The sequence below is a fragment of the Calidris pugnax genome, unplaced genomic scaffold (genome assembly GCF_001431845.1).
Source record: "Calidris pugnax isolate Ruff unplaced genomic scaffold, ASM143184v1 scaffold1, whole genome shotgun sequence".
Taxonomy (NCBI): domain Eukaryota; kingdom Metazoa; phylum Chordata; class Aves; order Charadriiformes; family Scolopacidae; genus Calidris; species Calidris pugnax.
The window spans coordinates 6,783,605-6,927,783 of NW_015090800.1; the positions used below are offsets into that span (position 1 = coordinate 6,783,605).

Genomic DNA, 144,179 nt, shown 5'->3' on the forward strand with positions numbered 1-144,179 from the left:
GGTGTAAATTGAAACAAAATAGGATCAAACAGGACAGAAGAAAATTTTCCACCATTAATACAGTCAAGCAGTGAAACAAGTTGTCTCAAAAGGCTGTGAAGGCTCTGTCATCTTTCAGTTTTTTGAGGCTTGTTTGGATAAAGCCCTGACTAAGATCCTCTGAGCTGGTCCTGCTTTGGGCAGGAAGTTAGACTAGAAATCTCCCGAGGCCCCTTCCCACTTGAGTTAGCTTACAATTCTACTTACTCTTTTTGTGGCACCCTTCCTAAAAGCAGGGCTGGCAGCCTAATCCTTATGTTTTAATTATTTGACATGATTACCCAACATGTAAGTGCTGCTGCCTAATCAGCCAGATACATCAGTATGAGAAACACTGCAAAACAAATTTATTGCCAACTCATGTCCAAGAGTTTAAAGGACTGATGGGCCCTGACTGATACCAGGTATTCCACATGGCAAAACAAAAAACTACTCTCTAGCCAAAAAAGAGAATAAAATCTGGTTGACTATAAACACGAACCTAAGTATGTATTTAGGTTCTTAGCCCTCTATCTGGTCTAAGATTGATTTCCTGCAATTTGCAAGCTTTCAAATGCTACCTGCTAATGTAGCAACACCAACTTCTGTTTGCAGGAACGGTTTGCAGGGGTGCAGTTATACCTATAGGTACCATAGGAACACATTCATTACTGGGCTGAGCCATGGTACTGCATGCAACAAGAATTAGCGATTTAGGCACTGGAGTTTGAAAACTATACTTTCAGTTATACTTGACCAAGTTTTCTAAATGGAATTGCTCTTCCATAAGCTATATAATCAACAGAAGAACTGAGATTACTGTCAGACATCATAATATCCCTTAATATTACTGGATGCAACATATTATATTATCATCTTCCATGCAATTTGACCTGAGCTTTAAATAAATTAGTAAAGACTGTTTTATTTCTACAACGCTTAAAACACACGTGGCTATGACAAGTGTTAAATTATGAAGAAGATTCCTTATGGCTGCCTAGACTCATGGGTTTCTAGGTGTCATCAGATCCATGCAAGACCTCCCTGGCCAAACTCTGCTACTTCCAGATGCAGAGTATCAACACAGCATGCTACCTGCCCTGTAGCATGCTAAAATTGCTAGCATTTCTAAAAGTCTAATGTAGAATTTGTAAAAGTCTCACTAGAAATCATGCTATTTCATCAAAGCCAGTGAACATAACTGTGATGAGACCACTGCTCCATCATCTAATAAACTCATTCTACACTTCTAAATATTTTTTCAATATGACTGCAATTGAACAATATAGAAAGGGTTATATTTTCAACTTCTGGGAGGCCACTGGAGATATTATAAACTGCATGGAGCAGAGCATGTACTTTCCTGAACTCCACCATCCTGAGATTCACGTACTCGGACATTAAACTTGGTCCCATTTCACTCACAGCTATACTTATGAGGACCAATGTTTTGTTCCCTAGAAGGATTTTCATGCAGGAATATGGGCAAAAGCCAGAGCAAATAAGCATTTTCCCACATACAAGTTTCTTTTATTGGTCATAACTACTATTCTGAAATTTGTTATGTCACAATAACTTCAAAACAATTTTATGTTTATATACTCATAGACTGTACTTCTGAATGTGTAAAAAATCCAGCAGGTATATGAAGGTAAATAAAACCAGAACCCTGCAGTATCAGTAACATCAAAAGAAAAGTACCTACGTTTTTGGCTCTAGATGTAGTAAAAGTACATGGTGAAAGGAGACTTAGTAGTTAAAATACATTTGCATTGCTGTTAATGCCATCTCCGTTCACCAGTTGTGCCTGCTGATTTTTGTCAGATTAAATTCCCAGCTTTTCAGACACTTCTGTGTAAGTGTTAACACTATGTTTGAGCTTGGTACTTTTAGTTGCAACTACCCTCTCAGACTACAAACTCAGAACAGGGACTTACTTAAATTGCATTTGTATATCTAGCCAAGAAGCTAAAAAATGGTAAGTAGTTGCCAAATTTGATATTCCAAGAGGAAGCTGAGAGATGACAGTGTAATATTAATTATAGTTTAACTTTCCTCTTAACGAAGTGTGATCAGTGATGCAACGACAGAGAGGGCTGTAAGTGGAGACAATGGGGAAGCCCAGACTCACAGGCAAGGACTGGAATGGCGACAGAGACCTCTGGTGGGAACGAGGAGGGAAGCAATCTGGTGGTACCAAAGTCACCAGCTATTTCTCCAAGGAGCTTGTTTTCTGAAGGAGCTCTCCCATCTGTAAACTTTACACTCACATGTACACGATAAACGATCAGTAAACAGTCCATGTTACTTGTTTGATTTTGTTTGATATGACCAGCTGCTCTAAAACATCTCGGCAACGATCTGCAAAAGAACCAAGGAATTTCTTGTTATTCAGTCAGAATATATGTAGGTGGTGTTTAGGAAATAGGTAAACAGCAAAACAATTCAATTCTATATCTGCATTTATGCTTCTTTTGCTATTACAGTATCATATTTCAGATACACCTGTAGTAATTCAAAACCACTTGGTTCTTTCTCCAATCATGTAACTCTAAAGCATCACCAACCAACTGAACTTAAAAAACCACCAAGTTAGATCACAACCTCTCTTAAGTATGGGGTTTTTTTTCAGGCTGACCACTCCTACTCTATTCCACTGTTTCTTGAATGGATGCTATTCCAAACTTCTGGAATAGACGAGGGGTTTAAGATGCTAACTTACTTTTCTTATGATCAACTTTGTCCCTTTCACATGCTGATGAAGAACCAAAAAAAGGGAAGAAAGGAAAAAAACTCCAAACTCCAAAACAACAAAAAACCCCTCTCTGAAGGTTGCCATATTTCAAAACAAAACTCTCACCTTGCTTTGAAAATTATTTTATCTATTAAGTTATTATTTGTTTGGGAATATTTACAACCCATAGTGTGCTTTTTCAGAAAGCAAGAAGATACTATCAGGAAGTAATTACTCTTCTTTACTCCCTGCATTTGACCTACCTGTCACCAATGGGCACCCGTGGAACAGAAAAATGTGTATCTTGGGACAAGAAGTAAGGACCGCTTCCACAGCAACATCGGTCAGATTCACACAGCGCTCCATGTGGATCTCCTGATACGAAAACAGCAACAACAAAAGCCTGTCAGAGCACCCACAGTTTTGGAGGCAGAGCTTTCCTTTGCCCAACCATTTTCAGAGATCCCCACCCAGAATAAATTATGACCTACTATTCCTCCATACATTGACCCCATATGTGGGCCCATACAGACCAGGGAAATACCCTCAGGAAAAGTAAGACAGCTTTTCTATGAAAAGTCAAAACTAAAAACATAAATCTGAGTTCTCAAAACACATGCATCATTCAAGACATCTGAGAAAACTCTTCCATGAGGTTCTATGGTGTTTGAGTCCATCAGTTTTCCTATGACACATTTTCATAGCAATTTGTTGTCCAGGAGAATGGAATCCAAACTGAATTCTGGGGTTTCCCAAAACAGGCAGGATTTGAGCCTCTGCTGAAATTCCTAGTATCTATCTAGCTCCTAAAAGAAGTCTAAGAACTTCTTCCAAGTCTAGACTAAAACTTGCTCCATTCTTCGTTTCTCTGCAGTTGTGTAACTACTACCTGTAGTATGAGCTAGAGAAACAAATTCAGAATAAATTAACAGATTACCACCAAGGGTTTTTTTGGCCTCTAAACTGCCTTACACATCAATAAATATAACATACAAGAAGAAATGCAGAAAAGAGACTATCAAATCTAATGAAAATAGGATTTTGGAAAATATAATTTGGGGATTATGGGGTGTAAAAAAAACCCCACATTGTTTTATTGTATAAGAGTGTCTTTCCAATGATAAACTCCAAGAATCTTGAAAAAGCACAGAAATGAAAAGCATCTTTTCTAATAGATGCAACTTTGTACAGAATGATTACAGAAAACAAGAACTGTAACAGAGAAGCAAGATATACAGAAGCCAATATATGTATAGTTTTTAGTTCATTTTAATAAGTGAAATGCAGAATCTGAATGCCTTTGAATGAACTAAAAAGATTTATAAATCTGCCTGCTAGTTATAGTTTAAGAATTTTAAGACCTTAGTTTTTTCACTATGTACCTGACATTAGATAGCTGTCTATAAACTTGCCCTTTGATGATATGAAACAAGAGGTACGAGGATTGTGACAGACAAGTAAGAGAGTTACACTGAAGAAGAGATTGTAGCAAATAATCCCATATTCTCTATTAAATTTATTTTTCTTACTGCTTGTAAACCAAGAAAAATAATCTGTTCTAACTGTTTATACTGATAGAACACAACTTCTGTTTTTAAAATTGTTATTCCTCACAAAAACATTAAATTTTGCCTTAAAAAACTGCATAGACCGCCCCATCCCACCCCAAAAACCAAATGCAAAACCACTTAAATACATAGCTTTTAAGAAAGTGGAAACGAGTATTGAGAACAGGAAAATGAACAAACAAAATCCATACCACTATTCAGCGTGGCATGACTGAAATTTCCCATTAGTTCTTCTAAAAGCAAAGCTCACCACCTCAACATTACTTTAACACCTATAGATGAGGCAGGTCTTATGTAAGCTACTTAACTTTTTCTTCCTGATCTAGCAGAGCTTTCACAGGCATCCATCTGCAGCACACACAAAAGACAGCCTGAGCACTTTCAAAGAAATAGGAACTACAGCCACGTGACCAGGAAACACCAAAGGCCACATTTTGTAAAAAATAAATGGAACTGTGTCTTTATAGTTTGAAGGAAAAGGGTTTGCACATAAAAATATAATTCTCTGCAAACTGTGGACAACAGTAATACAGGAGGAAAGAAACACTGATGGAGTAATTATACCAACATTGCTGGAAAATAGTTCAAAACCCTCTGGGAACTTTACAGAACCCCACACCACCCAATAACAAGTGCAAAACTTATTGTAAAAGTTTATGAAAACTTACTACAACATTTACTTCTTGCATCTTGTGTTTCAAGACATATGTACTGAAGACTTTTGAGAGCGACCTAGTCTAAATGACCTATCCAAATCACAGTAACACACACTGCTTTACCTTGGTAGGCTGGATACGAGAGGTGTCTTTTAAAGATTATCTCAGGTTTGTTCAGAAAATCTGGAATCAATGTTTTGCTACAGCTAAAGGCACAACCAGCTAAAAGACAGGGATATTTTTAAGTTACTTCTAGTATATAAAAAAAAATATCATTGCTATGGTCTGAATAATAACTTCATCTTGTACCACAAGACTTATCAAGATTTAAAAGATTGTCCAAAATAGACAAAGTTAGCTGGAAAAAAAAAACAAAACCAGATCTGTTTGCCCTCCAAATAAAACACTAACAGTTCTATTTTTTCCAGGCTATTATGACTGTCAGTTGACCCAGATTCGGTATTTTGTTTAGAGTTGGTTTTTTTATTAAACACTATAACCTGGCAAAAGTATGATTTGTTTCCCATCCTAGTTTCTAGATGAATAGCTTGGATTCAGAACCAGCCTTGTACAAAAGCAAAACCACATGCACAGATAATAAATGTACTATATAGAAAAGTAGATGATCATTTATGGTAAGAGGTATGGGAGGCCTCTTCTCCACCACTTAATGCTGTCTCAGTGCCTACAGAAATTTTATGCAAAGACAAGTTCATTTTCACAGCTGCTTTCTTGAGTTAGAGATTTACCTACGCAGAGGTGCCAACTGATTTCTTAAATCCATGAAATTATCTGCATTACAAATTTTGCCTCAGTGTTCAACAGAATCAAAAAATAACTCCAAGGAAATCAAGGGAAAAAGTTAAGCATACATTTGCATTTATTATGCATCTAAAACGACAGGAGTTAAAATAAGCATACTACATTCAACAAAAGAAAACTCATTTTGAAAAAACTGAGGTTCTCAAAAAGCTGATCTGGGGCACTGCTACAGAGAGACAGAAAATACCCAATTCATAACCAAAAATCAAAGCAAGCGTGTACACAAACGAAGGCAAAAGTCAGTCAATAAAAACCATCCCTCAGAAGTAAAACATGCAGGTATTTGCATTTATTCATTTCTTCAGTATTAGGTTAAGTAAGTTACCTTTAAATTCTTTGAACATGTTCCACTCACTAGTGCTACAACGCCATCATCTGTTACCTAGAAAAAAAAACATGCTGTTATTAACACAATGGATTAAAGCTCATTTTTTTCAAACACAGCTATTTGGGGGGCGGGTGGGATTTATTCACTCTCTTCAGTCACTGAATACACTTAACAGTACAGTATTTTCTTCCCAAAATAAATTTGTAGAGAAAATTATTAAAGTGTGTTGTTTTCAGGCTCTTAAACACTGTTGCATTTTACTGTCATGTGATCCAGCCTGGTTTTCTACTGGCCAGTTTCCAACCATGTAACTGCTTTTTCTGCAGCTTCCTTGTCTCACTTAACAGTGGGTACACTATTATGGTCAAGCTTTTTAATTGATAAGGTTTAAAGCACTTTGCTCTCCCTATACCACTTTTTCTGCTGTTTTCAGGACTGCTGGAGATGTTCCTGAAAGAAGCTTCTTAAATTGGGGAGAAAAAAAAAAAAAAAGAGTAATCATAACAGTCTTTTATCTGTTGCCTTACTTATACCTATCCTGAAGCAAGCCAGTTACATAAAGCAAAAATCCCTCAAACAAACAGCCTTACAGCAGTCGGCACACACTCACACTAAAAGGTTTATCAAAGTGATTGGCTACAGACAGCCACCAAGCAATGATTATCTGCGAGAGAGAGGAGAGAGACAAAAGGTGCTTTCCTCAGAAAGGCAATGAAAGCCAATTTATTCATTTTCTTCCGGGAACCAAATTCATTAAGCTTCATCCCCAGTTCAAAAGCTGGATTGGATATCAGATCTGTCTCACAGTTTCTCTCACAGAGCTTATATTAGATGGCAGGAATATTTGTCAGCAAATATACACAGTAAGGCTCAGCCAAATTTGACAGCTAGAATCCAGAGGCTACAAGCTCCATTTCTATTTAAAGATTTTATTATTCCTGTTGCAGAAATTGTGTTACTGCCTTCTGGCCCTCTTCTGCAAATCTACTGCACAGAACTGTAACGGAAAGGGTCAGATCAGCACGAATGGACAGGAACATCCCTGCACAGAGGCACATAAAGGCCTACAAGAACGACAGGTATTGTCAGTGCCTCGCTTAGCAGGTCATCAAGATGACAGCACATTTAGCTCCTAGACCAGGAGAAAAAGGGCTGTAAATGAATAAATTATAATAACTCCCATAAGTGGGATAGAAGGGAGACAGTAATCACTATCAGTTCCTAAACAGTATAAAATGGCACATCCAAAACCAGTGCATGGTCAACAACCTAAGAACAACCTGAGTAGGTGATGAAGATTTGACAGCCTGTGTCCCTTATCCTCCATGTCATCAAATTAAACCTGGAGCAGACTGCCTGGTTGGTGCCTGAACACTGGAGAGACCACCTGAATGCTACTGTGTTGATGCTTGTGAGTATATGGTTATGTCAGTGTGAGAGCATGAAACCAGTCTGGTGTTAAAACGAAGTCCCCTCGCTTCCCTGTCTGAGCTCACAGGAACTATTGCTACACTACAACTAGTGTTGCAGTATTGTTACCTACTCTATAGAATATCAGGGCCAGGAAGATGATCAGAGGGCTGGAGCACCTCTCCTATGAAGACAGGCTGAGGGAGCTGGGATTGTTCAGCCTGGAGAAGAGGAGGCTCCAGGGAGACCTTATAGCGGCCTTTCAATATCTGAAGGGTGCCTATAGAAGAGCTGGGGAGGGACTCTTTGCCAGGAAGGGTAATGATAGGACAAGGGGAAATGGTTTTAAATTGGAAGAAAAAAGATTCAGATTAGATCTCAGGAAGAAATTTTTTACTATGAGGGTGGTGAGACACTGGAACAGGTTGCCCAGGGAAGTTGTGGATGCCCCATCCCTGGAAGTGTTCAAGGCCAGGCTGGATGGGGCCTTGAGCAACCTGGTCTAGTGGGGGGTGTTGGGACTAGATGATCTTTGAGGTCCCTTCCAACCCTAACCATTCTATGATTCCATGATATCTGTGTGGATTATCTGTATGTACTACATCTGCACATCCTCTTCAAGGGATACACTGGGGATACTGGGCATGGGGATAAACCACCTGCAGTTACTACCACATCACACAAATGTATCAGCTTCTCGGTACAGACCAGTTGCCACCAAACTGTACATCTCTTTTGCAAAGGCTTATGTAGCCCAGTCCCAGCAGTTCAGTACATTGACAACTCAGCTCTGTTCTACCTGAGAAGAGTCTGGAGGTATAAAATGGCCAACCCACAACACTCCTGCTTTTCCCAACACGTTTTGTGGAGAACTAAACTGACCCACACCGCACACAGAAAACTGCTGCAGTTCGCACAGCCCTTTCAGGCAAGATTCTTCCCACAATGATTTGCCATACACTGAGTCAAAGAACATTAGTGAGGAAATGTACCATTTAATTACTGCAGGGACTTGGACTTTTTAATCTGTATTTCTTCCCATTAACACTGCTGGAATTTAGAGTACACTAGATGCAGAGCAGTAAGTCCAGGGTTGATGTATGAAACATACCTCCTCAGAACGGTAACATAAGCACACCGATAAGTAAACATAAATAGATTTCTTATGTGGCCCTGGGCCAGTGTAGCAGAGTTCTTTAGGCCAAGCTTCCTCTCATGCTCTCTCTGTGCATACAGGGGACACAGAGCTACTATTCCTTCATGGTTCAATCCTTCCCTTGCCTCACCTGCCCCATCTCATGTTATTTTACACCACTTCTATACCTTGTACTTACTGTACTTCATCTTTGCAGTCACCAGATGAGCCTATTTTTAAAATGGCTACATCAGCTTGAGCCTATTTTTAAAATGCCATACACCACCTTAAAATGCCCCCTTTGTAATTTAGCTCACATCTGCTTCCTTGTTCCCACAAGTGAGCTGTGTCCTTCTTTGCCTGTTCATTTATTTCCAGCATTCTCACTGTTTTACTTTACACAACTTTGCCAGCCCTACTTGATAGTTTTACCATGCTTTCACAAGAATATGGTTAGGCCTTACAATCTCTACAGGCATGAGCGATCCATAGTTTCTCTGCTTCATCTTAAATTTATTTCATTTATATATGTTTCCATTTATTTTTAGTCAAAGGGAATTCAGAATTCTAGTGTATTACCATCGTTAGATTATCAGAAAGGAAAAAGACATTGGAAATGTTTAGTTACTCAGGAAGCTTTCATCTAATTTAACACGTGTACAGGGAGACTTAGTTATTTTGCATAAAGGAAGAAAGAGGCAAGGCAACAAAAACAGTAATGAAGTTTGAAAAAATAGAGTTAAATGATAATACTAAAAATTACGAAAGAAAATATTAAAATACTTTTGATGCCCTACTTCTGGAAAAACTGAAAAGAGAAGAGGAGCATCCAAAACAAGAGCCTGATATGTGTTTTCCAGGTCTGGCACTTCATTGCGAATGCTCCGTGCTTGACTCACATTCTACACAATCACTCATCACCATCACAGTCAACTGAACCCTACACTTAACCGCAAAAAATCCTTTCCCTCACTTCATTATCTTACTGTAATTATGAAGTATGTTACAGTATTGCTGTTGCAGCTAATTTCCCCCTTCTCATGCTAAACACTAACTGTTGTTAAATCCTCTCACCTGCCCTTTCTGACATTTTTAATGTCATTCTTTCCATGTTGACTGTATAACAAAACTCTGACAAGCTATTCAGAAAGCACAGTCACTCTTGAACTAGTTATGGAGTGTCTATTTCTACTAGGGGCTTACATTGTTTGGCATTCTTTTATTGTTATTATTCAGGTCAGTTTGACCTAACTGAAGGCAGCCAACAATCTGTCCAAGATTCTTCTTTCTTTAAATGAAGTATTTTGGATTATGTTACAACTTGAAAATGATGGCACTAAATAAAGATACTGAAAAAAAAAATCTCCATATTAGGTAGATTCTACTAAAAGGTTATCTTTGGTCCACCATACAAGCTGTAATACCAAAACGTTTATTTTTCTGGTTACCAAGATGTAAAATAGATCTTTCCTTTTCTTGAGAAGAAGAAATTGGAAGTGAACTGTGGTCCTAAATCTCATCAAGAGTAGAGCTAAAGAGATCCCCTTTCAATTTTATTATGACAATCTTAAAAAATAAACAAACAAAAGTCAGTCAGCCAATTGCCACCAGAGTTACCTGAGTAGATGAAAAGTCCACACTGTGAAGAAATTTGCAGTTTTGTCCTAGTGCCTGGAGAGATGCATCCATGATGCCTGAACAGCTGCCCAAGTTCACTATTTGTAGGAACTGGCAATTGAGTGCAAGAGCAAGAACTCCGCTGTCAGTTATATCGCAGCACCTTTTGAAGGACGCTTCACGCAAGTAAGGGCAGGATAAGGCCAGTGCTATGACACCTGTCAAAGAAACAGAGCAATTTAAAGAATTCTTCATTTTTTAACATAACTGCCAGGCTGAATCCAATAATGCTGTCCTCTGGTCATTGGCTGTTCAACTTCCATCTCATGCCATACCAGCAAGACTCTATACAAGGAAATAATAATTTTGTGGTTGGTTTCTTTTAATTCAAGGATGAGAAAAAGAAAATGACAATGAACAATGCTTGAGTTCCATACTGCAGAAGGAACTACCAATAAACTACCAACTTGCCAATAAAGAACTAGATTCCCCAGTTTTAATCGCAAAGTAATCAGGAATGTCTATCCAAATAGACAAAACGTGTACATAAAGAGCTCTAGGCTTAGCTGGTCCCTTAAGAACCATACTAAAGATCAGCAGAGAGATGAAGGCATGGAGGGAAGACCATCATAAACTATGTCTTCGAGGTCAAAAGGTGTAACTATGAGGTGACATTGAAAATAAATAAAAAAATGTTTTAAAAGTTTAACCAATTACTTAAATAAAAAGATAAGTCTAACACTGTGCAGTGGTAAGAAAATACAAACCAAGATTGATCTAAACTATGGCACACGTTAGCTCAATACTAAATATTTTGCCTCTATTTTCAAGAAGAGGGAGTTGATGATGGAACAAAGGAGTAAGTGTAATGAAAAAACAAAACTTGTGGGAAATAAAACTCAAACAATTTTTTTAAGCTAATAGCTCCTGATACAACTTGAAACTGGAGGTTAAAAGTAACATCTGAAATCCTGAAGTCCTAAAGCAAGTCAAGCCTTTTAAGTCAGATAAGATGCTATAGGCTCATTTAATACGAAAACATATTTAATTTAAAAGGCGGGGAAAGTAATTTAGGAAATCACAAGCCTGAAACTCCAACTCCAGTGGTACTGGTGAAGCTCTGAAACAAGTTCTAAGCAAGGAATAATTAAGATGAAGTGGAAAATGCAACCAAATGTAGCACAGTTTTTCCAGAAACCTAGCATGAGAGTAACCTGATAGCTCTCTTTCATAAGACAATCAGTGCTATAGGCCTCTAATTTACACCACTGAGGTAACTTTTAATTAGTATTGGTGTGGCATTGGGGATTTTCTAAGCAATATTTACCCTAGATATTTTTTTCCAATTTACTCCTATCTAAAAAGAAAAATAAATCAGAAATAAGATCCCAGTTATCTGTGCACAGATAACATACCTTCTGAAGTGATTCCCAATCTGTTTTCTTTGCAAGAATTTAAGTTGATTTTTTTCAATTGCTTGCAGTTACAAAGCTGCAATAATGCATTATCTGAAATATCACAGTCTCGGAGGTCTAGAGACTCTACAGCAGGGTGCAATACCTGTAACGAAAACCTACCATTTCAGTCAAATGCTGCTATGTCTTAGAACATGCATATTTTTATCTAAAATACTTGTAATGTTAGACATCACATAGAACTTTTAAAAAATATTCACTAGAGCATGGGGTTACCAGTCCTAGGAACTAAAAACTCTAAAGAAAATATGGTATATTTGTTGCAACATTTATCTACTTTTGCATGGACATTCAGTTTCTGTGGTTGCATCTAGAGTAGGAGCATGTTAACATTACCATTTTAACAGTGGAAGTAGTATTTTGATGGTACAGTTGCTAGCACTTGTGCTTTTGCCAGCACAGATATGATCTGAAAGGTCCCCTCCAGCCTAGACAATTCTATGATCCTATGTTGACCAGGGATAATACCCCCAAAGTTACTAGTACAACTTTGATAGCAGAAATCTGAAGTGTAAAACTGTGATCAAAACTTAAATCCGCTGAACAGATAAGGGTAATATTTGAAAGATATTTTGTCCCAAAGTATTTTCCTCACCTACACACACACTCTTTTCTCATAAACAAGCAATCTCATTATCATACCATGAGGAAGTACCAAATCCTCATTAAATAGGCTCTCTCTCCCACAAGACCAGAGGTTGGAGTTTTTGTGAAATCTTCCCCATGAGGACATTTATGAAATTTAGGCCCAAAGCAATGGAAGGTCTCAGATTTTAGTAGCAATAGCCACATATCTTACGTCTAATTCCATTTTCAAGGATTCTCACTATTTTTTAATAAATACTGTTCATAGCCCTCTCTTATGCAAACATAATATCCTTCAGACCAATAGGCAAGTGTTAGATTGGGTTTTCGCATGACCTTATACTACTCCCTTCAGGTTGTCATTCCCTTCCTTAACTCACAAGGGTGAAAGTGTAGGGTAAATTTCTGTACACAAGCAAAGACAACAGCACAGCTGACAGGCTTGTTCAAGGCCTATTCCTTTCTCAGATTCACCATTCTAACAGGTACAATAAACATACTGTATTCCTCCAATTAGAAGGAATGCTGTTTTTCTGTTTTGCAAATATGTAAGATGCTAAAATCTTTACCGGCAAAGTCAAACGAGCCTTTTGAAGAAAAGCAAGGGCTTCTTGTAGATTATGATTGCAACCTTTCTGCAAAATGAATGGCAGGCCTCATATGGCTTTGACAGCTTTTTCTCCCCAAATGCTAAAAGCCTCAAATACGTCTCTTTGTGCCACAAACCCACCAACACATCCCACAATACATTTGTAAGTAGTTTTCACAAGATAACATTCAGATCTTATTTCACTTATATTTCTGAATTCATATCTAAGGAACAAAACCAACCAAACTCAGAGATGACTTGCCTACAGCCAAAGTGACTATCACCACTTATTTAAAAAGCTTTCCCTGACTGTTTGCTTGCTTTCACAATTCTAAATTGCCTAGGACACAACAAAAGTGAGCAAACTGCTGGTTTTGAAGCCACATGAGAAATCTTATGAGAAAAAGAATCATTAGATGCAAGGAAGTCTAAATGAGAAGCAACAATAATATCAGAATACCACCTATTTAAAGCAGCTAGAGCATTAAGCTTCCATAGCCCATGATTCTTCACACTCTCAGGTATTACTCTGACTTTTGCTCTCTATTGTTTTTCACAGATTCATATTCACTGAATGGATATACTAAAATCTTATCTGTCTCAAAGAAGATTGGATTTTACATAGAGTAAGGATTGTCTGGATGCAGAGTCCAGGAGATTAAAGAATCTATATCCTGCGGACACATGCTGAATGGCTTTATAGATCTTTATGGTAAAGTGAGTTGGAATAAAGAGTTTAGCATGTGTGCAATGGAAGGCTGCTCCAAGCAAAAAGCAGAGGGAAAAAAAAGCACAATACATAAATCTGGGCAAGAACATGGAGGTTAAATATGAAATAGAAGTTTACATATAAATGCAAGTTAACTAAATTTCAAGTGGAAGAAATTTAACTTCGAGCAAAACACTAAAACACCACCAAAGAAAGTACATGGATAAAAGCAAATGAGATAGCATAGTCTGGAAAATTCCAAGCTGCAATACTGTGAAGACTATGAAAGAAAAGGGAAAGACGTAAACAATAGCAAAGAAAAAAAAACCTTTGTCCATATGGAAGACCAATTGAGACATTGCAAATGTGTGACATATAGAATACTTTGGTTATACGTGATGTGAGCAAGTAACAGTAAGAAGAGCTAAACTACATAAGCCATTTTTGCTGTGTCAAGTAACAAGAATATCTGCCAGATGAAAGAACAGGAAAAATGAAGAGGGAAATGTTATGGAGAAGCACTATGAACTCAGAATCTAAGAAGTGACTAGCATTTTTTTTAAAAATACAAGTGAGATAAACTTGGAAACTGTTAGCCAAGATAGCTAAGGTATAGCGTGCCCCAGGAAAGTGATGACAGCTAACGACAGAATTGCAGGAAATTGCAGGAACAGAGAAAGAAAAATAAATGAGAAAAAGAACTGCAACAGAATATAGCAGTGTCAAATGGAAAACAGGCTTCAAGACAAGGCACTGATCAACTGCCGAATGAAGACAAAGACAGATGAGATTTTACTAAGAAACAGAGGAAAAGATTGTAACTTAATCTCTCTAGTTTATTTCCAGACTAAAGATATCCTTATAGGCTTTGTGCATTTATGCACACACAATCATATGGTTTTAATTACGTACATCTCTTAGGATGCTTAGAAAGGATTACTTACTGAAAAGATAGCCTAAATGAAATCGCATCAACTCAAATTTTCCAAAGTAAAATAAATGAATAAGACTGATGTTTACTCCAAGACTTATTTTTCACAATCAAAAAATGGTGCACATTACAGATAAAATATTTTGTTCATAAGTTTTCCACAACACTTCTGATTCTGCCTCTAGTCTTGGCCTCCCTACTGTGGCTCTGAGAAACTGATACTATTTGCCTCTTCCAAGTTACAGGTCAAAGCAGGAATGAACAGGGAGTCATTCAATTTCTGTTTCACCAAGGCCATCCTTTAGCTTTTCTCAGTTCTCACACCTCCCTTTGAGTCTAAACAAGATAACAATAGACATACCAAAATAACAGTGCCCTTGAATTTACAGCTAAAGAAAAGTCATTAACTGGTTTCATTTTGAAACTGTGGCACACACCAGTGAGCAAAAGGGATCAGAGAATTTGAACTACCAATTTCTAGCTCTAGCATCATCATATTTCAAAGAATCAGGATTTAAATAAATTATATGCAGATCATGTGTATAATGTCAATAGAACATAACAGAAATCTAACAAGTTCCTGAAATCTTTTCATTAGTTAATTATCCACTAGCTTCTCGAAACAGTATATTTCGGAACAGAGACTGGTTTGTAATAGACTCTCGTTTCCCCATACTGGAAAGGGATAATATATGCCAGCTGATTATACAGAAGTCAATTATCACTGAAGGGCTAACATTTTTAATTTACTTGTCACTACAAACAATCTTAATACTACTAATACAGGACTATTAACATTATGAAGTTTAAGGAAAAAAACTGAAGAAAGGGACCGAGCAAACAGGCCTGAATTTATCTGTTGTCTCTGGCTGTAAACAGTTTTATTTTATTTCATCTTTTGTATTAACTCTCACAGACAGAATAATTTTGAATGGGTTCTTACCTCACTGATATTTGAATCAGTTATTTGACCTTGCATACTCATTAATTTAATCAGTTTATCCTTTATGTTGGGTGGCAATGGCTTAATATCTGCAGCATATCTGGAAAGGTTCTTTGTCAAACACTGAAGGCATCTGAAAAAAAGAAAAGTCACAGTACAGTCAAAACAAGGCATTACATATTAGAAGTAGAACAATCAAGCCATAAGATGTCATCTTCTGCATCCAGCTACGCTGCCTTCAGATCTTATCAGCTCCAGCTATTCCATGCTACCACCAATTCAGTTGTTGTCCTTTGGAGTCAGTCAACTGATCCTTCTGTGCAAGTGTTCTCCAGTCAACTCTCGGCAAAAATTGCAGGCTCATTCACTGCTACCACCAACCCAGGTCACAAAGTGAGTTTGCTGATACTATATTCACAAGCTCTAGGAAAAGCCTTTTTACCAGCTAAGCCTCCCCTCCACAGGCAGTAAAATCTTTAGTTGGGATAGCTAGTTCCAGTTTACCTCAGTTAAAAACATTTAGAAGATATTTTCAGATGTAGTATTTTGTTCACTGTCTAGTTTGTAGTACTCTTTTAATATGAATTGTACTGTGTAATACTCTGCTCACATTTTTAATAACCCTATGCTTAAAACTGATCACAGAGGATTGCCACCTGAGGCAGAATTTTTTCTGTCTTAGTGGGCTTCACAAAATCACGGATCAACAAGTTCATGTTCCTACAAAGCAGATTGGACAAAATAACTAGTGGATCCATTTGGATATTTACAAGGTATTCAAAAGCCCTCATCACTAATGGTTCTTCAAGAAATTAAGCTGCCCTGGGAAGAGAAGGAATATACACAGCTGGTTGAAATCTGTCACAATCAGAAACATTGATTGGTTTGACTCAGCATAGCCTGTTTTGGGTTTTTTTTTTTAATAGCAGTATTTTACACCTCCTTCCCCCTGCCTGCCCCCTACATGCCTATTTGTCAGAATGATTTACAGAATCATAGAATTGCCTAGGTTGGAAGGATCTTTCAGATCATCGAGTCCAACCATCAATCTAACACTGACAAAAAGCATCACTAAACCATGTTCCTATCAACCTGAAGGAAACAGTCTTATTATTGTATAGGCTGGGTGAGAGATTTTGAACTAACAATATTGCTGACATACACTGCACTTTCTATCCCTTATAAACATCCTGCTCTCTGGAAATCTTTTGTATTCATGGTCAAAATTGTTTCCCTGTTCCCTTTGCCAGATACTTAAAATTGATTTAAAGTTTCCATTCTGAGATACTACTTCATGAGAAATTGCAAACAAATCTCAAAGACAGACAGGGCTTAAGTATTCATCTGAAAAGGAAGGACTAGGCAGAAGTAAATACTAAAATTACAGAACACTGGGTGACACTTTGAGACAGGAATTTGAAATACTAGAATATTATCTATGTGAATGCAACAAAAAGGGATCATGTCAGTAAGAATACATTGTTAAGAGACTCCAGAGGGAACAGAGCCTTCTGTGAAAAAAACATTAAGAACTTTACTTAAGCAAAATAGAACAAAGAGATCAGTATTATCCAGATATATGCGGAACAGTACCCAGATGGAACACTTGAAATCATGGTTTTCAAGGTCAAATATACAGAAGAGTATTTACTTATGCAATATTGAGTACTACAGACAGACACTAATCATGCAATCCTATTTTTTTAAGATTCCTATAGCATTTTAATTTATCATAGGATACATAAAATGTTAATGTCCCAAGCTCTTCAACTTTAAATTACAATTACAATCACAGGCTTACTGAAACACCAGAGGAAACTCTGGGAAGAATTTATGAATGGCTTTTAGCCATTCTGACCTTCAGAACAATCACCAGTTGTTAATATGCTAAAAGACAACTGTTGGTCCTTAAGGAAGGAACTGCAACTCTCTGAAAGGAGATTTTATTATCAAAAAACCAAAGTCCCTATGTAAATGAGGAACATAACTAGAGTGAAGCTAACCAACATGGAGACATATCTGAAAAGGTAACACTCTCGCCTAGGAAAATTTTGAGACTTTAAAAAAGATCACACTACAGCAAAACTAAAATGGAGGGAGCTGAAATGGGGGAGGAAGGGTAATCCCTCACTGCTCCCCTCTTGCTAAGAAACCTAACATGAGTTCATGTAAGTGAAGGAGTTCTTAGAATTGGAGGCTGTATTATCTATCGATCATAGGTACCTGGAGTAGATTCCCTAGGCCAACTTAGCTTTTCTAAATCCTACCCAAAATTTTGAAAGAAAACATTACTGTCCTACAAAACATTTTGCTTTTGTAGAATCAACATTTTTCTATCTACTCACCCTACTAGTAAGCTCAGAGCAGCTCCTGCAATTGCACAGTAACTCTCTCTACTGTATTTGGTCTCTATACTTTCATGTGATCTAGATACACGCAGCAATAACTAAGATTAGTAAGTAAAGAGTATAATGCATTCACCTGGCAGACAGATTTTGTCCCACCCCAACCTGAAAGTTGGGACTTCGGGAAGACCCTCCTGCTGAGTCGTGAGGTTCAGGTTGGACCCCCTTGCTCTGTAAAGAAGAGTTTGGACCCCAGGTTCTGTCACAGTTGGTTTAATACAGCTCAAGCTGGGTGCCCCAAAGAGGGACCCCCTTGGTTCATTTCCTGTGCCTCCCAAAAATAAGGCCTCACAAGCTATGACATAAGCTGTTTCTGCACCTGTGACACACAACAAACACGTCTTTTATCCAATCAAATTGTTCACTGGTTACATGTCCTCTTCAATGGTTGGAATTTTGGTGCAGACGCCTTTACCTTCTTACACAGTTTCATGATCTTTTTGTCTCATCTGCACCTGGATCTCATCCATCTTCTGCTGACTCTGGGTAGAAGGGTCCCTTTCTTCATTTCCAAGAATTATAGCTCCCTTTCCTTTGATCACAAAGGTCACTCTAATTCATATTACTAAGTCTTCATTAATATTACTTATACAGTTTCATTGTGTTAGCTAAATTACAATATATCAAAGTCAAGTAAAACTACCAGCCATTCTTCTTGGACTAAGAAAGAGTTCAGCCTAAGTCACTATGGTGCCAGGTTACAGCTTGCAGCCTAGCACTTCACCTACTCACGCTAAGTTAGCTACTAATGCTAACCAAAGCACACGACTTGAATAACAAAGTTTAAGATTCCTTTGGTTCCCAAGACAGATGCTAAAGTAGGTTTAATGGCACGTAACAAAACAGCGACATCTTCCTGCATTCTTTAGGGTTGGATAATTTATATTCCTAGTAAGACCATAAAAAGAAGCTCTGTTTTGAAACTGATGCTGTACTTCCATCCTTAATTTTTTTTCATGCAGATGAACCCATCTGCAAATATTCTGATGCTTTTTTAAGCCCTTGGTTTTCCCAGACACTGACAGGTCAGGTAATGCATCAGTCTGCAATCGGCTGGGCACTTGTTAATGATACCTGTTAATGATACCTGTTACACAGGAGTTCTCTATCAACAACACATGGAACAATCAAATCTAAGCAATAAGTAACTACATATACTCTTGTGACAACTTACATGCACAGCACAATTCTTTATCATGTAGTGACAACCTTAATTAAAACACCTTTAAATTTGACACTTCATTTGCGCTGCTTTAAGAGTCTCATTTTTGATGGTAGAAAATCTCTTGGTGCTAAGTTTACATCTGGGCATTAACAAGTCAGCATAAAACACCTGCCAGGGCTCTGAGATTTGTAGCAGCAGCCTCCTCCAAGTATGACAGCTAAAGCTGTTATCTGCCCCAGCTACCCTCTCCCCAAGTCCAGCAAGCGATGTCTCTGCCAGGCATCCACTCTATTTGGCAGGCCCTGCAACTCCTACACTGTCAGTTTTCAACCAAGCATAACTATGTAAACCAGAGATAAATTTGGTGGACCTCAATATGCTGGCCTTAAAACTACATCAGCTAGGAGTGCATGGGTACATTGGTCATTTCTCATCTTGGGAACAATAACTTCAGGAAGCAGAAGCTAATATAAGGTATAACTTGAGCAAAGTAAAAAAAAATATTCCTAAATATTTTTCAGTAGGATGCTCTTGTGCACGTGACCTTTGGAGTGCTAATTTTTCTTCTGGGGCATGGGGAAAGGCTAACAAGTGGCAGACAAGCAGAAGATATCATCAACTGGCAGAAACACCTTAATAAATACACTTTCTATTAGGTTTGGAGATTTTCAAGGTAATGACCTTATTAAAAGGATTACTCCACACACTAATAGATTTGTTTCAGTTTTTAGTTTGTGCTGTGAGTTCTGCTAGTTAAACAATAAGCCTAAGGGTTAGCATAAGTAAGAAGCTTAAAGTGAAGCCTGGCATAAATAGACATCCATCACCTGACTGTTCTAAGACAAGAAACAATACACTAAAATTAGACACATTTGTTAAAATGTTGTGTAATTATTGGTTTCAAGTATTAGTCTTACTGGTATAATAATTATACTGCTACAGTATTAGTCTTACTGGTATAATAATTATATTGCTATATTAATATAGAAAATCGTTGCAGCAGTACTAATAAAGTAGTGTGAAAAATATTAGCAATCAATCAAGAGTAGAAATTGTTTGTAGTATCAAGTGCTACAGTACAGGTAAAGAGAAATTACTAGGACTAAGATCCAAGGTTAATCACCAAAACATAAGCACCTAGTGTAATGTACATCTTAAACGTCATTTTAACAGATTAATCATGCCCAATAAAAAATACATGGGTACTGGTTTAGCTTTGCAAAAAAAGAAAAGCCATGAGCAAGACAAAATCCTTGTAATTAATTTCTATTAGCAGTCCAGCTGTCATTACACATCACTCTAACCAAATATAAAGTCCACACAGAGGTTGAAAAGGCTAGTTCCACCCCCTCATCTCCCCAGCCACTTTTTTACTGTGCTTTCCTCAGGCTGGCTCTGAAATTCACAGTTGCACAGTGAGCTGTTTGGCATCTGATCTGAATGAAAATTCCCGTAACTAAAACCGTGAGCTCACAGAAATAATATTGCTAAAAGAAGTGCCTGAGGGCAGGGGGCAGCAGCAGCCAAGACTTAAGCCAAATTAGATTTAGCATATAGCCACAGCTCTTGAGCCCCTAGAGAAAACTTTTTTGCAACAGAACCTTGCCTGGCACCAGAACGCCACCAAATCACAGCAAATTAAACTCATACTGATTAAAACCTCTGAAAAAGTAAAAATATTAAGGCTCTATAATCTGCAGTGTAGCACAGATTTAACCAAGGAAAAAAGCAAGATTTCCAGTGAGGAAGCACATTAAAAAAACCTCAAGTTAGCACAGTGTAATAAGGGCACCTGTAGCTGGTCACTGCAGAAGACATTTTAACAAGGAGACTGATTTCAAGCAGAATTTAGGCAGTTTAACCACAGGTCTTGGCTGCAGTGATCACTGTATGTCAGCATGAGCAACCATACCTAACCTAACCTGAGCACACACCGTGACCACCTTTAACTTGTTCCTCTGGAGATGTGTAAGAATTAATGCCTCCACGGAACCTCAGTGACTGCTGGCTGAACTTGCCTGACTGACTGTAACAGAGAAACCTGTACATGGCTCTGGCTCAGTACAAGCCAGACTAAGGTTAAACAGCCTATCTACATCTAACATTCCTTTACTCAACGGCAGAAATGAAGAACAGTTGTTTACTTCTAAAAAAATCTTAAAGCTTGAAAGACCACAATGAGTGTGAACCTCACCATAGATGGGATCCGTGCAACATGCCAATCACTGTGACTCTATGCTGGGATAGCTGGGGTCCTCAGCATCAAAAGGGACAGAAGACCACTATCACGTTTTCTATTACTATTCTTTATACAATAAACCAGTTAACTAGCCTTGAGAGCCCATGCCTTTCTCATCAAGATCCTCAATGAACCAAAGCCTCCTTGGTGCAAAACAGCCCGCGCTCTTTGGCTAGGGTGAGTCAACAGACTTTCTGAACCTCTTGGGGGGTTATGAGTGCACCTACGGTGTGACTGTTCCCTCTCCTATGACGGCTGCTTATTGAGTCATACAAAGGCCCTTCGTCATACAAAGGCACACACTGTCGTTACGTGCTAAATATATATTTATCATATGACATCTACATTTTGGCCGCTGGGTAAATGATCTTTTCTGGCAGTTCATCCTGAAGGAGGCAGATTGTTTACCTACTGTAGTACATAAAACCAGTTGTATCTAAAAACTTAATGCAAACTTCAGATTCTTTTTTTTTTGCTCTAGAAGCTACTAAGTGGCTAAAGCAGTCATGCTTAAATAGGGACTTGCAAATCTAGACCGACTACTTCATTGACATTTGCAGAAAATACTCCAAACCCAATGCAGATATGCCAATCAACGTGAGCCATGCCAAATCTTCCAGTTACGTTTAACTGTCTCATGACACAGCTTTTTATATTTAGCTGGAGAGAATTTTTTTTATTAATTTATTGCATTCTATTGCAATTAATTTACTAATTGCACTCTTTTCAAAAAGCTGGTTGATATTCTCAGTGTACGCTACTGATCTGCAGTTTAAACAATTTATAATTTAAATTATACATGTTTTCACTGTTATGGTACTTTATAGGAAACAATAACACTTATTGGGCAACTATACACCAGGGCAACTATAATCTTATCTTCAGTGTTTTAAAAGAAGAATAAAAGTCTAAGGCTAACCGTGTTGTTTGCTAGCTATTTTTCTTTTATCTGTCAAACCAAATATTTTATCTCTATGCTGTCTCTAACTCCGTCCTAACACAAAGGAATGTGACATATGAAAAACTCAAAGCGAAACACCATTCAGTGGATTCACTGGGGCCAGGTGAAGCCAGAGATCCTCAGCCATCCAGACCTGTCAGGGATCATCCTGTTATTTACCTGCCAAACCCTGTCACCCGACCAAACCCTGTCGCCCCTGTCAAACCCCGTCACCTGTCCTGTAACTCCTCCCAAACTGTCACCTCTGCCAAACCCCATCACCTACCCTGCCAGCCCAAACCCTGTCACCTCTCCCTGTAGCTCCTGCTGAACTCTGCCAAACCCTGTCACCTAGCCCTGCCACCTCTACCAAACCCTGTCACCTGCTCTGTCACCTCTACCAAACCCTGTCAGCTCTCCTGAAGCTCCTGCAGCTACTGCTGAATTCAGACAAACCTTGTCACCTTCCCCTCCCACCACTACCAAACCCTGTCACCTGCCCTAGCACCATCATCACACCGTCACCTCCACCAAACCCTGTCACCTCTCCTGAAGCTCACGCTGAACTCTGCCAAACCCTGTCACCTACCCTGCCACCACCAAACCCTGTCACGTTCACCAAACCCTGTCACCTCTCCCTGTAGTTCCTGCTGAACTCTGCCAAACCCTGTCACCCACCTGTCACCACTACCAAACCCTGTCACTTGCCCTACCACCACCATTACACCGTCACCTCCACCAAACCCTGTCACCTATCCTGAAGCTCCTGCTGAACTCTGCCAAACCCTGTCACCCACCTGTCACCACTACCAAACCCTGTCACCTGCCCTACCACCACCATCACACCCTGTCACCTCCAGCAAACCCTGTCACCTCTCCTGAAGCTCATGAACTCTGCCAAACCCTGTCACCCACCCCTGCCACCACTATCAAACCCTGTCACCTCTCCTGAAGCTTCTGCTGAACTCTGCCAAACCCTGTCACCACTACCATACCCTGTCACTTGCCCTACCACCACCATTACACCCTGTCACCTCCACCAAACCCTGTCACCTACCCTGCCACCACCATCAAACCCTGTCACCTACCCTGCCACCGCTACCGAACACCGTCACCCTCTACCACCCCGGCAAAGGCCTGCCCAACCCTGTCCCCCTGGCCAGACCCTTTCTCCGGGCTCCCCCCAGCTGAGGGCCCCGCCGGCTGCCCCGGTGGCGCTGCGTTTACCGGAGGCGGTGGCCCCGCTGAGAAGGGGAGGGATCTAACCCCCTCGGCCGGCCCTAAACCCACCGCACGTCCCGGTGGGTACGGGGGAAGGGAGGGTGTCGGGGCGGCACTCACAGGTCCAGGAGGAGCTGGACTTCCTCGCCGGTGCCGTCCCAACCGCCGCTGAGGCGGCTCATGGCGGCGGGGAGCGGGGGACGGGGGACGCGACGCCGTCCCGACCCAACGGCTCCGGGGCGAAACGGTGCCGAAATGGCGGCGGGTGCCTCCGCCAGGCGGGCATGACGGGAGATGTAGTCCTGGGCTCGCCTCAGGGGCTGTGGCGGGAAAAACGGCAGGAGGGCCTCGGAAATATTGTGAAAACCCGCAAGTCTCGCAAAGGGGACCGTCTCTCCTCACTTACAGCGCTGAATATATATGAATATATTTCCCTCTGCTGCCGTCAGTGGAGTCCCACCACAGCACCGGGTTCCCTCATCACCATTAATCTGCGGGCACCAAAGCCTGCCAGCTGCCAGAGCTTTCTACCTGCAATTCCTTTTCTCTCTCTTCTCTTCCTCCCCCCATCTTTTTACATTTCTGGCTGGATAGTGTGATACAAATTGAGACTGCACAGTCCTTAGGTGCTAACAGCATAATTAGCCTATCAGTGTTGCAGCATTACCTTCAGACCCAAGACCCATCCGCTGCCCCTACTAAAAAGAACAAGTGATCCATTCAGATAAGGAAACCTCTGTTCTCGCAAAATTAACTGAAGGATCCATATCTTGAGAGAAACATGGGTTGCTGGTGATGCCCGATAGCTTTGATGAAGTCAACGACTGAAACATCTGGATTAACAGATAAACCGCAAGGATGCTGATCTGACACGGCAAGGCCTACAAAGTGTACTTCTTTATGATTGGATAATTAGAAATATGCATTAGTAGGTAATTGGATGATTCATATCTGACCCTTCTAGTGTAAGCTATAAAACCCCTAAAGAAGAACCCCTTGAATGTGCCCACCTCATGCGAGTCAATATTTTTCTTTTGTAATTCTCTTCAGTCAGCATAGGCCAGCTGTGAATTTTGTAATAAAAGCAGGAGGCCATGAAGCTAGAGAGCAAAATTTGTTAAAACACATTTCCTCTCAGTGGCGCAAGCAAGATGTCCTCGAGGAGCCTCAGCACCATGGAGGCCAACAGAAGCAGGTTGGCCTCAGCCATCATGGAGGCATCTTTGTCCCTAAGGAAAAGCGGGAGAGAGCCGAGTCTCCCTGAGTGGCTGGTGACTTGGAGGGCTCGTTCCCTAAAAGGACATGACATGTCCTAAAAGGACACGAACAAGAAGAAACATGATGCTTGTGAAGTGTGTGATAGGAAGGAGAAGTTTCATAGACCACGTGGGCAGGCTGTGACTTTTTTCTCTCTATTACATCAAAATAACTCATGGGATTCTTGACAGTTTAGGAAAGCATTTTTTCCAACAAAACACGTTTGCAAATATACACAATTAAGAACTATTTATTTTAGCACTGGGAAGGCAGAAACCCCCATTGCTAGTGGGAGGTGCTGGGTTGAGCAGGGAATGCTGGCAGGCCGCCCTGGAGATCCCTCTCCTGGGGTCAGGAGACAGGACAAAACTGCAGCAGACCGTGTGGTACTGGCAGATTCTGTGGTGCCTGCTTGGTGACCCTAACCAGCAGACACCCCTGGCTGACAAGCCCCCGATTCTTTTGCTCATTTTCACAGGATTCCGTGTACCACATTTTCTTCTCCCATCAGCTAGTCTGGCAGTAGGCAAAGGCTAGTTGGTAGCAATGAGGCTAGGGTCGTACTGAGAGTATGTTTACTCTTCCTCAGTTCATGGGCTGGAAATAGTTACCAGCCCAATTACAGATTTTAACTGTTTAACCTCAGGAGTTGCTTCTGAAGCAGCTGATGAACTGCCAAACTTCACACACCCCTGCTGCATCTATCTTAGCCTAGTGACAGTTTCAGTTTATCTCAGGGAACAGTTACATGCTGCTCTTATACTGCTTTGACTGCAGGCAGCTGCAGAAAGGACTTCAGTCACATCAACCTAAACATGGTGAGAAACTCTACTGATAAAACACCAGGCTGTAACCAGTGATTCAGGAAGTACCTGAACATAGACTCTCCGCAAAGCTGCTTTTAGTAGATCAGGCCTCAGCTTGTACTGGTACATGAGGTTATTTCTCCCCAGGTGCAGGACAGCATTTTGCTGAACTTCATGAGGTTCCTCTCTGCCCATTTCTTCAACCTGTCAGTTGTTTCTGTTCAGAGGGACATCATCAAGTACGTCAACCGCCATTCCCAGTTTTGGATCACCTACAAACTTGTATGTTCTTTTCTCCATTGTAAAGGTCATAAATGAAGATGTTAAGTGGTATGACCCTAATACACTGCTGATCCCAACACATTGAAACCAGAAGTTCAGGCTTTTTCCAGTCTACCTCACTATCTGGATAGCAACCTGATCTAGCTGAACAGCAACCTGATGAAGTTGTCCCTGCTTATTGCATGGGGGAGGTTGTACTAGATAACCATTAAAGGTCCCTCTAACCCAAACTATTATATGATTCTGTTCCATGATTCAGTGGTTCTAGACTTCATCAGCTTGTCTGTGATGCTATCAGAGACCGCCAAAAGCCTTATTAAAACAAGAAACACTTCCACCCTAATACCCTTATCTACCAAGTCAGTCATCTCATCACAGAAGGCTATCAAGTTAGCGAAATACAGTTTCATCTTCATAAGTGTCTGCTGACTACTCCCAGTGACCTTGTCTTTCATGTGTTTGGCAATGGGTTTTGGGAGGATTTCCTCCATGGTCTTCCCAAGGAGGGATGCGAGGTTGTAGTTCCCTAGGTCTTCCTCATTGCTGCCTTCTCTCAGGAACTTCTAGCATACCACGACCTTTCAAAGATAACCAAGAGTGGCCTCACAATGACATCAGCCATCTCACTCAATACTCATGGATACATCCCATCAGGGCACATGGACTTATTTATGTCCAGTTGGGCATTCCCTAACCTTATCCTGCTCCACCAACAGCAAGTATTCCTTGCTCTAGACTTCCACTCCCAGCTTCTTGTGAAAATTAACCCTATCCCAGTAAGAACCAGGACATTATCCACCCATTATTCTATACTATCTATGTCATGCCCAGATCTTACGCTTTCCAATTAATCACAACCATTTTTCCTTGTCTTTGATATATGTATACACGCACACATAGATATAATTCCCTTAGTCTATAGATTATCCCTTTAAAATGTCTGTTGGGTTTATTTATTCCATGACTTTGTGCTCTACCTGTCATAACTGTCTTGCAGGGCAGGGAAGATGGCAATTGTGACATGACTGGGCCAAAAAATCAGAAGGAACCTATAGGATGTTGGTCTAAGGCATTACAAGGCTGTGCTATACATTATGCCCTGATGGAAAACCAAATTTTAGCTGTAGTTGGGGCACTACAGAAAACTGAAATAATCACAGGCCAAGATAGTGTGACTGCACACACGCCCATACCTATTCATGTTTGGTTAGTCTGCAGAAAAGGAGGCTGAAGGAAGATCGTATCACTCTCTATAACTGCCTGAAAGGAGATCGTAGGGAGGTGGGTGTTGGTCTTTTTTTCCCCAATAAAAAGTGATAAGATGAGAGGAAACAGCCTCAAGCTGCACCAGGGGAGGTTTAGATTAGATAAGGAAAAATTTCTTCACCAAAAGGGTTATCAAGCATTAGAACAGGCTTCCCAGAGAAGCTGTTGAGTCACCATCCCTGGTGGTATTTAAAAGGCGTGTAGACATTGTGCTTAGGGACGTGGTTTAGTGGTGGACTTTACAGTGTTTGGTTTATGGTTGGACTTGATGACCTTAAGGATCTGTCACGGTTTCAGCTGGTATGGAGTTCTTTCTTACTAGCAGCTGGTACAGCACTGTGTTTTGGATTTGGGATGAGAATGGTGTTGATAGCACACTAGTGGTTTTGGTTGTTGCTAAGCAGTCAAGGACTTTTCTGCTCCTCACACTGCCTTGCCAGCAAGGAAGCTGGGACTGCACAAAAATTGGAGCCATCTGTCTCTTCCCATCATGATATTCCATACCATATGACATCATGATCAGCATATAAAGTTGGGGGAAGGAGAGGGAAAGAGGGAACATTTGGAGTTATGGTGTTGTCTCCCCAAGTAACCAGTATGCATGATGGAGCCCTGCTTTCCTAGAAGTGGCTGAATACTTGCCTGCCGATGGGAAGTGGTGAAAAACATCCTCGCTTTGCTTGCGTGCGTGGCTCTTGCCCTACCTATTAAACTGTCTTTTGTTCAACCCACAAGTTTTCTAACTTTTACTCTTCTGATTCTCTCCCTCATCACACCAGAGGTGGGGTGGAATGGGGAGTGGAGTGAGCAAGCAGCTGTGTGGTGCTTAGTTGCCAGCTGGGGTTAAACCATGACAAGCTCTTTTTCCAACCTAAATGATTCAATGGGTGGGTTACTGATGATTCCATTAAGGGCCCATGCGGGGATAGCTCAAGCAGCCACACACTGGAAATGGAAACATTATTTACAGCAACAATTTCTACTGGGAAGACCACGTGTATCCACTCCTCCCAGAGAAGCTGTTGAGTCACCATCCCTGGTGGTATTTAAAAGGCGTGTAGACATTGTGCTTAGGGACGTGGTTTAGTGGTGGACTTTACAGTGTTTGGTTTATGGTTGGACTTGATGACCTTAAGGATCTGTCACGGTTTCAGCTGGTATGGAGTTCTTTCTTACTAGCAGCTGGTACAGCACTGTGTTTTGGATTTGGGATGAGAATGGTGTTGATAGCACACTAGTGGTTTTGGTTGTTGCTAAGCAGTCAAGGACTTTTCTGCTCCTCACACTGCCTTGCCAGCAAGGAAGCTGGGACTGCACAAAAATTGGAGCCATCTGTCTCTTCCCATCATGATATTCCATACCATATGACATCATGATCAGCATATAAAGTTGGGGGAAGGAGAGGGAAAGAGGGAACATTTGGAGTTATGGTGTTGTCTCCCCAAGTAACCAGTATGCATGATGGAGCCCTGCTTTCCTAGAAGTGGCTGAATACTTGCCTGCCGATGGGAAGTGGTGAAAAACATCCTCGCTTTGCTTGCGTGCGTGGCTCTTGCCCTACCTATTAAACTGTCTTTTGTTCAACCCACAAGTTTTCTAACTTTTACTCTTCTGATTCTCTCCCTCATCACACCAGAGGTGGGGTGGAATGGGGAGTGGAGTGAGCAAGCAGCTGTGTGGTGCTTAGTTGCCAGCTGGGGTTAAACCATGACAAGCTCTTTTTCCAACCTAAATGATTCAATGGGTGGGTTACTGATGATTCCATTAAGGGCCCATGCGGGGATAGCTCAAGCAGCCACACACTGGAAATGGAAACATTATTTACAGCAACAATTTCTACTGGGAAGACCACGTGTATCCACTCCACACACCACTCTTCCAGGAACTGTATTGTTTAATCATATGCCCACACTAGGGGAAACTCTACACCTTGGAGATACCCCTACATCTCCTGTGGATGAAGTTCCCCTTATGATAAGTTAATAGAAGAGCACAAAAATGATGCCTGATTTAAAGATGGAATTACAACATACATGACAACCGGACAAAGCCAACAGATAGCAGTTGCATATGTTCCAGTTCCAGGAATTATATTATGGGAAGCAGGTGTACAGGCATCTAGTGAGTGGATATCTAGTTTGTGAACATGGATCAGCTCATACTGCACAGGCATTGGACACTGCTCACAATCAAACCCCTCTGCCACTACATATTTATAATGTATGTGCACATAATTGTACTATTTGTACACAGATACATTTAAGGGCACTATATATGCCTCAGGAAAAATACAGCAGAATCAGTGGACCTTGAATACTTGGCAGGTTGATTACATGGGCCCCCTGCCCCCATCAAGGCGGGGGTGGCAATATGTATTCACTGCTGTAGACGCAGCATCAGGACTGGTTTTTACTAAATCCATCAAATATGGTAATCAACATAGCACAACCAAAGCATTGAAACAACTCATTCCTCAATACAGACCTCCTCACCAAATACAAAGTGATCAATGAACACACTCCATTAGGCATCATCTCCAAGATTGAGCTCAAGGGCTAGGAATAGATTGGATATTCCATATTGCCTACCATCTCCAAGCTAATAACTTGATTGAAAGAATAAATTGGATGTTGAAAGAACAATTAAAACACCTAAGTGGTACTAAAACTTTATGACATTGGCATTCACATCTTACTAAAGCAGGTTTTCGGTTAAACAGCTGGAATATTCCTAATCAAACACCTTGTGATTGTATAACAGCACCTCCAGTACAAAACATAGTGAGAATCTAAGTTCTTCCAGATGGCATTTCACTCAAAATATCAACTACAGGAGAAATGGAATTGTTTACACTGACAGACTGGTGGAACCACAGTCCGCTAGTTTAGATGCCAAAATCCATATAATAAGCCCTGAGAATGATGTTCTGTAATTCAACTTCTCCTCTCATTTTACATCCTCTGTTGATAAAAGACTTCAAGTTCTTATATTTCATGTATCTTCAACAAATACCTTTACCCTATCTAGAGGACATAGCATTAAAATAGTGTTATTGGTATCATGAACCTAACATCGAACTCAAGTTCAATCTGAAAAAGTGCTTTTCAATCTGTGTGGGCAATTACTCTACATCAAGTTGTCAAACCCAGAGTAATATCAGCTAAAGGAGCTGGAGCATACTGGAAGGAGGTGACACTCCCATTTTCCTCCCTCATCACAGGTTGGCTCATCTTGCTTTGTAGTCATGTACCACATGCCTTAGTAATGTATTTGGTAGCAAATATTGAACACTTGGCACATGCTCTAGCACAAGGTTTAAATTGGACTAAGGCATTGCAGCCTTGAGTTTGGAAGTAACAGCTGTACACCAAAGAGCTTTAAAAAAAATAATCAATTGGCAGTGGACTATCTCCTTCAACACTGCCAATGCTGCTCCATTTTTGAAATCATGTGCTACTTCAATATAGCTGATGAATCGGCCAGCACAGAGGACAACATTCATCATGTCCAGGACTTAATATATCAAAATAAAAATCTACTGGTGGTGCCTGGCTAGCGGAGCTAATTTCCTGACAGAATGGGTGGGACACCTGATTCAAAGCATTATTGTAGGGATATGTTTATTAAATTTTCCATATGTGTTTATTACATGCCTCTAAATTACCCTTCCCTACACCCTGCAAGCCCAAATGGACACCTCCAGCTTTGCCAGCCCCACCTGAAGAGGTCCCTTGAGCAAAGGGGCAGGATGTGGGCTAACAACATAAGATTGGTGATGATTATAAACACACTCAAGTAACTTGCAGCTGGGGTGTAGAAAAATAAATCTATCATACTAATTTTTGTTTATCCTTGTGTGCTTGACAAGCAGAACATCTGTGTTAGATAACACAGGTCTGTGATAGACTTAGAGGCACCTTAACAGACATGCTTGAAATTCCTGCCCTGCTACAGAGAAGATCAAAGCAGAGTGGTAAACTATGCCTGCGCGAATTCTTGATAAACAGGCAAATCAGTAGGGTCAGTGATCCTCCAGCATAGACCAAGCTCAGTGGTGCCTGTGTGCCTCTACCTGGGTGTTGCTTTGGGGATCCTCTGGTTGGCAAGGTAATAGAAATAAATATAATCCTCACATTTCATCTGTGGTTTTGTGGTCATTCCTGCATCCTGCCTGTCCCAACACACACAACTCCAGATGGATTTGGCTTTCCCAACCCCCATCCTTGCATACTCTGACAGCAGCTCTATTCCTTCTGGGTCACCTGTCCTTGCTTCTACCTCTCATATGCTTCCTTTTTCATGGCTGAGTTCAGTCAGGATCTCCTTGATCATCCATGCAGGCCCTCCTGCCACCTTTACAGGTTTTCCTGCACACAGGTATGGATCACTCTAGAGCTTGTAGGAAGGGATTCCTTGGGGAGCAGAAAAAAACACCAGCTCTCCTAGACATCTCTTTAGGATCACAAATGGATTCATGCAAGTAGATCCCTGAAGAGGCTAAAGTCAGGGCTATGATCCTGGTTTTTGCCTTCCCTCCTTTTATGATCCTGAGCTCCATTTTAAGGCTGTCCCAGCCTTCACATCCCTTATCAGGTCTCCAACTTGCTTGTAAGGATCACTTCCAGCAGATTATCTCACCTCAACAGCTCCTCAGTCTCCTGCATTAATGAGTTGTCAAAGCACTCCGAAGTTTGCTGGACTGCTTATGCCTTGCAACAGACACTGAGGTGGCTAAAATCCTCTATTCAGACCCTCATTAATCCCCTGTTATGCCTGCAAACATGAGGCATCTAGTTGCCCAAGGAAGGCCTCATCTAGAACTCCATGCTGAAGAGGTTATCTTTAGCAGACGTGCACCACACTGCTCATGTTGCTCTATCCATTAATCCCAAGCCATACATTCTTATCTGGCCCTAGGCAGGAGTCCATGCAATCCCACTGCCCTCTCACATAAAAAGCAGCTTCCCCTCCTCACCTTCCTAAAAAGCCTCTATGCACCCATCATAGTACTGCAGTCATATGAGCTGTCCCACCATGTGTCCATGATCCTAAATGATATTATCATCCAATAACTGTACAGTTCTCTCATTGCTCCTGTTTGTTCCCCATGGTGCATTCAGTGTATGGGCACTTCAGAGAAACACCCAATCCTATTGGTTTCCTTGAAAGGATACCAAACCATTCCCTGTAATGCTGTCTTGTATACATGTACTTGGGTGACCCCACTTCAGCCCTGTGTAGGTGATGATAAAGTCCCTTCTGTTCAAGTGGGCCCACTCCCTTTGCTTGATTACCTGATCCATCCCACCTTCACTTGATGATAATCCTCTTTCCCCTGTAATTCCTCTTTTAAAGCTCTTTGCTGTAGGAAAAGACACTCCTCTCACTGCTTAGTCCAGTGGATCACAGCTCTTCCAAGCAATATAAAAGCATCAGAGCATGCCATGTTCATAGAAACCAAAGCACCATCATTGTTCATGAGCAGGGCTGAGGAGACACCAGACAGACCCTTAAGGCCTCAGCCATCACTCCAAAGCTATATGTATCATATTTGAAACTTTCCATGACAATATCAATGATGCTCACATGAAAAAGCAGCAGGGTACAATAATTAGAGAGCCCAAGAAGCCTCTGCAGACTCTCCATGATATAATAAATTGGGTCCCCTGGAAAGCAGCAAAGGGTTCCAGACAATAGGTCAACAGATAGGCCTATTCCATACATTAATCACTATCTGCTAACCCTCAGCGTTTCCTTCTGGTGCTCCTGCATGACTCAGGCTCAGCCAGCTCTGTTTCACTTGACAGAGCTCTCAACCTCTTTTCTCCAACCATGACACTGAACATATTTTGAAGTTACAAGCCTTCAGGAAGAAGATGAGTCTTCCTGCTAGTACCAGCAGTCGCTAGCTTACAGCTTTCACCATCCTGGGAGTCTCTACTTTCTAACCTGATAGATAGACTCAGCCTGCCATTCCAGTACATACCTCCACAGTTTCTTGAAGCAATAGGGTCTCAGAGAAGATCCAGTCTGTTCCACAGTCTCTGATGATGCATTATGCGCTGGCCTCCTCTTGCAGCTCCTTTGCTTAATAAAGCACCTCCAAAACTGTATGTGTCCTCTCAGGCTAAAGGAGGATCTCCCCTTGCACTTTCTTTCTGAAGCTCTGCTTGGGTTAAGACCTTCAATATTACAGAGGAAGTTTTTCCAACAGCTGCTGAGGACAGTACCTTATAATGCAGCCCCACCACTGCTAAGGAAGCATATACCAGGAGAAGATAAGACACAAACCCTTCCTGCACCAACTGCACTCAAAGACCTCTGCTTTAGGCCCAGCTCTTTTATAGGCCTCTCCTGAGCACAGGCTGAAAGGGTGCCAGACCCTCCCTAATCAGTGTCAGCTGGAACAAAACCTCCAAGGGCCTTTTGATTGATGGCAGCTGACAGAGCTCTTCAGCTAGACCTTGCTAGAAGTTAAGGCCTCCTGTATCTGTCTATTCCCAACAGCAACAGGTGCCCTCAAGCTCCTTAAAGGCTTCCCAAAAGGGTTCCCAGAGGTCCTTTGACAATGATGCTGTACCGACAATGACAATGAGCTGTACCAAAACTCCTCTCTGAGAAGTTTAGAAAGCAAGGAGGTCCATTCTGAACCTCATGACTCAACGGGAGGGCCTCCCTTTCCTTTTGTGTCCTTGATATCTCTGTGAATTGTTCTAACTCAAGTGTAATTCAATTTCCCTTTGTATGTTTTCCCTGCAGTAATTAATAGAGTGAACTTTGCCATTGAACTTTGTTAAGTCACACTTTTACAACATCATAGTAAAATCACTTTGTTAACACTTTTGACAGTGGCTCTTTAAGCAATCTAAATCTCCCATCTGTGACAAACTGGCATAGTTGGCAGGATGTTAAATCAGGATCTGTGACAGCTTCCCAGCGTGAGAAGGGACGTAAGATTGACCCATTACTCTTAGTTTCCAATTTTTCACTAAATAGCATTCAACTATATGTACTTGTGAGCTTCCTTTTTTATTGAGATCTGGAAAGTACCTTATACCTTCTCCAGTGTAAAAGATAGCTTTGTCCAGTGGAAGACAGATTGTGAATATGCAAACATATATGGTGTGGTTCTTTAATAGCCTAAGCATTTGGTCACATAATTACTATAAACTATTTAAAGTGTAACAACATACAATTATGATAAATAATATCTCAAGTTCTCCTAACCAGTTAAGGTGTTCAAGACCCCCAGCATTTTTCCTAGGGTCTGGTACAGTAGCTCCCAGAGTGTCCTGTCGGGCACGTTGAAGCGCTTTGGAAGACACCCACATTGCAACAAGGCCTGAAGAGCTGGATACTAGATCCTGCACAAGCACAAGCATTTGTGGTTTGTTTTCTTTAAGGATAGCAAGACAACACTTGCAAATGAAGCGTTAAGGGGTGCCAGAGTGATTGATTCTGCATACCCGGTTCTGAACCAATGGCATCCACATGACTGGTTGATTTTCTTGCAGCCTTGCACACTACCTAGAGATCATGCTGTTTCCATGGGTGGTCATACTATTGCTCTTCTTCAGAAGTTATGTGACTCTTGTACAGTGGTTGGCTGATTTTCCAACATGCAGTTCTTTTTTTCCTTAGACTTCCTTCCGGATACACTTTTCTAATAACATAAGCAGTAGTTTTTCAGACGTGGCATCTTGACAACCTCTGCGCATGCTACTTATGTGTAGCATACATTCTTCTTCTAGTGTCAGAATAGGTGAATAGGTTGTGCACGCATTCTTGTCCAAGGTTCATTAATATTTTTGTTCTACAAAACAATGGTTCATTAAGAGAATATATCTATATACAAAATGCTTTTGCATTAAGGTCCATTCTGAACCTCATGACTCAACGGGAGGGCCTCCCTTTCCTTTTGTGTCCTTGATATCTCTGTGAATTGTTCTAACTCAAGTGTAATTCAATTTCCCTTTGTATGTTTTCCCTGCAGTAATTAATAGAGTGAACTTTGCCATTGAACTTTGTTAAGTCACACTTTTACAACATCATAGTAAAATCACTTTGTTAACACTTTTGACAGTGGCTCTTTAAGCAATCTAAATCTCCCATCTGTGACAAACTGGCATAGTTGGCAGGATGTTAAATCAGGATCTGTGACAGCTTCCCAGCGTGAGAAGGGACGTAAGATTGACCCATTACTCTTAGTTTCCAATTTTTCACTAAATAGCATTCAACTATATGTACTTGTGAGCTTCCTTTTTTATTGAGATCTGGAAAGTACCTTATACCTTCTCCAGTGTAAAAGATAGCTTTGTCCAGTGGAAGACAGATTGTGAATATGCAAACATATATGGTGTGGTTCTTTAATAGCCTAAGCATTTGGTCACATAATTACTATAAACTATTTAAAGTGTAACAACATACAATTATGATAAATAATATCTCAAGTTCTCCTAACCAGTTAAGGTGTTCAAGACCCCCAGCATTTTTCCTAGGGTCTGGTACAGTAGCTCCCAGAGTGTCCTGTCGGGCACGTTGAAGCGCTTTGGAAGACACCCACATTGCAACAAGGCCTGAAGAGCTGGATACTAGATCCTGCACAAGCACAAGCATTTGTGGTTTGTTTTCTTTAAGGATAGCAAGACAACACTTGCAAATGAAGCGTTAAGGGGTGCCAGAGTGATTGATTCTGCATACCCGGTTCTGAACCAATGGCATCCACATGACTGGTTGATTTTCTTGCAGCCTTGCACACTACCTAGAGATCATGCTGTTTCCATGGGTGGTCATACTATTGCTCTTCTTCAGAAGTTATGTGACTCTTGTACAGTGGTTGGCTGATTTTCCAACATGCAGTTCTTTTTTTCCTTAGACTTCCTTCCGGATACACTTTTCTAATAACATAAGCAGTAGTTTTTCAGACGTGGCATCTTGACAACCTCTGCGCATGCTACTTATGTGTAGCATACATTCTTCTTCTAGTGTCAGAATAGGTGAATAGGTTGTGCACGCATTCTTGTCCAAGGTTCATTAATATTTTTGTTCTACAAAACAATGGTTCATTAAGAGAATATATCTATATACAAAATGCTTTTGCATTACACTTGTTATTACTATTTGTCTAATTATGGCAGTGTTACTGTCACATTGATCTATCAGGTTTACTTAAAAGTATTTTATTCCCTTAAGGTTATGACACCAGATGGACCTATGTTGAAGCGAGTAATCATAAATCTTACTTCACTTGCACTTTAGAGCTCTGCTTAGTACTTAAGGAGCCAGGAGGTCACTGAACTGTAAAAAAGGAGGTCTACAGATGTTTTACTGACAGATCAGTAAAACAATTTTATAGTTTCTACTGTGCCTTGTCTGATTGCAGTCTTGTTTTCTTTTTTTCACTTAGTGACACAGCATTATGGTTTAGTTCTCCAGGCACGAGAGATGCTGGGATTCTCTCAGCAAGGACCTTATTTTCAATGAGTTCGGACATACATACTGTGTTGAAGAAGATACCAGAATATATTTCTGAAAATGTGTCCTCTACATGAATGACTCTAGCAAAGTAACATGTACCTTGGAAACCAATTGAAAATTCCCTTTGTTTTTCCTTTTTCAAAACAAATGGTGCTACTTCATCTTTCTTGTTCAAGACTTGAAGCAGAAAAGGAAGGGACATTTCTAAACATAAAAAATGCCTGTTTGATTCTAGAAATGTTTAGTAGTAGTGACAGATGAGTGGCATCTTTCAGAGTTGCATTTTTATCTCGATAAAATTTGGACAGCCTCCCACAACTGACCATATCTATCCTCACTCACAATTCATTGTTTCCTATGAGGAAAGCATTTACCACAGTGCTTATGGTGTTGTGCATGTGTCCATGAACACTGGTGCTGCACTTCGCTGAAGAGTGCTTACTGTAGCAAGAATCAAATGTGTCATCTGTAAGTTGCCTGGGAGCTTTGCCATTCTATATGCAGGAATTCCTTCCTAAATATGCCGTGACTCCTTTCTTCCTGTCTTATGACCATCTTTTTAAGAGCTGACACCACTTTAACACTATGGAAGCACCAGCTCAGTCCCTATTTCACAATAATTATTAGGAACACACAACATTTCCCTTAGATTTCTCATCCTGTCTTCAAGCGGCCGCTTTCTGTCAGTCCTTCCATGGCGAGGAGGAGCAGAAAGGAAACAGCTATGGTTTCTACTGCAGATATTCTATATTTTGCTGCAGGTATTTACCCAGGGGATCCAACTAGTAGAGTAAGACTGTGAAGGTGAGAAAGATAGCCAGATTGCGGTGATGACCTGGATTCTTAAAAACAGCTACAGTCTTAGTTGACTCTCTTGAGTCTGATAAGCAAGTGAGGGGTCTTGAGAGGTGAGCTGTAGCCACCCCAGTGCAGCTGCAGAGCTTCAGAATGACAGGTATAATGACAGACCCATACAGACACCTCTGTGTGGGAGACTGCAGTTTTCAGACACAGTTAATGCATCACAGGGTGCCTTGAATATTTATTGTAAAGGGTGAAATCTTTTCCTGTCTTGGTACAAGACACAGAGATAAGCACATCTGGCTAAATAGCCTTGTAGCAAAGAAGATGCATTTAGATATCCCAAAGTAATTTTCAATTGATTATTTATTCACAACTGACAGACTTGTATTACACCCGGATTACATCTTATTCATCTATCATACTTAGCTTGAAACCATCAGAATGGCTTCATTTTTTTTATATTACAGACCTTTTTCACTATTATTTTATATTACAGGCCTTGTTCACTATTCACATATTACAGTATTTTTCTTACATGGTGCCTTTTACCCATAACATGTATTAAGGAATTTCTAATTTCTCATGGAAGTTCAGATTATTTTTTTTTGGACTATCCCGTATAAAACCACTCTGAGTTCTTCAGAGTGATGCAGCCAGTTTAATGTGTTCAATTATGTGCTTTGAGGTCAAGCAAGGTGGTCGCACTGCATAATTTCATTCTGAAAATAACATTTGTAATGCTTCCATGGGTAGTTCATCACAGCTCTTGTTAATGCAAATCACTTGGCTGCTGCTATGTTGGCCTAATGAATCAATAAGGTAGTCCTCACCATCCTTAGAAACATCATTGTGAGACAGTGCTTGAAGAACTAGTGGGCTAGGCAGCTTAGTTTTATTTCTGTAATGTAAAATGCAAAGAGGTCATCCTATGCCTAATTACTTCCTGTAAGATTACAATTGCTTTCTCAGTATCAGTGTCCGAATTTGATCCATTACCACTTCTAGTATCTTCTTAGCTTCATATTCTCTGGTACAGGCAAAACTACGTTGGTCCTGATTACACTACGTCCACACTAATGATTTGGGCTTTGAGAAAGGTGTTTTCCAAAAGCCAGAACTGTAGTAAGGTCTTTTCCCTTTTGAAAAAGAAAAAAAGTTGATTACATTTCCCTGTAATGTCCAGGAAAGGTCACGTGATACGGAGAGTGAAACAAGGCAATCAAAAAATGTCACCTACTTTCCACAAGTACGTGATTGTTTATTATTGCAATATATAATGATACAGACATAGCATTAACCCACTAGAATAATAAATATTTACCACTGAGATGATGATGGTTCATAGGGATTTTGGAAGAAACTCCATTTTACATTTACTTAGAGAAGCTAAACACACATATAGGTTTATTGTTTTGATTTCCTAACATAGAGATTTGTAGCAAAAGTATTAAGGTTACAGTGAATGTATTATGAATGGAAACATCGCATGTGAAAAGAACGGGAAAAACAATAGAGGATGGGTTAAAAGAATGCCTTGTGTTGGCCCCTAATTGGGGAGATGACTAACAGCAATCAAACTGGTAAGGAACGAGGAACACAGTGTTTCTATCATACCCAAAGACTTGCACACCAACACAGCCATGACACATATAACATATCAGCAGAAGACCTGCAGTGTCAGAGCTCTGAGGACACTAATTAACCTTAATAGACCTGACCAGCCTCACCTGAGGTCTCACTCCTCCCCTCAGCATGGGGCCAGGAGTTCTATTTAAGCTGAGCCTTGGGCCTTTGCTCCTTGTTTGAGCTGTGTTGGAGGAGTGCTGTTTGTTAGCTTAGCTGTGCCTGGCTGTGGAGACCCTTGATCTAGCCTTCAACCTATAGACTGGCTTAACATGTGTTATTGCTATGATGTTGTCTTATGCTCTGGACTTCTGGCTGCTGTCTCCAGGTCTGGTCTGCTTCCCTTGCTCAAATACTGTGGGCCTGGGCCTTGGATGGTGAGGGCTATGGACTGCTGGTGGTAGGATCCTCATGAGTCCCTCTACCCTTAGGAGCACTCTTGTTTAACCTTGTTCTTGGTGCTTCCTGATATATAGTCTGGCAGCAGGAGGATAGCAACAAGTTTAGAGTGTGCTGCATTGTACTCTATAAACTATAGCCCTGATTATATTCCTTTTTCTGTCAGGAATAATAGGAACAATATTTCCTGATAAAATAAGAAAACAAAGATGATAGGGAGTGACTTTACTGAAGGCCTAAGGATGCTGAAAAGGAGCAAGGTTCCTAGGCAATTAATTGCTTTTTTAGAATTACTGCTCATTCTATAGGATCTGTGCAAAAAGTAGCTAAAACTCCTGTCAGTCAACCACGAGGAGCTCAAGAGATGCAGAGAAAGCTCATTAGCTGTTTTGTGTTCTCCAGAGGACATGCAAGCAATCCTGGTGAGTCCACTCTAATATATTTATCTTTGGCACTTGAAGTATGTGAGAATGAGTAGAAGTGAAATAACCTTTAAAGTAAAAGCACCTTCTCCTTCTATGTCTCACAGTGAGTTTAGTTACATTTATTTCCTCTATTAAGAGTTTAGAACAGTTTGAAAATATGTTTGATAAATCATTTCAGTTCCTGGGTGCTTCCACAAGCTAAGAATAAGGCAACAATGTGTACCATAATTAATCAAGCAATTGATTCTTGAACATCTACTGCTGGGTGAGCTCTGTTAGACTGGCTTGCACTGAGTCCCAGTTACTGATGGCTAAAAGGTATGATGTGTGCCTTATCTCTGATGCCAGAAGGTTTCTTTGCCCAGCAGTCACTAACTGTTCCTGCTTTCTGGTTCATTAGCCTGTATGAATTAAAAAGTCCTCTTGCCATGTTAACAAGCGTAGTATTTGTCTTAGAAGCCAGTATCTCGTGTTGTTAGACAGTGTAGTTTATGTCTGATTGGTGGGCTCTGATGTCACTTGAGACTGGACTTGGAGAATATCAGTAAGAAAGCAAACCTTGTGACCTGCTCTTGTCCTGTCAAAGGATGACAGCAAGGTGTTAATACACTAACCTCCTGATTGAAGTTATGTTGTGCCCAAATCACAGATAATAGGCATGTAAGGATAAGATAGTGTTTACAGCCTCCCTTTCAGAGCTGGACCTGAGGTGGTATTTGTGTAGGACACCACAAGCATTGCTGGGGTACAGTGAATTCTAGAGTGGGTGAAGTAAAAACAGTGTTTCCTGTTCTTTGTCTCCAACAATTTCAGAAGTGGTCTTGCATAAAGAGATAAAGTAGGCAGAACTGTATTAGTGAGTATATGAGAATCTCAATAGTTCATATGGGGGGGGAATGGTGGAGAAGAAATGTGTAATGATATGGAATTTGAGGTTGGAGATAAGTGTTGAAGGCAGGCTATGTTGTGTGTATTTTTCTTTGATTCACGTGGAAGTTGGTTTGAATGGCTAGTCATTGTGCTGCTGAGGAGTCTGCTCTCTAGTAGTCCAGTTATTGGCTATCTGCATCACAAAAAATGCTCAGCTGCAAAATGTAAATGGAATAAGACTTTAAGAGGTTGCTAAGGATTGATAAATGACAGGAGGCCTCTTAAAGATGAAAGACAGGAGCAAGATATGTTAAGTATAATGGTGGTTTGGGACAAGACTAGCAAGATCTAGGTTGGAGGTAGCTTTGGATACCTGGAGGCAGAAGTTCAGAATCGGGAAGGTTGAGTATGAGCAAGTTGCTAACTAGCAAGTATCTGAGATGCTGTACCAGGGGCCTAAGGGTTTAAGGGAAGGGCTTGCAGTTTGACAAGCTGCTGCACAAAGCTGGCTAGAACACTTCACTTTAGAGACTTACTTAGTATACTGGTAAGAATTTGCAATCAGATTGAGTATGTAAGATTTGGTTTGCTATCCCAGTATGAAGTCACTGGGACTCAAACTTCTGCATGTTTTTAAACTATGTGCAGAAGCTTGCAGTTTGAAATTTTTGATTCTTTAGTATTGTGAATTTTAAGCAATGTGTGCCTGTAAGCTTCCCTTAAACCAAGGGTGCAGCCCATGCTTGCTTTGCAAGTTTACTTTGCAAGTTTAAGTAAAGCAGCTTTACATAGAAGGATTTATGAAGACAACACTGACTGATACCTAGCAGACAATAAAAAAACCAAACATTAATGGGTTGCTTAACCCAGGATTGCTTACAGTGTTAAGACTTTGGGTATGAGGTTAGGGCAAGAGTAGTTCAGGGAGCCCAAGCACTGAGGCTGGTCTAGAGAAGGTGCTGGGGTGAGACCAGCAGCACAGTGGGGAAGTGTGGCACTGAGGGAGGTCCTTGGGCAGGGCTTGAGCAGAGCGAGTGAAGGCTCTGCTGGGGCAGAATCTGATCAGCCATCCTGAGACAGCAAGTGGTGTCACTGTGGCAGTGTTTCAGAAGAGGTGGAGCTGAGGTTCCTGGAGTAGCTTGTCTCGGTTCCTTTTTACTCATTTTCCCAGTGCTACTTGGGACATGTGTGGCACTTGGACTGTAGTTTTGTGCTCACCTCAATGGTCCTGCACACAAGCATTTTGCAGAATGTCCTTATAATGGCCCTGATGCCATGAAAGACGAAATCAGGACTCAATAGCCGGGATGACTATTAAGCAGGTATCCTTTATTGCAGCGCTGGACGCACAGGGGATTGCTCCTCCAAATGTGCGTGCCACCTGAGACATTTCTCTTGAACTTATACAATGAAGTATTCCCTATTCATAAAGCGCCTATACATATTCATAACCTGTCCCCGAAAGGGCTGTCTTTATTATAATGAGTCTCTGCCTTTAATTCCTCCCAGCTGCTCATGCGCAGTGCTTCCTGTGGTCGTGGGCCAGGGTCTTGGGATGAAGGCCGTATGTCTTCCTCGCTGTGCACTTTTCACCTTTTGGGATAATCGCCTTCTCAAGACAGCTGGGTTCCTTCTTTGAATCCCCTACCTCCCAGCAAGGTCGACATGACAGTTTTACTGCTTCAGAACATCCTTCCAGTAATTCATTAACATACCTTTGGGCCCCCCATAAAATAACATTGTGCTGGTCTCAGGATTATTCCCTACATGCCTGCCTTCCTGTTTTGTCCCTTATCGTAGCTCTGCAGGGGTTGCAGGCCCCTGTTTGTGGTCAGTCAGGCTACATTTGCTAAATCATACCTGGCTTTATTCTTTAATTCACAGGTATTAGAACTTCCATGCTGTAAGCTCTCATTTAAAATGCTCTGACCCCTTGAACACCTATGTTAGCTTCATCCGGCAGAAAATACCTAGAAGTGCTCAATTGCTTTGTCTAGATAGGAATAAGTAATTATATTGACTTCCATGAGCACCTGCTAATTCCCAAGCCTGTTGATCATTTTGTGTCTAGCAAATGACAGTATCTCTGAAGTGATGGTGTGTAAGATGACAGCTATCCTTATCCATTACCTCAGGGGTGGTCTGCATTGTAGATGTTTAGATCTTATTTCACAGAATCACAGAATCTTAGTGGTTGGAAGAGACCTCTGAGATCATCAAGTCCAACCACAAAAAAAAAAAACAAAAAACAAACCAACAAACAAACAAACAAAAACAAACAAAAAACCCCAAAAAAACCCACCACACCAAATGCCCACCAAAAACACCGCACTCAACACCTCGCCATAAACCAATAACCTTGGGCACTAGAGCACGCCCTGAAGAGCCATGTCTATACATTTCGTAAATACCTTCAGGGATGGTGATTTGAACCTGTCTTTTAGGGGTTGATCTGTATAACCACTCATAAATCTTGTGAGTTATAACAAGGGGGTAGGAAATAAGGCTTTACCACTGAGAATAACAATGTAATTGCCTGTAATGTAAAAGAAGAACAATTTTGAAACAAAATGGTGTAAATGGGACAGGTAAGAATAGGTGACATTGAAAGTTGAATGTCTATGAACATTAGAAGGTTTGTGTCTGATGAGGGCTTGGAGCCCTCATCCGTGTGGCAATGTGAATGCTGGGGCTGCAGTGCTTGTCACCAAGAGAGGAGGGCAGCTCTACAAGACACTTCTCCCTGGCTGCAAGATATGGCTTGGGTCATGGGCCCAGCTGGTGGACATAAGCTCCTGGTCTGAGCAATAAACAACATTTTGTGTGCTACACTGTGGTCTAGGTGTGCCTAGATGCTTCCAAATTCTGCCAGTGGAGCCAGAATATGTAAGCAAGCTTGGGGTTGTTTCATGAAGCAGGTTAACTTAAGCTGAACAAGATGCCCCTGCTGCTCAGCTGTTTTTGGATGATGAGGTAGAAGTTAAACTGAGGTGAATGTAGATCTTCTGGGTGGTTTTCAAGTCTCAAACACAAGGAAGGGAATGCTGCACACATTGGATGTAAAATAAACATCTCCTGGGAAAGGTCAGACTATTGCTAGGAACTGTGCAAGCAAAAGTTAAAGATGATTGAATAGTTTGTGCACTACAAAGGCTCTCAAATGAGTTAAAACTTGAAGGGCACACCATATAGATATGTGAAGGAGGGGGAGAGTAATTGGAGCATGAGGTCTCTTAAGAGGTGTAATTGTAGAGCAATGGGGAAAGCATGGCTAAGAACAACTTGAGGACCTGATATTGATTTAAATGCTCACATGCAACCAATGTCTTTGCAACAAATCCTTTCTTTATTCTGCTCTTCGTGCTCAATTTGGAAATTGTCAAAGATAACAAAGCTTGAAAATTCCTGCAAAAAAAAAAATCTGTTATTTAATTCAACTTAAAATTAACATAAACCAAACTTCCATCAAACACCCTGGAGTCTACAAGTGATTGCCAGGTAACTGCTGGCAAATTCTGTTGGCTGACTAGGCCAGGGATACTGGATGTGCAGGTGAAGGAGAGAAACATGCTTCACTGCTGCTCTGAGAACGGCATCCATCAGGAGTTGCTGCATTTGTCCCCTGTTCTCTGCTTCAACACAAGATCATTTCTTTAGCTTAGGCTTAACCCTTCGAGACTGCCAGCCTGGCTATCATGTCCTTGTCCTCCCCTTCAAAATCCAGTTAGCTCACATGCGTTATGTAATTGAGAGAAATTGCTTAAGTATCAGTCATACTTCAAGACTGATTTGTTTCTACTAAGTTGGCATCAAACTTGTGATGCTCACTGCCGGGGAAATAACATAGCAGCAAGACAGGGAGAGATGGATGATCCTGCCTATTCATGCCATACTGAAGTATGTATTTGTGAGATGTTAATACGAACATTTTTAGGCACTAGTTTCTGGGATAGTCTGTTTAAAGTGAAAGAAAAGCTGGCAGAAACAGCTTCCATGAGATGTTTCATTAGTGGTTGCTGTAGGAAAAGCAGTTGGAGCAGTTGGGACGTGCTTGTCAATAATCGTGTATGTCCTATGCCAGGTAGCAGACAACAGTAGAGTATGTCATGGGAAGAAATCACACATGCTGGAGATTTGAGGATGAGGGTCAGAAAAGAGATGCTTTTGGCTGCTTAGACATGAGATCTGTAAGAACTAGTCTAATTACTTTAGTTTAAATCAGGAGAAACTTAATGTGAACTACGCAGTTACACAGTAGTGAAACTGTCATGAGAAGAATTTGTTTCAAGTGCCTTCCTCTTTGGTGTGGGGAAAAAAAGCCACAAATGAAAAATTTAAGAACTAAATGTAGCTTAGCAAAAACTAAGCACAAAAAAAAACCCAACCAAAAAACAGAATGGAAAAAGGCTACTTCTACTTTAGAGCAGATTCAACCAATCTCATTTTAGAAAAGTCTAGTCTTATGACTTGGAACCACCCCCAGACTTCCTCACACTTTGCTTTATCTGCTACCTAGTTTTGTCTTGTGCAAAGCCACACTGCCTGTTCCAATGCTTTGTGTCTAAAAATTAGTAGAAATATTGATTTTACTTGTATTCTTAAGTTGCAAGAGCATAAATATAGCATATTTGGATTTTCTCAGGCTTACCCTGCAGCAATGGGAGAATGTGATGATTACACTTGACTCCCAGGTGTACTTTGGTTTAGGCTGACCAAGAAGGAACAGGCCTCATGCCCTTGGGGTGAACTTGGGAGCTGGAAAGCCCCTGGCTCATGTACAAGGGATGAAAGTGCTTTGAAAAATGTTTCAAAAATTGGTTTTAAAACCCAAAGGTGCAAGATAACCAAAAGTATAGAGCAAGTTATCAGAGCTAAGCTGAGACATCTGTCTTGTCTATACTACTGACTAGCAGCCAACTATTTCACTCTACAAACATGGACAGCCTGTGGAAAGCTTTGAGGTCTCCTTGCTGGAGCAGGGAGCTGCATGGCAGCGATCTCCCCTTGAGCAGGCACGCCTCTCAAGGTTAATCCCTGAGTTTGAGAGACAGAATCTTCAAATGCTTAATATTGGAAAGTGGACCTGATTTGCTAGCCAATCCATTTCTAAATGGATGTACTTGAGCATAGTAGAAGTAGTAGGTGAAGTTAGACATTTTATTCACCCATTAAAATAAAATTATTCTCCTTTGCTGAAAGTAGTTTTGCAAGATTAATCAGTGGAACTGTAATCATTGAGTTGCAGAGCAGAGTTTATGTTTTGGTGTTTTTAATTAGTCCTTTTCTACTAAGTATCTTAATTGTTTTTTTAACAGTTATTACGTGTGGTTACAATAGCTAAAAATTGGGAGTCTCTTTTAATTCATGTTCTGTAGGGCCTGGGTCACCTTGAATCAAACAACTGACACCTAGTAATGTGGGGAATTGTCTGAACTTCATATGAGCACACTGATATACTGAGTTCACTGTTAGATCAAGGGTGGATTCTTCTGGGCAGCTCCAGCTGTGCTCTGCCTCTCACCCTTTGCCATGGAACCCAATAGGTGTGGAAATCCAATATGTCTCAGTGCCTTCAGCCCTCAGATGAGCAAACTTTCCCTTTTACTCTTCCTTCCTTGATGAAAAGCCTTCACTTATCTTTAGCTAGGGGCTTGGGGTGGTGGGGACAGGGAAATCTGGGAAGGCAGGGAAATCTGTCAGCAATTGAGCAGGAGAAATGGATGCTTGGGGGAGACCTTACCACTCTCTACAACTACCTGACAGGAGGTTGTAGAAAGGTAGGAGTTTGCCTCTTTTCCCAAGTAACAAGTGATAGGATGAGAGGAAACAGCCTGAAATTGCACCAGGGGAGGTTTAAGATGGATACTAGGAAAAAATTATTCACCAAAAGGCTTATCAAACATTGGAATAGGCTGCCCAGGAAAGTGGTTGAGTCACCATCCCTTGAAGTGATGCCAATATCTATTAGCTATTAGATACTATAATATTGATACTTCACTCTAGGCATTTTCATGCTCCTATGAAACACTTTTAAAATTCCTGTCTGTAATAGCCTTCTTCAAAAATATCAAACACAAATTTGACAGAGCTTATTTCTTTTACTGCCTTGTAACAGAATTCCAAGACTGGTGGTCAAATCTAGCCTTTTAATGGCATAAACAGGATCAAATGTGTGCCTCTGCAGCAACCCTAAGCTTTTCCTTTCTTGTTTACAGAAGGTTGAAATCTTCTCAAGGTTCACTTCCCCATGTTTCCTCCCAGAAACCACTAATAATAACAATGTAACAACCAATGCTTATGTAAACCCCAGTTCTAGGTGATTAAACCATTCTACTGCCTAATCTGTCCTCATATGTAGCAAACTGTGAGAGATTCTTGGATACCACTTTGCCAAGCTTTCAGTAACCAGAAAAAAAAGCCAACACCAAACCAGACAAATGCCTGTTCAGTAAGCATGCTCATAATCTCTCTCTGGAACTGGCAAGAGGGATTTTAAAAATCTTCCTTCAGCACCCACATTTGAAGTGCTGATGAGATTTGTTTCTTTTGCTTAAATTGCAGCCTGATATTTTCCCTCCATGTGCTGCTCTGCTGAGTGCATGTGCTCTCTCTTCCTGCAGCCCAGGCTTGATGTGTTTTAGTCCAGAGCACATGTTCTTAGCTCTGGTTCGCTACCATCCTTTGGAGTGAGCTGGCCAGCAAGAGAGATTGAGGTCATGGAGAAATAATGATTTAATAGCTGATATACAAATGTTAATATTTTACTTTCATCAAGTAAAAGAAGAGAAATACAGAATGTACTAGACCTAGTGAAGTAAAAAAAAAAAGATTACTTGGTAAACTTATAGATGTAGTTCTTAGTGATGTGGTTTAATGACGGTTTTTGTCAGTGTTAGATTGATGGTTGGACTCAATCGGAAAGGTCCCTTCCAACCTAGACAAGTCTATGATTCTATTTACTTATTTTTTTTACTGGATGTTACATATAAAACCTTTTACTGACTATTCTGGGGTTAATATGTCAAGTTTTCAGTTTGAGTGAGATTATCTCAGGCAAGAGCTAGCCTGGAGGAGAGAGATGCTTTGTTTAAAATGCTCTAGTTTGATTAGTGTATCAAGTAAAAGTATAATACATAGCCTCTTAAGAGAATGGTAACAAAAGCAGTTGGATGGAGCGTGAATGCTGTGACAGAAGCCACAAACATATCTCACTGACTAAATATAGGCATTTTCACTGTAATGCTTCAGCCTGCAAACACTTTTCTCTTATTTCTGGAAATATATACTTTCTTTTATTGTTGCAAACCTGATTATATAGAGATATGATATGTATAGAGAACTGTTGCCTGCAGTTGCCCTCCCTTGGCAGGCACTGCAAATCAGGTCACAGCCCTGTATGACAGCACTTAAGATGCAGTGTGAGCCTGAGAGTGGGTCAGTTCCATTAGCAGTTTATTTCCTTTATACAGATAAGCACAAACAGGAAACATTGAGGATACATTTTATATTTTTTTTCTGCAGTTTACAGTGAGGGATAACACGTTCAAGGATATTTTAGGTAATACAAAACTGGGTTAAGATACAGCGATCCAAAGAGCAAATCAGAAGTATGGATGTGAGCATTTAAACTGTTACACTAATAAACTTCTATTCCTTTTCCATCCACAATAGAAATCAACATGGGTATCTTTTGGGAATATCACTCTGGCACACAGGTATGGTACAGCACAGTTGAATGGTTTCCTAGCCCATTTAACTCTCTTAACAAAGGCTTATCAATACATTAACATTAAATTTTTATCTTGAATACCATGGGAACTGAGTACCTGATGAGATCAGCTTGCAATGGGTTTCAGTGGAAAAAGGTCAGAGAGGGACAATTAGGTGATGAATCTCTGACAAAGCTGAGTATCAAATTATTACAATGACTTAGGAAATATGGTAAGTCATAGCAAAGTGGTGTGGCTACTCTCCTGTGAATGCTTCGTGCAATGTGTTGAAGATGACCTATATTCCAAAAAAGGAAATAAAGAGTCACACTCTCATATTGTTTCTTTGTCTGGTATAAAGGATTTCAGTGTCTTTCCTGATTTGTTTCAGTTTTTTTTTTTACCTTAATGTCTTACCTTAAGTTGTGAGATAATGATGGAGAAAGCACATGAAATGTGTTAAAACTAACATTGAGGGGGAAATGTAGAACTTCATTTGTAGGAATAATGGATGTGTCATCAGGATGGAAAAGGGCTCCTCTGAAGTCAATTAAATTGAAGACAGTTAAAAGATTGGATTGACCTCAAGATTGGTCACAGGAAATACTGGTGTAATATTTTATGAACAATGTAAGAAATACCCTTCTGAGCCCTTGTAGTTGGTGACTTTATTTAAACCAAACTGAAAACAAATCTAATTTTTTTCACCTACACATGCACCAGAGTGTGTGTGGTGTCCAAGGAGCCTGCCCAGAATCAAGGTAGCAGGACATGAGTGTTGGAGCTACCTGACCAGCAGTCAGGCACCACAATGTTTGTGTCCAGATGTTGTATTTGAGATCAGTCATGATGATAGGGAGGAGTGGTTCTGAGGCTGGTGACCACAGGCAGGGTTTGGGTATGTCGTCTTGCAGTTTTGGATCTTACAGTGATTGATATGTTTCTGTACCATTTCTAGCTCATTACAGCCCTTTGACTCAATGTCCTGTGAAACTGGATGTGATAGGGTCTTGATGACCTGCTGGTTGGGTGCTGTTAACAGCTGTTAAGGTCCCTTTCCTTTGTAGGTGCATTTGGCCACATCCACACCCAGGAATTCCCATTCATGCTCGTTCACACCAATCTTAGCCTTTCTATTACAGTTCTCACAGCCAAACTCATGGACATGTTGTAGGCCTAATATGTTGCAAAGATAAGACCTAAGGCCAGGCCTAGATTAATTTATTTTGCCCTGTAGCAGTGTTCATCACAATGGGGCTTTTCTTTATTCTTTTTTACTGACACAGCTGTATTGGCAGAAACTAACGAGCCTCAATTACACCAAGAGCAGAGTGATTCTGCCAGTGTAATTATGCCATTTGAAGGAAATCGGTGTGTCCTGGTTCTAGTAGGGATAGGGTTAATCTTCACAAGGAGCTGGGACAGGACACAACCCCAAAGGCACATTCCATACCATGTGACACCCTGCCCACTATATAGCTGGGGAGCTGGAGGGAAAAGGGGCAGAAATCACCTCTTGGAAGTGGGCTGAGCTTTGGCAACCGGTCAGTAGGTCAGTGAGTGGTGGTACATTAATTGTTTTGTATGTTCCTCTGTCAGTGTTATTTTATTTTTTTTTCCTCTTTCCTTTGCTGTTCTGTTAAACTGCCTTTATCTCAACCCACATGTTTTGTCTTTCTCTTCTGATTCTCCCCTATCCCACTGCTGGAGGGAGGAGGGTGTAGGTGAAAAGACCTCGTGGTTCTTTGTTGCTGGCTGGGGCTAAACCACAACATTATAAAACTGTATATAATTTTCTTTACCTTGTTTTCTCCATCTTTCCCTTATTTTTGTTATAGCTATGCACTGCCTTTATTATAGTTATCTCATAAATTGTTGTCTGTTCTTGTTAATAGCTGTCTTGTAGGCATCCCACAGTTATCTCACTTTAACTACAAGATATCTATGAGATAATGATATTATTGATGCCATGAAAGCTGAAATCAGGACTCAATAGTCGGGATGACTATTAAGCAGGTATTCTCTACTGCAGCACTGGACGCACAGAGAATCGCTCCTCTGAATGGGCACCTGACAGTGATTAGTTACATGGCTTATATACAAGTTAAATGTACATATTCATAAGATTTCTGAGAAGTAATTAACCTATTCATTCTTCTTCTGAGAATTCATTATCATATGTTGCCACCCACTGCCACATGAGTATTACAGTCTCTAGGTAGTCTTCAAAGACCTCTGGTGGTAGCTCACTTCATCCATTCCTCTTCATCACTGTGTCCCTTAGGTGATCTGCAGTCATCTACTTCTCCGTTCTTGCTGACAAAGCTGCAGGGCTGGTTTAGGCTGGTTCTGCATGCCTTGGTGGTCTTGACACGTCCTGTTCTCAGAGATAAGTTCCTCTTGAAAGATAACAAGGTGCTGACCTATACAATGCTATTTGAATACGGGCTTAAAGGCAGCTATCTGGGTACATACCATACCCCTGCAGAGAGATAGGCCCCTGTTTGCAGTCAGCTAAGTTAGCAACTACTCTGATTTTTTGGTTTTCTAACTCATGCTTATGCTAGGAGCAGCTTAGTTGTGTCAAGCAAACTGTGAGAAACACCAGCTCACACTTAGAATTTAAAGAGGACAAAGTCACTGAAGCAAAGGTATAAAAATTTATTGTATGAAACAGCACTGAATTGAGTGCATCTCAAAGCAGAGGCACCCCAATCTTTTAGCTTTTAGATATTTTATACCCTTATCCCGGCCACCTGAGTTACTGTCTCTCTTCTCATTGGCTGAGAAGTTGGAGCTCACATTCTTCCCGACTGCCTGATCTATTACAGATCTAGTTTACATCTTTTTACCTTACAAGGCACACACACCTACTCTACAAAATCATTATCCTAAACACACCTTTGATTAGTTGATTACGCTACATGTTGTTTCAGTCTTTGTTATCATCTACTGTCCAGTGTTAGTAGTTACAAGCACCCTGGTGGTCCTATCCTCATCTTCATCAGTCACCCTCTAGATGACCTTCATCCACTTATCAGTCTTCACAGTCTAGTCAGCCTTCACAGTCCTTTGTCCACTTATCAGTCTTATCAGCCTGGCTCTCTTCACCTAGATGAATTCCCAGGATCCCTGGACAGCCCCAGGGCATTTCTAAGGATTAGTTTGATACAATGGATGAGACTCCACTATCACCGAGCCTCCTCCATCAATACAGACACACTAACAAAAAGATATCAATTAGCTGAAGCAAAACTCAGCCCATTTCTGACAAAATCTTCAAGCCATACTCAGCTCTGTTCCTTAATTCACTATAATTGTGCTAAGACATAATTGTGTTTTCTGTTGTCCTTGAGTTACTGTACTTACATGTTATAGTCTACCTAAATTATTAAAATAATCGTGGTCAGTCTCTTTGCTCACTCAGTAACACTGTTGAATGACCCTGTTCTTCCCAGCCAACAGCTTGGTGCAGAATGTGAGTGCTAGGATAACTTTGCTCAGGTAAAAGTTTGACCCACCTCTGGGTCAATCCCAGAAAACTGCTGAATATTCCTTTGGAGCCTCTCCAACCATTCCATTGGAGATTCCTCTTTCCCTTGTTTACTATCAAAGGCTTTGCTCACATTCAACCCCCTCGGAGCTGCCTCTTTAATTCCCCTTATAATTAATGTCCGATAATCAGACATGTTTCTTTTCCCTGCGGGGTCATTTTGATTCCAGTAGGATCTCTTTAGGGGTAACTTTTGGTCCCCCGCAACCCCATGAACATTTTCTCTTTCCCATATTCTCAATCATTTGTCTTTCCTCGAGGGAGAACAAAGTTCCCATGATGGATTGCATTTCTTCCCAAGTATATACATTTGGATCTAAAAATTGGTCTAATTATTCTGACAAACCTAGAGGATCTTCCAACTATTTCTTCATTTCTTTCTTAAAGTTCCTGACTTCTGTACTGGTTGGGGGCACGTTCACAAATCCTACCCCATTCTGAACTCCTGGCATTAGGACCTCTCGTAAAGGATGCAGCCTGATTGGTCCTGTCACCTCCTCATTTTCTTCCACTATGGACCTTCCTACTTCCCGCCTCCATCTTCCCTGGCTTTCCCTTCTAACGGGGGCCTGCGACTCCCTTGTGCCTGGGGAGGTAAGGGGGTATGGAGGAGGTAAGCATTCAAGAGGATCCCAAACTGGTCCCTGGTCATCCTTCTTCTCCTTTTGTATCCCCAATTTAAAATTCCTGCATCCCCTTTCCAACGTGCTGCATATTCGCTCTCTTCCTGATCGAACGGTTCTTTAGAGTTGACATATGCATTTAGTGCTTGACACAGCCATCCCTCCATAGAACCATACTTTGGCCAATACAACTTGTCTGGCCTCATGGGCTCTTTGGTCCATTTGAACATACAGTAATTGATCATCTTTGCTTTGTCCTTACCCTGTGTGCAAGACTCTCCTTCCTGCCCCCATTGTAACAACATCCTCCCTAATGGACTGTCTGGAGGCATTTCTGGAATTTCCTGATTGGCTTTTCCCTTAAATCCCCTCTTTTCCCTTGTCCCATTTTTCCCCAGGGGATCTCTCAACTCCAGCCTCTCCCTTCGTCTCTTCACCATCAGGTCTCCTTGTGGAGATACAGAACCGTGGTTAGAAAGACTCCGCACTCTCTTCACAGATCTGGTCCATGTCTCTCTCTCACCACTCTCAACCCCCCATCACCCAGCCACACAAGTAATATTTAACAGTCAATTTTCTTACCCAGGTCTTATGCACAAGTATTATCGGCTGCTGCTGTTATCCCAGGGACCTCTCTTTGGTCCATGTGTCCCTTTGCTGGGCTGTCACCACTGGTCCATCACCATGGGCGGGGAGAACCCGAGAATTGCTGCAATCAGCAATGGCATGCCATCTGTCCCAGCTTACTCACCCGTCCGAGGCTCTGGATATAGGCTTCAGAGATCCCAGACGAGCCACCCAATTGTGAGAAACGCGCTCACTGTATTGAATTTTAGTCAGGGACAAATTCTGTGGAGCAAAGAACATTTATTTATAGCGCTGGGAGCTACACAGGGGATTTCTCCTCCCATGGCTCACTCTCTTCTTACAAATGCTTGCTTTTATTCCTTATTACTCATACATATTCATGGTTTTTCTTGTAAAATAATTAGTATAATCAATGAGTTCTCGGAACGCAACCCACCTCCTAACACACCTCCTGCTTCCTAGGGAGGCAGGCGCTGTGCTTCCTCAGGGGTCTTCCTGGAGGTGGTCGGAGGAAGGCTCAAAGTCTTCATCACCATGTCCTTCTTGCGGCTTCTCCATTCTTTACATGACGAACACCTCTGTGGTTACCTTAGCTAACCACACCACCCCTTGTTTTGCAAAGGGTTTGGTACTTCCCACTGTTGCTGCTGTCTGATATTTTATCTAACGCCATCCATTTCCCAACCGCATAGCAAGCACATGCCTATTTTAGCAGAAGCCATAGCAAGCAAGCACACATCTATTTTAGCTGAAGCAAAAAGTTTTGCTAAATTACTTATTATATCCACCATCAACATTGTATCCTTCCAATGAAGGAAGCGCCTGGAAGGCTGACAATTTGCCAGAACCCTTTCTCAGGCTGAAGTCAGCAACCTTAGGAGCCAGATGGGCAGTGTGAGGGGAGAACGTAACACCAAGGAAAAGGATTTAATGCTAGGAAGCCTTTGTGTTACAATTTTAGTTTTAGTGACGATTTTAATGACGTTCTTGGTGAGACTTTATCTGTACTTGATAGAAAATTTGGACTATGCATAAGAATATCACTGTAATTTGGCTACACTAATAGTAACCATTTGTTGGTTATTATTAAAAAGTTTCACCTGAACATGAGGAGGAACTTTACTTTGAGGGTGGCAGAGCACTGGAATAGGTTTCTCAGGGAGGTGATGGAGTCTGTCTCTGGAGACATTCAAAACCCACCTGGACACATTCCTGTGCGACCTGCTTTGGCAGGGGAGTTGGACTAGATGCTCTCCAGGGGTTCCTTCCAACCCCATATCATTCTGATTCTGGTGCGTTTTGATTAGATCAAGGTTTAATCATACTTACAATAAATACTTGACTTTGCATTCGAGATGCACTTTCTTTTGCCTGTTCTAGCTCATCTGACCTGCAGTAGTTCTAGTTAGAATTAAACATCTGATTGAGGTAAAATGGGAGGAAGATGGAGATTGTGACTTTGCTATGACAGTTAAGCACCTGAGAAATTTCTGAATAATGGTGAATTTTCTAATAATGGTTCACTTCAAAATGCAATCTGTCATTCAAACAAAAGAGACCCGAGCTTGATTGCTTTCAATAGCTTTCAAGCTATCTTGTGAGGGACTTTCTACTCTTTCAGGGGCACTCCTTGTAGTAATCTTTCCATAACAAAGCACAAAACGTGCAGTTATTTTTTTTTTCAAATAGCCACATCTAATCACTTTATTCAGCATGCTACCACAAAGAAAGTGTCTGCCATTCCATTTGGTTTTGCTAAGCCTCACATTCTAGGAAAAACTAGTTGTTTTGTATATCAAAATAGTAAAGGAAATATTAATACCCATCTATTTGAACAGAATGAAGCCTCCATACTCCCTTTTTTCCCTTAGTCTTGAAAGAGTTTAAGACTGTATTTCCCAAGCTTACACCAGAGAGAAAATATGTAGTCTCTCCATATGGTATTTCTATCCAAGATACGGGTTGTTTTCTCAGTTTCTGCACATTTGAAAGGGTTTGGGGCATATCTGTGCAGGCAGACACATTGTTCACTGCAGTGCTGTCTGCTGCATGTGGGGGGATCCCACGTGCATAATGCAATGGGGTTTTAAGGGAGCATGTGAAGTGCTGAAAGCTTGTTTGTTTTTTTCCAAACAATAAATTTGTGCACTATTGCCTGCTGCTGCATTTCTGAGGTGCGCTGAAACAATATAGATTGTTTGTCTTTACAGCTGAGGAAAAGATGTGGGGAGCTGGTGTGTGGAAGGAAGGTCTAGGGGAAGACTGATCAGTGATGGATCCAGCAGTGGGTAAGCCTATGCAATTTTTTTTAGCCAGAAACTTGACAATAATTGAATGGGATCAACTCATGACATGGTATCGGTTCATATTCTAAAGAAAAGAGCTAACTAGAAACCCAGGCACACAAGGTCTGGCAGAGATAGTTCCCAAAGTTTATGAAGTGATACTCGGGTAGGTAATCACAGCTTTCCAGAGACATGCTCGCTTACCTGTCTTCTACATGGGAAGCCCCTTCAGACTTTAGGCAGCAAAAAGATACTCAGCTCTTTTATATTACAATCCCTTGACCTCTGTAGGGATCTGAGGGGCAAAATCATGCTGGTGCTCTCTGTCTCATTCCTGTATGGTGAATGCATCTGTCCTTGAAGGAGTGGTACCTTGTTGAAATGCTTCTTGAAACCGCTCAAAAGGAAGCAGTCTTCGAGAAATAGGGGATTTAAAGAAGGAACCCAGCTTACATTTTAACTCCTTATCTCCCAACAAGGTCGACAACACTGTTTTGCTGCTTCAAGACATCATCGTGTTGGTCTCAGGACTACTCCCTACATTCCTGCCTTCCTCTCTTGTCACTTGTCATAGCTCTGAGTAGTTGCAGGCCCCGTTTGTGGTCAGTCAGGCTACATTTGCTAGATCTTACCAAATCACGAAGGTAATAAATTGTCTGAGAGAACAGAACAAGTTGATAGGAAAGAACACCAGAACATGAAGTAGTAGCTTCAGCAATTTTAGGATGAACCAAGGTCACTCCGACCTTGCCAAGTACACCAAGAAGCTACCCAAATTAGGAAGAGTTCAGAAGTTTAACCTGAGGACGACTCACAAGACGATCCCCCACCCTGATGAAGACACCGGAACTCCCACCAGACGACTCCCCAGGTGTGTTGCTTGACTGTGAGGCTGTCGTGCCACAGTTGTATCTGGGGCAGCCTCACTCCTCAGAGTAGGAGCCTGTCTCCCACTTGGCCTCAAAACAGCTGCCAATGTCTTCTACCTTCTTGTGCACAGAGGTTGAATAATTTGCAGTAGACTGCACTGATGTCAGCTCTCAATATAACCTCTTATACATTTCCACTGTAAGATGCAATAAGAAGCTCCACTTTTAGGAAATTTCCAGTCACCCCTTTCCGAACTGAGTCATCAGGGAGGAGAGAGAACTAGGACCTCTTCTTGGGACCACCTGATCACAGTGGATAACAGACCTGGTATGACTGTACACCAGCCAGTAATTTTGCTTATTAGCTAAGTGAGACAGTAAAGGACTATGAGACTATGAGGCCATATCTATACATTTTAGCATATGTGCCAAGCAATGTATGATATTTGGTTAACAGGGTGCAAAAGCTTTAACTGGTTGGATGGGTAGGTAAACATGCTTTTACACGGAATAATTGGCTGGTTAATCTGTGTTTAAATTATTGGGCTGCTTCTCCTTTACACCTGATCTAACTAAATGCACTTTGCGTGAGAAAAATGTTCTGCTGTTGATTTGTACTATTTTGATGGCAGTGCCTCTCTAATTATCTTCAATGATATTATGTATCCAGGAAAACACTGGGATTTTATTAGTTTGTTCCCATGAGACACAAGTAAATCATATCTTCACTGTGTGACCTTGCCTCCCCACCTTGTTTTTCCTTTATCAAGGCAGGATGGTTTACCCTGTGCTTTGAGATAACTCATTTAAGGATGAATTGTGTTAGTTGGCCTTTAATGAGCTGCTTACGTTCTGGTAAAAGAAGAGCTACTTGCTCGTTAGAAGACCATGGCTATCTCTAGCATTACAGGAGATACTAGCTCAGTAAAAGAGGCCACCTCTAATACAGAGCAGTCCCACCAAATCCTCAGAGCCCCATCTTTCCCCAGTAGATCATCAACTGAAAGCACCTTGTCGGGCTTTTGCATGTGACTAAGAGCCACAAGTACATTTAAAGTGCAAAAATGAAACTGTTTTGGGGAAATCAGTTCAAATCGTGCCTACATGTTTGGTATCTCCAAAGCCCTAGGTAGCAAGTGCACAGGCTTAAGGTCCAAATTCCCAGTGAGACACACAAATCATGATAGTTGAATTCAGTCTCATTTGACAGAAAATAAAATACTGTAACATGACTGTACAAGCATCCACAGTTTGCTACAGGCTCCTTAAAAATCATTGCTGGTAAAACAGGATTTCTACTAAGAACAAAGCAGCATATCTTTAGCCAGGTCTTTGTCAATTCGGCAGCTCTCAATTCCATCAAACAGGGGCTATATCCCCAGGAATTCCTCTGGCAAAGGGCTCTCCAGAACCTGGGAGGTTATCCGGTTCCATTCTAAAGAAACTTACAGCAAAGGACACGTGACTAAAGACAGAAGTCTCTGAGTGATAAGAACAGAGAGAGAGAAAGTGAGAGAGAATAAGAGGGGGACAGCTTTGCTTTCTCATCTGAGTAAAGAGAGGAAAACTTATACCTGTTCTTAAGCTTGTGATGAGTGGAGTCAAGGTGCCTGGTGTGGGATCTGGACATGCTGCTCTGCTTCCAGCATCATTTCCTTCTCTCCATCTCTGTCTGTCTCTCTTTTGCTCTGTGGAGACCCCATACTTATGTGAGAAACAGAGAAGATTGATTCTTTTGGAATCTCTTCAGATTTACATGTCTTAACAGAGAGGGGCCCTTAACTTTAAAGCAGTGTTTGGGGCAGCCCCCGCAAAGAATCTGGGAATTCTGGGCTGAGTCTGGCAGTGGTATATGGCTGCTTCTCCTGGGGAAAAAAAAAGAGACACTAAAAAGCCATTACCTTGGAAAGGCCACCCAGGGCAGAGACACCAGCAGCCAACAGTCCTTTCAGCAGCCAACAGTTCCTCCTAGGTCACTCCAGGCACTTGTCCCTGAAGGGGCTGTGGTACCACGCCTGGAAGGGGAACTCCCCCATGATGCATCCACAGCCCATGCCCATCACAGATGCTGGGATCCCTGAGTTGCCACCACAGTTGCCACAATCCAATTGCTTCAGAAGCACTTGAGCCTGACTGCCTATCCAGCCCATTTATTTTTCTTTATTGCCTATAGCTCCTGCCCACTCACCCTCAAGCACGGCTGGGCAACCCTCCCTACCAAACCCTTGCTGCTTTGGATCCGACCTTCTGTGGGTCAGTGGGTGGCCTGGGGGCAAGCTGGAGCTCTGCATTACACAGCAATTGATTTCATGGCTTTGTGAGGGTGTTCATTTCCTCTCCAATGAGATGCTTCTCCACAGTGGTGTTGTAAGGCTTTTCATAACTTCTCAGTTCTTTATTTGCTGAGAAACATTTATTTATTGCCTTGTAGCGTATGAGGGCACGGACCCCGGTCGGTGATACAACCAGAATCATTTATTATAACCAACAGGCAGCTTATATAGTACCACTGTGTCTTCTTTCCCAACCGACACACCCCCTCCAACCCCCAGATGCCAGGGGGCAGAATTCCCCTCCATCAGTCAGAGGCGCCAGGCATTGTTTACGGGTCTGGAGATGCTTATGGGCCATCTTCTGCCATTGTTCCTGCTGCTTCTCCTGGCCTCTGCTTCTTCCACAATCCTGTTAACCCCTTGTTCTCCCACGTTGCCTGATCTGCATAATCCAGTTATAGTATTAACCTGGTGTATTTGAATTCACTTTTTATTTTGCATTACCTGGCTTGTTCCAGTGAGAGGCCTGTACTCCTGTGAAGGGGCAGAAAGACACACGTAGCCAGTAAAATCTATAGAAATACTTACTTATGAAAAGTATTCTCACACTTTTTCATTCATGCCAACTAATAAGCAAAACTACTGGCAGTTGTGAAGTTATGTTCAATGCACTACGAAATGAAGAACATAGCCCAAAGATGCGCTATGTACTATTACAACAAAATAAACCTAAAATAAAAGGTTATGTGGCATTAGATTGGCTCGACCTTATCCCGCGACTTCACATTCTGGCTGTGGTTTCACAAGCAAATGAGCTGATGAGCAGAAGTAGGTCTGACTCCTCCAGACCTCAGCCTGCTTCTTATGAGTGCCAACCTCACCCTTGCACTGCTGCTTCTAATTTCAGTGGGAACTCATGAAAATAGTGAGCTAACTTATGTTTGGTATGTTAGTTTCATTGGTGTAAATACTCTCCTCTGTATTAAACCAATCTCCTACAGTGGATTTTTAAAGTGGAAACTACAATCTTGTTGTGCTTTGGGCCCTTATACCAGGACAAACGTGCATGGGGACAATCAATATACAGGGCTCCTGATGTTGTGGATCTGAGACACAGCTGAAATGAACATCAAGGGGACAGGAGTAACTGGAAAGGAAATGTGAGCTGCAAGAAATTCTTCTACAGTGTCTATAAAATTAGAGTAATGATGTTGTTCAAGGGAGAGTGATCTCAGAATTTATGCTGCTGCTTAGAAATGAATGGATTTGTGAAAATGAGAGTACTCTCCTGAGAAAAAAATATTGTGGAAATGAGACTCTCTGGATTTGTTTTTGATTCAACAGGAGTCATGTTTAGATTCAACTGGGCTGCTGAGCCTGCAGGTCTGCAGCAGCAGTTGTTTTCCAGCTGTTGACAAACAGCTGTAAGGAAGCTTTTTCACTTGGACATCCAAGGTCCATCATGCTTTAGATGTGGACCACATCACTTAAGTTTGTACTCATGAGGCTGTATTCCAGTGGGCCACAGCTGGTAAAAAAACCACCTCCTACTGCTTCAGCTACAGCTTGGAAGAAGGTTACATGCAAAAGCCAGTCTATACTGGTAACTTTATAGTATAAATCGAGTATAGTTATAGAGATATTTAATGATTAAGTAACAAGTGATACACGATCATGTGAATTATATGGTTTTTGTTGATTATTATATATGACTGTTTACGGAGACTCTAAACAATCATTAATTTAACATGAAACTCCTGCGTTTCTTAGTGTCCAGGGCAAGAGTTGTAAACTTTATCCAGCTTCACATATAGAGAAGAGAGGAGTCGCTATCTATTCTAGGAGGTCCCTTTCAGACCATGATTATAATAATCCTGAAAATCCTCCACACAAGCACTAAATACCTATGCTCAGGAAAAAAAAAAAAAGATAATACTCCAATGCCCCAAGGTTTGATTAATCAGACAAGCCACAGCCTTAATGAGCCAAAGGAGAATAAAGATTCATCTTCAGTACCACAAGAACCATGGTCATTCCCATGGCATTTTTATCACTTATCCAGGGTTCCTTCAAACTACAGCAAGGGGAAATAACTATTTATTTGTCTTTGTCGATATCATTAACTAACTTGATTGAAACTCTCTCTTAGAAAAGGATAGCGTAGCGATTTATGCACTTCTGTATCTGACAGAATACATGATTTCTGGAGGAGGCCCCTTCAGTTTTGTAGAGCCCAATCATACTTCGCAGAAGAATTAGCTCAACTCATTTTGTAAAGAACAGTTTATAAAACATACTTTCATGGTCCTAGATTATCCCTGGGGATGCAGAGAAATCAAATTGTGCAGAAAAACCAGTTGCCAGAGGACGATGCTCACAAAGGAGACAGAGGAGTCCTGGAAGGACTTTATCCAAATAAAGGGAGAGTCTGCTGGGACATACCCCTGTGGGGTCTCTCAATTTGCTGGAGGACTCAGCCTCTGTTTTATCCTAATTCCCCAGCTGCATGTAACCTTCTTCCTTTCCCGGTTGGCTGAGGTAGTTGGAAAGCACAGACTTCTCGATCCGCCTACTACATATTTTCCTCTAACGTGTACCTCCCCCTCACGTCATACATAACATACCTCACATGTATTGTTAACTCTACCTTTACGCCACCCAGAGGCAGAGAGGTTAATATTACTAAGCTTATTAAGCAAGGGCACCGACTCAAAAGGTGAGAAGTTCAACCTTTGTGGTTTTTCAGTTGTCTGACTTTTGCAGCTTCAGTTATGTCCCCTATTTTTCGGTTATCTCACTCCTGCAATTTCAGTCAACTCCCCTGTTCGTGAAGACACTCCTCTCCCTATCTTATCACCTCTTTGTGAAGACAGTCTATCCCTACCTTATCAAAATCGAGCCTTGGAGATTGTCTACAAGTCTGTAGACCCTCTAAGGAAAATTGTAACTGCAACATTTAAATTACCACAGATCTCAAAGGCTGAGCCTCTACAAATGCTTCAGCCAAGCTTAACCTGTTTGAATCAGTGGCAAAGATGCCCTTCAGAGCTGGGGTACTCCAGATGCCCTCAGACTCTTTCCTGATACCAATTTGCAAATAATCTAGGCTGCAACCTGAACTATGTGAGACATCATGCTGTTCAGCATTTAGGTAAAAAATCAAGTGTGTTAAAGAGGGTTTGTATGCAAGCAAAGGGGCAGATGTGTAAATTACCTCTGAACCTAAGCCTGCACAGGCAAGGGTTGATCAGAGAAGTTGTGGATGCCCCATCCCTGGAGGTGTTCAAGACCAAGTTGGATGGGGCTTTCAGTAACGTGGTCTAGTGGGAGGTGTCCCTGCCCATGGCAGGGGGGTTGGAGCTAGGTGGTCCCTTCCAACTCTAACCATTCTATGATCCTACAGTTACTAGCCTAGCTTTGGGATGAAGTATTTCCATCAGTCTATATTATGACTGGGACTCTTCTGTGTGCAAATTACGGAAACCCAAGAGAGGAGCTGAACAAATAGTGACTGGTTCTGTTGTAGCTGATAGTCACTGGTTTGGTTTTGCTTTTGTTTTGTCACAAAGTGTTTTGTAACCTTTTAAGTTCTCTGCACGTTCTCAAAATGTTGCGCGCAACACAAGTTCTTCAGAGGGTTAAGGCAAGAACACCGTAGGCCTACTTTTAGGGCATTTGGTAAGCTCCAACTACATGAGCTCCACTAGGCAATCCTAGGTTGATAAGTCCACAAATACTGAATATACCTTAGCAAGCTTTACGATAGCATATTAGCCTGTACCAAAAGCCTTCTTACTAAAAAGGTACAGAAGAACTGGGCAGCATAACACAAAACAAATCAGAGGCAAAGAGTTTTCCTACCGTGACTTCAGATAGAACTTGTTTGACCACAAAATAGACAAATAAAAGTAGCAATTTGGCTTATATACGTTATGTTGGTGATGGATATCATACAAAAAGAAAGCAACTTGAAATCTTAATCTGCAAATTAACTCCAAACTTTCATTCGGAACTTAGGCAGAAATTTGTGCCATAAATACTCAGTTTGTTCTGAATGAAGTGAGAGAGGAAACATGTTTGGGCAAGTGGAAACATGAGAAGAAACAGTAGAACAAGGACTAAAATAATGGCATATATTGTTAGCTAAGGTCAGCAGTTCACCTGGATCTCAGTGTAACCTATACACAGTTTCATTCAATAACCAGTTAGTAAGAAAATGAAACCATAAGATAAGATGACTGGCCTGGAGCCAAAAGACAACCAGATATGGAAAACAAAAGCAGAGCAGTGACCCAGCAGAGTTGCCTACGACTCACCTGGAATGAAACTAGATATGGAAAGAAAAGATCACAGTAACTCTTGACTCTTAAAGGCTATATAAGGCCTATCCAAAAGCAGTTTGTTCTCCGCAATGAAGAGGAACCTAGGACATGTAGAGACAGGATTTGGTACTGGCATGCCTTGTCCTGTATGTCATGTACAAGTCATTTTGTCCATGTTACTCAGTCACACATATGCTGATACTTCTGTTGGTGAAAATATGAGTAAACAGAGTTAGCTGATTTAAAAAGTTTAATAGAAATCACTTTCCCTATCTGTATGGTCTTGTAGTGAGTTTCATTGTTTTGTTAACTGCGCATTAGTTTGCAGAGAGTCCAAGGTGGGAAAGCAAGAGGAAGTCTTTCCACCATTGCCTCTTTGTTGTGAAAGGAAGGCGTTGGATCCGTTTACTGGAAAAGAAAAAAAGGTGGAAACCACACACAGCAACTGATAATTTAGATAGAGGGGGGAAAAAAACAAGGCAATTTCTATATAGTGGTTGGGTCTATTGATGCAGAGATTTGTAATAGAAGCATTAAGGTTGGTAAATACACATATGTGTCTGAAAGCACCAGCAAAAGCAGTAGCAGAAGGGTCAAAAGAATGGGGAGTGTTGGTGGCATAGAGACCAGATTGTTACCAAGATCTGGAACATCAGTGAGCATACTGGGAAAATGAAAGACAGAATTGGAGATGTGAAGAGATAATGGCAGGAAGATAAAGAACAGGATTTTATCCCTAAAGTATCCAGAGAAGGAGACAAAAAGAGGAGTAAATTAGTGAAGTTACTTCAGGAAGGTTGGGCAGAATGAAAAGGCAAAAGACTACAATCACTGTCAGCCTCAGAAGTACCTTGAAGAGTGAAATGCATGCTCAAAAGAGAGTTCATTGTCCTCAGTCAAGAAAGATATGACTACTCTTCAGCTGGTATCCCTTGTCCTCCTTGTCATACGCAAGTAATCTTGGCCAGATCACAGACTCTCTTAGTGATCTGAACAAGATGACTTGAATATGACAGGTACTCTCAGTGTTTGTGAGTCTGATGGTGTAAGAGCATGAGTGTGAGCGAAAACAGCATTGTTTAAAACAAAACACGCCATCCCTTTCTCATTTTGCTACATTGGCAGCAACATAGTCTGAAGGGAGGCTTATTGGGTAAGGAAAACGATAGCTCTGGGCAGACCAGATATAGATGTTGTAGGTCTAAACCTATTGATAATGAATAGGTTTGGAAATAAAAGAAAATAGAAGTTACGCAATGGAGTACCCATCCATTCTCCTGAAGATAATTCAAGAGCAAGGTCATTGGACGGACAACATGAGATCAGGCAGTGCAGCCCTGCCTGACACTGAGAAAAGTTTTGATGGATATCATGCTTTATGCAAAATAAATTAAAAGAAGCAAATAGCATCTGCTTTATGCCATCCAAAAGGGTATTCCCTCACAGAGGTAAAGAGTATGTGCTTACTTTCAGAGATGGAATAATCAAATAGGAAATACAAAAATGTAATAATTACACTCTGCCGGTACCAAACCGGGGAATACAAGATGAGGTTATAGCCCTGCAGGAACATTTAACTGCTATTGTGTAGAAGATAACTTAGTTGTAAGAATATCAAAAGCAGGTGGCAAGTCTGCAAGTTTAGATTTGAACAGTTGACCACAGAAACCCAATATGATGGTACCACAACAGATAAAGCACAATAAATTTATACTAAATGAATTATATTACTGTGTCTGAGTAAAGCAAAACATAAGCTATAAGGAGGCTGATATCTTACATCAGTTTCACCTAAAGGAAATGAGTCATCAGTCATGTGCTGGTCTTTCTGTAGGGAAGGGCAGTTTCGTGATAAATGATTCTTCTCTTCCTTTTCTCTCTTCGGGGATTACCTTCTTTTATTGTAGTGTGTTACCATGTATGCATTAACTCCCTTCTGCTACCTCACTGCAGGAATAGTCTTCTCTGTCAAGACAGTGCCATCCTACTCTCATTCTAGTTCCATATGAAAGTTTTCACATCAACAGCAGTTTCTTTTAAAAAGCTAATGACTTATTTTGTATCGGGAAGTGTTAGTTCGTTTTGGTTCCCAACAAGAAAGGCACAAACATGCTCAAGAAAAAAGGTTATTTTATTAATATCCCAGAAAAAATGATAGCAGGTTATAAAATCTTGCATCCCTTCTGCTGTTGGGAACCCTGAGATGACACAGCATCAGATGGATGTGTGGTGATAGCATGTCACACTGTGCAGATCCCCTCCATGGTGAGGTTCACCAGGTCTGTGCTCACCCGCACTCTTAGAGAACTTTTCTCATAATACAGATTCATCAGCCCCGACAGCAATTAGGTCTGGGATGTGGACTTAGCTTTGAAAAGTCCCTTGGCAATACGCCCTAATGCCCTTATCACATTCATAAACCTAGAGTTCCTAGGATCAATATATGCAATTAGCGATCAAAGACACACAATATTTCAAGTGGGTGGAAGACTGTAATGCACATGTGCTTATGATTAAACACATAGATTAATTACCTAATGATTAAATACACACCTGCTAGGGCTGAGCAACAGTCACATGATATTCATGATACAGGGCAAACATCTGGATTAGATATTATCCGGATCACTAACTCCTCTCACAATAACCTTACGGGCTGCCCACTACAAACGACGTATGTAAAAATTCTGTACATCAGCAAAAAATTCTCTACAACTTTAACTAAGCTTAAAAAGTTTATGGGGCACATGGAGACTGGGGAGGGCTCCTATCATAAGCCTATGCTTCAGGCAAAGGTAAGGCTTTACCAGAGTTAGAGCTACAGGAGATACAAAGCAAGAAATGTGAACAAGAACTAGCAGGGTGTCAGAACGCATCAAACAGGGCAAACTCAAAATCAATTGAAGTAAAGATCAGTTAGTGCAGATGGATGTCAGATGATTGGAAATACAATTCTTCCTCACTCTTAGGTCTGTGCTTAGATTTATTTTTATATATTTTGTAGCATGCACCACATCTTCCTCTTTCTTTATTGCTTCACAATTCCTTACTCTTAAAAAAATTCACTCTCTGTGGTTTAGTTTATATTATGTTGGATACTTCCTCTTTCTTTTCTTTGTTATCCTTAAAACCAGTTTTATCCAGCTCCCAAGGCTGCATTCCTTTAGTGACCAGGAATTGACCACTGGTGATTTGTTTATAACCCTGGGGCCTCTGGTATCATCTGGTGCCCGTACTTTCAAGGCCTCTGCTATCATCCTGTACTTGAACTCCTCTATACTTCTAGGTCACAGAAAGTTTCCCCTACACAGAATAATGGGCCATTTTCCCTAGCTATAGACAAAGAAATACATCAAAACTACTATAACAGAATAGCGCACAATTGCACAAAGCTAACTAAAGTGAAAAAAACTTAGATAATATTACAGGTAATCTGATTGTTAGGCAATTGCTTGTTACAGCTAAACAAGCTAAGGTAAAGCCCCAGGCTAGGCCAAGACAAGCCCAGGCAAAGCAACTGTTGACAAATCCCAGCCTTGAAGCAGTACAAAACTAAATCGCAGCCTCTGGCCTCTGTACCAGCAATGGCAACACCACTTTACCCGGGCTACAAGGCTACGCTGTCAAGATAGAGTTTCCTGACAACATTTCCATTTGTCACTCCGTGAATTTTGCATCTATCGAGATACAATTCCTTGGTAGCATAGCTCATGTTTTCTCTGATGTAGCTTAACATACTTTAACATATAGTATCTCGATAGGGTTATCCGGGTGTAGCATCTTAATAGTCTCAGCACATTCCAATATGGTCCTCTTCTAGGGTTAATGACCAGATGCTTTCCTCTTTTAGCAACCTTCAAAATTCACTTTATATATTAATGGTAAAATAGTACATGAACACAACACCTTTTTCAACTGCTTATCCTTAATATCTATCTAATTATGGCATATTACTGCTATGAGTTGAAATCTGATTCTCTTCAGGTTATGATACCATGCCTTTAGTAATGAAGGACCAAAACATGAATGCCCAACCACTGTAAAAGAACACTCTATGGGTAGAAGGCTTTGAAGCATGAAAGCATAATTTCAGCACAAGTAAAATTTGGTTCACTGTTGGAAATTCAATGTTAAGTGGAAGATGGTGCATTGGATGTGCAGCCCTGAGAATCCATGGGGACAAACTTCTGAGCAGATAATCCCAGCATGCAGGCCTGCAAGTGATTTTAGAGATCATGAGGTGATAAAAGGATGGGTAGTTTGGGAATCAGGTTATTGTGTGCAGGGAATACAATTCTGGATATTTGCTTGAGCCAAAGATGGTGGAAATCAGGAGATGGGAAGATTATTTCAAATAAGGATTCGTGTAAAGAAATTAATAAATGGACAAGACAGTCTGGGAACCATTTGTGGATCAGATGTGAAATCTCATCAGAGGAACAGGATTAGGAAACTGAATGTAAGAATGGTGGATATGACTGCTACAGAAATTGCCAGCCTGAGGTATGTGACACAATCAGTAACCGCGAATATCAGTGCACAAGACAAAAATGAAGATCAAGGAAACAGGAAAGGGAAAAGAAGACGGAGTAATAAATAAGCATTTAATATATTACATGATAACTGGAGACATACCCCACATGTGCAACTCCATAAGTCACCAACTCAGCTGGAGGCCTTTGCTTCAAAGTTTTAGTGACCACAAATAACCTCCAAGGTCTCAGGATCAAGCAAAGGTTGCAAGAGCTGAATGACCTTCAGTCATCCTGACTGCACGAGTGCTGCATGAAAACCAAACCATTACAGAGGCATTACAGAAGATAGTGATACGAGCAGCAAGGATTGAGATTACCAGTTATCTCTGATCTTGACAGTTTTAAGAAGCTCCAGTTGATTTGCATCTGGGATTTAGTTCTTCCAAACCCTTTTTTTGAAATGAAGATGCTCTTCATTGTGCCCTTAACTTTACTAAAAACTCCTTCAGGGGGAGATATTTTAACTTGGATAATTAAGATGCATCAGGAATGGTCAGCAATAGAAGAGAAAATAAAGTAGAAGATTGAAAGAGTAGGAATGATAGAAGTGAAGGCTCTCCTTTGAATGTGTGCATATGCAGAGGTCAGGGACACAGTTTTGTATCTGAAGTTGTTAACAGAAGGGTGGAGGTCCACCTGTGACTATAAATAGGATGGGTCCTCTGTCATATCAAATCAATGAAATACCATAATGAAAAATGAGTATATGCATCACAGTTCAAATGTACGGACTACTAAGAATATTCTGCCATTTTATATCCCTTAGATAGCAATGTTATTCTTTGGAAGGCGAGGACTCGGAAGATTGGCGAGGAGTCAAGGACATAACTTGCTGTGCATGATCTCGTCCCAGTTCGCAAAGCGAACATCCTGCCTCTGCTGATAATCATCAGTTCAGAGTGACCCCAGCTTCTAATTACTGCAACACTGAATTGTTTGATGTGGAACCATATGAGCATGATAATACATAATCTGCTGTCAAAAAGAGAAGAGTATATAAGTGGAGACAGCGACGTCTCCAAGCAGAGCCTCAACTGGACGCCTGCCCTGACTGTCTCCTCTTCCCACGGGCAGCAGAGCAGGGCCAGTAGCCAGGGCCATCCTGCTGCCCCAGCTGGGGAGTAGGGCAACCAAGGGCAGCCCCCGCGCCCGGCATCGGGCACCGCTGGGACATCAACCCATGGATGGGGTCAGGGTCAGGCCTAGTGCATGGAACTAGGGTCAGACGCAGCCCCAGGATGGCCGGGTAGGGCCCTGGAGACAGGCCAAGGCCCATCAAGGACATTGACCTGTGGCTTGATGCAGCTTGGTGGGGCTCATAACCGGCACGGCAGGGCTGTGGGGATCTGGAGACCATCACTGCCATGGTGTCCCTGGGGCAGGGACTCACAGCCCTCAGAGGGTGCTGCAATGGGGTCTTTGGGCCATGGGCAGGGTAGGGGAGCTCCTGGGGAGCTGGGCAGGGACACTTAGAGCTTCTCGTGACCTCAAGTCCATGACATGGATCTAGGTAATAAGAAAAAATGGATCCAGTTCGTTAGCATCTCCATCACAAGAGAAACCCTGTTTCTTTCGGTGAAAATAGATTTTCCACCTATTACCGGTGATGATTGTGGAAGTAATGAGCACATCTGTCTTCATTACTTGGAGAATTATGGAAAGTCAGTGCCATGGGTCAGTAATATTGTTTGTGTCTCAAGATGCTGGGAACAACACTGTCATTGATGGACTCTGTGTGGGTTAACAGGGTTGTGGAAGAAGCAAAGACCAGAAGAAGGAATAAAAGAAGCAGAAACACTGGCCTGTGAGCAAGCCCTAAGGACCTACAAACAGCACCTAAAGGCCCTGCTGATTGAGGGGAATTCTGCCCGCCTGGCAGTCGGGGGTGCAAGGGCCTGTCAGTTGGGAAAGAAGATACTTAGTACTATATAAACTGTCTGTTTGTGGTAATAAATGATTCTGGTTGCCCCTCTGACCAGGGTCCATGCCTTCATATGCTACTCTGTGTGGACTAAAGTGATAGTAACCTGACCTGGAGAGTTTCTTCAGACTCAATCTTGCTAAAAATAAATGTAACATAGAGTAATTACAGTGGAATCTGGACATCTAGATGCGCAGAAACACACGGACAAAATGTGCCATGGACTGAGATTAAAATGAGTGTGAGATGCCAAGACAGAGTGGAAATAGAAACCAGGACATGTTTAGTCCATGGTACCTCCATTTTTTAACACCACCATCGATAACCATTCACAGGCCTATATTCTCTTTCCCTGAGTCCCAACTTTTCGCTGTCCTTACGCATACCTGCTTGCTTCTGCCCAAAACAAGCAACACTCCCAATATTACTTCTTTGTCATTGGCCTTAATTGTGCTACTCCTGCTTCTCAACCTGATGTTTCTAACACTGTCACCGTGACAATTTTGGCACAATGCAGTGTAACTGATATAATTGCTGGATTGCATCAGCCTTCAGGTAGAGCAGGCTTGCCTCCTGTCACTAGCTTCCTACATTTAATTTATGTTGGTTTTGTTTCATTTATGTCATATGCTTTCTAAACAGAACGGTTTTATTTTACCCTCCATCCTTTACTTTGGCAAAGTGCTCTCCTGTTCATAGTTCAGCCATGGCACACACTAAGGCCTATTACACCCAGTTCCTGTTTGCATGATCCTGCTGGTCACACCTCATTACATGCAGCTCCTGTTTGCACAGTATACTCAACTCTTGACCAAGGGAAGTCCATGCCTGACAGTGGAGGAAGGGGACAGGGATGCCACACAAACGGCATGTAGGTTGGGAGGCAGGCTCTGGTAGCTTGGAACCTGGAGAAGTCAAAAGTCAAGGATCCCCAAAAGATTAATCATTGAGTGGCAAAGAAACCATAAAGCCTTGGGCAACAAGAAAACCAATACGTGATAAGCTCCCCAGGCCCATCTACTGCAGCAGACTCCTGATCTCTCTGCTGTAATGGGAAGTGTGAAGTGTGTGTGAGTGTGTGCGTATGTGTGCAAGGGCAGTTAGAAACACAGCATGATATTGAGCTTGTCTTAATAAAGAAACAAGTTTGAGATCCTCATTTGTGTTACATCTGTTGGGCTCGTGAAACCTGCTTGGCATGTTGAGGTGGCCTGGAGAAGGACATTTACCTCTGTAGCAATTGATTTTCAGATCACAGAATCACAGAATATCTCAAGTTGGAAGGGACCCATAAGGATCATCTAGTTCAACTCCCTGCTCCTTGCAGGACTATCTAAAACTAAACCATATGACTAAGATGCTCCCTGAACTCTGACAGGATTGGTGTCGTGACCACTTCCCTGGGGAGCCTGTTGCAATGGCTGACCATCCTCCTGGTGAAGAACCTTTTGCTAATGTCTAATCTGAACTTCTCCTGATGCAGCTTCATTCCATTTCCTCGTGTCCTACTGCAGGTCACCAGAGAGAGGAGATTAGCACCTCCCCCTGTGGGATAATTGCTGAAGGGGACTTAGAAACTAAAGTTACATTCACCTTTTAAGAAAAGGTACAGCATTGAAGAAAATTCCAGGGTGGAGTGCAGTTTATATGCAAGGAATGTATTCCACTGTAGTTCCCTGGGCTGCATAACCTGCAAGCTTAGAGTCAGCAGATTCTAAGGTGGGAAAAAAAGCAGCATGGAGAGTGGGGTGGTGTGAAGATACCATAGCCAAACATCACCGCAGGGAATGGCAACTTATGGTACTGTGAACACTGCTAAGATGCATGGTTGTTACCCTGAGCCAACAGTTTCTTAGTTTTTGTAAAAATCATGTCCTTAGGTTGAACTTTGCTCATTTTAATATCATTATAATACCAAAACACACCTCCATCCTAAAAGCTACCCACCTCCAAGGTGCGACCCCCCCTCATTGAGTCTGCACTCTGAATTTCTGCTAGTCTATACCTTTAAACGTGAAGTGAGGAAATATTACACCAATCATAACAAGGGTATGTATGACTAGAGGGGTTGCTCAAGTTTCCCCTGAAAGGTGAAAAATAGTATAGAAATGGCTTAAGAATGGAGGGATGTTAGGGAAGATACCGTTGCAGGCAAGTTGGGAAGATACCATCACGAACCATCTCTTACTTCTGGGATCAGTCGAGGGGCTGAGCCTCTCCTCAGCCCCATAGGAATGGGTGAGATCTGAACACTCGGTTATCCCGAGTGCTTCCCCAGGAAACTTAGAGACTTCTATATAGGGTTGTTTTATGCTGCTACATCACTCGAGTTGTTTCATGCTGCTGTCTTACTTGCACATTCTTTGCAGACAGGGTACTATCACCGGCAGTCCAAAATAATCTGTCATTCTGTTGCCTCAATAAACTGCACTGTTCATTAATCTAACCATGACGGTTCTCATGGAAAACAACCAAACTCCTTAAATCTGGCCGTGCTAGTTCATTGAACGTGACTAGACCAAAGTACATCATGTTATTTGTGTGCTCATAATTGTGGTAGTTCAACACATGGAATGGAATCGGACCTATAGTGCCAAATTGGGCATCACTCAGAATTTAAGCCCAGCTGCCCCCAGCCCCTCTGATATCTGAGGACAACCTGGAATGCAAGGGGGTTTATTTTCTGCCAAATTCCTTTATCCTTTAACGCAACACCCTCCTCCGCTGCCCCCCCCTGAGGAAGTTGTAGACTATGATGAGGTTGCCCCTCAGTCTTCTCCAAGCTGAACAAACCAAGTGACCTCAGCCACTCCTCGTACGTCTTGCCCTTGAGGCCTTGCACCATCTTGGTCACCCTGCTCTGGACACACTCTAGTAGTCTGATGTCCTTCTTCTAACGAGGCACTCAAAACTGCACATAGTAGTTGAGTTAGGGCCGCACCAGTGCAGTGTGGAGTGTGACAATCACTTCCCTTCACTGGCTAGCTATGCTGTACTGGATGTACCCCAGGACATGGATTACCCTTCTGGCTGCCAGGGCATACTGTTGACTCATATTCAACTTACCATCAACCCAAGTCCCTGTGGAATAATGACCGGGGGTGACTTAAAATTTAAATTTCAGTGTTGTTCACACATTAAGGGATGGTATAACATTGAAGGAGCTTCCAGGATGGAGTACAGCTGCGTCTGGTATGCAAGGAATCCATTCCACAGTGTTCCTTGGATAAAACTGCTTGTGAAGCAGCACGGTGAAGACCCCGTGGGCCAGTCTCTGTGATACCACTGCAGAGGTGGGAACTGGGTCGTACTACAGAGCTGATAAGCTGCACATTTACCACCCTGGGCCAACAGTCTGTCATGTTTTGACAAAATGCTGTCCTTTGTGTGAACTTTGCTCATTATAATGTCATTATAATACCAAAACACACCTCCATCCCAAAGGCAACCCACCTCCAAGGTGCAACCACTCCTCCCCGAGCCTGTGCCCCGAGTTTTTCATAAACAATACCTTTAAATGCGAGGCAAGAGAATTTTACGCCAATTATAATAAAGATACTTATGACTCGAGTCACTCAAGCTCCACTTTGAAGTTAAAAAAGTTTAAAAATAATATAAAAAATGCCTCAAGAAAGGGGGAATGTTAGGAAAGATATCATCGTAAACAAGTCAGGAAAGATACCATTGTAAACTTCCTCCAACTCCTGGGATCAGTGATGGGCTGAGCCTCTCTTCTCCCCCATCGGCACGCCTTTGGGTAAGAATTCAGACTTTTCCCCTTAGAAAACTTTATAGAATTGCTTTTAATTTAATGCATGTTATAGCCAGGCTGTACTATTTGTAATCTTGTTATTTGCACGTGCTTTTGTAGGCAGTATATTTATCACCGGCAAACCAAAAGAACCTGTGCTTCTCTTGCTTTAATAAACTCCACTATTCATTAAGCTAGTTGTACAAGTTTCTCACTGGGTGCCACCAAACTCTCTAAGGATGGCTGTGTGAGTCCATGGAGCGTGACTAAGCTGAAATTGTGGTATGCTATCTACTGCATCCGAATCGTGATAGTTCAATAAATTGAACACGACCAGACTAATAGTGCCAAATTATTTCTCCCCTCGTTCTGCAGGGCTGCTCTCCAGCTTCTTGTCCCCCAGTTTGTCTGTATAACCAGGATTATTCCAGCCCAGGTGGAGAAATCAGCACTTGCTCATGTTAAATTTCATATGGTTGGTGATTGCCCAAGCTCTCCAGTCTATCCATAGCCTACACTCGAGGGAGTCCACAGCTCCTCCTAATTTAGTAGCAGAGGCAAACTTCCTTAATGTACATTTGACTCCTGTGTCCAGATCATTTATAAAAACACTGAAGACCACTGGCCCTAAAATTGAGCCCTCAGGGACCCCATTGATGACTGGGTGCCAGCCTGATGTAACCCCATTTACTATTACTCTTTGAGCCCGACCCATCAGCCAATTGCTCACCCAAGTATTATGGACTTGTCTAGCTGTGTGCTGGACATTTGTGGGGTCTTCGATGATAATTCTCTGTTGCTGGTCCCACCTCAGTCTCTGAGTAGCCTTTTAATGCCTGTTTTTTTTTTTTTTTAGTTTCTGTGATCTGTGGCCCTTTGTACTTCCTTATACCCTTTAGATTAATTGCTCCTGGCAAACCACAATTTGTATAACCAGCACGGAGGTAATGAGAGATAATTGGGCATTGTGCCCTTATCCTGCAGCTTTCTGAAGTGCAGCATTGTTACACTGCGTACCCTGTTGCTTTCCAGACGTTAAATCAGCGCTCTTCTAAATGTGCTAAACCAAGAAGTAGGTCTCTGTCTTACCACAGGAAATGCTAAACGCATTGTGCTGGGAGTTGGGTTACTGTCCTGTTGTGCCATGTGGTCTCATTTCCCCTTCTGTGGGTCTGTTGCCTCTGCCTATTCTTAGATTTCCTCTTACACATGGGACTATTGAAATTTATTAAGAGAAAATTTGAGGTTGGTTTGAATAAAATGGGGATGATGCATCGTTACCTACGGCTGGCAGTTCACCTGGGTCACAGCACAAGCTACGCATGGTTTCATTCAATAATCAGATAGCAAGAAAATGAAGCCATGTGATGGGTATTCCCAGGTCCTGGAACCTGGTACAGGATTGTGCCAGGACACGGTGACACCAGTTATGGAACAGCAAAGCATACCAGCATGTGAGATATTGTGGATGACAAAACCTGTGATCCCTCGGTGGTCAGGGATGCCTCCTTTGATAGCTCACTCAACTCTTGCTCCGATTTGGGCTAACATACAGCTCACGCTAAGGCCTGATGTATTCTGGGAGCAGCACTTTTAGGTCAAAGCCAGAGCAACACCAGGACAAACTGGACGGGAAGAGATACAGATCATTACACAGCCATTACCACCCACAGCTTGCTGTCTCCTGCAGCCAAAATTCTTGCATATCAATTTTCTGGCAGCCTCTCGAGAATCCACTACTTTATGGCAGTGATAAAGATCAAACTCCTAAACTGAGAGGTATAAATACATCACTTGATCCAAAAGGCTTTTGAAGTGGATCGTACTGTTGGCAGCTAAGGCCTTCCCAAGGTGTTTTCCAAGGTGATACAGGCACAGGGAACGCTGGCACCCTCACCGTTGGCTGGAGTACCAGCCTCCGTCATTCTCCTTCCTCTGAAGGTTGAGTGGGCGACTCGTGTACTTCTAAAAGCCAGAGTATAGATTATGATTAACGACTTGTGCACTGGTTATTAAGAATTTGACCCAATCTGCAGAAGGTATAGGTGAGTAAAAATTCTAGTTAAAAGCAATTTTAGGTAATTGGAAAGCTGTGCCAATTGCTAGAAATTCTGTGCAATGATAAGCTATGCTGGTTGCTAAAATCTTTATAAAATAATAAAGCTCTAATTATAACCACAAACTTGTGGCCAGTTCTCACTCCACCAAGGATCCTTGAAAGGACCTGCCTGTCACAGCAAGGTTGGGTGACAACTGGCCTGGAGCCAGAAGGTGACTTAGAAAGGGAAAACAAAAGCCCAGCATCGACTCTGCAACGTTTCCCAAGACTCGCGTGAAGGTAGAAAGGTCACAGTAACTGTTGACTCCCAAGGGTTCTATGTACACGGGCAATCCAGAAGCAGTTTGCTCTCAGCAATGAAGGGGAGCTGGGGACACACAGAGAGGACTCAGCAGCTGCCATGTCTGTTTGTCACATGCCAGTCCCCCCATCCTACACGTCACACCAGTCTGCTCGGAGACACGCACCCCGAGACTTGCGGGAGTGTCAGCCCATTGATAGCACTTAATAAAAATTACTTCCCCTGACTGCACTGCTCTGTAACGAGCTTTGTTCCCCTAACTGCTGCTCGGGATACATAACTTACGGTAAGACCTATTCAGTGTAGGCTTGTCGCCAGTTTAAAACGTAAATCTTTCAAACAAATCGAGAAGGCTGAGGGGAGACCTTATTAATGCTGACAAGTATCTCAAGGGCCGGCTGAGGGAGGAGGGAACCAGACTCTTTTCAGTAGTTGCCAGTGAGAGGACAAGGGGCAATGGGCACAAGTTGGAACATAAAGGGTTCCACTTAAAATGAGGAAGAACTTTTTCACGGTGAGGGTGACGGAGCCCTGGAACAGGCTGCCCAGGGAGGGTGTGGAGTCCCCTTCTTTGGAGATTTTCAAGCCCCGCCTGGATGCAGTCCTGAGGAACACGCTCTGACAAGCTCCGGGTGGTCCTGCTTCAGCAGGGGAGTTGGACTAGATGATCTCTATGGTCCCTTCCAACTCTAAAATTCAGTGAAATTCAGTGAAAATTCAGTGAAATCGTAGGCTTTTGGTAATTTTGTGATGCCAAATTAAACTGTAAGTACTGTACTGCTTACATATAATTTCTTTGCATGTTAAACATCTACCTTTTTCTTTTTTTTCCCTTTTTTTTTTCTTCTTCCCCCCCTCCCCCCCATCTACCTAGTTTTTACTACAGAGCCTTTACATTTATCGGTTCCTCTTAACTGCGGGCTCCCCTCGAAGCTCGTCCTCGGCTTGTGAGGCGGTGTGTGTGTGCTTGTGTGTGTGTGTGAAAGAACCACTGTATTTTTCTTAAGAAAACGGTGCTGTGCCTGAAGCGGGGGAGCTGTGGGAGTTCTCCGGGGACCTGAGAAGGCGGGGAGGGAGGAAGGGAGGGAGGGAAGCAGGGAGGAAGGGATGCAGGAGGGAGGAAGGGAGGCAGGGAGGGAAGCAGGCAGGGAGGGAGGCAGGGAGGGAGGAGGGGCTCAATCCGCAGGGCTCTGAGAAGCCGAAAGCGAAATTTGGCCGCGCCGCTTCCCTGCCAGCGCCCCCGCCGAACCCCTCCTCCTCGGCGGTACCTCCCGAACCGCCTCCCGGGCTGGGCCGCCGCGGCCCGGCCGCCTCAGGCCCGCCTCAGGCCCCCCTCAGGCCCCCGTCGCTGGGCAGAGCGGCGGTGACCGGGCCTCTCCTCCCCGCCCCGCCCCGCCGAGGGTCCCGCCCCGGGGCGGGCCTGAGCTCTGGCCCCGCCGCCCTTCGCCGCCGGCGGTAGCGGCAACGCCGGTGATCGCGGGACTCCTTCCGCCTCTTCCCGGAGCCAACAGCCGCAGGCTCCGCCTCTGCCCGCCGAGCCACCGGCCGCGCCGGGTTGGGTGAGGACGGGCGGCAACCGGGAGGGGAAGGAAGGGAGCGGGGCGGGTGTGGGGGGACCCCGGGGAAGTGGGGGGGAGCCGCCGGTCAGGGCCGCGCCGCTCCTCCGGCCGGGCTCGGGGCGGGCGGCGGAGCCGTCTCCTCGGGATGGGCCAGTGAGGCCGGGACGGCTCCTCCCCGGGGTGGCGGGGGAGGCCGCGGGGCGGGCGGGTGAGGGCCCCCTCGGTGCCGGGGCGGCCGGTGGTCCCGTCCCGGCGGGGTAAAGGCCTGGTGTGGAGCTGGTCAGGGCTGCGTGGCGGCCGGCAGGTAGTTAGCCCTTCGTCTCGCGGGAGCCAATTAACATCAATTAAGTGTCCCGCGAGTGGCTGAGCCCAGCAGCACAATGAGGTCGGCGGGCGGGCGGGCGCGCTTTTCGCCTCCAGAACTGCTCCCCCCTCACCCCCGGTGTTCTCTGCTGCGGGGGTTTATTTACACAGAGCCCGGCCGTGCGGGGAAGCGGGGCTGGAGGAGAAGAGCTGAGAGCTTCCGTGGTGCGGGGCGGAGGGGACACACACACACACGACCAGGTGTTTCGGGTTCCCCTCACCCCCGTGTTTTAGCTCCGAGGTTGGAGCCCGGGGTTTGCCTCATCATTTCTGCTTCAGCCCTTGGGGTGAGCATCGTGTGGAGAAGCCCGGCCTTGTGTGAGAGGGACATCTGCAGTCGGGCGTTGTGGTTGAAGTGACAGGACTGTTTATATAACTAAAGGGAAAAAAAAAAAGAGGTTTTAAAGAGGTATAGGCTGCTATTTCTGCTTTGGGTTGCGTGGGTGGTGCCGTTGAAAAGAATCGCCTGGCTTATTCCATCTGCAAAGGCAGATGGAGATGTGAGGAAAAAGGCAAGTGCCCCGTCGACGCGTCTTTATCAACTTTCTTTGCGTGTTTTTGGTGAAATATGCTTAGAATATGCTTCACGTGCTCTTGGTAGCGCTGAAAACTAGAGGCATCCGCTAGAACGTGAGCAAGGTTTTCCCAGCGCTGGCTGTGCTTCAGAAGCCCATAGGAATGCCAGAGGTTGTTTTCCTGGAAGATGTTGGGAGGTTGATTCAACTCTTTCTAGGAGCTCTGTGGTAATGTCAGGCCTTCCCCTGCTCTTAACTAGCCCCCTGGGACAACTTAAAAATAGAACAAAACAAACCCAGCTCATCCTGACTCCTAGTAAATATTTTCTGTCTCGCGCGTATGAGAATGAGATGGGAGTAAAACTTGTCACTAACATCACAAACTCCTTAACCGGGCTCTTATCACCTGATTTCCTTGAGCTAACCAGCCAGTGTCCCAAAATATTTAGATAGATGTTCCTGGCAGAGAAAACAGGCTTGTGTTAATGATTACTTTTCTGTTACCATCCACAAAACTCAGTCCTTTACTCCAGGTGGCTGTGCCGGTATAAAAATGCCCCTGGGTCTTAAAGCAAAGCCTAAGCCACCGTGCTGAGTGAGTTCTGAAAGGCGTTTATCAGGAGCCCTTAGCGCGCTGTCTTCGTGTGGCTCGCTGCAGTCAGCGGCACCTCAAAGTTAAAGGATGAAGCCTTCTTTGTGGTTCAAGCTTAAGCAGTATTTTTTTATTTTCCTCAGGAAATAGTCTGATGGAAAACACAGCAAAATGCACAGCTTCGTGTCATGTCTGTTATGGGGTGGTTTTGTTTCCTCCTTAATAGTAGCTAAAACTGTTTCTCCAGTTTGATGGTCTGCCAGGTATTTAGAAGAACTTCTTATTTTGTCATTTCGGTTTTGTTTTCTACTTAAAGAAGAAATGCTTTATTGCTCCTCCTCCTTCCTACCCCTCTTCAACAAAAATAGTTGTAGATCAGTAAAATACTCTGACCCGTAAGAGGCTGTCCTTCAAACACTGGCTTTTAAAAAGCCAGCAAGGTATTGTCCTGTGTGCTTTTGCGGCAAACGTGTTTTGGTAGTGATACCTATCATCGAACTTAGAGTTAACCGTGGCTCTGTAGTTAATCAGGTTTTATGTACAATGGCTATATAACAATAGTTAAGAATGTTGTAGATAGTTGCTAAGCAAGGATCAAAGGGAATTGTTAGAAGGAACATCTGTAACCTAATTATTTGGTCTTCCCGGGATACGAAGACCTTAAGTGAACATCTGATCAAGATGTCAGAATAAAGAATGCCAATTTGGCAATGAAAACGAAAGTACAGGTGTCCTTAACTGAACTGTCTTCATTATAATATTCAAAAACACAGGTTAAGGAGACCGTTGCCCCGGTGAAGACCCTTGCTCTATGGAGGCCCAGTGATTGAAGAGAATGGCACAGCAGATGTTATGTTCAAATTACCAATCATTGTAAATAGGAGTGTACTACCTTGTAACATTTGTGCATAAATATAAGGAGGAAACTGACCTGGGGTGTGCTTGGTTTGTGGAAATCCACCAAGCACCCAGGCCTAAGTAAAAAGCAGTCTCTCTCCAGTGTGTGAGAATTGGTGCATTGCACACTGGGTAATGAATCTGCTTTTCAGAGAACAATAGTAGAGTATTTTAACATCTGTTTTTAAAAATTACACAAAACAGTTTCCCAGTGCTTTTGCTTGCCTTTTTTTTTTTGTTTGTTTTTGGTGAGTAAAAATGATCAAAAAGCTCCTGTCGTGCTTGCTTAGTTATGTCTGATGGAGTGGAGATGTGATGGTGCCTGGCCAGGTGTGTGTTCCTCAGGCAGTCCTTCTTGCCAGGCCTTTTGCCCCTAAAGGATGAACTGGGCTCCTTACTGTGACCTTCTGAGCCATCACCTGGATCTGTTGACTTTTGGCTGTGCGTTGCAGACAGGGGAAGTGGCTTCTTAAATCCTGTATGTGCTGAGCTTGCTCAGTTTCATTTGCTGCAACCATGAGACAACATATCAGTGGGTAGGAGATATGTGACTTTGTCAGAGTGTTTGTGGTTGCTCCTGATCCTAATCAATGCAATAATTAAGCTCTTAGTTTGGTGCCGAGCCTTTCTTCTCTTTGTTGATGACTAATAATCAACAAGTGGGCACAGGGGGGAGGTCAGCACTCCCCACCCCCTGATTTAACAGAGGTCAGGAGGGAAGGCTGAAGACAGTAAAGAAAGAGTAAAAGGAGCAGAAGGCTGAATAGGTGCCATTCAGCTCTCGTAATTCCTCAGTTCTTGCTTTGCTAAGCCTGACTATGGGGACTTACGAGAAACTGTAGAGCCTTCTGGTGACTCTTAAGAGGAGGAAAGGAAAAAAAAGACAAGGAAGAACGGTGAAAACACACATGATGGTTGTTAGAATTGGGTGATTGCTACTCTTTGCCTGTATGAACTGATACCGGGCACTAAAAAAAGGAAGCTTTTGTTTCAAAGCAGATTGAACTTCAAAACCTGCCAGGAGATCTTCTGATCTTAGTAATCAGGGACATAGGAGACTGTCCAGTGTTATTGTTGGTGTAAGTCATTGCTATTGCAGTAAAACTAGCACTTGCAGCTTAATGAGTATTCTCCCTCCTAGGAGCAAAGACCAGTAAGGAGCTCCTGCTCTTCCAGTGGATGCTGCACATCTGTCTGAAGAGACCCACTGACAAGATTGTTGAAGTAAGTGATATTACCTTATTAAAAAAAAAAATATATGGAAATATGGCAGCTCTTTTATTATCTGTAGTATAGGTTGTCCTGAAGCATCACGAGTAGCAGCATCAGCGCAACTGAATATGTAGAAATAGGGAAGAAAATGGGGCTGTGGAAAACGTAAACTTCTCAACCTGTCTTTGCTACTCAAAGTATTTCTAAGCTTTACTTAATACTGTTACAGCCACAGTTTTTTGAAGGACTCTAGTACTTTCCCATTGCTGACAGGGAATGAGATTTTGCTTTTTCACGCATTTGGTTGCTAGACGCTACTAGGATCTTTTTGACTATGATTTGTGTTTCTGATAAACATGCAAGTTGTTAGTTCTCAACAGTTTCAAAGCTACAAAGGGCAGTGAAAATGTAAACCGAAAAGCTGCAGGATTTTGTATTTGGAAGAATTGCAATGAAGATCATTTTATGAGCAGAAGCGTTGATTATGTAACTTGCAGTATACACGAACTTCACAAATCCATAGAGAAGAGAGACATTATGACAGCTGTTTTTATTTTTATTTTTTTATACTCCTGTGATATTGAAGGTAGTAGCATGCCTTATTGCTGGTATTAAATGCAAATATGCTGAAGAGCTCTTCTATTATGTGCTGGTGAAAGATTACTGTTATTCTCTGTGACTGAAAATCGGTTAACTTCTTAATTTCCACTTCAGTCAGTATTCCATACATAGATTGCAAACTCTTCTCCAATTAGTAATCATTAGCTGTTGAATGATTTGAGAGCAATGCTTTTAAAAGGAGGCACAACTACTCAAGATGTAAGACAGTTCTTTGAATGTGTCTTAAAACTTGGGGAGAACTTGGAAAGTCTTCAGAGCTTGAAGTGTGTTTCACGGTTGCTCTGCATTTCACAGTGATTTCCATAAGTGTGGTAAGTATAGAAATCTGTAGCTGTAGCATAGGGCTGTAGGTATCTTCTAAAAAAAAAAAAGTCATTCCATCCAAGGTAAAGTATCTTTGGACTCTGCTTTATCATTAGCTGATCTCTTCCATCATAATAATACAACCTAAAAGCATGAGTTACAGATGTATACTTATAGGTATATATTTCTATTACACACATGAACTGTGCTAAAGAGGCAAGGATATTCTCATACAAAGGAGTCTGGTGCTATTAGAAAAGTAAAATTTCTTCTAGTATTAGAAAAGCTTTCATCTGTAGGTTTCTGAATAAAGTATAGGATATGTTAATCTGTGTGATGAATCCAGTCCCCATTACTAATGCCTTTTTCCCTGCAAATCTTCTAATTTTGTTTAAAAATTCCTCTCATGCTTACAGCTATAAGTCAAAAGTGAACATAATTTTTCCCCTGAGGACTGTAAGCAATAAATGCTTGATTGATACCATCAAGCAATTGGATAAAATGTTGAAGATTCCATTTTTTCCTCAGTTTTGTTTGGAGTCCCTGGTGCTTGCAGAAAATTCACTTTTTATCTTTCTGAATGACTTCTTTGAGCTTGGTTTAGGTGCTGCTTACAACAAATTCAGAATTTTCTGTAGATAGCAGTTCTGACTGTTGATAAGTGGCATGGTGTTTATCTGTGTTCTCTCATTCCTGGTGAGAAGAGTGGCCTCCTTCCTGCTGCCCTTCTGGCTGTGACCGCAATTCCCGTGACTCTTGCGGCAGCGTTGCTGGGTGCGATTGCTGTAGGACTATGAATAAGGTTCATTGCCAAGTGTCATGGAGTGCTTTTTCCTTGCATTTTCATTTTTGTACTAAACACACTGAGGTCCATTTAATTACTGGCCCTTGGACCTCTTGCGCACATCTTGGTCTCTCCAGTTGCTGGCTCTGTATGTAGCCCTGTGACCTGCAGCTCCTTTACCAGTTGCTGGCACCTAGACTACCTTGCATGCCAGTCTCTCCAGTTGCTATCATCAAGACTTCCCAGCCCTGTGGTCTCTTCTCCAGGTGCTGGCACCCTGGTCTTTTCAGTTGCTGACCTTAAGCATACAAGCTATGAGCCTCTGGTCCTGACTGGAGCTTGCTTACGTGTGACCAGCCCCTTTTATTCTCCCTTTCTACTTCTCTCTCTCGTTGTTCTTGCACATTCTCCTTTCCCTAAGCATTCCTCAAGTTTTTAATATTCCTGCAGCCCTGCCTTGAGTATCCCTATTGAAACATCATTTCAGATTTATAACATGAATATTAAAATTGCCATGATTGATACATCAGTGGAAATGTGTGAGAAAGCAGCAGAAGGAATAGCAGACCAAGAGTTAAAAGAATGGTCTCTGTTGGCAGTTAAGGAGCACCATTTCCAGGACACTGTTTCCAGCAATAATATTGTGGAATGTGATGAGTGTAAGGATATGTGGAAGGTGGTGACAGCATCTGCTTCGTTAGGGTTATCTGCTCAAGGACCTTTTCAGTGCAAATGGAGACAAGAAGGGGGAAGGAGTAAACCAAATGTTCAGAGACACAAACCTGATGGTCAGACAATACTGGGGATAACAAGAAGCAAACCTCCTCAGCTATGCTAATTGGTAAGAGGGCGTGGGATGTGAGAGTGTTTGTTTCAGCAAGAATATCTCATCAAGGACCTTGCCAAATGGGATTACAGGGGAAAGAGGGAAGCCATAAAGAAAACTTAGAGATAAACCTGACATGCAAATGTGAAGGAGACAGACGAAACAAACCTCGGTCAGTTGCAGTAACTGATGGGCTGTTGAGAAACTGCAGGCAAACCTAGACTTTTAAACGGATTAGAGTACAAACCTAATCAGTCCCAGGTGTGAGTGGGAGGAAGAGGATGGTGGAACTATGCAGAAGGGGAGCAGGCAGAAGAGGGTATAGAAGGGGTCAGTGATGTGTAAACCATGGCTGTCAGGAGGTCTGTCTGATTGAGCCCTCTGTCTGATCCCTGCAGCAAGCCCTGTCTTCTGAAGTCCTTTCCTATCTATCTGCATCATCTCACTCTTTATCCCCTGTGTGTGAGTTCTGCGAAAACTGTGCCAAGTACTGAGGAGACCAGTGTGAGTTGATAACTGGGCCAGCAAGTGGAGTCAAACCACTTGTGTAGGCACCTCTGGGCAATGGTGCCAGCAACTGGAGAGAGTGCCTTGGCATCAGTAATTGGAAGGACCATAGCTCATGGGAGCATCTCCACAGGTCCCACAGGCTTTGTCTGGAGTGTCAGCTACTTACTGGGGGAATGGACGTGAGTGGGTTTGATGCCAGCAACTGGAGTCAGACCATGGGTCCAGGTAACCCTGGCCCTCAGTGCCAGCAATTGGAGTGAGTGGGAGCCTCACCAGGGCAAGTGGGGTGAATGAGGGGCTCAGCACTGGTGGCTGGAGCAGAACTGTGGGTCTTAGTCCATCTGTCTGATGCTGGCCAGTGGTGAGAGTGCATGGGGCATATCTTCCCCAAACTGGGTGTGTGAGGTTTGCCTGTATAATTTGCTGGCAGACTTCAAGGTAGACTAGGTGTCCCGGATCCAGAAAAAGGTATTGGATGAGCAGATGGTCCACGATGGTATTTGAGGGGATCTGTGAGTGGGAAGTGTTTATGAAACAAGTGTGTGCATCTCTTTGCTAGTGAGATAAAGCCGGACCAGCTGGCAAGTAGGAGATCCTTCAAAGTGTCTTAAGAGGTCCTGGGATCCATGCAGGGGTATTGGATGGACAGTGGGGCTGTCCTGGTACTTGAGGGATCCATGAATGTGTGTGTGCTTGTGACTGTAGGCTGTGGGGATTTGTGGGTTTCAATCCTGACCAGCCAAAGAAGAAGAAAGGGACTTGTCTGTCTATACTTCTATTTTATGTGTCACGCATGTAGGTGCTGTTAAAGGCATCATCTTGTCTGTGGTGGGCTGTGCCAATGTCCTGTGTGTGTCTCTGGGATGCACGTTCAGCCTTGCTACTGGTTGAACCTGCAAACAGGAAAGCAGCAGCAGCTGTGTCCATGAACCTGCAGATGGAGACACCTGGGTCTCCAGGCTGGGCTGCAGCCTCAGGGCAGGAGGAATCAGCAGGCCACAGAGCTGCTGGAGGTGGTCACTCATGGCATGCCTTAACAAGTGCCAGGGCTGTGCTAATGAGATAATTTGAAGAGGATAATTTTGATGGGTTTTGTTTTAATGGCTGCTGCTTGAACTGAAAAACCTCTGTCCTGTTTCTTCATCTGCTCTGGAAAGATGAAGAAAATAAAAAGAACCTGTTTGTTCTGAGTGTTCTTCCTGCTACATTGCGGCGAAGGGCACGGACTCTGCCTAATGGTCAAGTGAAGACCTTTAACGTTTTGTTTTTGCAGCATATGTAGTTTCCATCTTCTGATCATGTGCCGTGCTCTCTGCACAGATAGGTTGTGGGTGAATGTCCATGCGCCCTTGTGAGCAGTACAATTGGCTACATACAAGTGTTCACGCGCCTGGGCTAATTAGTCATTACTAACTGCTCTGCCACGTTTCACACTGCTCTGCCACATCTCACACTGCTTTGCTACATCTCACAACACACATATTACCGTATAAGGACATTGTCTTACTGGTCCCACGGCTTCCTTCCCACCAATGCAAGAACATCTGCCGAACTCCCACAGAACAACACGTCCCCGGCTTCCCATTCTCAACACTACGTTAGATTTGGGCCATGAAGACTTTGAGAATGAAACATGTATGCTTAAAAAAACTCCAGAACTCAAACCAATCAGAAAGCTGACAACCTGACTTGGAAATATTGTTGGATAACACTGAATAAAGTCACATTAAAAGTTCGGAGACTGGAGGAGACAATGCTAAGAACTAAAAGGAAGTCTGGGAGGAAAAGCCTGATTCAACATGGGTGTAAAACTAAAACAGGCCCATCCAATAACCATTTTTGTCATGCTCCTCTGTAACAGTAAATGGCATTAGCACAGAAAAGCCAATAAGTGAAAGTGAGAAATACACTGTTGGAAATGATAGGATGGAAATCTGCAGAGTAGTGACTTGTCTTCATACGCTTAAAATTACTGCAAATGCCCTGTGATTGACTGTCAGTGTGAGACACAGTTAATTTCTAACCATTATCTCTATGTAACTGCTAAAAATCCTTGTGGCAAGAAAACACCTGTGTGCTGATGCTGCCGTGGTGTTTAAAATACAGTTATAAACTGAGGAAAGTGAGAATTTTTGATGTGTACTTTAGGCACGTTTGGTTGATCCAGACCATCTTGTAGCACAGGTGCAGGTCTGCCAAACTGCTCTAACCTTTCTGTGATGCCATATGTCAAACATACTGAATTAATTTTAAATGTTTTCGGTTCACTGAGTGTAGCTGCTAGAAGTCCAGGAGCAGAAATGGGAGGCAAGTCATTTTGGCCCGCAGCTGAACTTTTGTCCTTTTGAGTTCTTAGAAGCTTATGTTTGCTCAACTCCATGTCCTGGAGAGGTGGGAAACAGCTGAGATCAGAGTGGGTGGCATTGAATTATAGATGTTGGGTGTTTAGAGTTTTGGTCCCATTAAAGGAAGCTTTTAATAACGAATAAGAATATTGTGTAACTATCATGAGTGCCTCAGTTACACAGGGCGGGGATTGACCACTTCAACAGCCACTGCCAAAAGTAGCAGCAAAAGTGGTTTTATTGAAGTCAGATGTTGTAAAAATGAGGCTTAAGAAAGTCTGATGGCCAGGTTCAATCTTACTGTATGGAGGGTATAATAAAAATTCAAAAATACCTATATAAGATCTTAATGCCCTGTGGTAGAAGTTTTACATGCAATATTAGTCACTTACTGAAGATCTGCAGTTGGCAAGGGATCTCTCATCCTCGAGGAGTAACCTTGAGAGGCTTCCCAACTCAAAGGGGAGGTCACTACTGTGCAGCCAGCTGCTTAGCAGGGAGAGCTCAAAAAAATGCTTGTTCAGGCTGTCATATTTATGGAATAAAGTGGTTGGCTTATAGTCAAATTGTGTGCAATAGAAAAGGTAAGCATGAGACTCCTTGTACCCACAACTTCATTTGTTCCTTGACAAATTTGTCTTGGAAGAACCATTTGCTATTCATGTGTTAATCGCATGACTGGTGTTCTGATGCGCATCAAAGCTTACCGTGTCACCCTGTTCCTGTGTGGTTTTTCAAAGGACAGGTTGGAACTAGAGATGTTCTTGACCTGGTCATGGCCTAAGCATTTACTTCCTTGGGAGCCCGAACCAAACTATCACTAGTTTGTCCAAGGAGTAGAATGCATCCATCACTTTCAGCCAATCCACTTTATTGACTCATAGTTAGTGGTAGGTAGTACAGTTACCTCCTGCCTCTGGGTCATAAATATGTGATGTATTGCAGGTCAGTGGTAAAGGTGCAATTATTTGGTGAGTCGCTTAATGTAAGCTTTACAATTAATGCTAATTGTATACCACTGCACATACAGAATCAGTTGATTGCATAGTTTGTTTCATTATTTGCCAGACTTCGATACACAGAATGATTAAAAGCGATAAACACGAATTCAAAACTGGTAAAACTACAACTGGATGTAACATCAAGTTCACAGCTCCAGTTTCTGTTGGTTACTGTTCAAGATCATAAACATACATGGCTGTTCCTGAGATAGAGGAGTACTGTCTCAGCGTGCTTGTGAGGGTGTGCTGAGAAAGGTCAGACTCCCCTAAGGGAATTAAGGTATGTATCGGAAGTTCCAGAGGAATTCCTTTTGTGCATGAGCCCCATCCTGATCTCCTAGATCAGGGATGCAAGCTTCAGTGTCTACCTATTGTCTTCCTTCATTTCTCTACCAGGCCTGTTGTTGATGATCCATGAGATGGATCACAGATCCATCTTGACGTAGAGCCAGAGATGATAGAGGATAGATCTGTTCAGTGGTAGTCTCTCCTATAGTTGGTATGTAGACAACAGCTAAGGCTCTGTTTGCAGAGAGCTACCAGACTTGCAGGTGTCATTTGGTGTCAGTGGCATTATTCCTGACAATCTTGATGAATTTCAGTAGGTGGGATTCTGCTGTCACCTTGTCACCTTCTCTTAAGGTTACAGCTCTTGCAGCCCGGAACCTTGGTTGGGCTTGAAGGCAGCTCAGAGCTGAGAAAATGTTTGTTTGGGTTACCTAAAGGTTTAGTAATAACATGCAGTCACTGTATTTTAGACATTCCCATACAAGTAAAGTGTTTGTGGTCAACCACTGTCCTAATCCCAATTTAGGTAATGATGACTGTAAGGGAAAGTGAAGATTTTGCAGTAAGATAGTTATTGTGTCTAGTTTATTGTCTGGGGCTTCTGTGTCCATACTGTTGAGCACTCTAAATAGCCAGTAAGGTGTCTCTGTGTGTTTGTTCTACTGAGATAAGGTACAGCTGTGAAGCCAGGCTAGCTGTCCTTTGTAAGTAGTAGGCAAGAAGAGGGGCACGCTGAGTTCCGTCCAGTTACACTGGTTAGCAGTGTTAACTCTGCCAGCTTTAATGACCCATTAGGATCCAAAACTAGCTGTTGCATCTGATTTTTCCAAGTGACATAAGGACCTGTTTGTCCAGAGGAGGGCCACAAAGATGGTTGGGGGGCTGGAGCACCTCTCCTATGATGACAGTCTGAGAGAGTTGGGGTTATTCAGCCTGGAGAAGAGAAGGCTCTGGGGAGATCTTATAGCCCCTTCCAGTACCTAAAGGGGCTACAGGAGAGATGGGGAGGGACTCTTTATCAGGGAGTGCAATGACAGGATGAGGAGTAAACTGAAAGAGGGGACATTTAGGTTAGATATCGGGAAGAAATTCTTCAGTGTGAGGGTGGTGAGATACTGGAACAGGTTCCCCAGGGAAGTTGTGGATGCCCCAGCACATCCCAGGAGCTGGTGTAGACCTGGTCATGTGGTAAGCCTGTTTGGGAAAGCCTGGGGCCAAACGTTTGTCCATGCTTCAGCATGCTTTGGATCAGAGCCCTTTTGCACAGGCTTAGGGGGATTTTTAACTAACTGGACACAAGGGTATTGGTGGTTAATTATACCTACATATTCACAGAGGAGGGAGGGTGACAGAATGGACATAGAAACTAATTTTACTAATAGTTGGGACCATGTGGCACTGGGCAATGGGCCCGTAAGGCTAGTGCCTGCTGACATTAATGGTCCTGAACGGACCAGGACTGGTTTTAACTAGTGGGTGCTGCTGTGCCTCAGAGGGATGGCAACCTGATAGGGTTAGGTCTAAAGCATGGTTGATAACCAGCCTATCTGTGCTTCAGACCAGACCTATGAGACTTGCCCAGGCAATATTCAGGGAGCCTTGGTCATCTGAGGGCCTTTATCTTTGGGCATATGCTAGTGATGCCTGAAAAGAGTTTGCAGTTGGATTCCAGACCCTAAAGGAGGATTGTTGAAAGCAAAGCTCAATATTTCTGATAAACATTTGGTTCCCAGAAGAAACACGGAAACTGGGTGAAGATCTGGTGGTTTGTGCTACCGTGGCACTGGGGAAGAATAAGGAAGGTAGAGGCTGCGCGGTCCCATTCTTCTGTGTTTCACAAGAAATGTTTTGTACAATGGCTTGTGGTACAACCACAAGGAACAATGGTTTGACCACAGTCCCACCCATTCACTTTGCACAATAGGACTATAAATACTGCCTTGATTTGCACCTGATTGAGGAAAGAGAATTCAATGCCAAATTGTAAGGACAGATCAATGGGTTTGTCCTCCTTGCCCTCCCCAGAAGGGACACCTTTTGGTAAGATTTGTGACCTCGTCCACACCAAGTGTTTACGTGGGAATTCAAGCTGGTGATTGCTATCCTTAAAGCTATATAAGCTATTCTGCAGTTTAGTGCATTTATCACTGGCAATCTTACAGAATCTGTTATAAGTTGCATAAACTGTACTGTTCATGTACCCGACTGCTTCTTTTGAATGTAGCTGGACCTATAACTTGTTGTGCTTCTGGTGCCAGGGCTGTGGTCACAGCAATAGTTGGTCTTACTAAAGGCAGCATTAAATTGGTGTTACAGACAGGATTGCCATGGATAAACTACTGCAGGAAAGCAATTGTGCACCATCCCAGGCAGGGTTTGAATGGGTCCAGAAATTTTTTCACAGATGAAGACAAGGTAGTAGAAGGAATAGAACAATGTAGGAGTCAACAGAAACTAAAAAAAAAAAAAAAAAAAAAGGTTAAGGAGTGACTTGTGCAGTCCTGGGGGCTTGTTTGTTTTGCGCACAAAAAGGAATCAAAATATCCCCACCCCCTGAAAGGATTGCAAATGCAGCAAATATAGCTCTGAAGTCAGAGACTGAGATACTTAAAGCATCATTGGCTTTTGAGAAGGAGGCATGGGCAAAAATGGAAAGATGAGTAAATGATCTTTTAAGTAAAAATGAGCAATTAGAAAAACTACTGACTGTGGCTAAGAGAAGAGAGGAACAGCTGCAGGAAAGGTTAAATAAATTATTTGATCAAACCTGCTCTGACTCGGTCTAGCACATTCATAAGGTGGTGCTTTGTGATGATACTGAAACACGGGATGGAGACATTTGGTATGATGACAGTGATCTCCCAGAACCAATACAGGTTCATCTATTGATTAAGACTGAAATTGCTGATGAGTGGGATGGAGAAACCCACACTACTGTATATACTGTCCCCTGATCCCCTGCTGAACTAGCTAAATCACAGGAAAAATCTTCTGGGCACCTGGAGGAACCAGAAACGGAGTATGTGTGGAAGGTTTCCCTCATGGGTGAAGATCAGCTCTTGTTGAGTGAGGAAGAGGCAGAAGGATATTGGGGACCCCAAGTATTTCTAACTACCACCCCAGTAATTAATCATTACTGCCTGAGTGGCTTATTTGGCTGTGGCCAAATAGATCTGCAGGAGAGAGGAGATCCTTTTATTGAGAGTTCAGGATTCTCAGATCTGGCAGCCTCTGTGCAAAAGGCAGTATGTGTACAAGCGATGTATGAGACAAGTACATTAAGGTGATCCCCAATGCTAACTCCCATCAATCTGGCCAGACTAACTCCTCTCATTCGTGGCCTTCCAAATAACTTCAAAATCTATGTATCAAATGCCCAAGATGGTGTACAAATGAATTGTGCTATGAACACTGCAGGAGGACAACCATTTAGAGAGCAAATTCACACACCTACCTGGAGCGAATTCATCCAGGAAATAGTGAATTACAGGCCCCCCATGGGATGGGTTGAAATGACCTCTGGGAAGCCACCCAAACCTCCCCAGTGGGTCCATCAAGTCCGTACTAACACACTTAGACTGGAATCTAAATCATGATTTGATCCAGGACAAAATGCCTGGTGGTGCAAAACTTTAGTCTTGGGAGCACCATGCCAATTTATGTATGGCACGGCTACAGCTGATCTCCAAGCAATTACTAAGACAAAACTCAGAATGAGATAAAACAATCTGTTTGGGCACAGATCCACTGTTGCTAGGACCTTGCCTTTTGCCTTGCAGTGAGAATTGATGGAACTAGACAACCCCCAGACAAAAGAACTTGCGTATGCAGGGAGAGCAGTGAGCCCTCCACAGGGTAACTTTCCCTTCATGCTTTTGTCTTTCTGACTTTCTCTAATCAAAGTAGCAAGGGGAAGGGAACAGGTAGTTCCCTTTGTAAGATAATCTGGTGCCCACAGGCAGGGCAAGAGCCCAAAACAGGCAGTTGGGGCACCTACTGCAAGGCTGGGGCCAGTCATGATCCCAGTTCTGCATCTAGGGGAGGTTTAGATTGTATATTAGGAAACAGTTCTGTACTGAAAGGGTTGTCAGGCTTTGGAACAGGCTGCCCAGGGAAGTGGGGGAATCATCATCCCTGGCAATATTTAAAAGATGGGTAGACCTGGTGCTTAGTGATAAGGTTAAGTGATGGGGTTGTTTTTCAGTGTTAGGTTGATGGTTGGACTTGATGATCTGAAGGGTCCCTTCCAACCAAGCCAATTCTATGACCCCTCTGCTGACACTGAAATGGAGGGGTTTGGGGCAGCCTAGTAGGGTTACAGATTCAGGATACAGTAACAGACCAACAGCTTTAGGGATAAACTGTTGATCTCACAATAATAGTAACAAATATCAATCAGTAGTACACTTATCTGGGTCAAAATTACAGTAAATCCAGTAATTCACTAATACTGGGCTAAACTTAATTCAGTAAATCCAACTTAATCCAAAGCTTAATAATGGTGTTTGTGAAGGCTTGCATGAGATGGTTAGCAGGCAGACCAGCAGAAAGCAGGGCAGGGCTGCTTCAGGTGAGTGACTTGACCAGCCAAGGGGCCTGGGGAATTAAAAATGTTCTGGTCAGACTCTCCTGCCCTGTGTTTATTGTTGAGTCACGAAAACAATGTTGGGACTCACTGACCAGGCATCGCGTCCTACCTCTGCTCCCTTCTGTGCCGCTTCTTTCCTTTGTTGCTCAGAAATACTGTGTAATACAACACTAACCCCACATTTCTGCCCCTTCCTTATGTGACTCAGCAGGGGAAAGTGTAGTCTTTGTGACCTGGCTGTGCGACGCCAGGACTGATGCCTATGCCTTATGTAGGTGTCAGATGCAGAGAAGAGTTTGGTCATGGAATCTCTTTGTCTATACTTTCTCTTTGAAATGGAAATATTGTGAGGTTTTTTTTAGAAATTGTGAAATCTCAAATGACTGAAACTGAAAAAGCAGAAAAGTGGAAAGAGTATGTAGGGCTAAAACTTGATGTTGTCCCAGAGAATTGATCCATGTTAAACAGGTATCTTGAGTTTCAAGAGTGTTGCTTTCACAAATGAAACCTTGTTTTTTTAGTGCACGCATTTACATCATTCTTTGCTATTTTTCCTCCTTTTGGTTGACCCACGCTCTGCGCTCTAAGATATAGAGTATGGTTTCAGTGTGATTCAGTTCTAATGCAATGATTGGGTAAAGCACTGCAAATATCGAGGACAAAGGCAACAGTCTTATCACTTTCTGTGTGATAAGTGAAGTTCTGTGTGATAATTGCCACCGTGATTGAAGCTCCTTTTCAAATTCTGAGGCGTTCTCCCTGTATGGGATCCTCTGGCTAAAAAGGTTTTGGAGAACAAAGGCAAAAGGTAGGGAGCTTTGACAAATCCTTATCTATGCAGAGATGGGGGGGTGGGGCGCATGCTGCTTAGCCCTGGGTTACCTTAACACTGCATCATTCTGAGAGCCAAAACCCAAATGGAACCTTGAATAATCCATTAACATGGATTAATGGGCATTAAAATGCCCTGAATCCCATTCTACCACTATTCAGTAAGTTTGTACTAGACGTCACAAAATTAGCAGTACGGACTAAGGGGCTGTCACTCCACCAAAGATAATAATTCTAGGTATTATAATCCTGCCCACCTGTCGAATCTGGAAATAAACCCCAAAAAACACAAGGTCCAGGCAGAAAACTGGGGGGTCTTTTCCAGTGATACAGCTGGCCTCTAGGAGATACTTCCCCCCTTGTCTGGGATGCCATACAAGGTAAGGTCTCAAGGATTAGGAGGTTTTACCTGAGAGTGATCAAGAAACATACACATGGTATTTGGCATGCTTTAAGGTTGTGATTAGTACGCTCTTCTAAGGTATTAATATGTAGTGTGCGTGTGGTTTGTGTTAGTACATTCTGGGAATGACTTGTAGGTTGTGATAGCGTATCCTGTGAATTGCTTTTTAAATTGCAATAGAGCGTTCTTCCATTATATCCATAAAACCTGTAATAGTGGTGTATATTGGACCTGCGAGTGAAGTTCAAATAAATTGTCAGTTTGAACTTTACAGTGAAGTCTCTCTCTTGCTGCCACAGTCCCAAATCAATTTATGAACTTCAGTGAGTTGGGTTCCTCCTCTGTCTCTAATAATGGCTGCTGCTATAGACTGTGTCCACGGTCATGCTTGGATGCAACTCAAGGCAAGAGAGGTACTACCTTGGCATGCTCCAAGGGCTCTTACAATTAATTGATTATCATATTCTTCAGTTTGTTCCCAATGTGGTAAAATGTCTGATAGGAGTCATTGACTTGCTCCCAGGTTGATAAAGTTGACCTTAGTGGGCGTACCAGTTTGCTTGGGTCATTGATAGTAGCAGTTTGTTCATTAGGACTTCAGTGTCTATGTAATTTAGTACTCCTCATCCTGTTCCAAATAACACAGTGGGATCCCATCATACGCATCGGGATTGTTTATTGTTAAAAGATTGTCCATGTGGCTATGCTAGCCAGCCAGTGTCAGCGGCTCCCGGAAAGGTAGAACAGTCTGGTCTAGTTCTTGACATGTTAACGCGCAGCGCTAGTTCCGTTCTTTTTAGGAACCAACTGGGGTTAAAGAGAACTCGCTGTTGCCCTTTATTTTTAATTATATAGGGGCCTGTGTTATAAATGTGAGGAGACAGTTTAGTAGGAGGCCAAATTGGAAAAGGTGACTGTTGAATTTCGATTTTGAATTGGAAAACCAAACTGGAATGAGATTTGAAGTCGGCCCAGAAGCACGTTATGAGTACTGAGCGGCATATGGTAAAGGTAGACCAACATTCATGTCCATAAAGACAAGCATGTGCATGGTCAAAATCACGTTCAAATTTGTTTTCAGTATATCCTACAGGAATGTGTAAAGCTGTTGTACACTCAGTACGGTTTTCAATTCGGCAACCTACTGAAATGGTGTCTCCACTTGTTCCTTTTAGAGGTGGGATTTGCCAATCTTTATCTTCATCTTTTATGATCCATTTTTGCTTATGGAAGACAAAATTATTGCATAACACTACTAGAGACAAATTTAGAGATTTGGGTAGGGTAAGTATTGGGTGTGTATCCATTATAGCCTATGGGAGCATGGATCCATGGCCATGCCGTTGTGCACGAGTTCCATGTATTGCGCGTGCCAATTGTAAAATCAAGTCATAGATCTGGGGTTTTGTGGCTCCAAACATAAAATGCAATTATAGGTTTGGTAAATGTGAAATTATACCAGCAATCTAAATTTGGTTCTGTTATTTTGTAACAACCGTTCTTGTGGGTTTTGAGCCTGGGAAAAATCAGTATAAAGGAGGGGTTGCACCACCACAGGTCTCCACAGAACAGAATAGAGACAGATGGAGAGATAGACAGGAGGAGAAGAAGAGAGGGGTGGAAGCAGAGCAGGTATGTCCAAATCCCACACCAGACACCTTCACTCTGCTCATCACAAACTTAAGAACAGGTATAAATTCTCCTCACTTTGAGAAAGTGAATCTGTCCCGCTCTTGTTCTTTCTCTCTTCCTAACGCTCAGAGACTTCTATCTTTAGTCACGTGTCCTTTGCTGTAAGTTTCTTTAGAATGGAACCGGATAACCTCCCAGGTTCTGGAGAGCCCTTTGCCAGAGGAATTCCTGGGGATATAGCCCCTGTTTGATGGAATTGAGAGCTGCCGAATTGACAAAGACCTGGCTAAAGATATGCTGCTTTGTTCTTAGTAGAAATCCTGTTTTACCAGCAATGATTTTTAAGGAGCCCCGTAGCAAACTGTGGATGCTTGTACAGTTGTGTCTCATCTTAGTCCATGCTGCTGGGGATTTGCAAATCTGAGTCACTCACCTCCCTCTTCTGAGTGGGTCGTGACACTGAGCAGTGCTCAAGGCCTCCTCTTTCCCACTCTGCACCATCAATGAAGAATTGGCAGTTGCCTGTGTAATGGTTGTTGATAATATTTGAGTCTTACACTCAAAGTGAGAAAGAAGCAGGTGAAGGAGTGAAGCAGGCATGTGTGAGGGATAGCCTACTCTTTCAGAGTCTTGTTACTGATACTGATCTTCTCAAATGTTCTTCTGAAGACACGTGCTTTCTGCTAAATATCACTCCTTAAAGTAGCATATTTTGTTGTATGAAAGTAGTAAAAACATTTAAGGTTGTGATCACAGTTGCAAACTTAGTTTTCTTATCCAGCTAATAATGATGGTGATGATGAACTAAGGTTGTATTCTTAACTTCTATGGTCTTGACAGTGGTAAGAAATGGATTTTACTCCTGGCAAAGTTGTGTGTTTCACGTAGTCAGAGGTTCTCCTCTGTTTAGCAAGGATTTTACAACGACTACTAGTTGACATCTTAGTCTTGTTTTCATATCTCACTCGTGTTTCTGGAACATATAAATGTCTTAAACTTCTTCAGCAGTTATCTAATTCAGGGGAATGATTGTTTTATCCCTGATTATTTTTCAGGAAATACCCAGTAGAACATTAGCAGTCTGAAATGTTTAGCTTGGGTGCAAAAGCCTGTTTTCTCATTTAGGATTCTTGCATCACTATAAATATTGCTTTAATACTGTTGTTGATGGTTTTTTATGAATTTCATACATGATTTTGTTCCCTGTTTTCTTCTGTTATTGGTGTCCTTTGAGAGCAGAGAAAGTAAAAGAGAGGGTGAAGGAAGATAGCTCTGTTCCAAAGTGAGGTGGTTTTTTTTGCCCTAGGTGGGTTTGACCATACTGAAGGGAACTTACCGAGATGCCAACAGCATTCATGCTTGTAGATTGTCCTGGATTTCTTGCACTTTTCCATTTTTGAAGACTGAAATAGTGTTTGACTTTGAAGGTGTTGTCTCTAACAACTTTCCAGAGGTTATTCAGAAGTAACATGCTCACTCTTTTGGGCTTGTTGGCAATCAGTGTGAATTCTGGAATATAAAACATGAAGAGTTAGAGATGTGTGACTTTGCACCTCCTGGAGGTGCACTTAACTGCAACAGCAGAGGCAATGATGTCATCTCCATGCTTCATGCTGAGTAAGTTAATGCTACCAAAGAGAAATAGGGGTGGTTTGGTTGTAGCTATGTGTGCTGTTAGCTAGAGTCACAGACTTGTGTTTCTCAGAAAATTAGTAAGTGCCCACAGTGTCAGGGAAGAGCAAATGAGATGTAAAATAAAAACAAGTGGGCCATGTTATTATGAAAGGTCTTTACTGAACCCAAATTTATTTTCTCCTTTCTTTTGTTGTATTTGAATGTATAACTGAAATCCAGTTGTCTTATATGAAAACTCTGACTTTTATTATGTTCGGTAGTTGCTGCTTGTGCTCAGCTCTTAAGCATTGCTTATTGTATCATGTTGCACAAATACACTGGGTTTTTTTCCATTTTTTTTTTTGGTTAAGGTATATATAGGAATCTATCATTAAAAAGTAAGATGACAATAGAATTAGCAGAAAAGTGTGAGGATTTTGTTATTCATTAGACAGTCAATAGAATTGTTAGTTGCTGCTCTTTTTGAACCTTAACTGTGTTCTGGGAAGTAATTTATGCAACTTGACATTGACAACATTGATGTCTGTGGGACGTGCCAATGGGGTTGCTTTTCCGCCTGACAATTTAAGTTCAGCTGTTCTGTTCCTAATGCATTCTAAATCCCTTCGTGGTAAGTGAAATTGGTTTTGATAAAAAGATTAAAATTTTATTTTATTTTTTATTTTTTTTAGCATTTTTGGTTTTGGCTGAAGAAAAAGAAATCAAGAAAAGATGGATTGGAATGCAAAACCACCTCAGAATGCTGATGCGAAAAACAACCTGCAAAGTGAAGAAGCGCGTTACAGCCAGCTGTTCTCTAACGGACATACTTTTCCTCAGACAAATGCCTATCCCTCTAAAAACACATGCACTTATTCTGGAAATAACCAGATGGCGTATCTGCCAGCCAGCAATGTTGCCTTCCCTCTTGGAAATGTTGAAGGATTCAAAACTTCAGATCAAGCCTTACCAGGAGCATCTGTAGCTGGTAATGATTTTTTTGTCTCGAAATACTCGGTTGATAGACATCCATCTTATGTACCAATAGCTTCAAAGCCTCCCAATCAGACATCGCATTTGCGGACGGAGATCGCTCAGACTTCTTGGCCAATCTCTAATGCCTACACTTATTCCCATAGAAAGTTACCTCCCCCATCTTCTCAAATGAACGCTGGCAATAATGTGAGGAATGCACTTCTGGAGCCTCACTTTGTCACCACAAACAGTTACGCTGTGCAGCCACAAATACCGCAGCATAATTCTGCAAGAACTACGACGTTATATCCAAGTAACGTTAATTCTCAGAACAATTCTGTGCCTCTTGGTACATCCGGGCAACATGTCCAACCCCACATTTATCATCCCAACCCTCAGTTTAAAATTTCACACTCACTGGATCACAATAGTCCAGCAAATCTACAGCTGCTACATTATCGACCAGGTCAGGTGGGATCAGAAGCTCCTAGCGGATATTCTGCACCGTCTTTGTTGCCTGCCAACAGTGATCCAAGAGCTGCAGCACAATCTTCAATAGGTGTACCACAGGCAGTTCAGAATGTGCCTAATGGGTACACCCTTGGCCAACAGAGGCACCCATCAGATCCAAAAAGCGCTTCTGGTTCTAACAGTGTTCAGCAACACTGTCAGAAACAGCAATCTGGAGAAGTCAGTCAATCAGTTAGGAGTGCCTGTAATTCAAGTGGCAATGTTACAGCAAATCAGCCTTTTAATGGAATGCCTGTGCCATCCTCTCGTATTTGCAAAGAACTGTATGATATTGTGCAAGAAATGGAAACTCTATCTTCGATGGGTGCTTCAAAGCCACTGAGTGATCCTGCTTCAGTTCAAGAAAGCCAGACCAGTAGTTTAGTGAGTGGACCTGGTAACGCTCAAATTTCTTCAGCAGCAGCAGATGGAGAAGCAATTACAAAGGACTCGCTAGCTTGGGAAGCTCAAAGGCTGCTCAGTATTAAAAGAAAATGTGTCCTGCTTGAAAGGATGCATCGTTATAAAAGAAAACTCTTTGCAGCTTCAGGACTTAACAAAAGTTCTCGAACACTTCCTCCAGCTTATCAAAGTACTATTGGTAATTGTGTTCCATGGGTGCCCAACCAAAATGTACCATCTTCGCCATCTGAAGCGACCAGGAGAGAGAGTCAAATACTTAACTCTTCACCTGAAGAAAGAAATGACAAAAACATAACCGCTGCTGATAACAGAGGATTAGAGGTCACTCAAAGTAACCCTCAGGTGGAGCAGGGAAGCCCTTCATCAAGCTCTGCACCTGTTCCCTCTCAGAGCAAACTCCCAGCTCAACTAAATAATCCTGTGAGTGCTCCCATCTCAGAACAAAGCAATGCCTTGGCCTCTTCTCAAAAACCCGGGACATCCTTGAACAATGCTTCGTGTTTTAATCAAGTGGATAGCTCTATTAAAACTGCACCAAAGAATGTGCCGGCCAACCCCAAGCCCTCATCGTTTCTTCAGTTTGTATTGAGCAGCACAAATGTATTGAAAGAGAAGACAGCTGGTGCTACTGCTGATAAAATATTAACTAGTCTCCTGTGTAGTGAAAAACCGCTGGCAGATATATCTGTCTTGGATGGAAGCTTGCTAAAAGACACTAAGAAGAAGGTAGAAAGTTCAAAAGGTGAGCAAGCATTTACGGTTCACACAAACTCTCACGTATCAGAAACAACCAAATCTGGTGAAGCTAAATTTCAGAGTGATGTAGCTCAGAAGAAAACACCGTTTGCTGAAAATACATCTCTTAAACAGAGTAATTATAGTTACTCTGCAGAAGAGCTAACGGCATGCCTGGACTTGTGGAGAAAGCATCCGTCAGAATCTGTAAGTGTGCAAAATAGCCAGTCAAATGAAAGCTCCACAGCAAATCAGATTTCATCTTACAGCCAAACCACAAAAAATAGAGAACAAAATAATGTTCAGGGTAGTACAGATGAAGCACTTTTGCCTGTAACAACTACTTCTGTAGGACAAAAACTTGATACATTGAATTGTAATTCGGTAAAAAGTTTTGAACTCCAAGTTGCAGTTGTCTCTCCTTTAGTACTTTCTGACCAGAAAACACAGAGCGAGCAAGTAGACAAATGTCCAACATCTGCAGATAAAACCTACCCAGTGATTGACTCAAGAAGCACATGTAGCTTGCAAGAAGAGGGCAAAAATAGTTTAATTATGATAAATACCAATAAAGGAACAATAGAAACTGTTCGATTGTCACCCAGTGATTGTGTTCTGGTACAGAATGTGGACTCACAATTGCAACAGACCAAATTAGCTGATGGAAATGTAAAAAACAGCATCAGTGCAAATGGTTCATCTGATGAAAACCAAAGGAAAGTTAGTCAATCAGCACAAGATGCCAGAGAAAATCTGCAGCTTGGATTACAAAACAAGACTTCCCTTCCTGAATCGGACATAAAATTTTCTAGTCAAATCTTTCAAGAAGGTGTAAGAGACCATAATGACAAGCAAGGTGTGTTAGAGACAGGAGATACTTCCACAGCCATGTTGGAAGAACAGATGTTTTGTATATCTAGTGTATGTTCTCTTGTTGAAGGTGATACATCTTATAATCCACAAATAGCAAGTATCTTCAGGTCAGTCCCTGAGGCTCAGGTATTAAATGGCACCTCATCAAAAGGAAGTGCATCTGACCCAAGGCAAAAGGAGCAATGGCTGGACTTGAATAAAAATGAGCTGAGCAATAACACTCCCCAAAGAGGCAGCTTGCTGCAAAATATGTTGGAAGAACCTTCAAGCTGCATGAGTAAAGCAGGAAAGATTTTGGATGGTATCACAGCTAGTCATTTGGAGAAAGAAAGCAGTGGCAATCCTCTTAAAACGATTTCTACCTCGGAACAAAAAATGTCATTCAATGCATCTTTCAAGCATCCTGAAAATGACTTGGAAATTCTTGCTAGTATAAACCAGGAGTTAGCTCAAAATTCACTAGATCTCCCAATCAGTGTAACTCCTGAAAAAAATGCATTAGCTGTTCCAAGAGACAACAGTACAGAGAATTGCATGTCCAGTAAAAACAGTACAGAAAAAGAGATTAACCTTTTTGGAGCAGAACCTAGTAAATGTCTAAACAATCAGCTGTCTGAACTAATGAAAGAGTTTCCATATGGCATTGAAGGTGCTGATATGTTAACAAAAGAACCAGTACAAAATGATTCGGTGGCTGAGCGGATGGAGAATCAACCTCAAAAAGAAACTCAAATTTGTGATAAGAAATCGCATTTGAAGGACCCAGTAGATCAGATGAAAATTGAAGTGTTAAGCTCTGATCAGCTGCAAGAACTGTTGCCCGAACACAACTGGTGTTCCTCTGGTGACAGCAAGACAATAGTGAGTCAACAGTCAGAAAAGGCTTCAGCTGAGAAGGAGAACCTTGAAGGCAGTGCTCAGCCTAGTCAGAGTCAATGTGAGGAAAAAAAAACAACACAAAATGCCTCCAACTCTGGAAACCAAATAAATAACCAACTCATTAAAGAACAATCTTTATCTGGAGCTTGTGTAATGCCACACTACCCCAGTAAAATTGAAACGTCTGGTTCAGAGAAAAATGATGCTCAACTTTCAAAAGCTGAAAATACTAACACTGCAGAAATACAGGAAAACAACAGTGAATCTGATGCTGTAATGAAGAACTGCACAATGGAAAACCTGCCAATTTCTGAAAAAATCTTGAACAGTGTTAGCAAAAATCAAAAAGATAGTTGCAAATACACTTCTGTAATGAACAAAGATGCTAGACTAAAGGTGAATAATGAGTACAAACCACTAACAACACAACAGGAAAAAAGTGGACTACTTAATTCCTCTGAAAGACAGGATGTTGATAAATCTAAAAGGAGCAGCTGGAAGGAAGAGGTGCAAGTCGACAGAGGAACCCCATTGTTTGGGAAAGACTTTCATTCTGACAAAAAAGAATATCAGACAGTCTCAGAGGAGTTGTCAGAGAAAGCAGGTCATACAGATGCAGACAACGTGACAATGTTATCAAAAAAGAAAGAGAGAGTTTTCAAAATGGAGTCCTGTTCTAAAGATAAAACCAAACCAGGTTTGGCCATGAAATCCAAAACGGATGTTCACAAATTTACCAAGTCAGGAACTGTTGAAATTAAGCATGCTAAAGTTAATCAAGGACAAAAAAATAAAACCTGTGAAGAGAACTCAGCTGAAGAACAGAACTGTAGGAAACAAAAGGAGATACTTGGGCAAGATGTAGGAATTAACATCAAAGAGAAAGCCAAATTATCAGCAGAAGTAGAACATAAAAGGCTGAATAATTATTGTGCTGACGCTATAAAGTTCCCAAATTTGGGCACTGTAGACTTAAAGTCAAGAAACCAGAAATACTGTCAGCATAAATCTATGAAAGTTCATTCTTCACAGGACCAGTTGTACAAACGGAAGAGGAAGGAAAATATTATTGGGAAGAGAGACTCTAAGAGAACAAAGGTGGAAGAGGAAAAACTGAAACAATCTGAAGCAAAGAATTCCAAGCAGCTTTCACATAATTGCATGATAAATACTGATAAAGCTAAAAAATTAAATGGAGAAAATGGCTGGAAATCAAGGAGTTCATTAGCAGATCACTCTGTGCTTAAACTACAGAGAAAAAGAGCTCAACCTTCTACCATCTCTAAAAACTACTTTTCTAACAAAGAGAGGCGTCTTGACGGTCAAAACAAAGACAAGTGCTCTGAGAAAATGTTTCCTGATAAAAACCTGCTATACTTAAATAGAAGAAATAACAGATTAAAATTGCATCTTCAAAAGGAACCGAAAAAACACTACCTGAACAGAGTTGCATTTAAACGTACGGCACAGGAACGCATATATCTGACAAAATTGGAGACATCACCTGTCAGACCTGCCTGGCATCTAAAGGCTAAAATGTCACAGAACAGCCCAGATGTGAAAAGAGATGATTCTGTCTTAGAAGCTGAAAAATCATGCAAACGGGAACAACTTGAATTTAAGCTGTGTCCAGAGATACTGTTCAGAAACCCAACCACTGATGAAGAAAGCTTGGCTGTAAAGAATTCCCCAGAGAGAGAGAAAGCCATTGTGGCAGGTATGATGATATCTTGATTATTAGTTTGTAAGTAAATTAATATGCAAGTAAAAAGTATATACGCATTTTTAAATTCATGTTACACCAAACTACTGGCAGTGAGAATGTGGGGCTCTAAAGGCTGAAATAGCTAGCTTTTTGACAGGCTGTAGCTGTATGTTGAGCTGAAAAAGAACATGAGACTGACTTTTCCTTCAATTTATCGTTTTATTCCTTTTCCTTAAATTTTCCAGAATAAAGTTAGTTTTGAGCATGGCCATTTCAAGTAACTTCAAGTAGCTTTCTAGCCTACCTGTAGGAGATAGCTTGGCCTGTTTGCAGAAAGCAGATGGTTACCAAAAGTGATCTGATTTGTATTCAGAGTTTACCTGGTTGTGTATAAATCTGGCTGGGTAGACAGTGGAGGGAGGGATCTTTTCCAACATTGAGGAAGAAAAGGTTCTTGGGCCAGGCATATCGTGCACACAGTCTCTAATCTTTGCCATCATTGCTTTAAGCTGCCTTTTTACCTCCTCCTCTTCCCTATCCCCAATCTTTTGACATTTTAGGTGATGTTTTGAAGCATATTTTTGTCAAATGCCGTATTTGATATTAAATAAAATCTTCACCTGTCCATACCGGTCCTTGCAGTCATTTTCACACCTAAAGGGAATTTCCTTTTGCGTGTTCTAGTATACATTAAAACTTGATGCTGAATAGTGATGAAAACTTGTGATATAAGAACCTCAAAAACATTTTTAAAGTTTTCTCTTTAGGTGTCAAGAGCAAAAAAGAAGATTGGCTAAAATCTGATCCAGTGAAGCAAAAAAAGCTGGAAGAGATCTCTGCAGGTGAAATGACTTCTGATTATCTGTTTTGAAACATAAGTTAAATACTCTTTGCTTGGATTTAAGTGTTCCTTTACAGTAGCAAATCTTAATAAGGTATTTTAACTTATTCTTGACTAGCTCTGTTGCTGAAATGGATGCTGTAGAGTAGACATATGAGTTTCAAAGATTTGTGGAGATTTTTATTGTCATAAGACTATGTTGGAGATTGGAATTTTCCTGCATATGTATGTGCAGTTGAATTGAGTCAGTTTTGAACTGTAGGTAAAGACCAACTTTGCTCTTTGTAACTTTAAAATGGAGGAAGTGGTATAACAAAATCTAGCATGAGAGTATAAAAGCAGAAAGTGATTTTTTTTTTTGTCTGCACGTACACCTGTGGTCACAAGTACCGGTGATATCTATCATCGAACTTAACTACAGAGCCATGGTTTAACTTTAACTATGGAGCCAGTGCATAAAGCTTGATTAAAGATGATTGTAGATAGTTGCTAAGCAAGGATCAAAGGGAATTGTTAGAAAGAACATCTGTAACCTAATTATTTGGTCTACCTGGTATATGAAAACCTTAAGTGAACATCTAATCAAGATGTTTCTACACACAATGCCAGTTTGGCAGTGAAAACTGAAGTCCAGGCGTCCTTAATTGAACTGTCTTCATTATAATACTAAAACATACACCCACAGGTCAAGAAGACCGTTGCCCAGGTGAAGACCCTTGCTCTATGGAGACCCAGTGATTGAAGAGAATGGCACAGCAGATGTTATATTTAAATTACCAATCATTGTAACTGGGAGTGTACTACCTTGTAACATTTCTGTATAAATATAAGGAGGAAACTGACCTGGGGTGTGCTTGGTTTGTGGAAATCCACCAAGCACCCAGGCCTGAATAAAAAGCACTCTCTCCTGTGTGTGAGAATTGGTTCATTGCACACCGGGCAACAAATCTGATTTTCGGATAGCACTAGGACCCGTGTGTCCCAGTAGTCTGGACAGGATTATTTGTATGACACACAGAGGAAAAGTGGTGCCAAAACTACATCTTCCTTGTTTCTCTTGATTGGCAAATTTCTTTTTGGATGGTCTTTTGTACCGCTTAGGAGTCAACAGTTACAACAGCAGCATCTTTCATCTCAGGATCTTGGTTGTTTCATCCTTTGTAAATCTTGGGCGAGGCTGCTCCGTGCTGTCTTTGTTTCTTTGCTTTTTGTATCTTTCTAGCTATAGTCTTGTTTTCCTACTGGTCTAACAGGAACCAAAACGGTGCGGTCAGCATGCTATAACCTTGTTGCCATCCTCCTCTTATCAGAGTGCAAGTTCTCTTCCGGCACGTTGTCTGTGTTGTGGTCTTTATGCAAGCAACATATTTTGTAATGTTTACATCCTCTATGGCTGTTGAATATGTCTTGCTATTCTTTGAGCCCACTTGTTTCTTCTCTTACTGTCACAAATGTGCATCTACATTCACACCTTTCTTAATACTCTTTAGAAATCTCTTCTAAGCACCAAATGGTCACTTGCCTGTCTTTGTAGAAGTGCATTGGAGGTTGATTTAAATCTGAGGTGTTCAGTGCTTTAGGAAGGAAGTTTGTGGCATCCTTTTTGACAGTGGGTGGCCTTAAGTACCACATGCATAAGGAGTAAAATCATTTGAGACTCTTGGACTTTTGCTTTAACCTGCTTCTCTGTCTTTCAGCTGAGGACTGTATTCCACTTGATACAGCTATACAGATCCTGGATGGAGATGGTGAGGCTCTTCACATTCCAATCAAAGACTCAAAAGAGATGTTTCGGACCTACAGGAAAATGTATCTGGAAAAAAAGATGCAAAAGTCTTGATAGCACTCCTGTATCACAGGTCTTACTCAGTATCATTGGGGAAAAAACCGCCAACACTAAAATACTTTTTTCTGTTTACTTTGTATTTCTGGATAATTGAAAAAAAAAATTTTTTCTGGGGGGGTGTTGGCAGTTTCCCCCCACTTGCCTCATTTGTGAATGGTTGAGATCTTATTCTGTATTTATTGCACAGATCACAAATACGCTTTGGTGCTGAAAATGCCATTGTACTGGTTCTTTGGGCGTATTTGAATTATTATTTTTTTTTTCAAAGATAGTTGAATCCTGACCAAAAAAACCTCAAGCTCATTTAAACTGTCGTAGTCTGTTTTCTTTATTCATTCAGAAAAACTTTTACATACTGATCAGGCGATACTGTGAAGTATTTATGCTGCTACCCAGTTTTTTTTCATTTCTTTTTGTGGAACTTTGTACAAATTGAACTCTCAAGTTCTTCATCTGAGCACAATGCTGTAAACTGATAGTTGACTGAAGACTTCTCTCTGCTTTCTTTACACTTGAAAGAAAAGTGTGATTGTTGAAGTGCAGGGAGTTTGAATTCACTCTTGTCTGGACTATGTTGCTCATTTTAACCAGACTGTAATTAAGTTCTTTGTAAAGTGTTAGATAATGTTTGACTACACATTCACTGTGACATAAGAGTTATATTTGTTGCTGGATATCTTTTGTTTAAGTGCCTTTTCATTGTTCAGAATTTTGAATTGAATCCTATTTTTCCCAGGAATTTGGGGCTTGATGCTTTCTATCTGTTTAAACCTTTATACTGAAAGTAAAGACTATGTAGATATTTCATTGAACGGTTTTTGTACTTGGAAATAAACTTTTGAAGGCTTTGCCTTGTCTTCTTTTGGTTTAAAAGTTATAAGTTGTGTTTGTTGCAGTTAGTTAAATCGGCATTGAAGATATTCCTGTAGATGAGAAGCAGTTTTAAAATAAGTGCCAGATCATCCTTCTTAAAAGGTTTCATAGTTACAATTGAGAACTGGACTCGAGTTCTTCAAAAAAAAGCTGGAACTCTTAAGAGCATGTACTTATACTTCAGAAAACACCTCAGGAATGTTTTTCTCTTGAGCATCTTTTTTTTTTTTTTTTTTAACCCTGCTCTGACTTAAAGTTGGAAGCTGGTTGGTTGCTTAAAAAGCCTTCAGTACTACTCCATTCCTGAAGAGATATGCTTGTAGGCATCTTGGATATAATTACTCAGTGGAGCATAACATGATAGTTTCCTAGCTCAATCTGCATGCTGAATTAAAAATTGGCTTGTTGGGGAGAAATAAGTCGTCCACATCCATCATACGTACATTTCTTCTCTCAAACCAGAGACTGTTTGGGAGTTTTTTAACTCTTTTCCTGTCTGGCACAGCTGTCTTAGGCATCCAGCCAAAAAATAAAATAATAAAACTAGTAGTTTGTGGGCAATGTTGCCATTGGAGAATTTTGTAATAATGTTGGCAACTCTGAGATTTTATTTTGCATTTTTTTGGTAGTTTAGCACCTCTATTATACTGCCTGAATTAAGGAAGATTCATTGTAGCCTTAAGTGTACCCAGTACAAACAACACATAGTTCCTGTCAAGAATTTCTTTGGGGTTTTGTTCTATGTAATGATACATGAAGCTGACTTAAATGCTTGGGTGAATACTTTTCAATAGAAAATTATTCAATCCATTGACCCATGACGATTATATTCTAAATATTTGGAGAAGTTTGCTCACTGACCCTGGCACCCGATAAACGAGCGTGCCAGTTTTGAGTCCCAGTGGATACAGCGACATCATCTTCCTCCCTTACACCAAGGAGTGGGTCTTGCCTCTGTGACCACGTTTACATGGTGACTTGTGCCTATGCAGCTTTGGTATGGCTAGGATCTTTGGGACAGACTGGCCACATCCTTTCTGCTTGGTTCCTGTGTTGGCTCAGCAGCTGTCTTAAAGCACTTAAAGTGCTTTGCACTTAGGGCTGGCCTCTAGCCTGTGCTACACTTACTGTGTAATGGCTGCATGCAGCTGCACACTAGGAGGACTGTGCCAGATGCTCTTATTTGGTTGCCTTTTCTCCCCCTCCTTATGGTGCTGACTGAAGCCATGATGCTGCAGCAAACCTTTCACCTCGGATGGGCAGGATGCTGACATCCACCTCAGTGTGGCTACTGTGGAAAAAATGAGTGCTATGTTGCTTAAAGCAAATGTGAGCGTGAGGGCACTCACTAGCACTGAAGGTACCCGTCGTGGATGTGATGTGTGCCTGTTTTCTTGCCTGTTGCCTGTATTCGAAAGGACTTGTAATATGACTGTTATCAGTGGGGTTACTTAGTACAAACCTGTCGTGGCCCTAAGAGCACTAATAGGCCTTAATGGTCCTGATCATCCATATCTGGGACCTCTACTCCTACCCCCCTGCTCATGGGCCCAGGAGCTCCATCTAAATTCAAGCCAGGGCATTAGTCCCTGCCTGAGTTATGTTCAAGGTCTACCTGTTACAGTCATGCCTGTGTGTGGGCATGGAAATTGCCCATGGATCCAGACCCTGACCCATGGATGGTCTTCCTGCCTGGACTCAGATTATGTTATTACTATGAAACTCCTTGTCAATCAAGACTATGTCTGACCCTGGTGACCATCACTGCATCTGATCCTGGCCTGCAGATTGACTTCCCAGCTTCACCTTGGCCCTCCTTCATCACTGCAAGCTTGTTTGGTGATATGGACTCTGGCTTGACCCTGATTATCATCCCTGTCTTTCTTGCCTTACTTGGGTGCTGTGAGGATGAGGCCTTGGCTGGTGAGGCCCCTGCCTTGCCAATTGTGATACCTCCCTCAGCTTCTGGCTCATGGCCCTTAGGGGTCTTCACTGAGCCCTGACAGATACAAACTGTAGGATGCGGGTGTGCAACATGCTGTCCTCTTGGCATCCATCTTCTCTCTTCCCATTCCTTTCTAGGAAACTTTCTGTGTCAGTAGGAGGAGCTACCACTTCTGTCATTCTTGCCTTTGTGCCCCGAGTCAGTCACAGGTGAGGTTCCTGATAAATGTAAAAAGCTAAATGTCATTTGCTGCCCATTTTCAAAGACAAGAAGATGACCCACAGAGCTACAGGATACTGGTCAGCCAGCCTGATCTCTTTCTTTGCACATAGATTATAGAACAATCCTCGAAGTCATGACTACACAAATACAGTAAAGATAAAGTGAATTGGAGCAGTCAGTGTGGATTTACAAAAGGTAAATCACACCTGCCCAACCCGATGACCTTTTATGATGAGATGACACAAATTCTGTAGACAAGGGGAATGTAGAAAATATTGTTTACTTTTAACAAGGCTCTTGATGTGGTTTCTCACAGTATTCTGGTATCCAAATCGTAGAGAGATGGTTTGGATAAGTGGCCTACACAGTGGGTGGAAAATCAGCTGACCAGCTGGGTTTGGAGGGATACTGTCTGTCACCAGTCGTACAAAGACCAGCTGGTGTCTGATTATTACTGCATTCTTCAGCAATTGATACTGGGGCTGTCACTGTTCACCATCTTCATTAATGAATTGGAGAATGGGATGTAGAGAACCTTTGCAGGTTTGCGTGGAGAAATGGGGTCATTGGGAAAATCAGGAGTAACTTTTTGTAGAAGTTCAGGAAAGGTACACAGAGTGTCTCCGCAAAACACTTACTTCCTCTCATTCACTGTCAACAGGTGAAACTAGAGATACTTAGAAGAGCTGGTTTCTAATGGTGTGATGAGGCCATGGCCCCAAAGGGTGGCCTATCCAGCAGGTGATGCCTATCTTTGGCTTCAGGCAGCAGGAACTGGGCTCACATCTGCTCATAAGGAGCCCCTGCCCTAACCATCTAGTGAAGTGAAGTTTGAGAATGTCAGTGGGGTGGAAGTCTGTGTAACAGCAGATTTAATATGATTAGCCACAACACTGTTACTTCCTTTGACCAAATACAAATGCAAATGCCATAAATTCAGCAGCCATTTACTTCACATAATTGTCATGGCATGTTGTAAATCACACCCACTGTCTTGCCATGTGTCCAGTCATACATACTTGGATCTTATAAACTGAGAATAGAGCCAGTCATCAAGGAAAAAATAAAATAGTGCCAGAAAACATGCATTAAAAAGTGCTGGGCTTGGGAACTTGGAAAAATGTTATCTCCACATTTGGTGGTATTAGTAGTTTCCTTCCCAGGTGTTGTATGTAATCTTCATTCCTACTGAGGCCTCATTAGCTGAGTGTTATTCAGGTGTGTGCTTGTTCCAATCAAGAGTGATTTTCTTGGTGGCAGACAGGTGGGTTGCAAGCTAGAATACAGCCTTTGTTCTAGAAATCTTTAAACTAAGTCTTCCTTGAAACTTGGCTGTAGGGGCTACACATGCTATCTTCCTGTTTCAGTCCTTGTCTCTCTGCCTTCCTAGGCCTAAATATTTTGCCTTTATTTTTGGAAACCTTGCCTTCATCCTCACTTTATTTCCCTCCTAGGACTTCTTGCTGAATGTTCAAGATTGCCGTTGCAACCTTCTTTTTTTTAAAAAAAACCACAACTTATTATCTTATTTTGCTGGCCTCCAACTTGTCTTCCTCTGTCTTCAGGCCTCCATCCTGTTTTCATCCCAGCAAAGCTCCCAGTCTTGAAACTTTTCCTGGGCTCTCACTCTAGTACTACCATCTGAACCATGCAAAGCCTACCTCGTGTTTACACTTCTATGTTTAAGCCAGGCAGCTTTTTATTTCTATTTTGTTTGCTATCTGTTTATCAGTATTAAGACTACAAGAGCAAAATGGTTCCCTGCTTCCAGCTCTTGTGCTCATTACTGTAACATCTTCTAGCTCGCAAGAAAAGCAACGGGGATTGTTTGCTTCCTTACAGGTTTGGTATGTAGCATGTCCACGGCAGTGGGAGTTTTGGAGTACCTAGCCTTGAGGTTCAGCAAGTCCCCTTGGGCATATACAAACAGATTATCCAGGCTAGGATGCTCTGAGTTTATCTGCTTGCCCTTTTTTTTTTGGGGGGGGGAGGTTAGTGAATCTGTGGGAGATCAGAAGGCACACAGCTGCACCAGCAACCCATGGTCCTGGTTTCCAGCCCTTCATCGTCAATAAAAAGATGCTGAAATTTCCCAGTGAATGCAGCACATTTTTTTTTCCTAGCATTTTCTTTGAAATGACTGAGCTATTTCTGAATAAACTTTAAAAATAACGTGGAGCTAAGTTCCCTTCGTATGGCGTTTCAGATAAGGCAGTTACAGTTTGGTAATCTGTGGTGGGTTGACCCCAGCCAGCAACTAAGTACCCACCTGCCACTCATTGACTCCCCACCTCACCCCCAGCAGGATAAGGGGGAGAGCAGGAGGAACAAAAGCAAGAAAACTCATGGGTTGAGATAATGACAGTTTAGTAAGTGAAGAAAAGGGAGAAAAAAAAAACCCTGACAAGTGATAGAAAGACAATCACTACTTCCCACCAGCAGACCAACGACCAGCCAGTCTCCAAGCAACAGTTACAGAAAGACTATCCTCAGTTTTATTGCTGAGCATGACATTGTATGCTGTGGAACACCCATTTTGGTCAGTTTGGGTCACCTGTGCTGGCTGAGTCCCCTCCCAGCCCCTTGCCCACCCCCAGCCCAGTAGGCTCTGGGGGTGGAGTGGAAAACAAGTTCTTGAGGCTGTGCAAGCACCACTCACCAATTGCCCAAACACTGGTGCGTTGGCAGTGCTGTTTTAGTCACGCATCTGAAAACTGGGACCGTATGGAGAAAAGTAACTCCATCCCAACCAGACACAGTCCGTAGTCAAAGAGGGACTGAAGTTTTCAGTCCAAAGCTGTGATGCTTGTCATGGGAAAACGAAGATCCACGTGGCTCTCTGCAAGCAGCTCAGTCCCAGGACTGAGAGGACACCGTCTGAGGAGGACACCTTACCATTAAGGCTGTGATGACGGAAAGCTGTGTCTGTTCAAATGAACGCAGGCCTTGCAGTCTTCATTGTTCAAGGTAAAATTCACCTCAATGTTTTCATTTAATGAAAAGTAGGACGAGAAGGTTTTCTACCTGTATGGTTATATCATGGCATAAAGTGAAAGACGTTCATATGGTGTAATTGTGGACTTTGCCACGGTGTCTGTTTTCTGTAATGTTGCTTTCTATGGCTACGTGCATAAGTGTTTTGCTTATTATTAGTTCATATCACTCCTTGTGTTTTTCCAGGCAGTGCCAACTGATGAGCATAGCTTGTTTGATCTTATAAAGCTGGTTTAGATTATTCATAACATTATTTCAGTCTTAAAATGTGAAATTTTACATCTCAGTGTAAAATGACAGAGGTTTCCTGCTCCTGTTTCAGTTTTACATTGTTATGGCACTAATAATTCAAGTGCATGGGAAATAAACCTGTGTCTGAGAGGATGTTAGGACTGTAAAATGGAGCCTGCACCATTGTGCAGCCTTCCCATGTTCCCTGGGGAGCTATCCTCTTTCCTCCAATCATCAGTGCTATTAGAAAAGTCACAAATAGCATTCTCCTTAAAAATAAAATTAAAAAATAAAGTCTCTCTGCCATAGCAACGCTTGTTCAATAGACTGCAAGCTGAAAGCCAGAAACTATAAACTTTGCAACAAAATAATTTTGCAATAAATCATCACAGAGGATGGTCTTCAGACCAAAATGTGGAGATACAGCTAATAAGGAGTAAAAAAATACTCTGTATGTTAATTGGCCTATAGTGCCTTTCCTTTACATCCCATTAGATATTTTTCAGAAAGAAACTAGCCTGCCACTGCGCTCTCACCCAGTAACTTTTAACTCTGTTGACCAATATAAAGCAAAAACCGTAGAAGATAACATTGATGGCTGGTTTGAGATGAGAAAAATTATGAGTTCTTCCTTCCCTCAACACTGCTGTAAAAGCAGAGAGAACTTAGCCCTCAGGTTAGCCCACAAATCAGCAGATGTGTGTTCCCAGCTAGCCACAAGAGATGGTGGCTTGTACCCTACCAGGAAACGATGTGAGATGAAGTTAGGGTGCTGTATTTGGGTGAGGGAAAATATGGGTCTGAACAGGGAATAAGGTAGAGAGGTGGCTGATGGCAGTGGTGGGAGAACATTTCTTTGGACGTGTTGGATGCACTTTGTTAATCTCACTGCTTACAGTACTTCTCTACCTGTCTGGTTCTTTATTGATTTGACTACTATGGGAATGTAATGGAAGATCATCAACGAGGATTGTAAATACACTCAAATGACTTGCACCTGGGCTGGCAGAAAACACAGATGTCACACTAATTTTGTTTAGTCTTAAGTGCTTGACAAGGAGAACATCTGCACTTAGATTATACAGGCCTGTGATGGACTCAGAGGCACCTTATCAAACATGCCTGAGATTCCTGCCCTGCTGTCGGAGAAGATCAAAGCACGGTGGAAAACTACGCCTGCTTGAATCCCTGATGTCCAGGCAAGAAGAGCAGGTTTGAAGTCTCTCTTTTCTTAGCAAGGACTCTCTCTAGCAAGGACCAAGCTCCATGGTGCCTGAATTCCCACCCGCATGCCTCTGCCCGGGTGCTGCTTTGGAGTTCCCCCGGTTCGCAAGGTATCGAGACTAAATTTTCTCTTTGCATTTCATCTGTGGTTTTGTGGTTGTTCCTGCATCCTGCCTGTGTCAGCTCAGACAACTACATCGATTAAAAAAATATGTCTCTTGTGCTTTAGAAGTCCAGAGACTGTCCTGAATCTCAGGCACTGCAGAAACAAGGTGGGGTGTTGCCAGAAGCACTAGAAGCCTGGGCAAGGAAAACTTATTGCAGGATTCACATTTATACTGAAGCAAAATTAAGTTTGGTGTAGAGAGGTGCTTGCTTATGCTCGAAGACATAAGGAACTAGAAATAGCAGTACCAATAGAAACATGAAAGATGTTATTTACTCCATAGTGTTGTCACAGGAGGACTTCGAGGAACAGACAAACCAATATGGATTGGAAATAACAGACTGTAAATACAATGGCTATGAGTGAAGGCTAAGATGAATGCTCTACCTGTGCATGTAATCATTCTGCAAGTAACAAGAAAAAAGACTACTCTTCTTAGACCCCAGCAGGAGAAAGATTGTGGCCTGCCACACGAATTCATCTTCTAGGACATTTCATTAGAACAAAAAAAAAGTAAAAAATATTTGATAGGCGTAATAGACGTATTCTGTAGGTGGATGGAAGTTTCCTTAATACAAACCAGCAGGACCATGACAGCAGCTCATCAGCTGGTGGAAGAGGCATTTTCCTTTAAAGAGTTACCTGCAGAATCCTAACTGGATCTGGCATTGTGCTTTACAGAAAACTTCTGTGAAACTGTCCATAAATATAATGTGTGAGAGATCCATATTCCTTGCTGTACCCAGTTCCTAGGGCAGGACGAGAAGACAAACGGAATCTTCATACAAATATTAAGAATCCCTGTGTCAGTCAAACAACAAAGATCATGTGTTTCCAAATATGAGCAAATATCAACACACTATAAAAAAGTGACAACAAGCAAAAACCATATAGGTAAAAAAAAAAGCAAGCGTTTTTTTTTCTTTTCATTATCGCAATTGGCTTGCCAAGGCATACTGACAAAGGGAAAATTGTCTGATCTTATCAACAAGGAATAATTAGTTCGATGGCAGTTATCCTCAGGATATGTCAGGGACTGTTATACATTTGTAATTTGTCAAGCTTTGGAAGCAAATGTCCTTTAACGCAATTTGCAGTTCGGGTTCAGTGATTCAGTGGGTTGCTATTGTTTTAACCCACTCTATGCAGTTCTGGTCTCCATTGTATTAACTTCATAGTGATTTTGCCAATACTGGAATCTCTGATAAATTGGCCTCTGTCCATCCAGGCAGCTGCTCCAAAGAAAATACCTGCAAGGAGCAGCATTATGGCTACAAGGAGTACCTACAGGGAGCAGCATAAAAAGCCTGAAGACCATCTGCTCCATAGAAGAAGCAGTCTGGATATATGCATAAATGTCACATGTTAACATCAAATCTCTTGCTGTGGTCATGCTGGCCTGCCCCAGAGCTGCATAGCAGAGGACCAGACACGACTGTCTCTGGTACCGTCTGCTTCACCCGTGGGCATCTCCAGTGACTACAATATAAATGGACAGCTTGGCAGAAGAGCCAAGAAAAGCTTTCCATGGGGGGAAACCTGATGTTGCTCCTCAGCATTTCGGCTCTGCATCTCATGCAGCTAACTGTGGTTGAACCTCTTCTGGTGTACAAGTACATCCAAAGTAAATGTCTTCTCTGATAAGACCCGAAACAGCTACAGACAAGACTTAAACATGCATGGGTCCCTAAACATTGAATTTTAAAATGCTGTTATAACAAAAATATACTCTTTATAGAAAGACAGTGAGAAAGAGAGCTCTATGAGAAAGATAAAGCACAAAATTACAACAGGCTTTAATATTTGGAGGCGACTATATATATGTAAATAAGGATAGTTCTAAGGGTTTAATGGCTCTGTAAACTTTGTTGATTTTGTGGTGCTAATGTGGAAAGACTTCTTTATACTCTGCTATAACAATATATATTCTAGGTAAGTCACTGCTGTCTGTCACGCAGACGTATCTTGAAAAAGCTTCACCTTGGTATGATGAGCAGTATGAAGGAGATGTTCAGTAATGACTGTATCCTGAGGATACTTGTACTAGATTTATTTGTGAACACTACTCCCAGAATGCTTTTGACTTGTATTAATTTGGCACTGAGATGATAAGTTTCCATGCCCAGTGTAAAAAAAGGCTCCCAGGGAAAAGAAACGGAGTAAGATGAGAAGTCCCACTGCTGTCTGGTGGAGTTGCACTCTCTGCTGGGTTAGTCCAAGTAGCTTTCAGCTTTTCTGTACTCTTGGGATGTTTTGTTGCAAGGGAAATAAGAGACTGCAGAGAGTTGTTCTGCAATGTTTTGATGAGAACTTCACTTACTCCATTGGTCTGTGTGCTGGGAATGGGAGAAGTGTCAAGTGCATAGTCAATGATGACTAGATGTATGGATAATGTAGCTGCAAGTGCTGTTTCTTATATTGACCTGGTCAGAGTCTTTCTGGGATTTTAGCAGAAGAAATCCCTGCTGTCTTTCTGTAGCCTTATCTGCTTTTTAACTCTTTCTACATTCATGGTTAATTCTGGTGTGGATACAATTTGCAGAAAGCACAAAGTGAGGCAAAAATGAGCTGTTTTACTTCTTGAAGCTTCTCTTTTGAAAGGTCAGCAGTGACTGAGAGGTCAACTGCTTGATGAATAAACTTGAAATTAGCAAATAAGTGTGTTTTTGGAGGGCTCCTTGGTTTAGTCAGGCTGAAATGTCCCATTGGTTCTGACTCTAGGCAGTGTCTTAATGAGAGAGAGCCTGGCAAGAAATCCGGGGAGTAAAACATCATAACAGCATGTTAGCGGATTCTTATGTGATTAATAAGATGCACGTGATTTTTTTTCCAATAGTAGATATATAATTTTGTATTGGTGTGTCAGTGTGTCACGCCCTGTTCAGAAAAGAGCAGGAGTAAATGACTGAGATTCATAAATCCCCACCAGAGCAGACTATGGTGAGACAACTCTCAAGGTCTGTGTACAAACATTTATTAAATTCCAACAGTGATTAATATATGTATTAAGTAGGTCCACGGTAATTAGTTAAGTATATAACAAATTATGGCAAATGGTACTTAACAACAGATATATAATGAATTATAACGAGTGGCAAGGTATGCCTTGTGTTACTTACTTAACAACTTTAAAAGAAAAGAGAAAAGAAAGAGAAACAGAGGGATAGAGAAGGAGGGAGAGAGAGCTCGAGCTCACTGGTCCTGGTTCCAGTGCTGATCCCGCCAATGAGGGGATAAAACTGTGTATCCATCCCAGTGGCACTTATTTTCCCCTTTTATGTTCTCTGTATCATTATGACCCACCCCACTGCCATGGGGCAGTTTGTCTCAGGTTTCTCCCCCCCCTGGGTGACATGTGGCATGATTTGGGTGGAGAGATGAGTGCTGTAGTCATACATGTTTAGCACGATCCTGATAATCTTCATTAGCATATACAGAGGTGTATAATGAGGCAAAGGTCATTCATCGGGCACAGCAGCCTTTTGAAGAAACACAGATTGCTGTTATCTTGTCCTTGCCAAGGAAGAACAGGGCTGTCCTGTCTCTGTAGGCCTTCCCCCTCCAGAGGCCCCTGAGTGTGTCCTATGCTTTTCAGTCCTCTCACATGAGTTACACAAGAGATAAGCAGATGTTAGCCTTATCAGATCTTTGAGTAGAAGGCCTGCATTATCCAGACTCCTCATCATCTGTCCCAACTTTCTGCTTTCAAGTGTTTAAGACATTCCTCAGGCAGGCTCGGCCAGCCTCCTCCCTCTCCCTTTCATCCATCACCATTTTTTCTATCTTTCCATCAGGCTGCTTCTCACAGTTTTTGCTTAGGGGAAATTACAAATCATCTCTTGCACAGTGGCAAGGTTTTGGGAGTGGGGAAACTGCAGGGGGTGCCTCTGTGGGAGGAGGCTAGGAGATGCCCTGGCTCCAGCTGGGTCCAGAATGCGCCCACTGCAGCACACAGCTGACTTCACCACCCAAAATGGTGGTGCCGCTGGGAAAACATATTTAAGAAAGGGTAGAGAACACCAAAGAGAGAGAAGAAGAAGAAACAAAAGAGTGGGAAGCAGCGGAGGGAACGCCGAAGTTGGAGGAGGAGGTGCTCCATGTTGGAGCAGATATTCGCAAAGCAACTGCTGCCCATGGAGGACCCAGACTGGAGCAGATGGTGCTTCCTCAGAGGGACTGCAGCCCATGGATGGGCCCATGCTGAAGCAGGTACACCCCCAAAGACTGCAGCTCCTGGGGGACTTTTGCTGGAGCCCAGGAAAGAGCAGCAGAGAGAAACTGCTATGTTCTGCACTGCCTGTTGCCTCAATGAAGGCTAGAGTGTACCCTGCAGTGGTAACAAGGCAGGAGGAGAGGTGCCTGGAGTGATGGGGTGAAGCTGGGCCAGGCAATGGGGGAGGAAAAGTGTTTTCCCTGTGTATAAAGGTTTGTTTCTTTTTTTTTTGAAAGGAAAATCCTAATCACTGCTCAAATATTTATATTAACTGGCAATGAATTAAGTTAAATTCCCGGAGGTAAGTCTGTTTTGCCTACAACAGTAATTGGTAAGTGATCTCACTGTCTTTATCTCAACCTGAGTTTTGCCTTTCTTTTTTGTTATTTCCTCCCCTATCCCACTGAGAGATGAATGAGTAGACGATGGTCCACCACAAATTTAAAAGGGAAAATCACTACACCTTGAAGGAGCGCTAAACTTCTCTGTGATAGTAGTGCACAAGGAGGTGAAGAACATAAAATCTACCCCTTGGCCTTGGCCAGGATGTTACATTACCAGGTAGTCCATGTCCTCCAATCCTAGGCAGGCTTTAGCTCCCGGGATGCCCGGAAGCTGCGACACCAGTGCTCAATGTTTAACATTTTCTATAACCATAGCAAAAGGGCTGTTTATTCCCCAAAGGGGAATGATAGCAGAAGCACGGCGTGAAAAAAACATCATGTGATTGTATGCGTTCAAGGGTTGTTGAACTCTTTCCACAAGCAAAGCTCAGAAAGCACCCCCTGACAGCGACGGTCGTTCCCACACTGTGAGCTCATGTTTTGACACCCTTGAGGGTTTCTTTGTCACGTAGAAGTAGAGAAACCTCTAGCAGGGGAGTGGATGGCAAGTTCCGTTCCTGCAGATGACTGTCCATTTTTCCAGCAAGCAAAGAGCCCTCCCCAAACAAACAGGGTTTGATTTCTTCTCAAGGCTGTGTTCACCACTTCTCATCTTTCTTCGTGTCTACGTTCTCCTATTCCTGTGTGAAAAGCATTTAAGTTTCTTTTGATTAGCGTGCCTAAAATAGAAAGGCTTCCTTTTTCTTTTGTATAAGCTACACTTGTGATTCTTAATGCTTTACAGTAGAGTGAATTGGACACTTAGAACCATAGTATTATGTTTTTTACTGATGATAATTTATAGAGGCAACACTTTTACTAAATTTAACCAAGTCCTACCAGTTGGAAATAGGACATTGGGACACAGCTCAGAAATGAGACGCATCAGAATTGAGAAACAGACCAAGACTTCCCACAAAAAATGAGCTTAACCACAAGTAAAAAAGCGAGTATATCCACTTGCCTTACTTGGGAGACTTGGTCTATGTAGATTATGGTGATAAGATTATGGAAGGAGAATTCTCTGAAATAATTTCTCTCCTGGCCTGAATTCTGTTACTCCAGTGGTTCTTTCAACAGGGACAGGTTTCTAGTAGGAGCTCAGTGGTGGGCAGGTTGGCCATCATCTCCAAGAGACCTGCCACCTGTGAAACCGCTCAAAAGGAAGCAGTCTTCGAGAAATAAGGAGTTAAAATGTAAGCTGGGTTCCTTCTTTGAATCCCCTATCTCCCAGCAAGGTCGACAACACTGTTTTGCTGCTTCGAGACATCCTTCCTTGTTTAAACATCCTTCTAGTAATTCGTTGACATACTTTTGGGCCCCCCCATTTGTCAGAGATAAGAGAACATCGTGTTGGTCTCAGGACTACTCCCTACATTCCTGCCTTCCTCTCTTGTCACTTATCGTAGCTCTGAGCAGTTGCAGGTCCCGTTTGTGGTCAGTCAGGCTACATTTGCTAAATCCTACCAAATCACGGAGGTAATAAATTGTCTGAGAGAACAGGACAAGTTGACAGAAAAGAACACTAAAACCATAAAGTAACATAAAAATGGTAGCCTCAGCAATTTTAGGATGAACCAAGGTCACTCTGACCTTGCCAAGTACACCAGGAAGCTACCCAAATTAGGAAGAGTTCAGAAGTTTAACCCGAGGAAGACTCACAAGACGATCCCCCACCCTGATGAAGGCACCGGAACTCCCACCAGACGACTCCCCAAAATGGAAGACTCCGCCTATATATGAATATGCATGTAAAGATGATGTAACCTACACTCAAACTTGTATAAAAGAGCTGCACTGATTGCTAACCGACGGAACTCTTTGTCCAGGGCGGCCTGGAGAGTTCCCCAATGCGTTGCTAATAAATACCTCCTGCTTATGGACTTGAAAACTTAGTCTCTGAGCAGTTTCTATTTCGCCTTTTGGGGCAAATTTGGCATCACCTGCTAGCAAGGTCTAGCACAGACTTAATTTCCAGCTTATTTTGTATCTAGTCTATCTAGTACGTACACCAATTTCTGAATTCCTGATGTCCTTTGTGCTTCATATCCTGCTTAATTTACTTATTATCATTAAAGTTGATCTGAATTCTTGAAAATTAATTGTTGAAGAAAACGGGTTTGTTTAGAGCAGGGATTCAGTTATGAATTAGACAATGGGTCTTTTTCCCAACTAGATCAATACTCTGGAACAGGCTTTTTCTCAGAGTTTTTTGGCAGAGGGTCATTAAAATCATTATTGAACTGGAGATTTCTATTAAAAAAAAACTCAGGATGCAGTCATGCAAAAGGTTTTTGATAGAGCCTCTGATGTGGATGCAGAAGCACAATTTTAGAGAAGAAAAGCTGGTCTGGACCATTAGCTTGTGGTTTGTAAATTGTTAGACTAAACAATGTTTAAGTCTCACTCCTCCTTTCTGTTGAATGTCAGTGGCCTCATATTTTTTCTTTACAGCTTCTGACAAGTCCTTTTCTCTTCTCTCTCTGTTTTTATAAGAGAAAAGTTGGAGGCAGTGGGAGGGTCACAGACCCTTGGTACAGAAAAGGGACCATTAAGCTGAGGTGGGCCAGTGACAAAATTGCCAAATCAGCACAAACATATTTAGCATTTTTCTGATGAGACAGAGACTGGCCAGATCACCTACTCCGTGTGACTGTAAAGTGGTAATGGAATTGCTGGCCTGGCATTAATATATTTAGCTAATTGCTGATTTAACATCTGGTAGACTGTAGGGTTGGTTGATGTTGTGAAACCGTTGTGGTTAAAGCAGCTGCAGAGCGAGGGTGAAGTGGTCGGGTGTCTGCGGGTGAGCCTGGGGAGCTGACTCCTCAGGAAGGCAGCTGCGGGATGCGGATGGAGTGATGGGTTGCCTTTTGGATAGATTCAGGGCTGACCCTCCAGGGATAATGAGCGATCTGGCTGCGTAAATGAGGAAGTACAGAAGGTCACAGGTCACTGAAACTGAGAGGATGAAAAGGAAAGTCAAAGACCAAGAGGTAGGCTCAGCAGAATAGGATCAGTGTTGAAGATCCCACTGTCTGGGAATCCACATCTACAAAGACTAACATCGTTTCCAGACCACCTTGACGCATGAAGTGGGACACCCCTCCTAAGCCTGGACCCCAAGGGCTAACACCTGCATCTTGCAGACCTTCTTGAACTGGGAGAACTCAGGATTTTGGGAATGCTTGTCATGCTAATAACAGCACTTAGCTGGTATTTATCATACCTGTGTACTGCTAAGTTCATCGTAGTGACATACTTGTTAGATTTAGACAAACATAAGTGGCATAACTGCGTGTCATAATTTCCTTACCCTTGTAGTACTTGAGTTTATTGAGCAATTTATCAGAGTAGGAGACTGCAAGCAATGTGGGGCTGGAGCCCGGAGGGGCAGGGGTGCCCTGTGAAGAGACAGACAGACGCCCAGTGCACTCAGCCTGGAGTCTTTGAAGACTGGAGAGGTATCAAAGGGCACCAACACCACTTACAGTAAATGTATAACGGGATGTAGTCTGTCTTTCACAAGCAAGAAACTTATTTCTACCTTACTGTAAGGAAAAAGGGATACTTTCCTAAAAGAAAGGCAAAAACATTCTGCAGTCGCTGGCTGGCAGTGTGGAACTAGCCTGCTTGGGAATTACAGCAACCGGAAGAAAAAGAGGTTATTGTGCAAAGTGATTAAAGCAGAGAGAATGAATTTATTGTAAAAAGGGGATTCAGAAAGGAGCAATCCTAACACAACTGGGTGAGAAAAGGCAGAGACTGCAGAGGCAAAAAAAACCAAACCAAACCAAAAAACACCCAAACCAAAAAAAAAGAAAGTGTTTCAGCTGCAGTGTGTCCAGTGAAATTACAGAGAGAACCTGAGCTCTGGCTATCACTGGTATATCCACTAGATGCCAGTGTGGAGATTGCTGTGGGGCTGAAGGCAAGACCTGGCCTTCACAGGCCTCTCGGCGTTGTCTCACTGCTCTGCTAGAACATCAAAGTTTGCAACGTGCCTCTGCTGGTACCCAGGGGCTCCTTGTGTGTCCGTGGAGAGAAGGTGGGCTTGGCCATTACTAACAGTAAAGGTAACACTGGCATGAAAGAATCGACTGTCACTTCTCCAGCACTGGCTGTTTTTTCCTAAGCCTAGAGGTCTTGGAGCTTGGCTAACATCAGGGAGTAACGATGGAAGGTGAGCTAACGAATGAAGGGACAGCCACCATCTCTCTGCTGTGCCTTGCAGACTGACGTGCACGGGGACAGACTTTTTAGCAGGGCCTGTTGTGGTAGGGCAAGGGGTAATGGTTATAAACTAAAAGAGGATAAATCTAGACTCGATACAAGGAAGAAAATTTTTTACGATGAGGGTGATGAAACACTGGAACAGGTTGCCCAGAGAGGTGGTAGATGCCTCATCTCTGGAAACATCCAAGGTCAGGTTGGCCGGGGCTCTGAGCAACCTGATCTAGTTGAAGATGCTCATTGCAGGGCTCATTTGGACTAGATGACCTTTAAAGGTCCTGACACAAACCGTTCTATGATTCTATGCTTCTCTGTGCATACCATGAGTTCTCCCCTCACTGCCTCTGTCCATTCCTACAGCCTGTGGTGCCTGGCCCAGCCATCTGCTGGGGACCACCGACTGATACGGCAAAGAAAAACCTGGAAGGAAAAGATTAGAAGACAACAAACTGACAAGGACTAGATGCACGGTACCATTTTGGCTTCTGTGGCTTTTTCAGTTTTGTATGAAGTAATGGGGAAATCAAGGTAAGGACACCCGGGGAACACAGCAGGTTTCCTTTCGTAGCACTCATATCTCCACACAGCCTCTTTCCAGCTGGGATGTGGTGAGACCATGTGTACAGATAGTATCACTGTAGCTGCAGTGTGAAGGACCACTAAAAGTTATGACTGAATATTTAATACTCAACTGGGATTTACACTACAGGAAAAAGCAAATTGAAGCAAAGACTGTATCTGAGTCAAAATCAGTGCAAACTAGGTTAATGTAAATAAAGCTATATGTAAATGTAATGTTAATTTTTATGACAACACTGCCTGTTTTGAAAATGTGCTGTCAGTATGCAGGCAGGATATAAATTAATGAGTCTGCAAACCTTGGTTTCTGTGATTAGCCTTGCTTTAAGTTGATAGATGTGATTTTTATTGCCTGGTCCTCTCAAATATTCTTCATTTTGTCATAGACCATGCATTTTCACCCTGGTATTGTCTACGTTTCGCACCAGTCCTGTGGGTTGCTCTCCCCTCTTTCTTGCAACATTAATATTTTTGAGTTGTGCTGCTGCAGTCCAGCCCAGAGAGGTTACAGCCTCCCTGGGGCAGGAGCACTGCAGGGGGGGTAGAAGCCATCCAATTGCTGTCTGTGGAGCTAAGGTGATCGCCCCCTTCCCTCCTGCTCTGCCTCTCCCATATTAAAAAATGCCTTAGTTCTAGAGACATGAAATATTAATCTGTTGTGCTTATTGTAGCTCAGCCTACCAGGCACTAGAATCCCAGAGTGCCCTGAATTTTGTCTTAGCCGGATACAGATGCCTTGAAGCTGGCATTTGGCAGTTGTCCTGGTGATTTTATAACATCCAGGCTTTTAGGATTTTTGATTCATGTGCTGCAGAAACGTGTCCTTATATGGGATAACATGAAATTCCACGAGCGAGAATGGATGGATTTCCTCTTGCTCTGCTTTTTCTTTCCATTTAGGGGAAGATTTGTCAGTTTAATTTTCCTTACCACCCTTTCTGTAACTAGAAAGAGAAATACCGTGAGTGATCTCAGTTAATAACCACCCATCCATGAGTCTTTCATGGCCTTTGAATAGACTGCCGTGCGGAGAAGGATTTAAAATCAGGGTGTCTGTGAATCTTCCTTTTCTTCAAAATTAATCGTATATTGCAATTTCATAAACAATTATTTCAGTCTCCTTACTTCTCAAACACAGTATTATTTATCATTAAAGGCCACTTTGAACATAAAACTATTAGGATGCCCTTTATTAGAGTAGCTTGCTGCAGCTCTCTTTCTAATGAATTTTTTGCTTTATGACTTGCTGGCTGAGTTTGGGCGCTTACTTTAAATCACACAATTGATTCAGTGTTCAAAGTCAGTTTATCAGACTGTATCTTCATGAAATTGCCTGCCAGCAGGGCAGCCTAGGCAATGAAGAATTAGGATGGAAAACAAAGTAACCTTGTTATTTTTCTAAATTGTCAAACATTTGCGGTCGGCTTCTGCAACCCTGAAACTGTGGAAGGGAGGGGAGCTCCTGCTGCCAGCCCAGCAAAGCCAAAAGCAAGGAATCTTCTGGAGTGACACAGCTTCCCTCTGGAAGGGGCAGTGAAGAGCCTGGGGCAGCGGCAGCTTTCCTGACTGGTTATTCATGTGGCAGGCTCCCTCTTCTTATTTTTCCAGTGAGATGTCTGCAAACCTCGACGCTGTAAATTCATTTTGTTGGAGGAGTGTACAGGGAATGTGGTAGACCCCAGGAACGCCATCGTTTGGGCTCTGAACGATGCGTGGTGAGATGCCAAGCTTGCCTTATAAAACTGTCTAGCGGTGAAAGACGTTTCACAAGATACTGTAGGTGAAATGATGATGAGAAACATCATCTGAGAGGATGAGGTTATGACAGATGCTTAAGGAAAAACGTTTGTCTTCCCTTATCTAGCCTGGCCTTACCAGTGGTCAAGCAGACATCAAGGAACGCTGGGAGGGGGACATGCTGGGCGCAGAGCCGGGGGTGGTGTGTAGATGGGACATCTGCAGTCATACAGCCAAGGGTAAAAGCTCACCTGCCTCTGGATTAGGCACTCTAGGGTCTCATCATCTGGACAATCAAATTTATCTGCTTTTGTTTTTCAATGCAGCAGTCACAGCATCTCGGCTGTGCCAAGGCCTGGTTTCATGCATGCCTCTGGTTTGTAGGCAGGAGAAGAATTTCACCCTTTAACAAAAGAAAATGTCACATTGCAAAACCTCTTGGTAATTCTGGATTAAGATCAATGACGATAGGTACTTCCTGAATGTGCACATGCTTAATTTTGGCTACTCAGCCTTTGCAAGGAAAGCCTTATTGTACTGAGGTACAGTATAAACTTATATAAGTTTATATAACTTATATACACTTGGCCTCACAACATGCCAAAAGAATTTTTGATTTACCAGCAGAAGAAAGAGTTAAATATGTATCCAGAAAATCCTGGTATTTGATGAAATATATAATTTTACATCATCTTCTCAGAGAAAAATTATTCATGTTAAATATGCATCAGATCTTTATAAAATTTTTAGTCACTTTCTATTGATTTTCTTTCTGTTCTTTTAGAAGTATATTGAGGTTTGTTTAATAAAAGCCCATATACTTCATTCCCTTGGTGCTGAAGTAAAACCCACTGGATTGCTATTTATGAAATAACTATTTGTAAGCCACAGTAGAAAGAATCATGACGCAAACTGTGGTAAGAAAAGCAGCACTAGAACATGGAGGAGGAGTCCCATAAAAATAAGTTGCTGTACTGAAGAGGAGGCAGATAGCTACCTCGGATCTCAGGAGAAGTATTTTGCTCATCAGTGGGTGCCCCCAGGCGAATGTGCAGGCAGAAATGTTGGCAGTGGCCTAGGTCAGCTCACATAGCAGGCTTTGAGGCTGTAAGAGGTAATTTCTAGAGCTGGGTGAAAAAGAGATCAAGAAAACTTGATAATGCAGCATTAGTTTCGGCCTAAATTGGAACGCAAATATGAACTGTTTTCACCTTAAGATTTTGATCTAGAAATGTTAAAAATTTGCATCAAAACAAAGCAGCCTGACATTCCTGAAAGGGTAACACGTTTTGCTGTAACTTCGTTTGAAATTAAAGTAACAGAGACCACATTCTGGTTTTACCCCACTTCAAATCAGTGGGTTCTGACTCGTAACAGAGCTTGGCTCTGCAAGAAATGGACGTTGTTGCACTGTATAATAACTGTGTGAATAACTTCAGGACCAAGTCATGTTATCTGAAAAATAGTTATTGATTTAAAAAATGCTTTGTGTAGAGTAATTAATCACATATAGCTTTTCCAGTATTGTGCGTTGCGTCTTGGGTGTTGCTTTTGAGCAACGTGATGCTCACCCTGATGCAGAATTTCCCGGTCAGATGCATTTTTCATAGCACTATGAGGGCCTCTGGCTCCCACCGTGCACCATCCATGTTGTTTAAACAAAAAGCACACTGAATTGTGGTTGGGAAACCAAGACATTAAGAAGGAATGGAGATTGGCACTCTAATTTATATCATGCAACACACTGCAATCAGCTGTTGCAGTTTATTGTAGAAGTGTTTCAGAATGAAACATTTTGGGTCACTTGGAAGAATATTGAGCTTTACTTCAACTTAAGTATATTCTCCCTTGAGTTCAGCCGAGATAATATTTTGTTTCAATAATTCAAATTGTAAAGTGAAATTTTTCCCAATGGAAAATTTTAATCCTGCAAAAGTTGCTTTTATATCAGGAAATATGTTAACTGTTCAATGCCCAAAAGACTGCAATTGAACATTCCTGCTAGCACTACAGGGCCCATATTGCAGAAAATTTAACCAGTTGTCTTTGTTATTATTAGGGTTTCATCAGGAAAAAGGAAACACATGACCACTCTGAACTGTAATTAAACTTTGTCCTCCAGTTGACCCAACTATCAAAAGCTACTTCTCTGTGTGAACTGGAAAAAATTAAAGTAGGGTTGATATCACACAAGTGATGCCGTTGGGTTCAGAAACTAATGTGTAGTAACTATGCTATTCTAATGGGCCAAAAATATATCAGAAATAAATCACTTGCCATTTTTATGGTGCTTGATGAAAAATGTACGCCAGCAAAACCAGAGAGTTGTCATTAATTACTTTTGACTGAAAGCTTAGACGTTTATGTGTTGCTTTAATACTTTCTGAAGAGTAAATATACAAAGAGCTAAATCAAGTAATCAGATAATAATTTTGGCTCCTATCTGAGGAATCTCTTCAATTTTCTAAGTTTGTAACAAGCCTTTCATTACCTGGCAAGGCATGGAAGTCCTTCAGGAAAGCAGAAGACAGGGAATTTTTAAAAAGGAATTCTTTGATGATTCATTTCTGGAGAGAGTAAGGGGATGGAGATCTGGCCTGGAATTAGGTAGACCAAAGCAGAAGCTGGCTGCCTGGACGGGTGAGGACTGGTGGGGTGGGATGTTAAAAAAAGCTGAGGAAATGAACTGCATGTAGGTCTTGTGGTTTTTCCTTACCTTTGTATAGTTTCTTCGTCAGTCTTTAGAGTAGAGTTTGTGTTCAGGTATTCCTCTGAAGACTGTGGGTAACTTACTCTATCATGTCACCCATGAACACAGAAACCAGACACAGCCTGGGATCACTGGAGTACTCTTGGGCTGTGCAGAACCTGCAGATAAGGTATGAAAGAGCCAGTACTTGTTTTCTAGATTAGGTTGCTAAACAACATCAAGCTGTTGGCTACAGAGCATTTATTTAGCGTAGGATTGAAGACCCCTGGATGTGAAGGACACCATGCTGAGGAACAGCCAGGCCTATTTGCACAAGATACAGGAAAATCAAAGTTTGGGGTCAGCATTGTAGCATCTGCAGGTGAAGCTTATCCAGGGCTTTACCAGCTGAATTAAAGTTTATACATTCTCTTAAGAAACTGTGGGAGTAGATGACAAATGGAAGAAGAGACAGGAGATGGCAAAGAACTATTAAAATCTGCAAATCATGCTATGGGTGCCTCTTCTGGATTTAAATGTATTAATATAAATTAATTATGAACTTGTCACCAAAGTGAAAAGATGCAGTATTTATGGAAGGGGTACAAAGTGCTATAATCTAAAAATAAAGTAATTTGGGCTGAATAAGAGGAAAAATGGGGCCAAAAACTTCCAGTATTCTATCTGCAGCTTCCATGTTTTGATGATCATTGACTGAGTTTGTTTTCCAGTGCTGCAGAATATTATGAGATCAAAAAGGCTGACCCACATGGAAATTTCTGTTGGAAAATAAAACTCGATCCTGCTGCTTTCCTGACAGCAGTGAGGTTTGATAACAATGCAAATCACAGAAGCAAAGAAAAATGCAGCTGAAGAAAACTATTTGAGGAGAATTTCTTCCTTTCCTAGTGTATTTTTCAAATATACTTAGGCATCTTCTGTTTGAGCAGTGACACCGGGGATACAGGTCTGTGGCATCAGGTGAATACCATGAAAAGAGGAAAATAGAATCGATTAGAATTCCCTCTAAAATATATATAAATGACCCCACTCCCAAGGAAATATGTGGAAACATTTCAATTTAAATATGCTGAAAGACACCCAAATGAAATATACACCGCCTGCTCCAAAGTTTTAGACTCTAAAGGGATTTAAAGAAATACAGATACTAAGTGGAAGCAAAACTTTCCTTTGCATCTAGGCCAATTAAGCGGACATTGCATTGTATCAAGATTCTACTTAGATCTTCATACATGGTAATGTGATTTACGTTTCAGTAATATATGTAATAGCAAAAATGATAAATAATCACACTCTTTAAAGAACAGCTTTCTAAAGTTGCAAGGCTCAGTGGGGATATAAGGAATCTCTAGCATGTACCTGAATAATCAGAAATAATTTTTAGAGTGAAATAATTAATGCTAGGTGTCCCATGAATGGAGATGAATATTAAAATCTTTCTCAGGCATCTATTATTTGAAGAATATTCTCTCTAAGTTTGCTATAGAGACACTGAGGTAAAACAGTTTATTATGTTAACTGAGGAAATAGATTTCTCTTCTAGTAATACTAATTTCTTACAGTAGCTATCAGTCAAGATGGTCCTAGTGATTATCACTCCATATCATAATGGAAATCAGATCTCTCATTGATTGATTTCCTAATACATCTTTGGCATTGGCTGCGATGTGAGCTGGAATGTAAGTTATATACTGATGCATAAGGTAGTACTTTGGTTTAAGTTTAAGTACTTTGGTTTGGTTTCTTTGGCATCACCCTTCCAAAAAATGTGAAAAAATGACTGCGTTTGACATGGGAGCCGCAGTCTTAAATTCACTTATAATTTCTGTTCATTTCCTCAGTTCCTATGATTTATCTATTAATTTCTGAGTTCAGTCAGTTTTAGAAAAAAAAAATATCTAATTTTTCCTCCTACTCTTGGTTAGGGAGAGAAACACCACTCCTGATATTGTCATCATTCTGCCATATTGACTCCTCACAAAATGTAATCCCCCACATCGTATCCTAGTCTTTCTTCAAACAATGGAAAAACTTATGATTTCATTGGAGTCTGATTTTAACCTCACAGAGAAGATCTACTTGTTTTCTTTTCCCTCTCCCTCCCCTCCCGCCCCTTATTTGTACAGATTTCTATCATTCTCTTTTCTCCACTCCTCCAGCTTTAAGATTTTGAAGGTTATTTATTATTCAAAACATGTAGATTTTCTTTGAGGGAGAGGAATTGTTGCTTCTGGTCTCACTAAAAAATCAACGTCAATTAATCTAGTGTAATTTCCCATTACTGACTATATAGATTTTGTAAATAGTCATTCAGAGCAAGTAGCAGGTGAACAGCTGTGCTATATCAGAACAAAGCTCCAGACACCCTATCTGATATATTGTATTTCTCTATAACCAGTGGTAGATAGTAAAGAAAAAGCCATAAAACCAAGGCAATCTTGGATTAATGTTTTTTTCCGAGGTACTCCTCTAGTTTCCAGCAACTTCTGATTTAGAGACTTTCTGATCTACAGATTGTATCTACATTATCTTGTCCAGTTGCCCTTGACAGACATTTCTCCTATGAACCCATCTAGTAGCTTTTGGAATTTATTTATACTTTTGGACATCCAAACAAAACAAGATATTATGTCCTGAAATGCAATTAGGCACTGCATGTGAAAGTGCTTTCTTTCATTTGTCTTTGACCTGCTGCCTGACGATTTCATTTAGCGCCCCGTAGTTCTTGTCTCGTGAAAAATAATGACTAATCATTCCCTCGCCACCTGCTCCATGTGATTTATATTTTTCTAGACCTCAATCATGCCCTAAATAACCTCTTTTCCAACTTGAGGAAACCAAATCTCTTCTCTTTCAGAAATAGGAAACAGAAATTGTTTCCTACTTCTGACCAATCTGGCCTTCCTTGTCTGTATACTTTCTAGTTGTAAAATCTCATTTTTGAAATGACCAGGGCTTCACACAAAATTGGGTACACCATAGCTTTATGGAGTACCAAATGATAGTTTCTATGCCCTTCCCGGTCTTCTTCATGGTGGGGGAGTAGGAAGCTTCATCTTCCAAAGACCTATCTGTTATGATGCAGGAGAACACTTGGTGATAAAAGCTGACATGAGAACTCACTATTGGAGAACATAAAATTAGGGTCACTCTCCACCATGTGCACTGCTTTGCATTCATCATTTCTCCTGCCCCTTTATTAACCACTCAGTACTGGGAGATCTTTCTGTAACTCCTGGCTGGCGAGTTCAATTCTGCCAGTCTGGAGGACTAGCCTTGCTGGAAACAAAACCACAACCAATAGAGGTTTTTATGCCAAATCTCACAGAAAAAGATCTTTTCGTGCGTTTGCTTCTATTAAGCAGCCTAGAGTAAAACAAACACCCCCCTTTCCCCCCACCCAAAAGCCAACCCCCCCCAAAATAAAGACAAGGATTCTTTTTTTCAACTTACTTTGCCTCCCAAATTGTCAGGAAAACCCTTTCCTTCAGTTGTAAACTGAAGGCAGAGGCTACAGATATGTTCCCCAGCTGTGGAGTCTCCATGAGTAAATTTTTCCAAACCAGGCTAGACCTGTAAGGAATGGCAGAACAACTGCTGTCCTGGGGAGGAGAGATCTGTCTGACATCTCCTCTGATGCTGCGACTGGAATAGCCTTAGACATGGGATCGATGCATTCACAGTGAGTTCTTGCTGGCTTTGGCACATTTCGTTATACTGAGTGAAAAATAATTGGTCTCATTGGTATATACTTCTTTTATATGTGTTTTTAAGGATGGGAATACATCACATGTATATTTTATCAGTGTCCTGTCAGTACGTAGCAGCTGAACCCAGCAGTGATGACAGTATTATTTAGATTAGAGTTATATATAGAAATGCTGTGAATTTTCACTTTATTAACAGCTTTGCAGGAGACAGGCTTCTTGTCTTTTATTTTATGTAGTATAAATACGAAACTAAATTATCTGAAGAAGCATAGCTTCTGTAGCACAACTTAGCATTGTCAATGCTATGGCAGCAGGAGAAGCCGGAGGAAACAGGAGAGTATAAAGGGGAACGGAGAGAGGACAAAAAAGAAGAGGAATATACAGAACAGAGTGCTACATGGTGTCAAAGGGGGATTTAAGAAAAACAAAGCTGCTCAAAGACCAAACAAGCAAATTTTTAGTCTCCCAGGGAACCAAATGAAGTTGCTTGGGAACTATTGACATACAAACCCACGAGGAAGAACAGAGCGCAAAAATGTAAAGCATCGATGCCTATGGCAAGTAATTCTTGCAGGAGGCGTGAGCTGTCCCTGCCCGCTGCTACCTGTTGTTCACAAATGTCTGCAGATGGTGCACAGGAAAGTGCAGAAACACATCTGGAATTTACCTCAGAAACCTGCCTTCGTCATTTGAAAAGAACAAACACACACCCTGGGCGTTGCACAGTTCTGCTCCGACCCTGGCTATCAGCACGGAGCTGCTTTAGTCATTAAGATGACGAGAAGTCCTGTGGTCTGTGGAACAGTTCATGTGTATCGACGGGTCTGCAACATTCAGCATGTAAGCGTTGTGTAGAGAATAATTTATTTCTGACATCCTTCCTAACTCAAGGAATAGACACCATTAATACAGAGCCACTCGGTGAAACCATCCGATCTGTGTGATGTGGAGGAACTGAAACAAAAGTCAGCAGAGACCTTTATCTTTAAAGGCTATTTTAAAATTCACACTGCCAGTCGGTACCTCACGCTCCAAAAATTTAAGTGCTTAGCTGTGTAGAGGTTAACTGCAGTCAGAGGAAGCAGTTTAGCCACGCTAAACTAGTCCTGAATAGCGACAGCCTGTCAGGTTTAGGTGGGAGCGTGTTTGAGGAGCGGTGCCTCAGGCAGTGCCTGCTCCCCGAGTCCCAGCATCCCAGTCCTCCTCCCTGAGCCAGCCTGGCAGCTTGTGGTGCTGGGCACTGAACAGGGTCAGGGAAGTCATCCACAGGGAAATTTTGGCCACCTGTAATGATTTTCACTTTTCTCTTGAAGCAAATCACTTGTTAAAATGAAAATCAGGAGTCTTAGAGAAGCTCATGTAACCTCTACCTACATTTACTGCATCCAATCGTTCCAACCACAGCTGATGAATAGCAACAGTTTACAAGACAATTTGCTTAATAGTGAGGTTTCTTTTCCCCTTAGGCTGCCAGCAGCTTTCCCGTATGCAATCTCATTTTTCAACATGAAGTTTTGTCTACCAGGCTGGCTATAATAGGCCTCTCACTTCATTTTTTTTAGTGCTTAGTCACCTAAGTACGTTTTCTCTCGGTATTTTTATTCAAGCCTTTCTACGAAGACAGCAGAACCTGGCGTGCACGAAGCTGCAGACTGACGAGAAAGGCGGCTGGGCCTGTCGGGCCTGTCTCAAGCAGCTCGTTTCCTGACATCTATTTCCCCTGAGCACGGGAGCAGTAACGTGCCATTGGCCACGTTTCCTGAAGGGCCAGGAAGGGAGGACCCATTTCACTCTCTGGCCATATCCCCAGACATTGCTGACAAGGATCAGGTGGCAGGTTGCCACCCTTGAAGGTTGCGCTGGGTGGACAAATCCTTAGCACCCTCGCTCCTGTCTCTGATCCACCAAAAATTCCCTTCTCAGCCAGTCACTGAAGTCTTACATATTTCCCATTCATTTTATGATTTTCTTTTTACTTTCTTCTTATCGCCAAAGTCATCCTTCCATCCCTCTTCTTCTCTATTTTTCTTGTTCCCATCTGTCACAAGTGAAAAGAAACACCAGACAATGTGATGCTGCCAAGCTCAAATTCACCAAGTGAGGAACTGGCTGTCTCAGGAAAAGCTACACACAAAGGTAAAACACACACACACACAGAGAAGTAAGACCTTCACCGTGCCCACTGAGTTAGCACCATCAAGCCCAAGAGAACGTGATCCTTGCTCTGTCCAACCTGTCTCCGCATCGGGCCCTGGGCAGCAGCTCAACGCCTACATCTCATGGTTTCACCTTGAGGATGAGCTGTTGGACATCTTGAGAGCAATGCCTCCCCTTAGTCTCTCTTCCTCTCTAGTGCTGGGGGACTTACAGCCAGATGTTGACAGAGGCCACCAGTGAAATCTGCCTATGATGATACCACTGTCCCAGCAATTTCAGATATTGTTCTCCAGTCACTTGTTGATCTGTGGCATGTCCAAAGGCTCATCACACTCAGTCATTTGCATTAGCCTATCAACAGTAGCTCATTATGCTCAGTAACTCAGCCCTTGACCAAGGCAAAGTCATGATACTCCTGTGATATCATTATTTATAAACAAGCATATAAATAAATGTGTGTCTGTGGGTGTTTAAGTCTTGGTTTGTATTTACTTAACACCAAATCTCAACTGCTTGTTGTAAAAGACAATATAAAAAAATACTCTGCTCACCCTTTTCTTCAAATAACCTTGAAGCATATGTATGAGTGTGCATCTGTTCCAGCTTTCCATGGATTGGAGTCAAAGGACATCAGCTCATGGCCACGGAGGTCAGCCAAGAGACGTATCTTCCCTGACCATTCCTACCAGGAATCCCTTCTTCAAAACAAGTCCCTCATCCTGCTAATTCATTTTCAAAACATGTTTCTGCTCTGACAGATCTCTTGCAGAAAGAATCTGTGACAAGTTTGCAAATCAGCCTTTCCTTCTGCACCTAACATCGGTAAATCGCCAAATCTCTTAAAATGTAGCAGCTGCCATTTTCTCACAATATTAAGGAGAGGGAACGCTCTCTGAATAAAAGTAGGGAGGAGAGGGATAGTACTTGGCTTCTTCCTTTTAGTTGGGCACTTGTATTGTCTTCTCCGTGGTGGTGAATTGAATTTTCTTGTTGGAGGATGTTTAATATTTATTCAGTTGCTTGTCACCAACAGCTCTGAGTGATTGGCAGCAGACACCATAGGGGCTGGAAGTCAGGCAGAAGCAGGAAGATGATCAGGTGCCCACGTCTATTCTCCCATGGTTGCACTGAATGCTCCGAAGTGCCATCTTTCTTTCAGATACATTTATGTCTCTGTGTATGCAAAGATTGTTTCATTCATATCATACAGAAAATAAGACAATAATAGCTGCCTGAGTTTTCAGACAGCCTGGAAACCAGAAAGATTCGTGAACTTATTAATCTTAAAAGGAATAATAAATAGTAATCATTAAGCATCAAAGCTAAATAATATAAAGATATACTATCTCTTTGCTCATCAAAGCAGGGAAGAATGAGAGATGTGATCAGAGATGATATCAACAGCAGAACTGAGATGTTCTGCAGGGCTGTACAGTCTGGTACCACAGCTACAGTGTGATCTTTGCCTGGACTTTGCTTGTATCTGGGTTTTCAGCAGATATTGTCACTCACCCATATTCAATGATGTGGGACATCAGGGAGCAGTTACATTGCGTGTTGTCCTATATAGCTGAGCTGTTACGGCTTTTCACAAGCCTATTTTGGGACTTACCGAGAGCTGAGCAGAAGCACAGCTCCCCTTCTTCTCATTTCCCCTTCCAGGAGCAGAAATACTCTCTCTTCCATCTTCTCCTATACAACCCACATTCACTTTTACCATTCACAAGCTGTCTGAAGCTTTTCCACATAGTATCTCCAGGAGCTCATGGGACACGACAGGGAAGCGGTAGCAGATGGGTTCCTTGCATCGAAGGGATTACCATCTGTTATTTCTCTTCCCAACTTTGTGTGATGCTGGCAAGAATTTGATTGTTTCTCCTATTCTCCCTTGACCCTTTGCTGCCCAGTTGGGCAAACAAAGGTAGGCAAATAGCAGCATCCCTCTCGCCTTTTCCCCTGGTAATACTGGGAACTCCTGTGAACAAGGGTAACATTCAGCACCCAAAGGTGGTTATACCCTCCCTTCACAGACTCCCCATGCCAAGCTCCATCTGCTGCACTTTCAGAAACTTCTTATCATCCAAGAAGGAATGAAAAAAACCTTGGGAGACAACCTCACAGAAACTCCCAATTAACTTTGTGCCCCTCCCAAATGGTAGTACATGTCAGGAAAGGCTCTGGCACTGTGGGATTGGTTTCCTCTGCTCTTACTCCTTGTTATTGCTTCAGAGCTAGATACATCCAGATAGCTATTGTTAAAATACAACACGGTACCTTTCTACAGGTATCCTCATTGACAAGGCTTTCTTTTGAAAGAAAAATGCTTCACCCAAATACTTTACTGTGTTTCCCACCAGGAGACCTCTAGAAAGTCAGTAGTGTTTTCTGGTCTATAAGGTCAGGGCTGGCAACTGCTGCATTCTCATTATGTCTTGCTAATTGGCAGGCTTAGTTACAGTCCATCTCTCCTGGGCCTCAAAAGTTCATTCAATAATCTGTTGGAGGTTTTGGTTTTTTTTTTTTAAAAATAAAGTTATTGGTTGTAAGGAAAAGCGGGAACGAGATACCAGTTTTGACCTGGTTCAGAAAGCATAAGGCAAATGAAAATAGCCTAAAATATTGTGGCAGAACAAACCACAGAAAAAATACCCTTAGGATTTTTTTAATGGGTTTTAATTATTTTTTTTTAAGGGTCAGATTTGACAGTACGGGAGTCACATGAAATAATTTTATACTTTTTTCAGCTATTCCAATCCTTGTTTGTGTGTTGAATAATGTGATCATTATAAGAAACATTTATAGTATAAATGCAATTATTGGGAAAAAAAAAAAGTTCTAGGGAGTTTTTTAAGTAGTTAAGTTTGCAATGCCCTGCTTTATGGTAGACCAGTCATTTCATCCAAGACATACAGAGCGTAAGTGGGAAAATTCACCCTGAAGTCAACATCCAGCTCAAGAGCTTAATCTCCTAATTGTGCTTTGACTCCTCTCTTACCTGAGGAAAATAATTGTAGCTTTGATCTAGATGCCTTCTTTGTAAGCCTTTATTTTAGCATTTTGAATATCCACCACCTGTTCTGTATTAATTATTTTGACAGAAATCTAATAAGACCCAAGTTTATAGCATCGTGTCATAAATCTGGCACCTTTCCCAAATGCCACACTCACTAAATAGAAATGTAATGTAATTTTCTTTGTATTGTGTGTTCTGCATTCCTTGTAATGTGTGTTTAGCAGCTGCATTTGAGAGAAGGCCACAACCAACCTGTTCTTGAGTGCTGAAATATTCACTTATGGCTCTTGGAAAAAAAGGCTAAATCACATGCTTTTTTTAATACCTGCATCAAATTTTCCTAATATTATCAACACAGAATTATAATTAGATTCCACATAAAAATTTCAGTTTCTCTTTCAGCCATCATTGTCTGTAAATGTTTTTAGTCATTGATGCATGATAAGGAATGTGAGGCAAATGCTAACTTTAGCAGAAATAAGTGCTTTCTGAAGCTGTATTTAATAGGTGCACTGCAGATCCTAGCCTTTCATTTTCAAGACGAGGCACATTATTAAATACAAATTTGTTCCTCTCCCACACAAATCACTTCTGAGAAGAAAAATCGGTTAAAATGGGACTATAAGCTGCAGTTTGGTTCATATTTCATAGTCAACTTCCATTTCAAACAGGGGATCTACCTATTAATCTGCTTTTGCCCATGCTGTGGTGGTAGGAGGAAGCCTGGGAACTGGGAAGCTCTGCACATCCACTTGCTCCAAAGATGCTGGAGGAGATTTGATGTAATAAAAGGAAGAAGGAGACTGGAGGAATAAAGTATAGCCTCATTTCACAGAAAGACACTAAAGATGATTTAACAATTGGTTTCCAGCAGTAGGACAAGGGGCAATGGGCACAAGCTGGAACATGGGAAGTTCCATTCAAATATGAGAAAAAACTTCTTTATGGTGAGGGTGACGGAGCCCTGGAACAGGCTGCCCAGGGAGGTCTTGGAGTCCCCTTCTCTGGAGATCTTCATGACCTGCCTGGATGCAGCCCTGAGTGATGTGCTCTGGACAGCCCTGCTTTAGCAGGGGAGTTGGACTAGATGATCTCTAGAGGTCCCTTCCAACTCTGACAATTCTGTGATTCCATGATTCTGTGAATTGATTTGAGAGCATCTGGAAAAAAAAAAAAAAATCTGGTCTAAAGAGTGCCAGGGTAGAATTGCCAAGAAAAGGGGGCATCGGACCCGTCCCTTTCTGCACTGAGGAGAGCAGTTCTGTCCAGGGGGGTGAGGGGCAGCAGGAGGTTTGGGTCACTGCTGCCAGAGCAAAAAGCTGCTGCTGTGTGGAGGGACCGGGTGCCTCATTAATCTCCACAGTAATGACCCATCTCGGAGGGTCATTGCTGATGGCTTGATGGCAGTGTGACTGCTTTACCCAAGGGTGCTGGGGAGCAGCAGGGTGGGCAGACCCCCATGCACCCAAGGTACTGGTCTGGGGGACACCACACAGATGCTGGGCTGGTAGGGACAGGGGGCAGCTGCGGTGGGAAGGAGGTGGCCATTACTGAACAGAGAGAGGTAGGGGCTGTGGCCAGAGGAGTTTGAATTGTATGCATGTTTTGGAGTATTTCTGCTAAAAAAACCCTCAGCTGTTGCAACGGTGAAAAATTAAGACGCTGTTATCATGCTTGTTTTGAGTTAAATGTGGCAAATTCAGCTGTGTGTAGTAAAGAAACGCCCTGATCTGATTCTGCTCTCTGGAAATGAAAAGTTTTTAGACAAAGAGCAGTTGATCACACATTGGTATGACTTGGTTGATGCCTCTGTACTGGAAACAGTCATGGGCCTTTTGGAGGAGAATACACAAAATGATCTTGACATGCTGAATAAGTGATCAAAAATCAACAAGATGAACCTCAGCAGAGATAAATGCAAAGACGTTAAGTGGCTGGAAAAGTAGCAGTGCAAAAAACAGATCCTGAAGCTATGGCAGACTGCAAAGTACCTACTAATTTGCAATGTGTTGTGGTTTCTTAAGGTGTAGGATGGAGTCCTATGAGTGGTACACTGGCAATGTGGGAGATATTTGACCCATGTTATTCAGCAGTGGGGAATCCTTCCCCTGGAGACACTATGGTCAGCCTAGAAGAGCAAGAAATAAGACAGTTCAGAAAAGGCCATCCCGAGCTCTGGATGGGATTGGAAGGGATGATTTAAAAGGACAAACTGAGGGAGCTGAGGAAAAGCTGGAAATTTGTTTAATGGATAAAAGAGAAAAGTGATCAGCTTTCAGACATTGAAGAAACATTGATGAAAAGGGCGCGGTGTTTATCAAAGGACAGGAATACATCATTTTGATAAGTAGTTAAAAAGTTTAAATGCTACATTAGAAAAGTTTCCATTTGTGATGGTGGTGAAATATTTGAAAAGGCTTTATAGGCATATTGTAATGTATCTGTCACTGAGGGGCTTAAAAACATATTAGATAACCCTAACCATGGGTTATCTAATGGTCTAGATGCATTTGATCCCACTTACATGTGGGATTGGACTCAACGACCCCCTACCATACTTCCTAGCCCCCCACATCAGTAATGCAGTGACAGAGCAGTTCAGGACCTCTTAGGAGTGAGTGGCAGGTGAAGATGCTAAGTGGGGACCATACAAGGTAGGGGGGGAAGGTGCAAAGTGCAGTCAGTGAGCTATGTAGACATTGTCCTGCTGCTCTCCTGAAGCTCAGAGAGAGAAGGTGGAGTGAACTTGTCACTGCTGGAAGGATCCAACCTCCCAAATACAAGCTGCTGTGGCTCTCCACATCACCTGCCTCTGTGGGCGCAGCAGAGGGTGCCTGGTTTTCTGTGGCTCTGGCAGAAGTAAAAAGGTGTTTCAGGATGTAGTTATTTTGGCCTCATCTCTCATAGCAATCTGCTGCCCTAGACAGCTCTAATTGTAGTGGTACCCTGGGCAATGGATGCTCCTGCTGTTCATCTGAGATAAAACATGTTCTCCCTTCCCCTCCTGGCTTTAAATCTGGCTGGTAAGGAACAGTTTGCACTGTGACACTGATTAATGTAGGCTAAATTGCTGAGAAGCTGTTAGGACAAAGTACTCCAAGTGGACAGGTCTTCCTTGTGTCACAGGAAAGTGCCTAGTAGTTTAAATAGGCATAATAATCCTTTCTGTGCTTCTTTCTGCTATTTTTCTGTTCTGTAAGACTCTGCACAGGGTGGAAGAGCTGTGTCCTGGGGGCACTGCTGTCAATTAAAAGACTCAGCTGACGTCTGTGGAGCTGAATCAAGACCCATGTGCAACACTTGCTGGAAGCAATGTCCTTTCAGGCTGAGGTGGTATTATTCAGTCTAACAGAATAATAATAATAATTCACATGTTTTGCTATAGTCTGTAGTTTTTCTGTAATGCTGCTTTGGTTTGCTGCTTAGTTCTTGCTGACTGTTTTCTAAATGTTCCTGTGCTTTATTTTTTGGTAGTTTTGTTGTAAAACTCATGTTTGGTTCTCTAACCCCTGCTCATTACACACAAAGCATCCTGCCAACCATTTATGTACAGTCCTTTTTTGTGATTTTCTTGTTGAAGTGTTTTGGTTTATCCTGTTCTTCCTTTTGGATTCTATATGTTCAACATGAGTGGTTTTCAACCTTCTAAGGTTTTTGAGGCCCAAAATTATTCTGGTGGGGATACAGGATCCTGCACATCAAATTTAAGTCCACCAGACAATAGGCTTTAAAAAAAAAAAAAAGTATTTTTTTACCTTTGCAAATCCTTTAAAGGTAGTTCATAGAGACACTGCTGTTTGAAAGCCTTTCTTCTTGAATACTGACACTTGTGTTAATCAGCATAATGCCATTGCTTTTCATTATATGCATTATTGTTTATTAGCTCCTGTGTTTAGTTTCTCTTAACATTCTCTATAAACTAATTTTCTTAAAGCCTGTTACCGTTTCTATTGCACTAGGATCTTGAAATACGTTTTAAAATTTCATTTTCCTCTCCGTGCCTCCCTTTTATCTCTAGGCTGGTCATTCATTACAAATGTGGGGCTTGAATTCAGCGCTCAAGGAAGATGAGGCTTTGGCAGTATAACACCCACTTGTTTATTTCCAAACCAGACCCAGCACAGTTGCTGTACTGCTTTCCCTCACTGTTTCCCCCCTCTTTTTCTGTTCAGGAAATCGATCCCATTCCTACTAACAACGACAGATTGGTCCTCATACCATTTTTTTTTTTTTCCTTTGGCCGCTCAGGCTAGCCTGCCAAACACTACTAATTAGCAGTTGTTAGATTTGGGCTCCGGTCCTCTGAGATGCTCCAGACAAATGGCCTCCAAGTGATTTCCGTGTGTGCTGTGGGTGCAGTGATTCAGCCATCTGCAAAATATAGCACAGGGTGGCTTTTATAGCTGCGTTTCCACTAAGATATGGAAACAGTAGTTTGTTTCCTATAGGTCATTAAATGCTTCTTAAATGGTTTGAAATGTGGATAATACTCTCTGGAGCAAGATTTGACCTGTATCATTTTGCCCATCCTCGAATATCTGATTGTCTCAAAAAACAGGTGTAATCAGAACAGCATTTTTTGGTACTGGAACCTACTGTCCTTAGTTTAAGAGTCTACCTGTGTCACATGCCAGGAATTCAAAAGGCAATTTCTGCCCATGAAATGAATGCAATCATAAGGAGGCTCGTTTTATTGAGGGTATGTTGAATGTCACTAAATGACTAAAGACTGATTAGGAATCTTCATGTGAAAGGGTCACAGCAGGGCACAATGAAGGAGAGAGAACAACGCGGGGTGATATGGCAACCTTTAATAAAATCAGGGCATATTTTTTGAGCTGGGGAGATAGAAAATGTAAGAGCTTTGTAGCAGGACTTAAACCAATGTTCAGGCAATGCATATCTGGGCAGTGAAATTGTTTAAAATGCCAGTATGATGGTTGAGGGCTACCTGCACTGATAAACAGGCTCCTAAAGGTACCAGATCTGTGATCCAGACCAGCACTTTGCTGGCACCATTGTACAGACACTTGCATCCATAGATTATTACAGGCACTCCAGAAAACAATAAATCTCCATCAAAGGAGGTCCTGCTGCTTCAGTTACGAGATCCTCACTAGGGAATGCTGCAATACTTCCTTCTTTAATGATGTCTTTCCCTATAACACTGATGCTATTTGTAGGATCATCCATCTTTTCTCATCTCCACAGAGTCAGGAATGAGGCAAATCAGAGCTCCTTTTATTGAGGAAATGGGCTTGAATATTTTTCAGGTCTACCAGTGGCCTTGGTAGTCCATTATACATGTAGATGGAGGAGTCTGGGCAGTAGAGCATAGGTGCTGGTTTTAAGCCCTAAGACAGGATACAGCTGTGAAAGGTGAGATTCATTTAATTAAATGTCTACATCTGAGTGTAGTTATCAGCGTCAGGTCCTCTATAGTGAGTGGAGAGAAACTGACGACTCGGGCATGACTCGTTTTGTCCCAAAATAGACTTCTAAAACAAAGACAAACATCACCAAAGGAACCAGATTTGATGTTGCATATGTTTAGGAGGCAACATGCAAAATAAATGGGTACCAATGAAAGCAAATCATGGACATATGCTGGGTGTTTTCAGTTTAGAGTAGCTACAGGACCTCCACTTTATGGAAACTCACTCCTGCAGCCACTGTGAACTTCTACACAAATTTCTGGGCTTCGCTCCTCCTTCCAACTTTAAAAGGAAAGATTCTCCCTAACTTTCTTGTGGGGTATTGCAGAAAAAATGACACATTTTAATACACCAGATTCCCCTTCTGGGGTACAGATGTCCAGACATGTGGTGAGGCTGCCCTTGGGCTGTGAGTGCCATTGTCAACTAAATGATGTTAAGTGGAGTTACACCAAGGCTAGATTAGCTATAAGGCATCTGGTTGCTTCAACCGATTTCCACACTGTCCTTGACCCAACGGCTAATTTTCAGCTCTGGGTTTGAACTGTTTGTTTTCCAATCCATTCCTGAATGAGTGTTCAGGAAAGGGTCGCTTGCATAGCGGCCTGGGTCAAAAGCTGAGGTAGACAGCTAGAGTAGAACTTGTAAAAGCTCTTGAGACAACATTTTGCTCCTGCTTTGGGATTTTTTTCTTTCCGATTTGTGGAATCTTCCATCCATGACAGGACGAGGGGCAATGGCTTTAAGCTGGAGGGGAACAGATTTAGACTGGAGATTAGGAGAGGTTCTTCACTGTGAGGGTGGTGGAGCACTGGAACAGGTTGCCCAGGGAGGTGGTTGAGGCCCCATCCCTGGAGATATTCAAGGAGAGGCTCGACGAGGCCCTGGGCAACCTGATCTAGTTGGGGGTGTCCCTGCTGACTGCGGGGAGGTTGGACTAGATGACCTTTGGGGTCCCTTCTGGCCTGGGCAATTCTATGATTCTATGATTCTATGATCCTCTTTTAAGAAAGGGATGTTGAGATTAAGTGTACAGTTGGAATTACAGTTGGAGTACAGCAGTTTTCCTCTCTGATTTGACATTCAGTCATCGATGAGAGCAACTCACTCTTCTTGCCTATTAATATTCACACTTGCTGCTACACTAGAATTTATTAAAAATGTGTGTTTTTGGAGGGTGTTTTCAAGCTACGCAATTGAACATCTATTTTTTTTTACCATTTATGTTCTCCAGGCAACAAGCAGCAGAGTTTATGCAGGGCAGATTACAATGTGTCAGTTACGTGTGCGTGCACATACAGTTAAAAAGCATCTGTGTTCTATACTGTACGCATATACATATAACCAGTGTTAATCTTCCATTTGCAGATCTCAAAGCACTTTGCTGAGGCGTCTAAACATTTTAACCTCTTTCTTAGACATGGGGAAGCTGAGGTGGAAGGGGGATTGGCTTGTTTAGAACTCCATTAACAGCACAGCAAGAAAGGGAATCTATGTCTTTGATTTCCAATACAGTGCTGCACTGGTAGGCAGCGATATCACAGAATCACAGAATCACAGAATTGTAGTGGTTGGAAGGGACCTCAGAGATCATCGAGTCCAACCACAAAAAAAAAACCAAAAAAACCCCCCAAAAAACCAACCAACCAACCAAACAAAAAAAACCAAAACCACCCACCCCCTAAACACACACCAACAACAACCAAACCAAAACCATCACCCACCCACACAACATCCCACCACAAACCAATAATCTTGGGTACTAGAGCATGCCCTGAAGAGCCATGTCTACACGTTTCTTAAATCCCTCCAGGGATGGTGACTCCACCACCTCCCTGGGCAGCCCATTCCAATGCCCGACAACCCTTTCAGTAAAGGGTTCTTCTATATGTAACTTCTTTTTTTAAAAAAAAACCCAACCAAACCCTTCTTTTTCCTGAAAATTCTAACACAGTCGTTAAACTTTAAAGACCTAATTTTGTTAGTATTTTAGAAAGAAAAAAAAATAATGTTTGTAAAGCGTGAAAACCCAATCCTGCTTGTACACAGAGCAAAACTTGGTCGATATCAATAGTATCAGGTCTCTGTTTGCAGGCCGTAGTTTAAAGAAACAGTAAATTACTGTTTAAGACTCTTAGTACTAAAGGAAAAAAGGTTGTGACATGGGACGTTATGACGTTTATCCAGGATGAACTCACTCTTCCAGCCCATAGATGTAAAATGCCCCTAATCCGGTGTGCTAACTTTTTACCGGCAGGCTTTGTCAGAGCTCAGTTTCTGTCTGTCTGCCCCGCTCTGATTTCATGCGGGACAAGTAGCATCTGCCTTTCTGCAGCCAGCGATAAACCCGGCATAAACCTGCCCGCAGCCTGTGCCTCAGCTCCTCCGGGCAGGGTGGCAGAGGGACAATGGCGTGACCGCATCTCCTCCGAGCCCGTCCTGTCCTGCTCTCTGGCATCGGTGGCGCAGAAATCTTGCGTGACCGGCCTCGGGAGGGAGCGTGGCCTTAGCTCTTTCCCATCCAGCTTTCCTTGCCCATTCCCTCCACCGGGATCGGGGGAGGGAGCGGGCGGCTCTTCCAGCCCGCTTTCCCGGGATGGGAAGGGAATACCTGAGGTTCTCCTCCTCCTCCCGCAGTTCCCTGGGCTGCGTGTCCCTTTCTATTTTTAACCAGCGCCGCCGCTAAACCTGCCCATCGTTGCCCAGGGGGACCGGGAGGCGCTGAGCTCGTCCTTCCCGCCGGGGAAGGCGGCGGAGGGGACCGGGGCCGGCTCCGGGGGGCGAGCAGAAGATGCCACCGCGGCGACCTGCGGCTGCGGCCACCGCTCCGTGTCCCCCCCGCCCTGCGCTGTAGCGTCCCTTCCCCTCATCCCCGGCCGGGAGATGCCAAACCTGCGGACGCCGTCATCTTAAAGAGCGCGGGGGAGGGACGGTGCGGGCAGGGAGGCGGAGGAGGTGCCGGTTCCCCGGGAGGAGGTGCCGGTTCCCCGGGAGGAGGCGGGGAACCGGCAGCATCATCTCCTCGGGCAGCCGCCGCACCGAGGCGGGCACCCGGCCGCCCCCGGCATCCAGAAGCGGGGAGGTGAGGAGGGGGGCGGACGGACGGGCTCGCCCCGCCCGGTTCGGCCGCACCGGTAACCGGGGCCGCCGCAGGGCCGGGGAGGCGGGGCGGGGGGGGAGGCGAGCGCGGCCTCC

General features: G+C 42.2%; 2 protein-coding genes across 7 annotated transcripts in view; one reads left to right on the forward strand and one right to left on the reverse strand.

Annotated features, from left to right (window-relative positions):
• AMN1 (antagonist of mitotic exit network 1 homolog) overlaps nucleotides 1-23,756 on the reverse strand; it is a 24,592-nt gene extending 836 nt beyond the window's left edge. Inside the window, exons 1-7 of one of the 3 annotated variants that reach the window (XM_014937432.1) lie at nucleotides 23,611-23,756; nucleotides 15,521-15,653; nucleotides 11,704-11,848; nucleotides 10,289-10,506; nucleotides 6,124-6,180; nucleotides 3,016-3,127; nucleotides 1-2,379 (exon numbers count right to left, since the gene is read on the reverse strand). The exon at nucleotides 1-2,379 is cut by the window's left edge and continues 836 nt beyond it. In XM_014937432.1, coding sequence (XP_014792918.1) covers nucleotides 2,306-2,379; nucleotides 3,016-3,127; nucleotides 6,124-6,180; nucleotides 10,289-10,506; nucleotides 11,704-11,848; nucleotides 15,521-15,653; nucleotides 23,611-23,672 — 801 coding nt within the window. In that variant the 5' untranslated portion in view covers nucleotides 23,673-23,756 and the 3' untranslated portion in view covers nucleotides 1-2,305. Of the gene's footprint in view, nucleotides 2,380-3,015; nucleotides 3,128-6,123; nucleotides 6,181-10,288; nucleotides 10,507-11,703; nucleotides 11,849-15,520; nucleotides 15,654-18,001; nucleotides 18,098-23,496 lie in introns of those variants that run through there. The other 2 variants (XM_014937433.1, XM_014937434.1) reach the window with 2 other exon arrangements.
• Nucleotides 23,757-49,795: 26,039 nt separating this feature from the next.
• On the forward strand, nucleotides 49,796-106,032 carry KIAA1551 (KIAA1551 ortholog). Of its 4 annotated transcripts, none has more exons than XM_014937416.1 (6): nucleotides 49,796-49,960; nucleotides 55,383-55,460; nucleotides 80,556-80,638; nucleotides 97,065-102,484; nucleotides 103,228-103,314; nucleotides 103,999-104,225. In XM_014937416.1, exons 4-6 carry the CDS (start codon nucleotides 97,105-97,107, stop codon nucleotides 104,049-104,051), a joined length of 5,520 nt encoding a protein of 1,839 aa, XP_014792902.1. In that variant the 5' UTR covers nucleotides 49,796-49,960; nucleotides 55,383-55,460; nucleotides 80,556-80,638; nucleotides 97,065-97,104; the 3' UTR covers nucleotides 104,052-104,225. The 4 variants fall into 4 exon arrangements, with proteins under 4 accessions (XP_014792902.1, XP_014792900.1, XP_014792903.1 ...); XM_014937414.1 differs by lacking the exon at nucleotides 103,999-104,225 and adding an exon at nucleotides 105,011-106,032 and having other exon boundaries at nucleotides 49,800-49,960; XM_014937417.1 differs by having other exon boundaries at nucleotides 49,856-49,960; nucleotides 103,240-103,314.
• Nucleotides 106,033-144,179: the final 38,147 nt, after the last annotated feature.

Excerpts from the sequence above, each read along its gene's own strand:
- KIAA1551 (XM_014937414.1), top strand. The coding sequence starts at position 97,105 with ATGGATTGGAATGCAAAACCACCTCAGAATGCTGATGCGAAAAACAAC. Across the intron at positions 102,485-103,227 it reads AGAGAAAGCCATTGTGGCAG|TTTTCTCTTTAGGTGTCAAG; the intron begins GTATGATGATAT and ends ACATTTTTAAAG. Across the intron at positions 103,315-105,010 it reads GCTGGAAGAGATCTCTGCAG|CTGAGGACTGTATTCCACTT; the intron begins GTGAAATGACTT and ends TCTGTCTTTCAG.